The sequence below is a fragment of the Schistocerca americana genome, chromosome 3, assembly GCF_021461395.2.
Source record: "Schistocerca americana isolate TAMUIC-IGC-003095 chromosome 3, iqSchAmer2.1, whole genome shotgun sequence".
Taxonomy (NCBI): Eukaryota; Metazoa; Arthropoda; class Insecta; order Orthoptera; family Acrididae; genus Schistocerca; species Schistocerca americana.
Genome location: NC_060121.1, coordinates 768,551,807 through 768,695,985, shown reverse-complemented (window position 1 = coordinate 768,695,985; position 144,179 = coordinate 768,551,807). Strand labels below are relative to the sequence as shown.

Sequence of the window (144,179 nt, the reverse complement as noted above, 5' to 3'; positions counted from 1 at the left end):
AAAATATAGATGCTCCATTTGCATGTAAAGTTCGAATAATTCAACCATTATTTACGGCTCAGCAGATGTGTACGACACTACTAAATGCTATTTCAATATTTGATGTATAATGTATAGCTAAAAATAGTCCAGTTACGATTTGAATTACCAAGCATAACCCTAGCAGGGACCCAAAATTTCATCAAAACGAAATATTTGTTGGTGCAGGTAAATCAACTAAAAATTATTAATAATTTTAACTAAAGGTTGTCTTAATCGTAAGGGTTATTCATTAGAAAATTATCTTATTTTACCAATAGGCCCCTGGTTAATTTTTGTGATTTTAACTACTGCTAATAGTGCTAAAATAAATAAACTATTATTATTATTATTCTGATAATGAATGTTGGTCTGTTATATAATTTTTCTAAAGATATTATTATTTCTTGGTAATTGATTGAATTATCAATATTTATAGTTTCAGTATTTTTGAAAAAAGTCTATAAATATTGTTATATCTAGGATAATTAATGTTGATACAATAAATACTCATATTATTAAGGTAATAATTATGGTAATTGTTTTAGGTTGAAATATTTCATTTGATGCAATTCTTGTAATATAAATAAATGGAACTAATATACCACCAAGAGACGTTAAAAATAAAATATATGGTAATCAAAATCTTTCCGTTATTGTTCCTGTTATTAATCCAACTAAAAAAATTTTGTAGGATAGTGAAAAGTATTATTGATATTGGGTGTCTTAATTAAATAAAATTAATATTCATTACATTTGATAGTGATATAATTATTATTTTAATCATTTCAGGGGTTAGTTTATTTAAAATATCGGTTTTGGGGACCGATGATGGAAGCTTATCCTCTGAAGATTTAAAAGTAGGTGCTAGACTTATTTCCGGTTTACAAGACCGGTGTTTTTTTTAAACTATTAAAACTAATGTTTATATTCTCTGTTTTTACTTCTTTATTGGTTTATTTTGCTGGTGTTTATATTTTTTCTTCTAAATGTAAACATTTACTGATGGTTCTTCTGAGATCAGAGTATATTTTTCTTTCTTTGTTTATATTAATTATTGTTTTCCTTATTGAATTTCATTATGATTATTTCTTTTCTGTTATTTTTTTTCTGTTTGTGAAGGTGCTTTAGGTCTTTCTATTTTAGTTTCAATAATTCGTTCTCATGGTAATGTTTTTTTTTAATTCTTTTGGTCTATCTTTATGTTAAAGTATTCATTTATAACTATTTTTTTTCCCTCTTTGTTTGCTGAGTAATTGTTGATGGTTGGTTCATTCTTTAATGTTTCTGTCGAGTTTTGTTTTTATAATTTGTGTTTATTTGTATGCGTATTTGAATATAATTAGATATTATTTGGTATTGATTATTTTTCTTTTAGTTTGATTTTGTTGAGTTTTTGAATTTGTTCTTTAACAACTACTGCTAGAGGTGCAGTTTATTTAAGTTCTTATCATTCTAATTTTTTTGTCTTTATGGTTTTAATTTTAATGATTATGCTTTATTGTTCATTTGTTAGATTAAGTCTTCTTTCTTTTTATATTTTTTTTGGACTAGATTGGTTCCTACATTACTTTTGATTTTGGGTTGAGGTTATCAACCTGAATGTTTACAGGCTGGTGTTAATTAATTTTTTATACTTTGATTGCTAGATTACCTTTATTACTGGTTTTATTTAAGGTTTATGATTTTTCTAACACTTTATATTTTCCTTTATTGGTTGATTTTGGTTCTTATTATTTTATATTTTATGTGTTAATAATTTTGGCTTTTTTAGTTAAGATGCCAATATTTTTGGTCCATTTATGGCTTCCTGAGGCTCATGTAGAGGCCCCTATTTCAGGTAGAATAATTCTTGCTGGTGTTTTATTGAAGTAAGGTGGTTATGGTATTTTCCATGCTATAAAGGTTATTTCTTATTTGGGTTTATAGTTTAATTATTTTTGATTATCTTTAGGTTTATTTGATGGGGTTATTGTTAGATTTATTTGTTTTTGTCAGGTTGATTTAAGGTCTTTAATAGGATATTCTTCTGTTGCTCATATAAGAATGGTTATTGGTGGATGGATAACTAGAAATTGGTGAGGTTGTATAGGTTCTCTTTCCTTAATGGTTGGTCATGGTTTATGTTCTTCTGGATTATTTTGTATTATTTATGAACGTTTAGGTAGACAAAGATTATTAATTAACAATGGTATAATTAATTTAATACCTAGAATGGCTTTATGGTGATTCCTTTTGAGATCATCAAATATAGCTGCTGCCCATCATTAAATTTGGCAGGTGAACTTAGATTATTAAATAGAATTATGTCTTGATCTTTTAGATTTTTTAGAGCTGTTTATACTTTATATATATATTCTTATTCTCAGCATGGTAATTGTTGTTCTGGGGTTTATACTTGTTCTCTTGGTTATTTTCGTGAATGTCATCTTTCACTTTTACATTGATAGCCTTTAATCATTCTTTGTTTAAAAGGTGAATATGTCTTTGTCTAATTTGCTTAAGTATTTTAATTAAAAATATTGTTTTGTGGAATCAATGATATGAAGTTTTTCATCTTAGGTGGTGAATTTATTTTCTATTTGTTGTTTGAGTTTTTTTCTTTATTCTTTTCTAGAACTATAATTTTTATTTTAGGTATTTATTATTTAATAATTGATTATAGAGTTTTTGTTGATTGGGAAATTTTTAATTTAAATGGTTCTGTGGTTGTAATAACTTTAATCTTGGATTGAATGTCTCTTAATTTTATATCTTTTGTTATATATATTTTTTCTTTGGATATTTATTATAGAGAGGATTATATATCAGGTGAAAGGAATATAAATCGTTTTATTGTTATTGTTTTAATATTTATTCTTTCTATAGGTTTTATATTATTATTACTAACTTAATTAGAATTTTGTTAGGATGAGATGGTTTAGGTTTGGTTTCTTATTGTTTAGTTATTTATTACCAAAATGTGAAATCTTATAGTGTTGGTATATTAACTGCACTTTCTAATCGTATTGGTAATGCTGCTATTTTAATTTCTATTGCTTCAATATTAAATTTTGGTGGTTCGAGTTATATTTATTATTATGATTTTATTTCTAACTCTTGTGAAATAATGCTTATTACTATATTAATTGTTTTGGCGGCTATGACTAATAGAGCTCAAATTCCCTCTTCATCTTGACTTCCTGCTGCTATGGCTGCCCGTACTCCTTTTTCTGCTTTAGTTCATCCTTCTACTCTTGTTACTGCTGGAGTTTATTTATTAATTCGTTTCAGACCAATATTAGATACTTATAATTGGGGTTGATTTTTACTTTTGATTGGTTGTATAACTATATTTATGGCTGGATTGGGGGCTAATTTTGAATTTGATTTGAAGAAGATTATTGCTCTTTCTACATTATTTAAGACAACTTGGTTTAATAATAAGCATTTTGTTTACAGGTTATCCAAAACTTGCCTTTTTCCATTTATTAGCTCATGCTTTATTTAAGGCGTTATTATTTATGTGTGCAGATTCAATAATTCATAATTTAAAGGATTCTCAGGATATTCGTTTTATGGGCTCAATTGTTAATTTTATTCATTTAACTTCTGTTTGTTTTAATGTCTCTAATTTGTCTGTGTGTGGTATACATTTTTCGCAGGTTTTTATTCAAAGGACTTAATTCTTGAAATGGTTTGTTTAAGATGAATTAATTGTTTAATTTTTTTCTTTATTTTTTCTACTGGTTTAACTGCTTCTTATTCTTTTCGTTTATTTTATTATTCAATATCTGGGGATAATCATTTTTATTCTGGATTTCCTTTTGATGATAAGGGTTATTATATTTCGTTTGGTATAATTCGTTTATTGTTTGTTGCTGTTTTGGTGATAGTCTTTTGTCTTGGTTAATTTTTCCTATTCCTCATGTGATTGCTTTGCCTTATTATTTAAAGTTTGTAACTATTACAGTAGTTGTTTTAGGTGCTTATTTGGGTTACCTTTTTTCTAAGTTTGATTTTTCTCGTGATTTATTTTCTTTAAGTATGCTTTCTTTTGTTAGATTTGCTGGTTCTATATGGTTTATACCATTTCTTTCAACTAAGTTTATTAGATATGTTCCTTTAAAGTTAGGTTATTATTCATCTAAATCATTTGATTATGGTTGAGGTGAGTTATTTAATGGCCAAGGTTTGTATAGACTATTTATTTATTTAATTAGATATATTCAGGGATGATATGATTCTAATTTTATGATATATCTTTTAACTTTTATTTTTGGAATATTTATTTTAGTGATATTATTTTTCGCTTACTTAAATAGCTTATAATTAGAGCATGACTCTGAAGATGTTAAGGAAGTATTTTTACTTTTAGGTATTTATAAATATAGATATATTATTTTCACAGTGAAAATGTAATGTTTTATTTAAACAATATAAATTTTAGAAATGTAACAGAGTTTAACCACTAATATAAAAGTTAGCAGCTTTCATATTGGCTTTACATTTCCTTAATTGGAACTTTATAGTTCAATTATATTATTAACAGTAATACGCCTCTTTTTGGCTTCAATTAATGAGAATAAGGGTATTTTATTAACCAATCTTCTGGGTCGAGACTGACTGCAATATTTCGCTTCTTATTCTATTTAAGGTTGATTGATTATATCAATACTTTTTGAAAGCAACTCAAATGTTATAGTTAACTACAACCCCTTATTCTGCTAATTGTAAGGCTCCTTGATTTCATTCATGGTATAGTCCTCCTAATAGGACTAGAATAAAAAATATTGTTGATAATGTTCAGACTATAATGTCTGAGGTTTTGAAAATAATTACAATTGGAAGAATTAGTGCAATTTCTACATCGAAAATTAAAAAAATTACTGCAATTAGGAAAAATCGTAGGGGGAATGGTATTTGTGCTGATCTTTTTGGATCAAAACCACATTCAAATGGGGATCTTTTTTCTTGATCATTGATTAATTTCTTTGATAATGTTGTTGCAAGGATTATAACAACTATTGGAATAATAAATCTAATAAAAACTCTTGTAGATAGAATTAGGATTGTTTTTCTTGATTTATATCAAGCTTTCTGGTTGGAAGTCATATGCACTATTTATACTAGAAAAACAATTATCTACCTCATCAATAAATAGAGATGTATAAGAATAATCATACTACGTCTACGAAGTGTCAGTATCATGCTGCTGCTTCAAATCCAAAGTGGTGTCTTGGCGAGAATTGATTTATTGAGTGTCATAGTAGACATGTTGTTAAGAAGATTGTTCCAATAATTACGTGGAGACCATGGAACCCTGTTGCAACAAAGAATGTTGATCCATAAACTGCGTCTGCAATAGTAAAAGGTGCTTCTCAATAATCGTATGCTTGAAGTATTGTGAAATATATTCCTAGTAATACTGTAAAAAAATAGTCCTTGTAATGCTTGAGCATGGTTAGATTCTATTAACTATGATGTGCTCATGTTACAATTACTCCTGAGGCTAAAAGGATAGCTGTATTGAGTAATGGAATTTGTATCGGATTAAAAGGTTGAATTCCTATTGGAGGTCATAATACTCCTAGTTCAATTGTTGGTGCTAGTCTTCTTCTGAAGAAGGGTCAGAAGAATGAAACGAAGAATAATACTTCTGATGCAATAAATAGAATTATTCCTCATTGTAATCCAATTGATACAAACCCTGTATGTAGTCCTTGATATGTTCCTTCTCGAACTACGTCTCGTCATCATTGAATTATAGTTAGTAAGATAATTCCGAATCCAATTATAAATAAGTTGATGTTGAATAGGTGAAATCATTTTGCTAATCCTGATACTAGGACTATTACTCCAATTGCTCCTGTTAGTGGTCAAGGTCTATAGTCTATTAAGTGGAATGGGTGATTTGAGTGAGTTTTTAATATAGGTTAGTATACTTCTCTAGAATATAAAGTTCTTAAAATTGAGAAAACATAAGGTTGAATTATTGCCACTGCTGATTCTAGAATTAATAGAAGTATTTGTCCAATAATTAGTAGTGAGATTAGGTTTATTGCTATAGATGGTCCTGTATTTCCTAGTAAGGTTAATAGTAAATGTCCTGCAATTATATTTGCTGCTAGTTGTACTGCTAGTGTACCAGGTCGGATGACATTTCTAATTGTTTCAATTAATACTATGAATGATATTAATGCTGGTGGTGTTCCTTGTGGAACAAGATGTGTAAATATATGATTAGTATGATTAATTCATCCAAATAATACGAATCTTAATCATATAGGCAGGGCGATTGCAAATGTTAATGCTAAATGTCTTGTTCTAGTAAAGATGTAAGGAAATAATCCTATAAAATTATTAAATTGTATTACAATAAAAATTGAGATAAAGATGAATGTTGTTCCATTAAATGATTTTGATCCTAGTAGTGTTTTTAATTTGTTGTGTAAGGTTAGGTTTAGTTTATTTCAGATAATATTAATTCGTGATGGTGTAAGTCAGAACATAGATGGGATTAATAACAGTCCTAAAATGTTCTAGTTCAATTTAATTTTAAATTGAAGATGTTAGTTGATGGATCAAATGTTGAGAATAAGTTTGTTATCATTTTCAATTTAAGTTTTTTATCTCAATTGTTCTTTTTTCTGCTCTTTTAATAATATTAGGTTGAAATCAGAAAAAGTTTATTTGATTAAATAGGATTAAGGTAGCTGAAAATATAATGAATAGGGAGAATCATATGAGAGGAGATATTTGAGGAATTTAGATTCAATTTCTCCATCAGAAGTAGTCATTAATTTACTATTGTACCCTGTCAAAAATATGAATATCTAATATGTGCAAGTGTAAAAGGGTATCATGTATTCGTACAAAAAGGGACAATCGCATATGGCTCGACATGTTTAGATATTTAGGTCCATCGCAAATTCGTATAATGCTTTTTCAATTTTTCCCCTTCAGTGCCCCATCGAAAAGCAGGCTGTTTGAAACCTTATTCCTTGTAGAGCTGGCTCCTGTCAGTGAAAGCAGTGGAAGTGCAACGGTAGCCTTATTAATGGCTGACTTTGACAGATCCCAGACCTTCCACCCCTATGCTGAAAGCAACTCTAGGCAGCTTCAGTTTCTGCTACTGTGGTAATGAGGAAGTATGTAACTCATCTTGATTCATATTAATAGCAACGTGAAACTTTTTCAGATGATTTACTTATCAGTAACTAATTACATTATTAAAGTCTTCACCAATATGTAGTAGACTGATGAGATTTCAAAGTATAGTTCGAACTGATAATCTGTTTAAAATGTTTTGAAATGTAAAATTTTACTCTTTATGACACCAATAAACCTCTAACCGAAATATCAATTAGGAACAAATAAAACCAGTCAACTCATACAAACATATTCATGTGGCATTTTGTAGGGAAATGAACGACAGCTACACAGGTTCAGTGGTGGATAAAGCACATGGTAGACTTCGGTTCATTGGTACGATACTGGGACAATGCAGTAAGTATGCAGAGGAAATTGCCTACAAAACACTCGTGTAATCCATTTCAGTTTTGTATCACAGAAAGGTTCATTACAACATAAACCTTGCTCTACCAAATTTCCCGTGTGACTAACGACTCCGATAAGTAACCCTCACCAGCTACTAAGCTGGTGCGTGTTCATCCAGACTGACAAACTGTCCAGTTTCAATCATGATTATGGATGTTCTAGAGGCCTACGGGAACGTTCGCCACGTTATTCGAGACAGGGAGCCCCATTTCCTCTACTTTTAGTTGTTTCCTATTGCTCGACCATGGAATTAAATCGCAAATATATCTAAATAAACAATCAGACAGAGGAACCTCTTCCCAATGCCATGGATTCTAAAGTGATTCGCTGTTTTATTCCGCCACATACAAAGACATTGGCGATTCCTGCCTGTCGTTGAGTTTTGTTCTACTGGAAATACAACTGATGCGAGCCATAGAGTTAAGTCACCATTGTTATTAACCATGTTGAAAGAATATCCTGGATAACTCCTTCTATTCCACAGACAAGTTAATATTTAAAATCTGGTAGCCAGCAAAAATTAAACAGAAATAGAAAAATAATAAAAATTAAGCATAGTTGCTTGAGTAGAGCTAAAATGACAGAGTTTTCGTTAATGTTAACACTGATCATGTACAGTGAGTTGACAAAAGTCATGGCATACCTCCTAATATCGTGTCGGACGTTCTTTTACCATGCGTAGTGCAGCAACTCGACGTGGCATGGACTCAACAAGTCGTTGGAAGTCCCCTGTAGAAATACTGAGCCATGCTGCCTCTTTAGGAAGCGAAAGTATTAGTGATACAGGAGCTTGTGCACGAAGTGACCTCTCGACTATGTCCAGTAAATGTTTGAAGGAAATCATATCGAGAAAACTGGATGATCAAATCATTCGCTCAAACTGTCAAAATGTTCTTCAAACCATCGCTAATAATTGTGGTCCAGTGATCTGGCGCATTATCATCCATAAAAATTCCATCTTTATTTGGGGACATAAGGTCCATTAATCACTGCTAATGATTTTAAGTAGCCGAACATGATCATTTCCAAACAAGGATCGGTTCAATTCGACCAGAGGATCCGAACTCTTACGGGAATCGGCACACGCGCCGCGAGTAATGAGTGTAATGGGCGGGGGCACAACGAATGTAGTGCGGGACAATACGTTGAGAATGTGGGTTTCACGGGAGGCGTGCGAGAGATAAATCCCCGCAGTCGCGCTATCTTTTGTGTCCTCGGTGGATAGAGCGTCTGCCATGTAACCAGGAGATCCCAGGTTCGAGTATCGGTCGGCGCACATATTTTCATCTGTCCTCGTTGACGTATGTCAACGGCTGTAAGCAGCTAAGGTTGTTCAGTTCATTGTAAGATGCATTATACATGGTGGACCCACATTCCAAGTTCGGTATGGGAAGCGGTAGAGGCAATAACATCGGGGCGCTATTGCGTGAAGACTTCCTACCCGACTAGTGCTCGCAAAATGCATACAGTGATAAGTCCATTCTGCTTTTTTTTTTTTAGTACTTAAACAACCTCTGCCTACTCCGTTACTATGCGATCACCACCTTGGACGATGGCGAATGCAGTCCCCCCCTCTCCCCTGCTGCACAAATTTACAAAACCAGCGGCATTCATTGCATCCCACAATGCACACACAAAATGGCTCTGAGCACTATGGGACTTAACTACTGTGGTCATCAGTCCCCTAGAACTTAGAACTACTTAAACCTAACTAACCGAAAGACATCACACACATCCATGCCCGAGGCAGGATTCGAACCTGCGACCGTAGCAGTCGCGCGGTTCCGGACTGCGCGCCTAGAACCGCTAGACCACCGCGGCCGGCACAATGCACACACAACAGCACGTTCCACCTTGTCGGTGCAACTACAGCAAGAGACTTGCAGCATTCACAGAAACGCCGATGGGACCGCACAGAGAAGAAAGGACAAGACGACCAACGGTGTAAGACGTCGTGGTCTCCTGACCTTCATTGCTTACATATTCCGCCCTGACAATGATATTCTGCTCATCAAGACGCTTCATTCGAACCCAAACTCGATAAGATAAAGTCAATGTTGTATGAATTCATGTAAACAATATGTAATTAACAAGTAAGCGCACCATGGTTGAAATACTCGAGGCTGGCGTACACACATACATTCCAGACATGACAGTCACAGAAACTTTTAGTTCTGGAAAGAAACCGCACGACAGGACACCAGTCCCTTCAGAGGACGACCCAGCCTATGTCGGCCGGTGACTGCCCGTGTAGCGGACAGCGTGGGCCCTAGCGAAAAGGGGGAACGACCCCGTGTTTAGCTTAAAAGCAAACTCTGCTACATTGGGTGGGAGCAGCCAGCCTACGCATTCTTTACACATAGTACGCAGTTTCAGAGATTTTCACAGGGAGACAGCAAAGGCCAAACGCCATTGCTACAGGTTTCTGGATCATTCTCCCGTTTTAGACGAGCAATGCTGATTGGCAGACGATATTTCTGACACCTTGAGCTGAAGGAATAATGGAAGAGACCGGCAGATATACCCCTTCACGTCTGGTGTGGAGAAGCGCTGTTCCATTGTCGCTCTTGGAGCGAGGAACAAGTCTCTCCTCATTACTTCACTGGGAGAGCACCTCTGTCGAGAACGAATCAAAGGGCGACTCTATATTGAGTTCTTGCGATTAAGCGTTGTTCACTGTATTGGCCAACACACTTATTGTGTTGGAAAATTTTGCATTTTTTTACTATTTTTGTGTAGCTGTTAGGGCATAGAATATTCAGGTGATAGGCACAGACGCAGAGTGACGCAGAGATGCAGTGTGACGCAGCATCATATAAATTAGAATTAAGAAATAACATTTTTCTCCCTATGCAAGCGCACAGGTAGAGATTGGAGACTGTAGCAGAGCAGACAGAACATTAGCCGAGAAGTCATGACATTGTTGTTGTTGTTGGTTCAACCAACTGGTAAGTGGCCGTACAGTTTTGTAGATAGGGTTGTGGTGAATTTCCATGTTAACGAGAGCACAAGCCAAAAGGTTACGTGAGAAACAGCAAGTAGATAAGATGGGGGAGAATCATCCAGTTAGCAAGTGAACGAGCTTATTGTGAATAGGATAGAAGGTGAATCTGAAAATAGGACAGACGGTGAATCAGAGAATAGGACAGTCGGGGAGCTACAGAATCAGCAGGCTCAGTTAGACTGGGATAAAATTGAGACAGCTCAGACAGATGGGAATCAAAGGGATGAGAACATCGAATTTCCAGAATATGAAATTCCAGGTAGGGCACATTCTGAGCCAGAAATAGACAGCCCACGTTGGAAATGGCAAAGATTAGAGGCGAAACGAGCACAGGAATCGCGTTTGTTTGCTGCATATTCAGGGACAGAATACGCGTCAATACAGTCAATGAACCGGCAGTTAGCTAACGTTCAAAGAGAAGTAGACAGTGAGGAAGAGGGGAAACATTTAGAATACGTCGAACCTATCGTACACATTCTAAATATGCCCCAACAGCAGGCACAGAATTTTGCGGATTTACGAGCGCCACGAAAAGGTTCCGTAACAGACGCAACTGTACCTGCAAACACAAGACATACACAACAGAGAGGGCAGAACGCGGAGTTGTTTGCGCCACGTAATGGTTCAATGACAAACGCAACTAGTCCTCAACACAGACAGCACGGGTTATTGCAGTTATCAAACTTAGAAACGCCACAGCATAGCCCAGTAAACTACATAATTGGCCGAGTGGAAAACAATAGATCGAGAATGCATAGTTCAGCAGAAGGTAGTGTTACAGGACAGGACGCGATCATGGAGATGTTACAAAAAATGAACGCTAGTATGACGAAACAGAATCAGGGTATTAATAATATTAATGCACAGATAACGAAAAAGAATACACAGATGACTAAACGGTATCAGGAATTGAAACAGGATAATAAGAACTTGAGACAAGAGATTAAGACGCAGATCCAACAGGTTAAAATCCAGATGGAAGAATGGATCGCTAGAATTGATAGTCAGATCACTCAGATAAACAAAGACGCGAAAGAATCTAGAGAAAGAATTCAGGTACTAACACAAGGTCAGCAGCAATGACGCACTGACGTGGACAAGGTCCAATTGGGCATCGTAAACGTTGACAAAAAGGTGGAACGTTTTACGAAAAAAGCCACTCGAACAGCAATACAAATTTCGGAAGAACAAGCAATTCAAAGCAAGGTCGCAAAAGGTTTCACTGAAAAAGTATGATCAGCGGATTAATAAAATAGAAATTAAAAACAAAGATCAGTTTGAAAAGCTTCGAACAGTGTTGATACAAACTATCGAAGAAAATATCGAGACCAATTACACCTATAGCGAAACAACTGACGCGTCAAGCATTAATTCAGTACACGAACACGCGCCGTCTAAGAAAGGTCAAGTAGAACCAAGGCTAGACGTAACACGCGCGCAGAAATCGAAACAGAGAACCCCGATTAAAGTAATACATGACATGCCACAGGACCAGGCACAGTACCCATAAAAACGGAACACATACATTCAGCCGATACCAATCGAAAGACAGGCAACTGAACCAGTAACTTTAATGACACAACATAATAGCAGCACAGGTACTATACCACGAACGACGAGAGTAGAAACACACGAACAACACTTTTTTTCGCCAATGATACGATATGACGCGGATATGAGTCAGGAAATTGAGAATAGGCAGATAGGCAGTAGATTACCAGAGAGTAAACACGACGACACAAGCAATGGCAGATTATTTGAGTCCATGAAACCGGATTTATGAGTAGAAATGATACAGACCACTTCCTTACAGTTAGAAAATTTCGACATTTCAAGGAAGAAGGCGGTAGCTTGCATGCACGCACATTCATGGACCAGTTTCATGTAGGGTTACCAAACCACTGGAACGTAGCTCACAAACTTGACTTCATTTGTGCACACATGTCAGGGACAGTAGCAGAGGTGATGCAAAAGTTCGCGGCTACCTGTGCGTCTTACCTACAGTTCAGAACCGCATTTCTCGAAAGATATTGGTCCAAGGAGGCGCAAAGCAAAATTAAATACGAGTTACTTCAGATGACACCATATGAAAACTCAGGAGAGAAAAGCGTGGTAAAATTCTTTGATACAATCGACAAAAACAATCAATGCCTAGACAAACCATACAATAACGGAGAGCTGATCCGTCTGTGTAGAATGAAATTACCGGTAAAGTATCAATAGGCAACAGAAGAAAAAATGAAAATACCGAAGAATTCAAAGAAGTTTTAAGGGAACTTGAATTTATGTTTAAAGAAGACGAGGTGAAAGAAAAAAGAAAGGAAAGGGAACAGCAAAAGGGGAGAACTAGGAACGAATATTCCAATAATAATAATAATAATAATAATAATAGTAATCGTAATCCCAACGCCAATAATTTCAGGCAATTTAACAGATAAGGACAGTGGCACAATGGAGACAACTGGCATAGAAATGATAACCAGAATAATTGGTACCGAAATCGGAACGGTAATGGACACTCATTCAGTGGCGGATATGGATTTAGGAATCAAAGTGCCAACGGTCAAGGGTACTTTGAAAGAGGTCACGATGTTAGAAACAGCAACTGGCGAGACCAGGGCGCGAATAATTACCGTGGAAATTATGGTCCACAAAGACAAGAACAACACAGCAAAGGGAAACCAGAAGTAGAAATTAGGCCACCAAATCCTGAAAAACGTAAAGATTGAATGAAAAATCCGGAAGAGGTTAGGCAAACTGACCTCCATTCATTAAAACATTCAAAAAAGGACATTCATGTTTTGGAAGTAGCTAGATCAAAATTAGAAAAAGAACTGAAAATAGCCAAAATTCAGACAAACGGCGACTTACGAAAATTTCCGATAATGAGTCAGCACCTGATACACTTGAATTACGTTACATAGACTGGGAAAACAGCACAGAATGGGAAAATTCTGAAAGCGAGGATGAACTGCCGCCACTTCCGTGTATTAAAGAATTAAGCAATGAAGAACTGTTAACCGGACTTAGCTATATATTTGACGAGAAGCAAGAAAATGAACGCGACAAAACAGAGCAGAGTATCCTAGATAAAAACAAAACACAGACGCCACGAACACAAAAGACGTATAATGTATACAACATGGGTGACTATGAGGAGATAGAGAGAGAGAGTACATTCGGGAATGTTTGGAAATGAAGGAAAAGGAGAGAGGGGAGCTCGAAAACAGACGAAAAGAGGTAGACAATTCGCAAACGGTTTTGCTGACGGAGTTAACATCTAAGCAAACACAAACACAAAGGGAAGGTACAATTATCCACAGGTTAAGCTATGAATCTATAGCAGAGGATTTGATGCAAGAAAAGTAAATCGTAACATCCACAATTATACAACCCATATTAAAGATGGACATTGGTGAAATCACGACACAAGCAATCATAGATAGTGGGAGTCAAGTGACGGATATATCAGAGAGCCTATTTGAAAGGTGCAATAGAGAGAAAGAATTACCGATTTAAGGACAAAAAGGATAAGAGTTTTTGGAGCCTTAGGAAAAAATGCAACAGAGGTGACATACGAAACACGTCCTTCATTCAATTGCCAAGGTTACGAATTTGAAAGCAATTTTATAATCGTACTAAAACGTACAGCTGATATGATAATCGGTGTAGATTTCATTAATGAGCGCAAGGTTCACATATGCATACGACAAGGCTGCGTAACAGTGGATGATGTAATACTATATTTTATTCAAACTTCGAACTATGAAAACGAACAGGTTAAAGTAAAGCAATTACATTTAAGTCACGAAGGGAATGAAATAGAGGAGGAGAGACACCCTAGATATAAGTTTGAGGAAAACCTTGACCCACTCCCACCCGAAATAATCGAAGAAATTCATCAATAAGTTAGTAAGAAGATAGAGCAAATAGAGGATATTTCGCTCCACGATAAAAAAAATTAAGAAGGCATATTGAGATCACATGCGGAGGTATTTGCACCAAAGACAGGTAGCATTAAAGATTTTCAACACAAATTTGAGGTCAAAGATCATTAACCCTTTAGTGTTCCACCTTATTCCATACCATATAGTAATCGAGAGCAAGTATTTCTTGAAATCAGAAAAATGTTGGATGATGACATAATTGAACCCGCCAAGTCACCATATAATTCACCCTTACACGTTGTAAGTAAGAAGGATGGGAGCATACGTTTGGTACTCGATTCAAAATAAACAGATAGACCAGTGACATGGAAGAGTTGATTCAGAAGTTTCATGGAGTACAGATTCTTTCATCCATCGATTTGCGTTCAAGTTTTTGGCAAATAGAATTGGAACCTTCATGTCGAAAATACACAGCCTTTATTGTCTTTGGTCGCTGCTACCAATTCAAACGTTTACCGTTTGGCCTCAAAATTTCGTCAGCTGCCTTTATTCGCGGTCTGAATTCTATACTAAATCTCGACATACTTCAGAAAATTACTTGCTATGTAGACGATGTTCTTGTGGCGGAGGCAACTTGGGCAGAACATAATTATATACTGGATAATTTCCTAGAAATTATGAAAAAACATGGGGTCACCGTCAACATTACTAAATCGCATTTTGGAAAATCAGAAATTAAATTTTTAGGACATAACATATCTGCAAAAGGTATAACGCCGGACGAGAAGAAGATAGACGCTACTCGTAATATTCCTACTCCCTACAGCAAGAAAGGTCTAAGGGGATTCTTGGAGTTATCAATTTTTACAAAAAATTTATATGGATAGACACACTTGCAACACCTAGACTGTGTGCACTGTCAGGAAAAAAACACACCGTGGATATGGGATAAACAATCAAATGAAGAATTTCATAAGTTGAAGGAGGCATTGAATAATGCTCCAATTTTATCACACCCAGATTTAAGTCAGGAGTTCTGTCTAGTAACTGATAGTGCAACAAATTGAGGAAAAAGGTAGGAAAATACGTAAAATAATAGCCTTTGCAAGCAGAGTACTATCGGAAGCAGAAAAGAATTATTCCATAACAGAATTAGAAGCTCTAGCCATAGTATGGGCACTTCAAAAATTTCAACACTTTCTGTTTGGCAGAAAAACACAAGTATACACAGACAATAAAGCATTAGAGTCTTTAATCTCCTCCAAATTAACCCACGGACGTTTGGCAAGATGGATGCAAGTACTGCAGGAGTATGACTTTTCAATCACATACATACCAGGACCTGAAAATATTCTGGCCTATGCATTGTCTCGTATACCCACTTTAGCAGTGGACATTTTGGACCCAAGAAATGCTATCTAAAAATGAAACAAACAGTACACTTACCAAACATGGAGCGACGTATTCGACACGTCCTTAAAAGTTGTAAAAAATGCATGCAGTGAAAACATGTGACATATCAGACCAGACCCTCAATGTTTCCAATTACCCCTGATAAATTAAGACAGATTGCTGCAACCGATATTTATGGTCCAATTCCACGAGCAAGGAAAGGCTTCACCTACATATTGGCTGTAATTGAACCAGCATCAAAATACACTACACTTACACCCTTAAAGAAAGCCACTGGATTTACAATTAGTAAAGCATTTCAAAAGGACTTTATTCCAAAAGTTGGGAGGGTGAAAAGGATCATCTCAGATAATGGGCCCCAATACAGATCAGTGCATTGGAAAAACACATTAGGCAAATTAAAAATCAAATCCACCTTTATTTCCAAATATAAACCAAATGAAAATCCGGCCAACGTACCATGAAAGATTTGGGACCACTTTGTAGGCTGTTTTGTAGAAAGACCCATCCTACTTGGGACCTATATCTACGAGACTTCCAAGAGATAATTAATGAGACACCACATAGTACCACCAATTACAGTATTAAAGAACATAGATCCACCAGAAAAAATAAAAGAAATCATTAAATTTCCAGTTATTCCCCGAAAGCAACATAGACAAATCGTCGCTTCTGCCCTACAAAACATTCGCTCAGCAGCAATGAGGCGTAAAATCACTCAAGACAAATGTGCCACAAAGAAACGCTTCACACTGGGCCAAAAGGTATTCGTAAAAACTCATTGCCTTTCACATAAGAGTCAAAATAAATGCAGAAAATTCTTTGCAATCAATAAAGGGCCAATGATAATTTCCAGGATCGCTCACGAAAATGCCGTAGAGCTAACGAATCCAAAAACAGGTAAAAGTATTGGCATCTACCAAGTGAGCCACCTAATAGAATGTGAATGAAAGAAATGGTAAAAGAGAAGAAAGGGAAACAGACAGAGGGGCAACCGCAATCGTGTAATAATCACTAAATCAAAAAATAAATTAAGAATCAACAAACTAACACATTAAGTAAAAGAAAAAAGAGAGACAATACACACTAACAATATCTTGCAGTATCAAGTACACTACAACATGCACAGAAAAAACAAATGGTACACAACAATTAAAAGAATGAAGAAGTGGTAGGACATAATTAGAATAAAGATAAGAAATCATATATATATATATATATATATATATATATATATATATATATACCATAATTTTTGCCACTATTAGAAAATTTTTGCATTATATGAAATCAGAGTTTCTTTGTAAATAACAAATATATGTAAAACAAAAATTGTAAATATTTCAACGCATCAGAGGGACATTGCCACCAACACCAATCACCAGCTCCCTTAACACCAGATGCTTCGAAATAGCAATGGAGAGGGTACAGACATGTTGAGAAAGCACTTAGGGCAATAACAACATGAAGACCACCCAGGAAATGCAGGTTGCAACCAGGTTGGACTTCAGGAGGACAACGTGCAGCATGGACATTTCATATGTCACGACACTGCTACACAACAGAAGAGTGTGGGGAGAATCACAATACGACGAGACGACAATGAAGGTACAAAAAATTACTAAGATCTACAAACTCATCAAGTAACAGCTGGAAAGGCAGTCACATCCTACAAATCCTATATCACTCCTACACTAAAATTCACACATTCCTAGCCCTATAAGAACAGAAGAATGCAAGAAAGAAGAGAAGAACAGAAGATGCAAGATGAAGAAGGGCAGAAGACAGCAAGATAGCTTTCTTTCCTATCCTACAAAGCCAATTGCTACAAACGTCTTTCCATGAACTTTGAGGCATAGCAACTACTACAACCACCTCTCCAAAAATAACCTTGAATCGTCAAACAAATACAAGCGAACGGCAAACGGAATATTAAGTAGTACCAACCAACAATATCTAGAAATAGATTCAACAAAATGAACAGTATTCTCCCTACCACATCAAGCCGCCATACCGAACCAGGTGTGAAGTACCAAGACGTCACAGCACAATATTGGGTGACGATCGTCGGTAGTCGACTACAATTATGGAACTGTCATACTGTCCCAGGTGTGACAGCAAAGGAGTACCAAGACATCACTGCTTATGCAGTAAACCACTGTCATCATCATCATCGGTTAAAAGTACCACTCCATGATGACAATGTCAACAAGTAAGACCCGGCATCACGTACTAGAGTGCTTCTCTCATGATTTGTGCCACCCATACAAATGTGTCGACGCCTTCCAGTATTTCAGTGGGGATCGTCGAGCACAGAAACTGACGCCGGAAAAAAAAGGGAAAAGACTGATAAAACAAAGGTATAGTTAAGGAAATGATATATTTCTAAAAGTACCTTTTTCCTTTCTTGTAAAACTAATTATTTTTATTATGTATGTAAAGTCCACAATTTATAGATACATTAAACCTTTTGTAAAGAAACTTAATTAGTATAGTTATATAATCTCACAAACTCATGGAAAGTCTTTTTTATTTCTTTTTTATGTAAAATTAGAAAAGGATTTTAGCAGGAATTTTCTTGTTTAAGTAACATTCAAAACCACGTTTTTGGGGTAATAATATTAATACCGAGGACAGAATTAAGAGGAAACTTTCCTGCATTCTTACAAAAAAAGAAAAAAGAACATTGACACATAAAGAAAAAGATAATTCCTAAATAAATAAAACAAAGTAACACAACAGAGTTTTTGCGAACATTTATGCAAGCTTAACGAAAGAAAAGATATAACCACACTAAAACATGATACACTGTACACTTACGAGTTTAGAAAAATTAATATTGTAAAAACAAATTTTTGGAATTGCAAAAGAAAAACAGAGACACGTACTGGCAACGACAAAGAATAACAACCTCTGTAAAGCCTATATTTGCCTAACAACAAAACAAATTGTAGAATTAAGAAATAGAAACAATAGCTATAAAGAAAAAAAATTAGAAAAAAAATTGTTAAGAATGGTTGAGAAAAGTTTATTGGAAAATCTAAAAGAACAATTTTTGCCTGACTTTGTCATTGTTTTCCTTGGCACTGACAACCCCAGACAAAAATTTTGTCAGAAGGAGGGAGGTATGTAAGACATCATGGTCTCCTGACCTTCATTGCTTACATATTCCGCCCTCACAATGATATTCTGCACATCAAGACGCATGTAAACGATATGCAATTAACAAGTAAGCGCACCGTGGTTGAAATACTCGAGGCTGGCGTACACACATACATTCCAGACACGACGGTCACAGAAGCTTTTAGTTCAGGAAAGAAACTGCACGACGGGACACCAGTCCCATCAGAGGACGACCCAGAATATGTCAGCCGGTGAACGCCCGTGTAGCGCACAGCGTGGGCCCAAGTAAAAAGGGGGAACGACCCCGTGTTCGGCTTAAAAGCAAATTCCGCTACATTAGGTGGGAGCAGCCAGCCTACACATTCTTTACACATAGTACGCAGTTTCAGAGATTTTCACAGGGAGACAGCAAACGCCAAACGCCATTGCTACCGGTTTCCAGATTGGTCGCCTTCAATGAAACGTCATACTCCCGTTTTAGAAGGGCAATGCTGATTGGCATACGATATTTCTGACACCTTGAGCCGAAGGAATAATGGAAGAGACCGGCAGATATACCCCTTCACGTCTGGTGTGGAGAAGCACTGTTCCATTGTCGCTCTTGGAGCGAGGAACAGGTCTCTCCTCATTACTTCACTGGGAGAGCACCTCTGTCGAGAACGAATCAAAGGGCGACTCTATATTGAGTTCTTGCGATTAAGCGTTGTTCACTGTGTTGGCCAACACACTTATTGTGCGGTGTGAATGGACACAGATCTAGTTAAACGCCTGCGAGCGAATTTTGAATGGCAACATGGTAGACTGGTTATCTGACCGGTGTACCACGAAAATAGCTAGACTAGGGGCGAATAGGAATCCTTGACTTCATCAAGGCATAGGGAGAGTTCGATTGACCAAGGTCAATCCAGATAGAACGAGAGTTATTTTATTTGTCAGCAGCGAACGGCGCAGACAGCAGTCATCGCAGCTTACGGTATTGTGAGCTACAGCTATGGCGAGCCCCATATTTCCTCCACAACAGTACACTTCACTGCATTTCACACGCGACAGCCTCGACCGTACCTAGCAACATTCTAAAGGATAATTATTCAAGTTGAGCAGGTGCATCTCTCAGCGATTCTGCCAAGTCAACAACCATCTTAAACTTTGTACAGAAATTTCATTAGCGAATCCTATCCTTGAGAGGTAACTTCACATTCCGGAAAGAACCGGGATATAACTTGTTCAATTCATAACTGAAAGTGCCATTGTGATTTCTCAGAATTACTGCAAAATAAATAATAACTTTCTTTAGTTTCATGATTTTCTTACACTAACAAGCACTACTCCAGTACCCAAGTATCCCACTAGTTACGTAAGAAATTTTGTGAATTTTTGTGTTATTTCCTTACAGCGGACGATTCCAGAAGATATTTATTGCTGAAAGTTTTTCAGGCATTTCTCTTTAGAACGTTAGGAGCGTCTGTCTGACCTCTGTAGTAGTGTGGGGGTGGAAATTGCATCTTGCAGGAGCCACAGGGTAAAGGGTACATCTCAGGTTAATCCGTTGCGCAGAATAACAGATCAACCCCACACCTCAGAACGAGACAGAATGGAGAAAGGGCTATGTGTCGACGCCGCCCTAGAATGAACCATCATCCACCAACATCTACGTTGCACTGCTAACTTGCACGCAGGTATGGACAAAGAACGTTTCATCTTATTTGTTGAAAGTAGAGACAGAAACATAGGCAGGTTCCATCCCATGGCACTAGCCAAACTTATTAGGTGGGACTGCGAGTAATTATTCAGGCACACAATCAATATTACGGCGGCAGGGAAAAACCGTGTGAAAATTGAGACTGTGTCAGGATTAAATACGAATGGTTTAGTTCAACACTCTTCTTACACAAAGCAAATTTGGAGGCATACACTCCGAAGATCTCCACTAATAAGTACCGTCAATAGTGTTGAAACCTCCCTTACGGAGGAAGATTAGGAACGTAAATGACGTGTTGCTGAGAAGTTATTGCAGTCAGGAGATTTAGTAAAAGGTAACACGGCCGTCTCTAGTTTGTGTTCAGACATTCATATTACAGTGGCTTCCACCCTTCGTTTATATTCATGGAATTTGCTGTCCAGTGGAAGTGTCTGTACCCTCCATCTTACAACGTTATAATTGTATGCAATGTAGACATCGCAGCAAATAGTGAGCAAATACGAGTAACACAAGATGTGTGTACTGTGCACGGCCATACAGAACTGATGTTCATGGGACGGCCAACCGACCAACTTGTATTCACAGTATAGGTGGTCATAGTGCTTATTTCTAACCTGCCCAGTGCACCTTAAACACAAGGAAACTAACCAGACCTTATGCGAATGCAGTTACTTCTTCCGCAAACGTTACGAGGCAGTGTACAGAATTCCCACTCCTGCCACTCAATAGCAGCTCAAAGCAACTATCAACACCGCCACCTACGATCCGCATCAACCAACCTATCTTATGACTGCAGTGCCGCAGAGGTCAGAAACCGTGGTCCGCTGGATACACCGCAGATACCACAACCCCCCTCCTCCAATACAGCATGCCCAACTACCCCACCAACAAAGCTTAAATTCTGCAGTACGTAGGGGGATCCCACCACAGCGTGGTCCGATAAGACGAATTGTGCCAACTAGAACACCGTCTCCCTCTTTCACCAAGGAGCTCAGCCCCTACACACCACAATTTCATAGATTCAGTCAACAGAGTGATGCCAGGACTAGTTTAACTAGTGTAACGTGTCAAAACCAGGACACGGATAACGAAACGGCAATGGAATTTCTGTCCCACTATCACCGATGCGTTGTTTGTACAGATGGGTCCAAGTCTAGTAAGGCTGGGTACCCAGAAGACAATAACAAGGCCTGTACAATTTGGATCCACACTTCACTTACATGATAGTCGAGCTGACTGCCATTTTGGAAGCCCTATTATTTGCACAGAAGCCTACAGTAGACGCAATAGTGATAATCTCTGATAGTATGCCAGCCCTACAACTCAACAGACAACATCACAATAGTTATACCAACCCCATAGTTGCAGCAATTGTCGATGTTGTCTTTCGGGCGCAGATGAACTGTTTCATCATCGTGATGGGTACGTATGAAAGACCACGTGGAATACCTGGAAATGAACAAGTAGCTGCCTTAGCAAAGCAGGCGTTTTGCATGGAGCTATTAAATAATATCTCACAAATATGACACCACTGCTCAGAAAGTGGTTGACCTCGCATTGGCAAGAGAAATGGTAGCGGACATCTAAAAATGAAAGGCAGTCATTATCTACATCCACATCCAAACTCCGCAAGCCACCTAGCGGTGTTTAAACATCCCCTTAGAAAAATTAATGAATTACTGTGCTAATAAACCTTTTACGTTATTTTATTTTCAAACAGCTGAGCAGAACTGAAAGTACTCAGACATTTCTCTCTTTACTTATCCAGATCAACACTAAACTGACACACAATATTCTTAGCGTAATGCAGTCTGACTTCCAATAATCCCTAAAAAAGAATGGCCCTGACTAACAATAACCTATACCTGTCATGGAACACTTACTTCACAAAAATCTTCGTTACTCGAACTACTGCAATACAGCGAGCGCCAATACTGCCAGCTAAATAAAAGATTCTAACTACTGAAGGCACTAACTACTGATAGGCTTAGTTAGCAAATGAAAGATATTGATAGAGAACAAACAATGTATTTACCTTAATAATGTCCAAAAGTCATCATATATATATATATATATATATATATATATATATATATATATATATAAAGTTCATGATATACAGTATTACAAATTTACTCTTCCTGATGGCCACACGTCCAGTTCGTCCGCTCTCAAAATTCTGCCATCTCTCTCCCCACATCCACCGCCCCTGGCGGCTCACCTCCCAACTGCGCAACGCTACGCGCTGTTCACATCCAACTGCCCAACACTAAAATACCAATATTCCAACAATGCAAATAAGCTACAGACTGCACACAGCATAGTCAGTAATTTTCATACAGAGCGCTACGTGGCGTTACTAACATAAAAACCTAAACAGCCTACTTACAGTGTGTGGTGGAGGATACTCTGAGTACCTCTATCGGTTCTCCCTTCTGTTCCAGTCTCGTATTGTTCGTGGAAAGAAAGATTGTCGGTATGCTTCTGTGTGGGCTCTAATCTCTCTGATTTTATCCTTACGGTCTCTTTGCGAGATATACGTAGGAGGGAGCAATACACTGCTTGACTCCTCGGTGAAAGTATGTTCTCGAAACTTCGACAAAAGCTCGCGCCGAGCTACTGAGCGTCTCTCCTGCAGTCGTCCACTGGAGCTTATCTCTCATCTCCGTAACGCTTTCGCGATTACTAAATGATCCTGTAACGAAGCGCGCTCCTCTCCGTTGGATCTTCTCTATCTCTTCTATCAACCCTATCTGGAACGGATCCGACACTGGTGAGCAATATTCAAGCAGTGGGCGAACAAGTGTACTGTAACCTACTTCCTTTGTTTTCGGATTGCATTTCCTTAGGATTCTTCCAATGAATCTCAGTCTGGCATCTGCTTTACCGACGATCAACTTTATATGATCATTCCATTTTAAATCACTCCTAAATCCTACTCCCAGATAGTTTATGGAATTAACTGCTTCCAGTTGCTGACCTGCTATATTGTAGATAAATGATAAAGGATCTTTCTTTCTGTGTATTCGCAGCACCTTACGTTGCAGATCCTCCTGCATTTCAGTAAAATTTTCCATTGTCAGAACCTCTCGATGTACCACAGCATCATCCGCAAAAAGCTTCAGTCAACTTCTGATGTTATCCACAAGGTCATTTATGTATATTGTGAATAGCAACGGTCCTACAACACTCCCCTGCGGGACACCTGAAATCACTCTTACTTCGGAAAACTTCTCTCCGTTGAGAATGACGTGCTGCGTTCTATTATCTAGGAAATATTCAATCCAATCACACAGTTGGTCTGATAGTCCACATGCTCTTTCTTTGTTCATTAAACGACTGTGGGGGACTGTATCGAATGCCTTGCGGAAGTCAAGAAACACGGCATCTACCTGGGAACCCGTGTGTATGACCCTCTGAGTCTCGTGGACGAATAGCGCGAGCTGGGTTTCACACGATCGTCTTTTTCGAAACCCATGCTGATTCCTACAGAGTAGATTTCTAGTCTCCAGGTAAGTCATTATACTCGAACATAATACGTGTTCCAAAATTCTACAACTGATCGACGTTAGAGATATAGGTCTACAGTTCTGCACATCTGTTCGACGTCCCTTCTTGAAAACGGGGATGATCTGTGCCCTTTTCCAATCCTTTGGAACGCTACGCTCTTCTAGAGACCTACGGTACACCGCTGCAAGAAGGGGGGCAAGTTCCTTCGTGTACTCTGTGTAATATCGAACTGGTATCCCATCAGGTCCAGCGGCCTTTCCTCTTTTGAGCGATTTTAATTGTTTTTCTATCCTTCTGGCATCTATTTCGATATCTACCATTTTGTCATCTATGCGAAAATGTAGAGAAGGAACTACAGTGCAGTCTTCCTCTGTGAAACAGCTTTGGAAAAAGACATTTAGTATTTCGGCCTTTAGTCTGTCATCCTCTGTTTCAGTACAATTGTGGTCACAGAGTGTCTGGACATTTTGTTTTGATCTACCTACCGCTTTGACATAAGACCAAAATTTCTTAGGATTTTCTGCCAAGTCAGTGCATAGAACTTTACTTTCGAATTCATTGAACGCCTCTCGCATATCCCTCCTCACACTACATTTCTCTTCGCGTAATTTTTGTTTGACTGCAAGGCTTTGGCTATGTTTATGTTTGCTGTGAAGTTCCCTTTGCTTCCGCAGCAGTTTTCTAACTCGGTTGTTGTACCACGGTGGCTCTTTTCCATCTCTTACGTTCTTGCTTGACACATACTCATCTAATGCATATTGTACGATGGTTTGCAACTTTGTCCACTGATCCCCAGCACTATCTGTACTGGAGATAAAACTTTTGTGTTGAGCCGTCAAGTAGACCTACTCTGAAACAGGCTTTTTGTCACTTTTGCTACTCCTTTTTATATTTCTATTTACGGCTGAAATCATCGATGCAGTAACCGCTTTATGATCGCCGATTCCCTGTTCTGCGTTAACTGTTTCAAATAGTTCGGGTCTGTCACCAGAAGGTCTAATATGTTATCGCCACGAGTCGATTCTCTGTTTAACTGCTCAAGGCAGCTTTCAGATAATGCACTTAAAGAAATTTCACTGGAATCTTTGTCCCCGCCACCCGTTACAAATGTCTGTGTCTTCCAGTCTATCTCCACCCAGAACTATAACATGGTTGGGAAATCTACTCTAAATATTTTCCAAATTCTTCTTCAGGTGTTCAAATGGTTCAAATGGCTCTGAGCACTATGGGACTCAACTTCTGAGGTCATTAGTCCCCTAGAACTTAGAACTAGTTAAACCTAACTAACCTAAGGACATCACACACATCCATGCCCGAGGCAGGATTCGAACCTGCGACCGTAGCAGTCGCGCGGTTCCGGACTGAGCGCCTAGAACCGCTAGACCACCGCGGCCGGCTCTTCAGGTGTTCTGCCACAACAGCTGCTGAGCCAGGGGACCTATAGAGACATCCAACTACCATGTTTGAGCCTTCTTTAACCGTGACCTTAACCCAAATTATTTCACATTTCGGATCTCCGTCAATTTCCTTCGATACTATTGCACTCTTTATCGCTATAAACACGCCTCCCCCTTCACTGTCCAGCCTGTCCCTGCGGTACACATTCCAGTCTGAGTTTAGAATTTCATTACTGTTTACATCTGGTTTCAGCCAATTTTCTGTTCCTAATATTATGTGCGCATTGTGAGCGTTTATTAATGAGAGCAGTTCTGGGACCTTTCTATAGACGCTCCTGCAGTTTACTATTACCACATTGATATTGTTATTCCCTGTTGCATTTTGACTACTACTACCTTGTCGCGTCTTGTCGTGCCTAGGAAGGGAATTCTCTAACCTAAAAAACCCACTGGTGCACTCCATACGTACTCCGCTACCCTTGTAGCCGCTTCCTGCGTGTATTGCACGCCTGACCTATTCAGGGAGACCCTACATTTCTCCACCCGATAGCGGAGATCGAGAAATTTGCACCCCAGATCTCCGCAGAATCGTCTGAGCCTCTGGTTTAAGCCTTCCACTTGGCACCATACCAGAGGGCCGCATTCGGTTCTGGGTTATGCACTAGTTCATTCCACGATTTCAAGAGCACCATTTTATAATAAGGCACAAGCATCGAGGAGTTTCACGACAATTGTAGCATGGCTGAAATTTAATCATTGGAAGTTCAACAAACACCTTTATCGATTGAAACTAAGTGCCATCCCTCTTTGTGTTTGCGGAGAGGTAGAAGATCCAAACCATATACTTCCACAGTGTTCTTGGAACAAATATCACATAGACGCCCTTGCAAATACGAGTTCGTCAACAATTCCAACATAAAGATACAGCCCCCCGCGCTGTTAATCTAATGTTCCTGGTACTTAAAATTCCAGTGGAAGACCAAACTTAGTTAATTGACTATATCCCCACGTGCTATTCTGCAGAATATGGAACGCTCAGCCTTGAGATGTTTATCACTATGTACCTCCTATCTGTACATGTCTATTGGTGTATCTGTACGTGTGGCTGTCAGACACGACTCTGGTTCTTCTAAACCGTTCTCCTGTTATGTCTACATGGTACATATACACCTTCACAAATATTCAATTCTCTATCCGTAGCTTTTGAAACAATTTTCACGGGACATATGAAGAACATTTTGTTGTTAATTTAAATATATAGTGATTAATGTGTGGTAATTTGGGAATAACCCAAATGTTTACCAACGACGATTTATAGTTTCTTATTGTATCACCAGTAGGCTTTTTATAGTATACTACCACAGTGTATGCTGTGTTCCATTTTCGTCCTGTTTAGTCAGTTTCGTATGCTCTGATTGTAAATCTTGTTTTTTGTCTTTTATTAATTCCATGTTACATCGTACCATGGTACTACTTAAAATAATATCTACCTCGAACTGTTGAAACTAATTGTAATACAATATTTCCTGTGTTGTTCTGGGATATTTCCTGTGTTTTGTTAGAAATGTACCGCAATCTATGATGGCTCTCTGCCGAGAAATTGCATTTCATTTGTTTTTTTTTTTTTTTACCTACATTACATTGAAAAATCTGCGCAACATTGTAGATATCGACAGTATGCACTGTGTTTTGCTTGGAAACGAATTTGTTTCAGTCACTCAAAGTACATGCTAACCCACGCGTATAGCCGAGCTCTCTAATACGCCCCACCGCGCGGGGTAGCCGCGCGGTCCGTGGCCCCTTGCACGGTTCGCGAGGCTCCCTGAGTCGGAGGTTCGAATCCTGCCTCGGGAATGGGTGTGTACGTTGTCCTTGAGTAAGTTGTAATAAGTAGTGTGTAAGCTTAGGAACTAATGACCCTTAAGATCTTACCACAAATTTCTAATACGCTGCTTCCGGAAAACGGGGTGGGGGGAAGGGAGGGGGGCGAGTTTGCACCGAATCGAATGCACTTGCGGACTGAAAACAAGGGCTGGTTAGCTTGCCATTCTGGATGTGGTTTCGAAGCGGTCTCACATATCGAAGTAGGTTAATTCGGGGCTGGTACTCATGTCCAGCCTCAAACACACGCCAGGCAAAGACTTAAAAAGCGTTCTCACACTTGAAAATGAACTAACGACTATCACTAACATTATCTCTAACTATACAACAGTGCTGACTGCACAGAAAACGGGATAACGCAAAAGAAGAAGAAGACTGGTTGTACTTGCTGTTAACAACTAACAATGCCCATTTTACTCTTCACCTTAAAGCTTGCATTCAGTGCTGCTTGGTACTGTCTCGGATTTTTTTTCTGGCAGTTGTAGTTGTATTTAAAGGTGATACTCAGGAGTATGAACAAGTTTACTAACGAAGCGTTGATCGAAATGCACCTGATATACGGGTTGTCTGAGTGCCATGGACGAGAGACACAACGACGCTCCTGTGACCTGTTGTCGCAGCAGTGGCAGTCTCATCACAAGCCTCTGGTATCTTCATATTTTGCCGCTCTTCAGCAGTAAACCTTTCTGTACCAGTGTGTGTCACTGTTTACGTACAAGCATCAATGATAGGAAAACAAACACAGACACTACAGAGAAATACTGAAGACAAGCTTGAGGGCGAAGTGTAAAATGAGCATTACTGTTGTCAACAGCATTAATGTGACTGAATGGAACAAGTGTGTTCCCAAACAAGGCATACAGGGCACACCTTCGATAATTTGTCTGTTGAGCACATTTTTTCAGTTCAAAACGGATAAAATCGTAAATGCGGGTAGGAAATCGAACTCTGTAAAAAATCGGAAGCGCCTCAGGAGAAAATTTCTTTTCTAATTTTGTCATGTTACACGAAATGGCGGATAATTGCAGATATTCTGTATTTCATTTTTATATTCACAATATCAGATTTAGCACTCTATGGTTGATTATGTGTGAGGTAAGGTCTCATGATCCCACTATTACTGAGTCGAGAAATTCACAACCACACAAGTGTGCAAATAACTACATCGTCCGTAAATATCACTGACGAAATGAAATCCGATAAAATTCTTTTTCTAGAACTGTAGAGCTATTAAACTTCCTGGCACACAGTTTTAATCTGCCAGGAAGTTTCATACCAGCCACAGAGTAAAAATTTCGTTGTAGAGCTGTTACTGTAATTTAAATGTCTTCAACAGTTCCAGTACAGCATTCGTGGCTGCCGCATCACGGTCCCGAAGTGGGGCCGAGGCAGTTCCAAAAAATGGGTCTGAGCACTATGCGACTTAACTACTGAGGTCATTAGTCGCCTAGAACTTAGAACTAATGAAACCTAACTAACCTAAGGACATCACACATATCCATGCCCGAGGCAGGATTCGAACCTGCGACCGTAGCGGTCGCTCCAGACTGTAGCGCCCAGAACCGCACGGCCACTCCGGCCGGCGTGGCAGTTCCAGATAAGGTTTATAGTCTGACGATAATTTATGGATTTGTAGTTTTAGCTTGACGATGTCCACTATGGACAAACGGTAGTTAGTGTTATTCTGAAGAAGGTTGGGTTATCCCGACTGAAACCTAGATAAATTCTAGGCAAACGGAGCAACTGAGGCTGTTAATTATTAAAATTAAAATTGTTATCGTAATATTGCCGACCCTCTGATTTATTAACCAAACAAGCGTTGCCACTAGAACTAACAATGCAAACTTTTTCTACGAGTGTAATTTCTAAGTAACGATTTTACTTTGTCAGAAAACAAAGCGCCTATTGGTGGTCAAATTTCGCGTTAGTTCAGAAGCTGAACTCTGTTTATGACTCCGCTCTGTTGTATATAACTGAACTTGGATTTGCGAATAAAGCCATGTGTTGATCTATGTTACAGCTATCGACACTATTATTGCGCTCCGTCCGCAGATATTAATTGTACATCGTAAATGCTCAGTGTTTATTATTGGAGGTGTCACGTTATAAAGATGGACGAAAGTAAAGAGAAACCGGAGCGATCTTCAGACTTCTCCCCATGCGGAAAAGACTTGTTCCTGGAAATCGAGATCGTGACTGGAGGATCTTGAATATGTGTTATGAAAAATTAAGAGAAGGATGAAGAAAGGATTAGCAAATGAAAGGGTATAATTTTAGGATTTATTTTACAATTATTACATTTCATCTTTAAGTAACTGAATGTAGTGTGTAAACTGGAGCAAAACCCATGTCAAAAGTTTTCAAGGTTGAAACACATAAAACTGAAGGTTGTAATTTCGTCAAGCCTACTTCTATGGAAAGTGGAAGTCAGATAATTGCAGTCCCGAGGCCACAATTTATTGTAATTTCCAATCCCCGAAGTTATAAGAGGTGCTTTGTAAATATTTTCGTACGCTCCGTTTGACGTTTTGAGACATACTTGTTGCCTAAAAGATAGTTTTTGTTATTATTCATGATGTTATTTTTCATTCCTTTTTCTGAGAAAGAATTAAATAGCACTGTAGATAAGAGAGAATTAGAACTAAAAGATAAGAAATGCAAAACTACAAAATTGTAACTTGTTAAATAAGTAGTTGCGTATTAACATCACCGAGCATCGAGCTTGTCTACTTAATGACTTCACCTTACAGTTTCTGTCATGCCCATATAAGGCACATTTCCATCAAAGATCAGCCATCCCCCCTGAGATCCGTCATGTTAATTTGATTCATTTGATTATTAATAATTACCACCTGAAGTTATGTATTTTTTCGGAAGTTTCTACGACCTGCTAAGGCTCAAGGGCAGAGCCTCCTACCGACTGAAATTTTCCCACACTCTGGGTCCATGTGTCTCGACCGTCCATCTGCCACAATGCAATGAGAAAGCTGCCTCCTACCTTGTGTGACATCCATGGCCAGTTTAGTTATTCTAAGTCTGTGTCGATATTAAATTATGATCCATCACATGGCCACGTGGCATAGTCGCATGCATAAAAACACTCATAAAGACGATTCTGAGAAGAGTTAAAGAGATGGTAAAGGATATGCTGCGTGAAGGTCAGTTTTTAGTCAGAAGGGGATTAGAAACAAGAGAGATGATTCTGTCACTGAGGCTTCTTATCTGGAGCCATTACAGAGAAATAAACCAGCTTAGGTTGCCTCTCTGGGCCTGGAAAACGTATCTGCTATTGTTATTTGGCATGAGATGATCAAAAAGCTGAAGAAAAAATGGTTCAAATGGCTCTGAGCACTATTGGACTTAACATCTGAGATCATCAGTCCCCTAGACTTAGAACTACTTAAACCTAACTAACCTAAGGACATCACACACATCCATGCCCGAGGCAGGATTCGAACCTGCGACCGTAGCGGTCGCGCGGTTCCAGACTGAAGCGCCTAGAACCGCTCGGCTACTCTGGCCGGCAAAAAGCTGAAGAATGCCGGCCTAAAATACGAAGACATGTAGGGGAAACTCCGCTATGGGACCGAAGTGCCGTATTAAGAAAAGGAATGAAAAATTACCCAAACGCGTGAAAGACTGATGTGCTCTCTCTCCTCTTATATTCAGTGCTTGCATCCAGGAAGCTGTAGACGAAGTCCACGAAACAGATCAGGTGGTGATCAAAGTTAATGAACGGAAGATATAGACGTACTGCGTTACACGGATGGTACTGATGTGGCCAAGGAGACGAAAGGTGAAGGGAAATTTCTCAGCACAATGAAAAGGATTCTTTGGAATCGTTGTAGTACGATAATAAACAAAATAAAGACCAAAGCAGTGGTATGCAATATTGAAGAAGGATATGATTCTCTAAGAATGATAGTCGGAAGAGCGAAGTTAGAAGCGATAAAATAATCTACCTAATTGATAATGTTGGGCACAATTTACTGTAGAAACAGCAAAGAAGTTGTGAGCAGAATACCGCCGGGCAAAACTGCATTTCATTTAAGAAACAACGTACTCACGAGCTATAAACAACAGTATGAAAGTAACGAAATGCATTATGAAAGCATTTATTTGAAGTGCGCCCCTCATTTATTTATTTACCGTATGGCAATACACATACAAAGATTACAAAACTACATGTCAATATTTAAACACAGATCTCCAGCATAAAATAACATAATTCACAACAGTTATGTTTGGACATCAAGGTCTTTTATTTTTTTTATCACATCATTCGTCGCTACCATGAAATCTTCGAAAGGACCTTGGTAGGCGCGCGTGGGACATGTTGAATTAATGTGAACAACTGTCTCTCATTCCGCACCGCAGCCACACGATAGTGATGAAAATTTGTCCCCCTCGTAGATGCTGTCTCAACATCTTGCGTGGCCTGTTCGGTTGCGGTTCAGGGTAGTCCAAACAGCCCAAACTGCCATTCTGGATGCATGGCAGTTCCTGGCATTGTGGAGGATAGTTTTGTTGCCAGCAGCGTTTCCATTCATCCACGGTATTCAATTTAGTTTCCATGTCCTCTCGTGGTGCTAAAGAATTTACTTCAAGGAAACTCGACGGGTCTCTTCTGGATGCATGACAGTTCAAGAATTGTGGAGAACAGTTTTGTTGTCAACTGCGTGTTCCTGGTATTGATTTCAGTTTCCATGTCCTCTTGGTGGTGCTGAAGAATTCACTTCATGTAAAATATCTACAGCCAAGAAGCAGAGGCAGCCAGATAATCTCAATGACCTACTGGCTAAAGCAAATTTGTCACAAGATATGGACATTGACAATATGTGGGTGTGAACACTTGACACTACGAAAACAAAGAGAGAAAATGGCTAGAAGTCCTGGATATCTGGTGTTACTGAAGGATTATGAGGATCGGCTGGATAGATAGAACCACCAATGAAGCAGTGCTGAGAAAAGTACAGGAAGTGGAGTCGCTGTGGCGTCACATCAAAACAAGGTGTCGAAGGACACATTTTAAGATGCAGTAACATCATTGGAACAAAACAAGAAAGAGCTATTGCTGGAAGGAATCGCCGTAGACGACCAAGTACGCCAGACATGCATCAGAATAAGAATGATGTGGGATGCTCTGCATATGTGGAAATGAAGAGGAGAGGAAAGATACGAGTGTGATAGCGTAGCTGAGGAAACGATTACTGCAGAGCCCAAAAAAGTGTACTCGCTGCTGCGAAAGACGAGCACTAGCTGCTGAAAGCGTTTCGTTATTGCCGTCTTTCAGGTTGATAATCCTTTTGAACCTTTGTGTCTAAAAACAAAAGTCGCCTACAGAGCTGTCACAACGCCACAGAGATATACGCAGCGTCGCGTTGCACGACTGATTGTCGCAGATGCATGAATCAGTCGCGTTAAACTGCAAGGGCGCTGTTTCAAACAGTCTGTCTCCGTGGTCTCGGCGTACCCTCGGTTTCTTATTTAACGCAGTCGGTCTCCCTTCTCGCGTTTAAAATGGCTCGCTCTTGTTACACTTTTTCGTCTCTACTAAAAAATGTGTGTGAATTCCTGAGGGACCAAACTGCTGAGGTCATCGTTCGCTAGACATACACACTATTTTAAGTAGCTTAAACTAACTCAAAGGAAAGACAACACACAACACCTTTGCCCGAGGGAGGACTCGAACCTCCGCCGGGAGGTGCCGCCCAAGTCGTAACACGGCGCCTCTAATCGCGCAGCCGTCTCTACTAAATTAAAACGCGTTGGTATGTGACGAGGAGAAACACCAGCGGTACAAACTCTTATGTAGCAACGTATAACGCGTCGACTGCCTGTATCAAGACTCTGTGCTGAGTGAATGAAGTGCTTGTGTTTATTGCAAATTTGATGTCCAACCGCACCATCCACACCTGTCAAACTTATCTGGCGCCCCAGTCTGTGAATTGTGCGTACAAAAGTACTCCCAAATTAATACTCTAGGGAATTAGTCAAGTTCGTCAATAAACCACAGGCAAAGCTGGTAAAATCTTGATACACTATGTGACCAAAAGTATCCAGAAACCTGGTTGAAAATGACTTATAAGTTCGTGGCGCCCTCCACGGGAACGCTGGGATTCAGTACGGTGTTGGCCCACCCTTAGCCTTGATGAGAGCTTCCACTCATGGAGGCCTACGTTCAATCAGGTGCTGGGAGGTTTCTTGGGGAATGGCAGCACATTCTTCACGGAGTGTTGCACTGAGGAGAGATATCGATGTCGGTCGGTGACACCTGGCAACAAGTCGGCGTTGCAAAACATCAAAAAGGTGTTCTATAGGATTCAGGTCTGGAATCTGTGCAGGCCAGTCCATTACAGGGATGTTATTGTCGTGTAACCACTTCGCCAGAGGCCGTGCGTTATGAACAGGTGCTCGATCATGTTGAAAGATGCAATCGCCATCCCCGAATTGCTCTTCAACAGTGGGAAGCAAGAATCTGCTTAAAACATCATTGTAGGCCTATGCTTGGATACTGCCACGCAAAACAACAATGTGTGCCAGCCCCCTCCATGAAAAACGTAACCACACCATAACATAACCGTCTACGAATTTTACTGTTGGCACTACACACTCTGGCAGATAACGTTCACCGGGCATTCGCCATATCCACACCCTGCCATCGGGTCGCCACACTGATGTATTGTAAACGTCACTAGACACAACGTTTTTCCACTCTTCAATTGTCCCTACACCAAGCGAGGCGTCGTTTGGCATTTACCGGCATGATGTGTGGCTTATGAGCAGCCGCTCGACCATGAAATCAAAGTTTTCTCACCTCCGGCCTAACTGTCGTAGTACTTGAAGTGGATTCTGATGCAGTTTGGAATTCCTGTGTGATGGTATGGATAGATGTCTGCCTATTACACATTACGACCCTCTTCAACTGTTGGCGGTCTCTGTCAGTCAACAGACGAGGTCGATCTATACGCCATTGTGCTGTATGTGTCCCATTACGTTTCCACTTCACTATCATATCAGAAACAGTGAATCTAGGGATGTTTAGGAGTGTGGAAATCTCGCGTGCAGACGTGTGACACAAGTGACACCCAGTCACCTGACCACGTTCGAAGTCCTTGAGTTCCGCAGAGCGTCCCATTCTGCTCTCTCACGATGTCTAATGACTACTGAGCTCGCTGATATGGAGCACCTGGCAGTAGGTGGGAGCACAATGCACCTAATATGAAAAACGTATGTTTTTGGGAGTGTCCGGATAGTTTTGATCACATAATGTACATTGGGTACCCTCAGCGTCCTCTAGTTTCGTATGTATACATCCGTTGCAGCACTGTTATAAAGTACCAGCTGCTTCGATCAGAATTCACAGTTCACTCGCGAACGTAACTTTATCCTCTCGCCCCGAAACTACCGACACACAAGACCAGTTACTTGCACCAGAAAGCACAATAATAATGTCTCCTCATTCTACTCTGTTTGTGGCTGCTACGCGTGTCCTGATACCATACACTGCCGGGATAGTATTAGAACCGGCCTGAGTTGCCGAGCGGTTCTAGGCGATACAGTTTGGAACCGCGCGACCGCTACGGCCGCAGGTTCGAATCCTGCCTTGGGCATGGATGTGTGTGATTTCCTTAGGTTAGTTAGGTTTAAGTAGTTCTAAATTCTAGGGGACTGATGATCTCAGCAGTTAAGTCCCATAGTGCTCAGAGCCATTTTGACAGTTTTAGAATTGGTTGTACCTTTGCAACGAACACAAAATGACTGAAATCTTTCCTGTCATAGCCAAATGATCATCAGCGACGGTAATTGCACAACAAAAAATGAGGCAGCACACAATGAAAACAGTAGACAACCAACTTAATTACTTGCCAGCCTTCGGACTTCCCAGAAACCCTATCTGCGCCCACGCACATATGACTTGCATTTCTCGGCCAGCACCACCCCACACCGCGGCGCTCCCGCCTCCTGATCTCTTCGGGTACCCGCGAATTAAGGTCGACCAACGGAATAATAATGTAAATATCTCGTAGTAACGGCTCACGTCGCTGTTTTCACCTCCATTAACCTATTAAAATTCTCTATGTAACTAGATATAGTTTGTTTATGATTTCTTTAATTATTTTAATTTATCCATCTGTGGACGAAGAGTACAATGAGCATGGACACCCACATAACTAACTGCCCCACATCTCACTTGAAGCACAAATGACGCACCTGTTTCGCTTAAGATACTGTTCGATAGGCTACAGATATTCGTAATCTATTTTTAGTTTGCTGAATTGTCATTATGGCTTCATAAAATAACGAGTATCGTGTGATTCTTGAGTTTCTCCCGGCGTATTTGATAATCAAAATATCCACGGGTGTACTGCCGGTCTACAGTGTCCAGCGGGCACAATATTTCGGCGATCATACATGTCGCCATCATCAGGTGAACTGACGGACTGAGCTCCTGTGAACGTGCCGGTACGGAGATCCGTACGCTATGACTGCTCAGGGGGAGCTGGGTTCGGTTGCGGCGGCGGCCGATTTAAATACCCTCCGCCCGCGGCGCACTCCCTCCGCCGTCTGCGTCCCGCGCCACGGCCGCGAGGTGGAACTGATTGCGACGGCGTCTGAGATGACGTCGGAGTGATGGCTCTGTCCGCCGTGGTCGTCACAACTATACTTTTGCTCGGTTTACTCTTGATTAACCCAATCGCTGGTTCCCAAGCCTTGCTAAGATTATAGCCACAGTCACGGTTTATGAGGTCGTCATTGGTGCGAATTTCGATGGCCTCTCTAACAACGCTGTCCCAGTATCTCGACGTCTGTACCAGAATCCTCGTGCGTTCATACTCCATAGCGTGATTTTCTGACAAACATTGTTCAGCGACCGTCGACTTGCTCGTATACATCGGTCGAGTGTGCCTCTGGTGTTCACGGCATCGATCCTCAACGGTACGCATCGTCTGGCTAATATACGGCTTGCCACGTTGACACGGAATCTGGTACACGCCGGCCTTCCTCAAACCGAGGTCATCTTTGGCGCTCCTCACCAGTGGACGAGTTTTATTCAGAGGACAAAACGCAGCTCCGTCCCGGTGTTTCTTCAAAATGCGGGCGATTTTCCCCGAGAGTGCGCCTGTATATGGAATAAACGCAGTGCCTACTTCCTCCCTCGTGATTTCATCCATCTCCACAGGTTGTGCTGTAGTGGTTGGGCGGGGAGCACGTTGAATCTGCCACTCTGAGTACCCATTTCTTCGAAATACGGTTCTCAGATGTTCCAATTCCTGGGGTAGACTATCTGCGTCGGAGATAGTGCGCGCCCTATGTACTAGATTTTTAAGTACCCCATTCCTCTGTGAAGGGTGGTGGCAGCTGTCTGCGTGCAAATACAGATCAGTGTGCGTTGTCTTAAGATACACCCGATGACCTAGGGTGCCGTCAGCCGTTCTCTTGACCAAGACGTCAAGGAAAGGTAATTTACCCTCCGTTTCAGTCTCCATAGTGAATTTGATGTTGGGGCGTATGGAGTTCAGACGTGTAAGGAAGTCAAGGAGTTTATCCATACCATGTGGCCAGATGACGAGCGTGTCGTCCACGTAACGGAAAAAGCAAGTAGGTTTCCATACGGATGACGACAGGGCTTCCTCCTCGAAGTTCTCCATGTACAAATATCCCCAACCGAACTTCCACACTCACACGACTTGGAAAAACAACAACGTCGCCCCAAAGATAGGGCAACAGTTACTACATATCGATAACCACCGCTGCTGCCACTAGCGGACAGACAATGCTTGTGAAACGCGTGGCGCCAGTCAAGAGGACAAGACAAACAACCGCAACCATGCCAACTAAAGGATACGGTCTGACCTCCAACAGAGGACGCAAACCTACAAACAGCACCAACTCGACCTGCAGCATGGCTCAGAATGTTTATTATTGATGTATTTTTCACTCTTTGTGCTTTATCTACAAGTGAGCACAGTGTCCTCTGAATTCTCATGGTAATGATAGTAGTAGGAAGTCTACAGTTTCCGATTTTATTGTTAATGGTACAGTTGTTTTAGCGAGTAGAGATGGATGAATCCAGTAACAAGATTTAATTTTACTAGAATCATGCTGTGATCTAAAATAAATGTCGTCATTTGCAATGACCATTTAGTAGGTAATCTGTATACTTTCAGTCCAGGCAATACGTTACACTACTGCTTTTTGAGAATGTGTGGAAGCCAAATTATCTTCAAGTGACCATACAAGTATATTTGGAAAACATGAACTGTTGTAGCCATTACCAGACAGATGAAATGCGAACGTGCAATAAATAACCAAGTGGTATGTTTCGAGAGCTGAAAATATTTATGTTGTGTGCGCTCGGTATCACTCGCGTTGAGAGTTTGCGTTATCGCAGCATGGAATGTAGAGCGAATACTAGACAAGCTGAGGGGCGCAAGGAAGCACTCAAGTAGTCATTCTTCCCAAGGCAAGAAACGCGAAAACGGCGTATAATGAGAAGAAGCCTATGCCATACACTTCACCGCTGTTGACAGTCTACGAATGCAGATGTAGATAGCGCCAACTGTCCAGCGTCGTATCCAGTCTCTGGCCTCTGCACCTCGGCCAACGTCGGCAGGCGGCCGCGAACCGCTATCTGAGTTCCTTGCTGTTGGGGGCCTCCGGCTCAAGGCCCCTTGCGTTACGTCACTGCGGTCGGCGCGGACCGCCGGCTCTTCCGTTTTTGTGAGCTCGCGCCAGTAGTGCAGGCGCCTCTCCCGCCGCAGCCTGGCTTCCAGGTAAGAGCACGGACGCACTGACGTATCCAGCACGTGCGATTGGTACGTAAACTTTAAACTTTGTGTTCTGTACTAACTGAAATACAAACGCGGTCGTGCCCAAGAATTGTGCCTCTGCCTACCTGCTTTTGGCTAGCTCTCTGACTTTCCCCAACATGGAACCATTCCGAAGGGCTGATTTAGTGAGGCGGCTGTATACAGGATGCCACGAAAAGCGGCCAACAGCAGAACTGTTTGGAAAACAGTGTCGCTGTCTCTAGGAAGTGCCAATGGAATTTAATCAGTGGAATTGCTATCAACCTTTTATATTTCTTCAGTGTGCTACAAGTACCCGTTCATTATTGTTGTTGTGGTCTTCAGTCCTGAGACTGCTTTGATGCTGCTCTCAATGCTACCCTATTCTGTGCAAGCTTCTCCATCTGCCAGTACTTACTGCAACCTACATCCTTCTGAATCTGTTTAGTGTATTCATCTCTTGGCCTCCCTCTACGATTTTTACCCTCCACGCTGCCCTCCAATGCTAAATTTGTGATGCCTTGATGCCTCAGAACATGTCCTAACAACCGGTCCCTTCTTCTTGTCAAGTTGTGCCACAAACTCCTCTTCTCCCCAATTCTATTCAATACCTCGTCATTAGTTATGTGATCAACCCATCTAATCTTCAGCATTCTTCTGTAGCACCACATTTAGAAAGTTTCTATTCTCTTCTTGTCGAAACTATTTATCGTCCATGTTTCACTTCCATACATTGCTACACTCCATACAAATACTTTCAGAAACGACTTCCTGACGCTTAAATCTATACTCGATGTTAACAAATTTCTCTTCTTCAGAAACGCTTTCCTTGCCATTGCCAGTCTACATTTTATATCCTCTCTACTTCGAGCATCATCAGTTATTTTGCTCCCCAAATAGCAAAACTCCTTTACTAGTTTAAGAGTCTCATTTCCTAATCTAATTCCCTCAGCATCATTCGACTTAATTCGACTACATTCCATTATACTCGTTTTGCTTTTGTTGGTCTTCATCTTATATCTTCCTTTCAAGACACTATCCATTCCGTTCAACTGCTCTTCGAAGTCCTTTGCTGTCTGACAGAATTATAATGTCATCGGCGAACCTCAAAGTTTTTATTTTTTCTCCATGGATTTTAATACCTACTCCGAATTTTTCTTTTGTTTCCTTTACTGCTTGCTCAATATATAGACTGAATAACATCGGGGAGAGGCTACAACCCTGTCTCACTCCCTTCCCAACCACTGCTTCCCTTTCATGCCCCTCGACTCTAATAACTGCCATCTGGTTTCTGTACAAATTTTAAAAAAGCCTTTCGTTCCCTTTATTTTAGCCCTGCCGCCTTTAGAATTTGAAAGAGAGTATTCCATGATTAAGTACTTGAAATATCAGTAACAAGTGATCTGATGCGTGCATGTGATCTATTACACAAAACAGTTTACATGCAGACATTTAAAACTGCGTTATGGTGTTTGCAAGTATCTAATATATCTGGAACAATGATTTGCACTGCAGTCAAATGGACAAGGTTAAAGTGATCAAAAATTGTTACTCATAAACACTGGATGAGCTTCGTAAATTTCAGAACATAAATGAAAGATTGATTCACACACATGCAACCAGATATTGAAATAAGTTTTGCAAGTTTTCTCTGCAGCGGAGGGTACTGCGACAGAGAGATTATTTTATTTGAGTCAGCTAAATTCTGGGACTGAACAAGTAGGTCATTAAGCTAGATATCACACTTCAGATACATCAACTCGAGCGGGAATTAAGCAATATGTTCGCAATGAAAAACTACAGTAATCTGTTCGTCCAGCAGACCCTGAAGGCAGTCTGTCGGCCGCCATGTTGATGCCGTCTTCCTTGACTTCCAGAGTCCATTCGATACAGTTCCATACTGTCACCTAATGATAAAAATACGGGCTGCTGGAAGATCAGGAGAGCTTTGTGATTAGATCTAAGAGTTCCTAGCAGACAGAACACAGAGTGTCATTCTTGACGAAGAAAAATCTTAAGATGTAAAAGTAACTTCGGGCCTACCCCAAGGAAATCTTACAGAACCATTACTGTTTTCAGTGTACTGTACTGTACTGTCGGAAGTTATGTAAGATTGCTGTCGCCGGTTGCATGTGCCTCGCGATAACACCTGCAACGTAAAATCAGGGAGATGGAGCCCACACGAAGGCTGACCAGCAATCGCTCTTGCCGCGCACCAGTCCGTTCGGAAATGGAAAGGGGTGAGGTGAAAGTGTTGGTGCACTCATTACGAACCTTCAAGTTTCCTGAAGACTATATATGTTGCAGATACCTAAGTATAAATCAGTCACTGAACAAGTTCAGTGTTTCAGTTACTGAACCCTGGTGGGTCATATCTGACCGACAGCTGACTACCTTGATAATCTTTGCAAACATATTGATCATAGCAATGATCACAAAGAGCAGTAATAAAATATTATGTAGAACGCTCTTCATCCCATAAAAACATATGTTTGTTAGTGGTGATCAATTTTGTCTCAATGTGGATCGCCTTCAGACCAGACTCTGTAATTTAGAATACAACAGAATAGAGGGAAACATATGATGTAACAAATACTAGGCTAAAAATAAGTTATACTTTGATATACTAAGTAATGACGTGTGGAGACGATGACACTGAGCAGGGACTGTGGACACCATCTACTGATGTCGGCTGCTGACAGTGTTGCGGTATCACATGACCCGCCCTTTGCTTGTCACCATACGTCATTCTTAACCAAAAGGATACAAAGTATAACAAACAGCATAATATAAACCTTAAGACTATGTTAGGTATTTTCGTTAAGTTATATCTGAATAGCCGGCCACGGTGGCCGAACGGTTCTAGGCGCTTCAGTCTGGAACCGCGCGACTGCTATGGTCGCAGGTTCGAATCCTGCCTCGGGCATGGATGTGTGTGATGTCCTTAGGTTAGTTAGGTTTAAGTAGTTCTAAGGTCTATGGGACTGATGACCTCAGATGTTAAGTCCCATAGTGCTCAGAGCCATTTGAACTATTTTTTTTTGTATCTGAATAACAATTTATAAATTACACAATTAAAATTTTACGTAATATATTGTGAAAAGGTGTGATTGACCAGCCATTGACATCAGTTAACACATTGGTGAATTGTCCTCTGTGGGGCTTTGTGTACATCAAAGGTGTGCTGCAGGACCTCGCTGGTCGCCCGGCTACGTGGACGACTTACCGCTAACACTCATAGATGCTATGCCTCTGCCGTATTGCATTCGATTCAGCCACTTATGGTTTTCAAATTCTGCTGGATGCAAGTCGTCTTTCAGCGCCAAGTGTTGCCATTGGCTTCTCAATTATACTTCTTCATGTTATATTATGTAAACATATAGGCCTAAACTTAACGATAACGCCCGGCATAGTATGAAGGTATTCATGGTGTTTGACATGTGTCGCGTGCATCGTGTTCTATGGGCTAAAGATGACATATGGTGACAGGCAAGAGAGGGAGCTCCATGAGATCGCCACATAGTCAGCAGTCAGTATCCGGTGGGGAGCGGGGGTTACCAACAATTCCTGCCCCATGCCATCGTCTCCATACGTCGACACTGGGTGTAACATCGTATAATTGAATTTTAAATAAATCTTTTTTTTTAATTTATGAATTTCCTTGTGTTCTGTTACACTCTGAATTACAGAGTCTGGTCCAAAGATGATCCACATCGGGTTGGAACTGGTCACCACTTGTGAATAAAAGTGTTTTTACGCGGTGACGACTGTTCTTTAAAATATTCTGAGATCTGGCAATTTCTTGACTTCGTGGTGGTTGTATAGTTCATTTTCCAATAGTTTAGTTTTTATAGTAGTTGTTATTAGTTATTTTGGTATGTAAATGTGAAACAAGTGAATCACAATATAATTTGTATGAAAGCAACTTGAGTGAAGTTTTACGATAGTGAAATGCAAAAAATAATAATGAAAGAAAAGGTCAAAGGTACAAAAAGGAAAAAATTTAAAGAAAATAAATTGTGAGAATTAAATGACGAGTTCTTCAGTTTCAAACTTTGCTTGCAATGGAAGAAAAACCTGTTCTCTACAAAAACATGTAAACAACAGCTGTTAACACTAGACACTAATTGCTGTGTCGTGCCTACTCGTCTAATTTAGAGTACCTAGGAAACCTGCTAGACAAAAATTCATGCAAATCGTATTAATGAATTTTTGTTACAGTAAGGTAAGTGACAATACTAAACTCTGGGAACTGACGAAGGTGTGTCGCAAGCAATTGGCGACAGTCAAATAAGAAGTCTCTTCAGTGTATACAAGTGAAACAATACAGTTCAAAGTCACTTCTTTAGATCTCGTTGATCGGCTAGACTTCAACTTTTTCGAGGCAAAAAATAGAGAAAGCGGCCTTGACTATTGTGTATGGTGTCACCAAACTCCATAAATATTTGTCTGGCAGAAAATTCTACTTAGTAATGGATCACAAGCCATCGCAGTCCTTATTTCATCCGACGAAGCCGGTTCCTGCACGAACTGACCAAAAATCGCAACGACGGGTGTTATACCGGAGCAAAGGTAGCCCCTGAGGGCCGGCAACCTATATTACACCACAGAGAACGAGGTTGTCTATGCCCATGGCGTACCAATAGCACCATGGTAAACACCGGCTATTTACATACAAGATAATGGAAACAGACATTCCGAGCACTATTTCCTGCAGGAGGAGCTCGAGCCATGGCCTGAAGGAAGTATCACTACGCCAAAACCTGACTGGCTGGAGAATGTTATTTAGGGGCTATAACCAGCCCTGAAGTTCAGTTCACGCCGGGTGCCGACCTCGTGTACTACGGCCGTTGAAGATTACGTCTTTGTATCTGAAATGGACTGTTACTAGTGTGTGCACGAACGTTTGTGGAAAATTAGAAGTGAACTTTTGTTTGCCTCAATTAGGAGACTTTTACTGGCATCGTTATTGTTACCTTTCGTTTGTTGTTCAGTCATCAACCTTGTGAAATTACATCAATAAAAGTTGTGTTTGTGAAAAATTGCGAATTGACGGTCACAAAATGGGCTTTCTTGTTGTCTCAATACCAGTACGAGATTGTGTATCGTCCGACGGCTAAACTTGGTAATGCGAACGCACTTTCACGTCTTCCGATTGGCCCTGAAATGGACCTCGACGCTTCTGCTGCATCTTGTTGTCATATCGATGTTCAGTAGTCTGAATTGCTTCAGTGTTTCCCACTGAACTGTCGTAAAATCGCACAAGCCACGCAAGCTGATTCAGATTCGAAGAGTAGGCAGGGTATAACACTAATCATGATGCTATGTCAATAAAAGCACCTGGTATAACACCCTTTTAAATTTCAGTACACTAAGACGGAAAATGAAGGATATTTAACAGCTGCTGCGGATGATGCTATCCAGATAATCATGTTTGAAAGTGCTGTCGTCAAATGCTTCTCCCCTTACTTAAGGTTAAGAAAATGAAGTAGCTGGTTACTCCCAACTTAAGAGCGAGATCAGCAGCCCACCGAGCAGCTTGGGTATTCTTTCTCACTTTCCTACAGCTCTACGAATGTTGGAATTTTGCCCAGTAGATACGTATATCTTGTCGTCTCTGTCACGGTATTAAAATGGTATTCCAATGAGTGACTTTTTGCTGGAACATAATAGTATTATGGTATATTAACATTAAATATTAAGAGTACTCTCCACCTCACTTCCGCTTACGCACGACACACTTGGCAGGAGCACGGACGATGCACACGCACCCGAAAAGCGCTGTTTGACTACGCGTTATAGTTTTATTTACCCACTTTTCGTTTTGCTCGGGTTTATAGAATATTACTGCCAACAGCCAAAAGCATGCTACAAAGATAAAAACATGCGTACAGAGACACCACAATACACAGGGTGTCCTAAGAGGAATGGTTAGTATTCAACGATCAATTGAAGCAAAAGTCTGTTGAACATGGGTTGTAAAATGCATACTTTAACAGCTATGTGCACTTCTTCACCTTAGATAAGGTGACATACATATCTTTTACAGAACAATTGCTCATAGGTCTTAATTTAGGCATTTTAGGGTTCATATTTATCAGACATCCTTGCTTTTTGGCTCCGGTGATATCCCTGAAAATTGATCATTCTTCCTGGGTCGCTGTATGTAGAATTTGAACGGTGATTTCAGCTTACTTTAAAATATTTACATAGTTAAAATATGTCTAGCTAAGGAATCTTGAAATGAAGCTAACTGTAAACAGAATAGATATGAAAAAACTCAACAGAAAATAGAGAGTACAGACCTAGAGATTAAAGTGTTGATGTAGCCACTGACGGTATAAGAGGCTATCAGAAATTTGCAGTTTGAGAGTGTTTCTGTATATATATAATGTACCCCGATTCCGATGCGGGTATATAAGTACCGACTTGTAGAAAAGGATTAGTGTGGCCCTCTTGTCTTTCGATGTGCGCGTGGTAAATGCGGTAAAGTGAGCTATGGTGACGTCATTACCAATCGCGTCCAGGCAGGGACGATGTGCTGCTATTCTTTTCTCGGCTGCCGAACGACAAACACCGGTCGACATCCACCGGAGAATGAAAAATGTGTTTGAGGCAGTATATCTGAGGAAAAGAATCTGAACCCGTGATCTAGGAGTATCGTCGTTGACTAGTAATCAAAGCGGTCCTGGGCTCGAAAGCCGCCACCGTTTAAATTCTGATTAATAATCGGAATGGCGGCCGAAGACTTCCGGCATAAGAAGTCACCCTCATTCTGCCAACGGCCTTGTCAAAGAGGGCGGAAGAGCGGACAGAGTTTCAGGGCACTCTCTTGCCCTTTCCGTGGGAAGCTGTCCCTAAAGCGGGAAGAATCAGCAGTGATCAACGGCATGGAGATGCAGAAGGCAATGGAAACCACTGCATTAAAGATAAATAGCTTGCATCCACGGGACATGTGACCAAGAGAAAAAGATTGAATAACCAACGAAAAGATAACGTCCTACGAGTCGGGGCGTGGAATATCAGATGCCTGAACGTAGTGGGGAACCCAGGAAACCTGAAACAGGGAATACAAAGGCTCAATCGAGATATTGTAAGGGCCAGTGCAGTAAAATGGTCAGATAAGTATAGAGTAATATAAACAGCAGCGGTAAATGGTATGATGGGAGTAGGATTCGTTATGAATAGGATGGTAGGGTAGAAAGTGCGTTACTGTGAATAGCTCAGTGACAGGGTTGTGCTTATTAGAATCGACATGAAACCAACACCAACAACGATAGTTCAAGTATACATGCCGACGCCGAAAGCTGAAGCTGGAGAGATAGAGAAATTATGTGATGATGCTGAAAGGGTAATGTTGTTGTTGTTGTGGTCTTCAGTCCTGAGGCTGGTTTGATGCAGCTCTCCATGCTACTCTATCCTGTGCAAGCTTCATCATCTCCCAGTACTTACTGCAACCTACATCCTTCTGAATCTGCTTAGTGTATTCATCTCTTGGTCTCCCTCTACGATTTTTACCCTAAACGCTGCCCTCCAATGCTAAATTTGTGATCCCTTGACGCCTCAAAACATGTCCTACCAACCGACCCCTTCTTCTAGTCAAGTTGTGCCACAAACTTCTCTTCTCCCCAATTCTATTCAATACCTCCTCATTAGTTACGTGATCTACCCACCTTATCTTCAGCATTCTTCTGTAGCACCACATTTCGAAAGCTTCTATTCTCTTCTTGTCCAAACTAGTTATCGTCCATGTTTCACTTCCATACATTGCTACACTCCATACAAATACTTTCAGAAACGACATCCTGACGCTTAAATCTATAATCGGTGTTAACAAATTTCTCTTCTTCAGAAACGCTTTCCTTCCCATTGCCAGTCTACATTTTATATCCTCTCTACTTCGATCATCATCAGTTATTTTGCTCCCTAAATAGCAAAACTCCTTTACTACTTTAAGTGTCTCATTTCCTAATCTAATTCCCTCAGCATCACCTGATTTAGTTTGACTACATTCCATTATCCTCGTTTTGCTTTTGTTGATGTTCATCTTATATCCTCCTTTCAAGACACTGTCCATTCCGTTCAACTGCTCTTCCAAGTCCTTTGCTGTCTCTGGCAGAATTACAATGTCATCGGCGAACCTCAAAGTTTTTACTTCTTCTCCATGAATTTTAATACCTACTCTGAATTTTTCTTTTGTTTCCTTTACTGCTTGCTCAATATACAGATTGAATAATATCGGGGAGAGGCTACAACCCTGTCTCACTCCTTTCCCAACCACTGCTTCCCTTTCATGCCCCTCGACTCTTATAACTGCCATCTGGTTTCTGTACAAATTGTAAATAGCCTTTCGCTCCCTGTATTTTACCCCTGCCACCTTCAGAATTTGAAAGAGAGTATTCCAGTTTACATTGTCAAAAGCGTTCTCTAAGTCTACAAATGCTAGAAACGTAGGTTTGGCTTTCCTTAATCTTTCTTCTAAGATAAGTCTTAAGCTTAGTATTGCCTCACGTGTTCCAACATTTCTACAGAATCCAAACTGATCTTCAAAAATGGTTCAAATGGCTCTGAGCACTATGGGACTCAACTGCTGAGGTCATTAGTCCCCTAGAGCTTAGAACTAGTTAAACCTAACTAACCTAAGGACATCACAAACATCCATGCCCGAGGCAGGATTCGAACCTGCGACCGTAGCGGTCTTGCGGTTCCAGACTGCAGCGCCTTTAACCGCACGGCCACTTCGACCGGCAACTGATCTTCCCCGAGGTCCGCTTCTACCAGTTTTTCCATTCGTCTGTAAAGAATTCGCGTTAGTATTTTGCATCTGTGACTTATTAAACTGATAGTTCGGTAATTTTCACATCTGTCAACCCCTGCTTTCTTTGGGATTGGAATTATTATATTCTTCTTGAAGTCTGAGGGTATTTCGCCTGTCTCATACATCTTCCTCACCAGATGATAGAGTTTTGTCATGAATGGCTCTCTCAAGGCCATCAGTAGTTCTAATGGAATGTTGTCTACTCCCGGGGCCTTGTTTCGACTCAGGTCTTTCAGTGCTCTGTCAAACTCTTCACGCAGTATCTTATCTCCCATTTCGTCTTCATCTACATCCTCTTCTATTTCCATAATATTGCCCTCAAGTACATCGCCCTTGTATAAACCCTCTATATACTCCTTCCACCTTTCTGCCTTCCCTTCTTTGCTTAGAACTGGGTTGCCATCTGAGCTCTTGATATTCATACAAGTGGTTCTCTTCTCTCCAAAGGTCTTTTTAATTTTCCTGTAGGCAGTATCTATCTTACCCTTAGTGAGACAAGCCTCTACATCCTTACATTTGTCCTCTAGCCATCCCTGCTTAGCCATTTTGCACTTCCTGTCGATATCATTTTTGAGACGTGTGTATTCCTTTTTGCCTGCCTCATTTACTGCATTTTTATATTTTCTCCTTTCATCAATTAAATTCAATATTTCTTCTGTTACCCAAGGATTTCTATTAGCCCTCGTCTTTTTACCTACTTGATCGTCTGCTGCCTTCACTACTTCATCCCTCAGAGCTGCCCATTCTTCTCCTACTGTATTCCTTTCCCCCATTCCTGTCAATTGCTCCCTTATGCTCTCCCTGAAACTCTCTACAACCTCTGGTTCTTTCAGTTTATCCAGGTCCCATCTCCTTAAATTCCCACCTATTTGCAGTTTATTCAGTTTCAATCTGCAGTTCATAACCAATAGATTGTGGTCAGAATCCACATCTGCCCCTGGAAATGTCTTACAATTTAAAACCTGGTTCCTAAATCTCTGTCTTACCATTATATAATCTATCTGATACCTTTTAGTATCTCCAGGATTCTTCCAGGTATACAACCTTCTTTTATGATTCTTGAACCAAGTGTTAGCTATGATTAAGTTATGCTCTGTGCAAAATTCTACAAGGCGGCTTCCTCTTTCATTCCTTCCCCCCAATCCGTATTCACCTACTATGTTTCCTTCTCTCCCTTTTCCTACCGACGAATTCCAGTCACCCATGACTATTAAATTTTCGTCTCCCTTCACTACCTGAATAATTTCTTTTATCTCATCATACATTTCATCTATTTCTTCATCATCTGCAGAGCTAGTTGGCATATAAACTTGTACTACTGTAGTAGGCATGGGCTTTGTGTCTATCTTGGCCACAATAATGCGTTCACTATGCTGTTTGTAGTAGCTAACCCGCACTCCTATTTTTTTATTCGTGATTAAACCTACTCCTGCTTTACCCCTATTTGATTTTGTATTTATAACCCTGTATTCACCTGACCAAAAGTCTTGTTCCTCCTGCCACCGAACTTCATTAATTCCCACTATATCTAACTTTAACCTATCGATTTCCCTTTTTAAATTTTCTAACCTACCTGCCCGATTAAGGGATCTGACATTCCACGCTCTGATCCGTAGAACGCCAGTTTTCTTTCTCCTGATAACGACGTCCTCTTGAGTAGTCCCCGCCCGGAGATCCGAATGGGGGACTATTTTACCTCCGGAATATTTTACCCAAGAGGACGCCATCATCATTGAACCATACAGTAAAGCTGCATGCCCTCGGGAAAAATTACGGCTGTAGTTTCCCCTTGCTTTCAGCCTTTCGCACTACCAGAACAGCAAGGCCGTTTTGGTTATTGTTACAAGGCCAGATCAGTCAATCATCCAGACTGTTGCCCCTGCAACTACTGAAAAGGCTGCTGCCCCTCTTCAGGAACCACATGTTTGTCTGGCCTCTCAACAGATACCCCTCCGTTGTGGTTGGACCTACGGTACGGCCATCTGTATCACTGAGGCACGCAAGCCTCCCCACCAACGGCAAGGTCCATGGTTCATGGGGGGGGGGGGGGTAATAGAGTACATAAAAGGGAGATGAAGATCTAATAGGCGTGGAGGACTGGAAGGCAGTTGTAGGAGAAGGAGTAGAAGAAACGATTACATGAGAATGTGGGCTTGGGAAAATGAATGAGAGAGGAGAAAAGCTAATTGATTTCTGCAATAAATTTCAGCTTGTAATATCGAATCACGAGAGGACAAGGTATACTTGGAAAAGACTGGGTGATACAGGAAGATTTCGGTTAGATTACATCGTGTTCAGACAGAGATTATGAAATCAGATAATGGATTGAAAGACATACGCAGGAGCAGATATAGATTCAATTAACAATTTAGTACTGATGAAGAGTAGGCTCAAGTTTAAGAGATTAGTCAGGAAGGATCAATACTTAAAGAAGTGGGATACGAAAGTACTAAGCAATGACGAGGTATGCTTGAAGTTCTCTAAGGGTAATAGATACAGCAATAAGGAATAGCTCAGTAGACAGTACGGCTGAAGAGGAATGGAAATCCTTAAAAAGGGCAATCACAGAAGTTGGAAAGAAACAGATAGGTACAAAGAAGGTGACTTGCGAAGAAACCTTGGGTAACAGAAGAAATACTTTGGTTGATTGATGAAAGAAGGAAGAACAAAAATGTTCAAGGAAATTCAGGGATACAGAAATACAAGTCGCCGAAGAATGAAATAAATAGGAAGTGCAGCGAAGCTAAGACAAAATAAGTGCGTTAAAATGTGAAGAAATTGAAAAAGAAATGATTGTCGGAAGGACTGACTCATTTGTATGAAAGTTAAAAGCACATTCGCTGAAATTAAAAGCTAGTGTGGTAACCATAAGGATGCACCCGGAATTGCAGAGTTAAATGCAGAGGAGAGAGCAGCTATGTGGAAAGAGTACACTGAAGGCCTTTATAAGGGGCAAGATTTGTCAAATGTGATAGAATAAGAAACAGGAATCGATTTAGAAGAGATGGGGGATCCTGTATTAGAATCAGAATTTAAAAGAGCTTTTGAGGACTTAAGATCAAATAAAACGGAAGAGATAGGTAATATTACACCAGAATTGCTAAAATCGAGGAGGGAAATAGAAACAGAATGACTATTGACGTTGTTGTGTAGAATGTATGAGTCTGGCGACATTCCATCTGACTTCCGGAAAAATATCATTCACATAATTCCTAAGACTGCAAGATCTGTTCAATGCAAGAATTATAGCACAATCAGCTTAACAGCTTATGCATTCAAGTTGCTGACAAGAATAATACACAGTAGAATGGAAAAGGAAATTGAGGATGTGTTAGGTAACGACCGGTTTAGCTTTAGGAAAGCGAAAGGCACCAGATAGCAATTCTGACGTTTTGGTCGATAATGGAGGCAAGACTAAACAAAAATCAAGACACGTTCATAGGATTTGTTGACCTGGGAAAAGCGTTCGACAATCTAAAACGATGCAAGATCTTAGAAATTAGGAGAAAAATAATGGTAAGCTAAAGGGAGAAACGGCTAATATTCAACATGTACAATAGCCAAGAGGGAATAATAAGAGTGGGTGACCAAGAACGAACTGCTCGGATTAAAAAGGGTATCAGACAGGGAGGCAGTCTTTCGCCGTACGTTCAGTCTGTGTATCGAAGAAGCAATGACGGAAATCAAGGGAAGGTTCAGGAGTGCAATTAAAATTGAAGTTGAAAGGATATCAATGATACGATGAATTGCTATCCTGAGTGAAAGCGAAGAGGAACTACATGTTCTGCTGAATGGAATGAACAGTCTAATGAATGGAGAATATGGATTAATAGTAAATCGAAGAAAGACGAAAGTAATGAGATGAAGCAGAAATGAGAACAGCGAGAAACTTAACATCAGGACTGATGGTCATGAAGTGGATGAAGTTAAGGAATTCTACTACGTAGGCAGCAAAATAACCAATGACGGACGGAGCAAGGAGGACATCAAAAGCAGACTAGCGCTGGAAAAAGGGCATTCCTGACCAAGAGAAGTCTACTAGTCTTTAACACAAGCTTCAGCTTCAGGAAGAAATTTCTGAGAATGTACGTTTGGAGCACAGAATTGTATGGTACCGAAACATGGACTGTGGGAAAACCAGAACAGAAGAGAATCGATGCATTTGAGATGTGGTGCTTAAGTCGAATGTTGAAAATTAGATGGAGTGATAAGTTGTGGAATGAGGAGGTTCAGCGCAGAATCGGAGAGGAAAGGAATATGTGGAAAACACTGACAAGGAGAAGGAACAAGATGATAGGACATCTGGTAAGACATCACAGAATTACTTCCGTGGTAGTAGAGGGGCTGTAGACGGCAAAAACTGTAGAGGAAGACAGAGATTGGAATACATCCAGCAAATAATAGAGGTCGTAGGTTGCAAGTGCTACCGTGAGATGAAGATGTTGGCACAGGAGAGGAATTCGTGGCGGGCCGCATCAAACCAGTCAGGAGACTGATGACTCAAAAAAAAAAAAGTTCTGACGAAAATCACCGTTGAGGAACGGTGCAGCAACGGGCGCTGTTGCTCCGTGATAGCACACGTCACCAACCACAGCCGTCGTAACGCAGAAGTTACGCCAACTAAAGAGGGAGACACTGCAGCACCCGCCGTAGAGTACTGATCTCTCCCCATGCGACTATCGCACCTTGGGTCCTTTGAAAAAGGACTTGAAAGTTCGACGATTCCTGCCGTACGAAGATGTGCAGCAGGCAGTTACGGACTACTTCACGCAGCAGGACACGCTGCAGTTGAATGATTGCTATAGCACTCACGGCGATTTTGGCTGATTGCTATACCGACTCTGGACTGTGTAGTCTTCGAACGGAAGCTTTTTGGTTGCTCCTTATGTATCAAATTTCTTTGACGCACTTTACCATAGAGCATAAAATCAAAAAGAGATTTGCTCATTTGAGTGTCTTCGTGGCACAATAAAGCTGGATTCTTACTGGAAGGAATATCTTCATTTTCACAAGGTCTTGCCGGAAGTTATTTTACTGTACTTCGAAGAAATTCAGCTAAACAGCAAGTGGTTTACGTCGTCTTCTTCACTCTTCTCACAGCTGTGCAAATGGTTATTCGAGATGATTCTCTGATGCAAGTGGGATCTGAACCATAGATGGTATGCATTCGTTATTATCTTATTGTTCATCCGAAATTTTCGAAACCCGAAGAACTTTTCAATTACTGGTTGTATCACAGCCTGGTTTTCACTTTCATAGCAGAGTGAAAGGCAACAAGCCTCTGTCCATTTCTGCTCGCTCACTTACCTTATCCGTATGTTGAAATCGGAGGGGTTGGGGGGGGGGGGGTAGAGAGACATTCATTACAAAGGCAGAAACACTGACCTGTTTCACAAACTGGTGGATGTTGTAATCGCAAAGCACTCTTACAAGAGGTCGTGCCCGTAAAAAAGAGATTCTTATACCTATTATTTTGCGATGATTCTCGTGTAATTTCAACTGTTTGGATGTTCATTTCACTAACCAACTGCGAGTTTTCATTGGAGTACATGATCACTATACTCGACATATACGTCTCTTGGGAGTTAGCACCTATACTGATATTTAAGATAAAATTATACTGACATTTAAAATAATTCTCATTTACTATTCAGTGTCAGTTGCACATTTTTAATGAGACTAGATGTTTCGACCACTCAGGATCACCTTCAGATCTAATCCACAGTAAACTATGTACCTGTTTAAAACATCGACCGCAGTTGCAAAAAACAGTACTCTTGTAAATGATTGTGAGTGGCGAAGAAGGGTTGCTGATGCATCTGACTAGGAAAATTCTACATTTATGGAGAATTCCTTTATTTATACTTACTGTACAATATTAGATGGTACATGTTTCCTTTTACTTTGTCTTAGATCTGAAGATGATCACGAGCGATCGGAATATGTAATCTAATTAAAAATGTGCAACTGAGACTGTACAATAAATGAGACTTACCTTAAAAGGAATACATGCTGCTTACGTCACTCTGATACAACTATGTTCAGCAGCCTGGAATAAAAGCTGAACAGTAAGGCGAAGAGGAAATTGCTTCTACAATTTCAGCTTGCATATAAGATGAGCACATTCTAATGCTGATGTTTCTTGATGTAGAGCTAACCCTATACTAACTACTTTACAACAATGAAATTAAAACTTATTTTCTGTTGAAAAGAATTAGCGCAATACGATTTTGATTATTTAATACAGATAGTTAACACTGTTTGGACAGCAATAGGCATCGGAGACGCAAGGTGTACTGTAACTACGCCATACGCCTGTCTTAGTCATACATTAATACTCAGCTCGTGCTGTTACGTGGTGTTAAGTTCGATGCCTGGAGATTGCGGGGTTCCAGCCTCACTTTCCTGCTGGGTTGGAGATTTTCTTCGTACTCATTTTCATCAAATCCTCACTGATGCACAAGTGCCGCAAGTGGTATCAAATAGGAACACTTTCCCTCGGCAGCATAATCCTAGCGGGGTTTCCTGGCCAGAAATGTCATACGATCATTTTATTGACTTCGCCATCGCATTCAAGTTCCATTTCTTTTTGAGTCACCTGTCTTCTGACTGACTTGATGCGGCCCGCCACGATTTCCCATCCTGTGCCAACCTCTTCATCTCAGAACAGCACTTGCAACCAACGTCCTCAGTTATTTGCTTGGTGTGTTCCAGTCTCTGTCTTCCTCTACAACTTTTACCCTTTACTGTCCCCTCTGGTACCATGGAAGACATTCCGTTACGTCTCAACAGATGTCCTATCATCTTGTCGCTTCTCCTTATCAATGTTTTCCACATATTTCTTTCCTCTCCGATTCTGTGCAGAACCTCTTCATTCGTTACCTTATCAGTCCATCTAATTTTCAACATTCGTCTGTAGCACCAAATCTCAAATGCTTCGATTCTCTTCTGTTCCAGTTTTACCACAATCCACGTTTCTGTGCTCCAAACATACATTCTCAGAAATTTCTTCCAGAAGTTGAGGTCTATGTTTGATACTAGCAGAGATCTCTTGGCCAGGAATGCCATTCTTGACAGTGCTATTCGGCATTTGATGTCCTCCTTGCTCCGTCCGTTATTGGTTATTTTGCTGCCTATGTAGTCGAATTACTTAAATTCATCCTCTTTGTGACCATCAATCTGATGTTAAGTTTCTGGCTGTTCTCATTTCTGCTACATCTCATCTCATTACTTTCTTCTTTCTTCAATTTACTCTCAGTGCATATTCTGTACTCATTTAACTTTTCAGTCCATTCAGCAGATCACGTAATTCTTCTTCACTTTCACTCAGGATAGCAATGTGATTAGAGAATCGTATCGTTGATATCCTTTCAACTTGAATTTTAATTCCACTCCTGAACCTTTCTTTTATTTCCATTATTGCGTTTTCGGTATACAGATTGAGCAGTAGGGACGAAAGACTGCCTCCCTGTCTGACACCCTTTTTAATCCGAGCACTTAGTTATTGGTCATCCATTCTTATTGTTCCCTCTTCGCTATTGTACTTATTTTATACTATCCATCTCTCCATATAGTTTATACCTGTTTTTTCTCAGAATTTCGAACATCTTACACCATTTTACACTGTCGAACGAGTTTTCCAGATCGACCAATCCTATGAACATGTTTTGATTTTTCTTTAGTATTTCTCAACCGCAACGTCAGAATTGCTCTGTGGTGCTTTTATCTTTCCTAAAGCCAAACTGATGGTCATCTAACACATCCTGAACTTTCTCTTTCATTATTCTGTATATTATTCTCGTCATAAACTTGAATGAATGAGCTGTTAAGCTGATTGTGCTATAATTCTTGCACGTGTGAGCTCTTTCACTGTTTGGATGATATTTTTCCGAAAGTCAGAAGGAATGTCGCCATATTGATACGTTCTGCACACCAACGTGAATTGACCTTTCGTTGCCACTTCATCGAATGATTTTAGAAATTCTGAGTGAATATTAATTATACCTCCTGCCTTGTTTGATCTTTTAAATTCTGATTCTAATACTGGATGCCCTATCTCTTCTAAATCGACTGTTAGTCCTTCTTCTATCACATCTGACAAATATTCCCATCTAGTAGAGGACTTGAAAGTACTCTTAAAAATGATGTGGCAAAAGAAAGCGAGAATCGATGTGGTAGAGTATTGAAAGTTGTTAAATAGATTAAAGTTATTTGTGTAATGTGTATTCAGTGTAACATATGCTAAGCAACATTTTATCGGCCGGCAAGTAGCAAAAACGGTTACTTAAGTCCAGAATAGGTGGACATTTGGTCGCGATGCCGCATCTGTCAGAGAGTCGACATCTTTGGTTTATGGACTGTGGACTCGCTACTGTAAACATACGACGTCACAAGGGCAGCTGGACGAGGCCCCATGATGTCTGTTTTTTACCAAGCTGTGTCAGCGAGCAGCAACAGCATCTCATACAGAGCCATTGGGGCCAAGGTGTTCGACAGCGCTATAAGATAAATTTTTGGAACAATCCTGACGGAGTATCTGCCGTGTGCGAGCTGGTAATGTTACCGGATCACTCCTTTTTTTTCCATCTCTACACATATCAAACGGCAACTTCACTAAAGGGACCTGTGAGGTACACGGACGAGTGAAGTCTGTCCGTGGCGAAAACTGATAGGCGCGTACGTTTTCGAAGGCGTCTAGGAGAGAAGTTCATGTTAAATCGCGAAAGCCGGCCGGTGTGGCCGTGCGGTTCTAGGCGCTTCAGTCTGGAACCGCGTGACCACTACGGTCGCAGGTTCAAATCCTGTCTCGGGCATGGATGTGTGTGATGTCCTTAGGTTAGTTAGGTTTAAGTAGTTCTGAGTTCTAGGAGACTGATGACCATAGATGATAAGTCCCATAGTGCTCAGAGCCATTTGAACCATTTTTTGAATTCGCGAAACTGCGGAAAACCGAAATCTGGATGGCCGGTCGTAGAGTTGGACCCTGAGCTTCCATAAACCTAGTCTGCTTCCCGTATGAATCACCGAGCCACTAAAATAAGCAACTAACGTGAACGAACAAGAAACTGAGGCATTGCCTTGTCAACAGTGAGAGCTATACTAACTTCTTTAAATACGTAGCGTGCTGCATCTAGTGGTAGTATTTAAAAGTAGATGGCTAAATAAGAAAAATTGGCGTTGCAACTCATCACTAGTGTTTTCAACTTGTATATTAAAGAAACAGTGAAGGAAGATGAAGAATGTTACCGGCGAGGAATAAAAGTACAAGGAAAACATGTATCCACGTTGAGGTTCACATACGACGTCTTCCAGGCCGACTGCTGCAAGACTCAGCTGACTTATTGAAAGGAATGGACAACGTACATGATATGGAATATAGCTTAAGGATAAATACACTGACGGAAGAAATCGCAACATCAAAAAATGATGAAAGTAGAGTACGAAATTTCGGGGATATATCTGTCTAGGTTGTTGTTGTTGTGGTCTTCAGTCCAGAGACTGGTTTGCTGCAGCTCTCCATGCTACTCTATCCTGTGCAAGCTTCTTTATCTCCCAGTACCTACTGCAACCTACATCCTTCTGAATCTGTTTAGTGTATTCATCTCTTGGTCTCCCTCTACGATTTTTACCCTCCACGCTGTTCTCCAATAGTAAATTGGTGATCCCTTGATGCCCCAGAATATGCCCTACCAACCGATCCCCTCTTTTAGTCAAGTTGTACCACAAATCTCTCTTCTCTCCAATTCTATTGAGTACCTCCTCATTATTTATGTGATCTACCCATCTAATCTTCAGCTTTCTTCTGTAGCACCGCATTTCGAAAGTTTCTATTCTCTTCTTGTCGAAACTATTTATCGTCCATGTTTCACTGCCATACATGGCTACACTCCACACAAATACATTCAGAAACGACTTCCTGACACTTAAATCTATACTCGATGTTAACAAATTTCTCTTCTTCAGAAACGCTTTCTTTGTCATTGCCAGTCTACATTTTATATCCTCTCTACTTCGTCCATCATCAGTTATTTTTCTCCCCAAATAGCAAAACTCCTTTACTACTTTAAGCGTCTCATTTCCTAATCTAATTCCTGGAGCATCACCCGATTTAATTCGACTACATTCCATTATTCTCATTTTGCTTTTGTTGATGTTCATATTATATCCTCCTTTCAAGAGACTGTCCATTCTGTTCAGCTGCTCTTTCAAGTCCGTTGCTGTCTCTGACAGAATTACAATGTCATCGGTGAACCTCGAAGTTTTTATTTCTTCTCCATGGATTTTAATTCCTACTCCAAATTTTTCTTTTGTTTCCTTTACTGCTTGCTCAATATACAGATTGAATAACATCGGGCAGAGGCTGCTACCCTGTCTCTCACTCCCTGCGCAACCACTGCTTCCCTTTCATGTCCCTCGACTCTGATAACTGCCATCTGGTTTCTGTACAAATTGTAAATAGCCTTTCACTCCCTGTATTTTACCCCTGCCACCTTCAGAATTTGAAAGAGAATATTCTAGTCAACATTGTCAAAAGCTTTCTCTAAGTCTACAAATGCTAGTTCGGTAATTTTCACACATGTCAACACCTGCTTACTTTGGGATTGGAATTATTATATTCTTCTTGAAGTCTGAGGATATTTCGCCTGTCTCATACATCTTGCTCACCAGTTGGTAGAGTTTTGTTAGGCCTGGATCTCCCAAGGTAGTAGTTCTAATGGAATGTTGTCTGCTCCCGGGCTTAGGTCTTTCAGTGCTCTGTCAAACTCTTCACGCAGTATCATATCTCCTATTTCATCTTCATCTACATTCTCTTCCATTTCTAAAATATTGTCCTCATGAACATCGCCCTTGTATAGACCCTCTATATACTCCTTCCACCTTTCTGCTTTCCCTTCCTTGCTTAGAATTGCGTTTTCATCTGAGCTCTTGATATCCATGCAAGTGGTTCTCTTTTCTCCAAAGGTCTCTGTAATTTTCCTGTAGGCAATATCTATCTTACCCCTAGTGATATGTGCCTCTACATCCTTACATTATTCCTCTAGCCATTCCTGCTTAGCCATTTTGCACTTCCTGTCGATCTAGGTAACATTTGTAATACATTAAGACTGAAGATCACAGGTCAACGTCAGCGTAGCAAATGAGAAATGATGGTACATTAATAACCGGTGGTACGCCCAGAATCTTGAATGAAAGCATGTAAACGTACATGCCTTGTGTTGCACAAGTGCCGGATGTCACTTTGTAGGATGGAGTTCCATTCCTGTTGCACATGCACGATTAATGCAGGGGCGGGTTATGCTGTTTGTGGATGACGCTGGAGTTGTCGTTAGATGATGTCCCACAGGTGCTCGATTGGAGACGGATCTCGTGATCTAGCAGGCCACGACAGTATGTCGACGCTCACAGAGCATGCTGGATTCCAACAGCAGTATGTGGGCGCGCGGTATTCTGTTAGAAAAAAACCCTGGAATGCTGTTCATGAATGGCAGCAAAACAATTCGGATCACCGGCTGACGTTTAAATTTGCAGTCAGGGTGCGTGGAGTAGCCTCGAGAGTGCTTCCGGTGTCATACGAAATCGTGACCACAGACCATCAGAAAACACAAGAGACCTTCATCCTGCGCTCCAGTGACCCTCGCTTAACACCACTGAAGTCACAAATGGCTCAGTGAAATGCAAACTACAGGATGTCTGGTTCGGAGCTGTCCTTCAAGTAAACGATTTGTAACAGTTCGTTGTGTCACTGTGGGGCCAAATGCTCCTCAAATTGGTGCTACAGATGCAGTACGAGAGCCATACGCCTCCTACGATGGTGTTCCCTTTCTTTAGTACCACGTGGCCGTTATAGTATAATAAAATAATGGAATAGATGATAATAAAATGCGTGGCTTTTTAAAATGTATTGAATTAATGAGATTAATTTTTCGGCGTGAATGACAAGTACAATAAGCTGAGCTATGCCTGGAAATAAGTCCGTATTAGTTCATATTATTTTGCAGGGCGGAGTAGTTTCTTCTCCGCTGTAGATTTGTGCTTACCATTCTTTATAATACTACGTTTGGTCGCCGCGTTCACCTTTGAAGTCTTGACCGTGTTCCTATTAAGCTTATCGGATCTTCGTAATTTTCCAAAGTACACAGGTGGGCTTCAGTTATTGTAATTATTGTACTATTTGAAATAACAACTCACACGACCTTTCTGTTAATAAAGCAATACTGTATTTTTCTAAACGGTGCACATATGAAATCCACACTCCTCACTTATTCATAGCGACCCCAAAATGGCGGTCTACAATTACTCGCTAAAAAATTCACGTGCTTCTCACTCTTTCACTAGCTGAGCGCGAATCCCCCCTTCCTCCTACCGGTACCAGAAAAAATCCTCTGTTTATTAACAACTGAAAGTCAAAAAATACATGACGGTAGGCATAGGCTCTATGATGGGCTACCGCTTCATCTTGTCTCTTTGCCTTTAAGGAAGACGAAAACATAGTCTCTTTATTTAGGGAGACAGTATACAGTAGTCTTATTAACCTCGGGGCTCATAGTTCAGTCACTTAGTGCACGTCAATGGAGTTTTAATACTCTTATGTTACTACAAATATATCTAAAAAGCTCATTTTCTTGGCCATTACAAATTCATACATATAAATACATTCACATATACTTATATCACGTAATTACATTCACATATATTCATATTACATATCGCACGTCCATGGCGTGCTAACGTCGTAGTCTCTTATTTCTCCTTACATTTATTAAGCAGTATTATCAGGAGGAAAATGTTACATTTTTTACATTGTCCTTTCACCATATTTTAATAATTGTTTTTCTCCTTGGTGTTTGGTTCATTAGCCATTCTGATAAGCTGCCCTTTCGACACACGTTATCTCATTGTTCGCTGCACTTACGGCCAGCAGCAGCTCATTGTTTAACGCGCCCTACTCAGTGACGCAAACGCCACGTGAGCAGCAGCACTGCCCGCGCCCACACTGTAATGTCGCTCCAGGCTCGTGAAGTCGGTGTTGTATTTGCCCTCCAGTCCGGAGACTGGATACGACGGATTCAGCTCCAACGCTCAACCGAAGAACACCAATACCTCATCTCGCGCCTGGGCGAGGATTTCGGCCAGTGACATTGAAGGTAAGAGCCGCACTGCAGGATACGGCATTATCTTCCGACGTGCATTATAGTTAGCGGTTCCCACACCTCAACTCGTGGTCATACTGATTTCCTCTGATATCTCCGTCGCACACGCATCACACTCTCTGTATTCACTTTGCTAGACTGCAGCGTTTACTCATATTACGGCTGAGCCGTTATTTTCAATATTATTACGCCTTAATATTTTTGTATCACTTCACACGTGCGAGTATTTTACTCGTCCGTCGCGTTGCACTTCACATACATACATAAGTTGTTCTTCTTCAAGTATAAAATCTCACATAAAATTGATAATAGTACATACATAGACATAAACATTGACAATAATAAGAGTTGACACATAAATTTACAATTCACATCCACATTTCATATACGGACTCCATGACATGCACCCTCTTACACACTAATACGTAAATCAGGAAGTATCTTTCATTTATTCTGAACATTCGCATTTTCTATTCTTGTCTTGCAGGACCGACCTCCTGCGCGTTTTTACGTCCACAAATACACATAGAAAAGAAGAAAAGAGTACATACATACATTTTATATGGACATCGACATTAACAATTATATAGTTGGCAAATAAATGTCCAATTCACATTCACATTTCGTATATGGACTCTATGTTAAGCAGCATCTGACACAGCAATAAGTATATTAGAAGGAATTTTGCATTTGTTCTGAATGTTTGCTCTTTCTTGTTATTGTCTTGCAGGACCGACCTCCTGCGCGTTTTTACATCCACAACTACAATAGAAAATACTACATACATATTGTCATAGACATCGACATTGGCAATAGTAATGTTGACACATAAATGTACAAGGCACATTCATATTTCCTATATGGGTTCCATGTTAGGCATCATCCATCTTACACACTAATAAGTAAATTAGAAGGAATCTCTCATTTGTTCTGAATTTTTGTTTTTCTCTTGACTTGCAGGTCCAACCTCCTGCGTCTTTTTAGCATCAAAAATACACATAGAAAATACGTTCCAGCACTACTCACTACATGGAAAACAGGATTTGCTAAGGTCTGCTTCAGAGATCAAGCTGCTTCTAGGATTGCTATTTGTAGTGCGTCGTTAGTGTACTTATTCTATCCTTGGCATTTGATAAATCTTCATACTATGTATAATATTTACAAATGCTCGTTTGTGAGCGAGTGTGGGGAATGTTTTATCCCTTGACAAACCTGACTTCATCACTGCTTGTTAATCGTCGTAATATTCCACATTCGTGAATATATATTTCAAGCCATATTTCTGCCTTATTGATTCGACGACATGCACATGTTTACCTTTGTGACGTGTGACCGATAATTTTACCGTATTTTTGTCATGTGTTGCTCCACTCATAATTCATTACCGATAGATAAGAACGCGCAAGTGCTAAAATGATGCTTTCGCTTCTGCGTGCAAGAACTCAGTGTAGAAAATATTGTTTCACTGCATTTTGTGTTCATTCCTCATACGAATCGTGTATCATATTTTCATTTATATTAACCTTATAGTTTCTCGAGCTGTAACAGTTAGTCGCTAAGGAAATATTTTTCATACTAGGTTGTTTTACATTCTGATGTCTGTGTAGCAAATCACTGTGCTGTGGTGTGTTTTAAATGTTTATCATGTACCATTGTTACTATCGACTTCACTGTTTCTCCTATACTACTCACTGCTTCTTCGTGATGTTCGTTTTCATAATTACTTACCGTACATGCATCATCATACTTTGCTTTCCCCACTCATACAACCATTCATTCTAAGACTTAAAACTATATAGTGTATTCTTTCTTACGTCAGCTTCGTGGCCCTTTCCTAGGTACCCTTGTAACATTAATCTTCATATTCACCGCCGTATACCCATATAATTATTCATTAAAATTTTTCCACATAAATCGCCATTTATACTCATGTACTACCTACCGGGTTCTCACACTAGAACCACCGCACTATTTATTTCTTCCCACAAATATAAATAAACTCGTATTACTCTAATACACTTTCATTCTCTTCCTAGATTCACTCCATGCACGGTAAGTCACCACAAACGTAAATTAACTAATTAATACCTTCAATCGAATCTAATAAACCTTTCACTCTCTCTACTTCAAAATATTATCCAGCAGTGAAATTTCATTTATTTCTCCATATCGCTTTTGTAAACATACAGTACTTACCTCAGTTCTTTTGTTTTAAGTTCATGCAATTACGTTGTGTGCCTATTGGTTGGTGTTTGTATTTACTTAGCTTATCTCCCGCGTGTTGTTCAATTCATGTTTACAGCTTTATTTTGCTGCTTATACTATAAGGTATCGTGTAATTAATAGCAACTAACATAGGTGAGCTCTATAATAACAAATTTGTGGATATGTATTCTCCCTGTACATTAAGCTCACTACTTCTAATGTTGTCTGTAAAGAAGTGTAGTTCTACGATATGTTATTTTATAGTTTATGTCTCAGTCACACGCACGTCTCAGTCACACGCATTTTTCTATGTTTATGTCTCATTCTACCTTTCACATCGTCGCTCGCGTATGTGTTGTATGTAAGTCGCTTAGCTCTTAAGTTATGTGCTAATCGCGTTCTTTCAAGTGTACATGTTGTTACTTCCTTTTTCAACTTGTCTTAGTCCTGTTGTATATAGTCGGATAGGTCATTTCCTGTATATATTCTCTTCTACTTCGAATACTTATACTTATTCCTAGCTATGTACATTCAATAGAATATGTTGAGTTCACAAATTTAGCGTATTCTACTCTCCTTATAGCTTACTTGCGTCCATGTGCTCATTTTCTTAAAGCTGCATATGCTTAAACTAATGATTAACTCTTAACATTAATGCTCTTTACAGTATAGTCACCGACTTAGGAATAAATGTCTCTGTTCGTTTAGTTTGTGTTGCTCATCTACGTGAGAGTAACTAGCTGATAGGTACTCTATTTCCTATTGCTCCTATTTTGTCCAGCTGGTTAGGCGGTGTGGATGCCGATTCGCTTAAATTCTAGAATGGTTTCCGTCGCGGTGCGCAGTGTGTCTTTGCGCATCGTACAGGGGACACTGAACTAAACCTTGCTTTTTGCCTACTTGGCCCCTACGATCAGCTGTTAAGCCGCTCCGTATATAATCGTTGAAGTACGCTCTGCTTTAAGCGCGGCAGCACGGCTCAGTATACCCCATCGCTCTTGCCTCTCGCTTAAAGCTCGCGCGCTGTGAATTAAGTCTTAAGAAAGTACAATATCAAAATACAAGAAAAGTTTATTTTCACTAGGCTGAATCTCACTCTCTGCATGTTAGATAGTAAAAGAAGATTGAACATTCCTTATTGATTAAGCAGGATAGTAGAAGAGGGAGAGGGCACCGGAAATATAAATATTGTACCCCCTAGCTGGAGAGGAACCGAGCGCCAGTGGTTTATTCGTCAAAGAGCGACAAACCTCCTACCTTCTTGCGTTTTACTGATGCAACAGATAAGGACAGAATGAGATTTGAATTTTCATTTAATAAATTTCCGCAAATCTTTATGTGGATACATGCCTTTTATTTTACCATTTTTATATTTCCTATCAAGTAGCACCCCGGATGTGGCTTGTCAACAATGATATACGGACCAACATATAACAATTGCCATTTTCTATTCAATGCCTTTAATTTCGATGATTTCGGATGCGTTCTTAGTAGTACCTCCTGTCCAATCTGGAATTCTGTTACGTTTTTCAATTTCCTGTCCTAAATTCCTTTCCTTAACTGAGCTTGCTCTTCCAATGTTATTAGCGCTCGCCGTACTTTCTCTTCTAAGATTACGTCTTTGTGCCTTAATTTAGGTATCGGTTTTGCCCATTCATCTAGCTCCATCTTTTCAAACATTAGTTCGGCCGGTGTGTGCCCTGTGGATGTGTGTGGTAGGTGATTTACTATGTGCTGAAACGGACCCAGGTATTCTATCCATTTCCTTTGGTTCTGTGGTATATATATGCGGATAAACCTATTAAATTCACGGAAGCACCGTTCGACGGGACTTGCTTCCGGGTGGAACTTGGATACTAAAATATGACGTATGTTTTGTGATTTTAAAAATGATTTCCATTGGTCACATGTAAAATTTGAGGCGTTATCAGTTAGGACTGCCTGTGGTTTCCCGATGCGTGGTATGTAGTCTTCCAGAATTCGCCTTATAATTGGCCCTGACCTAACTGTTTTGACTGCGTACAGCTGGAGATACTTACTAAAAACATCATACAGGGCTACGATGTATTTAACTCCGCCGCGGGCTTGGGGATAAGGGCCTGCGGCGTCAATAGATACAAGATCTCTTGGTTGCTTTGGTATTATTGGGTTTAGTGCGTTAAGACAGGTCCTATTCTGATGTTTGACCTTTTGACACACCGCACAGCGTCTGATTACTTGCTCTATACGTCGCCTCATATTAGGGAAATAACAATACGTAGAAATTTTGGCGGCACACTTCAGCACTCCATAGTGCCCCCATGTGCGGTGCGTGTGTTGAATTAAGTTTTCCACGTATTCCTGAGGAATGCACACACACCACTTATCCATTCGTCGATCTCTTCTGTGAAAGAGGACGCCATTATGTATAATGTAATACTGCTCTAAACGTTTGTGTGTTCTAGCTTGCAATTTTTTCCTTACCTTGCTCCATCTCGGGTCTTCTTCCTGTAAACGTTGCATGTTTTTGCACATTTTAATATAATATGGTTTAAAAGTTCCATCCTCTATTAAAAGGACCTTGAAGTCTGATGTTTGTTCCTCTAACTCGTGGAAATCGGTAAGACCTTGAGGTAACCGTGATAGTGCATCTGCCAAAACATTCTGTTCCCCTTTTATGTACACTATCTCAAAATTAAACTCTTGGACATACAGGCACCACCTCGCTATTCTCTTATGTAACAACTTGCACGTCAGAAGAAAAGACAAGGCTTGATGATCACAGTAAACTTTGGTATGTTTTCCCCAAAGATAATATTGAAATTTACGAAACGCCCAAACTACTGCTAATGCTTCTAGCTCAGTTACGGAATAAGATCTTTCACATTCTGTGAGGGTTCTACTGGCAAAACTGATTACATTGACTTCTTCCTTACCATCCTTTGTTATTATTTGAAACAGGCACGCACCGAGCCCCTGATAACTAGCATCGGTGCTTAAACAAAAATCCAATTCCATATTTGGGTGTTTCAGGATAGGCGCGTTAATCAGCGCCTGCTTAATCTGCTGAAAATCATTTTCACATTCTTTAGTCCACAACCAACTGTGATTTTTACGCAGTAAGTTTAATAGTGAACTACTGTTCAACAATTGTTGTGGCAGGAACTTCCTGAAAAACGAGGCCATACCTAGAAAACCATTTAATTGTTTCTTAGTATAGGGTGTTGGGAAATTCCGTATCGCATCTAGTTTACTGGGGTCAGGTAGAATTCCTACTGGTGAAATAATATGCCCTAAGAATTTTATTTTTTCCTTTCCGAATTCAGACTTTTTAAAGTTAACTGTGACATTGTATTCATCAAATTTTTGCAAAATCCTTTCCAAAATACTTACATGTTCATCCCATGTTTGAGTTGCAATTAATAAATCATCAACGTAGAGTGTAACGTGGCTAAGCAGTTCCGGTCCAAGAACCCTGTCTAATGCTTCAATAAATACACCAGCGCTCACATTTAATCCGAAAGGCAGCACCCTAAATTGGTAGCTCCTCCCGGCATTTATGAAAGCTGTATACTTTCCACTCTCTTCATGTAATAAAATTTGCCAGTACGAAGCTTTCAAATCAAGGGATGTTAAATACTTAACGCCATGGAACTTTAATAACTGCTCTTCTAGATTCTCTGGCCTTGTTCTTAAAGGAACGATGATTTTGTTTATTTCCCTCGCGTCTAACACCAACCGCACCGTTCCGTCAGTTTTACCAACTGCGAGAATCGGACTGCAGTAAGGTGAGTGCGATGTTTCAATAACCCTCCAACTAATCATACGCTCTATTTCCTTTCTTACTGCCTCTTTCTTTGCCCAAGGGGTGCCATAAGACGTTCTACAATAAGTTTCATGCGGGTATACTTCCATTTTATATTCATATCCCTTAATAACACTAGGTTGTTTACGAAAAACGTTATGATATTTGAAGAGTAATTTTGTCAGTTCACTTCGCTGTTCATTGTTAAGACAAGTGGATTTATTTATTTTACTGTCTACTATTTGCTCATCGAGGATCTCCCTACCAGAGTCATCAAGTTCCATCTCCTTTACCATTATGGGTTGAGGGTAGACAAATTTAACATTAATGTCTGGTATCGGCCTAACCTGATTTGTCATTGTAGTTCTTATTAAGTCCATAGTCAGCGTGCGCTCCCCTACATGAAACTGGCATTCCCCGCTGCCAATATCTATTTTTATCCCATATCTTCTGAACACCTCCATACCAAGCATACAGTTCACTATAAGTTTGTCTACCAACAAGAAAGTACACTGCAAAATTACGCCACATATGCTAATGGGTATGCTGGCCTGTAATTTTATAACTTTAGATTTACTTCCCGTCGCCGTTACGATCTTACAGTTCTCTACAGGTAGTGTGGGAACATTTACTTCCCTCGCTATCTCTTTGAACAAGCTAGTAGACATCAGGCTTGTCGACGCGCCAGTATCCAAAACAACTAGTACATCTATGTTTCCCACCTTTACCTTTATTATTGCTTGAATAATTTCACTTACCTTGCGTGTTGTTTCTTTCTCTTCGATAAACAAGTCTTCTTTCATTTCTGCGCCCTTATCATACCTTAAAAATAGATTCCGGATATGCTGTATGTGTAGGTTTGTTTCAGTGTCTGCTTCCTCCTTTCCGTTCCTGTTCGCTTTAGTGTTTAAGTCGCTCATATTAGTACTGTGGCACACTGACAGTTCATTACCTTCTTTCTCTAGTCACGCTCGATTATTATTTCCTGGGGCCGGTAAAGGTATTGTTTCATTTTCTGCCGTCACTTCTACTATGTTTACTGTATGTTAGCGTGCTCGCCAGTTCGTGTCCCGGTTGTTTCGATTTGACTGTACGGGCTGCCTATTATCTCTCGGATCCCTGTGTTGCATATTCCGTTCCTGGTAATTTGCATTTCCTTGTCGCCCATTGTCGAAGTTTTCCCTCGAGTTTCTATTGTCTCTGATACTTAGTTTCGTACGACCCTCGGCCACTCTGTGGCTGGTAGGTAGACCGATTGTACGGATTTCCGTTGTGGCGCGGCAGTACATACGGATGCCATTCATTCATACGCACACGACCGTTATAATTTCCAAAGCCGTTGCCGTTACCGTAGTTCTTCCCGTTTGGGTTGTGCCCATTACCGTTACGATAACTAGGTGTGGCTTGCCCATCCTCATGAATCAGATCTATTGAGTCGAGCACTGAAAGAAAATACTCGAGATCATATTCGGGAACAGTTATTAATTTTTCCCTAACATTTGCAGGTAACTTGTTCTTTAAGATTTTCAGTACATCGACATGAGATATCGGATTATTCCAGTAACGGGTCTTGTTTAGGTATTTTTCAAAATAGCTTCTTAGCCCCCCGAATTTTGAATGATATGGTACTGGGTTAAATACCTCTCGTCTTAACCTCTCCTGGATAGCTGTTGACCAGTATTTATCTAAAAATGCATTCTCAAACTGCTCATATGTCTCGCAAAGTTCTGACATCTCCGTAGCCCACAAAAGGGCATCACCCTCGGTGTGTCCTACTACATATTTAATTTTTTGAGCTTCTGTCCAAGTCCTGAGCAGTACGTTTCTAAAGGCTCGGACAAACACTACTGGGTGCGTTCGCTTTTTCTCATTTGAGAATACGGGAAACTGTCGATGTTTTATTAAGCTCTCATCCATTAACAACGCTGTCCAGCACGGCGGAACAGCATTTCCCTGCGGTGATGGTATATTTGTTTCAGCAAAGTTTTGCCCGCTGCTCGCGTCGCGCGTCGACATGCGGTCGCACGGCATGGGTTGGGCATTGTTGTCCGCGCCACTGATTCCTCCCACTGGCGGATGGCTGTTTATCGCTCCGCTTACCGCCCCAGGCGATGATATTACCGTACTTTGTTTGTTAACTATTTCGTCTCTTAACCGTTGTTCTAACTGCCTGATATCATGTTCTACGCGTTTTAAGATTTCTTCTTCCTTGTCCCCCATTACTTCCTTTACCGCTTCCACATAGGTACGCTGTTCACGTACGCATTTTTCTGCGAACGTTGTATTGTCGTCTTTTGCATTGCTCTTTACCGATTCATAAAGGTGCACAATGTCTGAGTTGATCCTCTTGTGTTCTAACTTGAGTAATCCTACCTCCAATGTGATTTTTTCTACATTTTCTGGCAAGTCGTTACAGAAAGAATGTAGTTTCGCTACATCTGATTGTACATTGTCTAAGTTGACCTGCGTATTCTTTTGCATTGCCTGTAAATTCTCTTGGGTTTCTCTAATTCCGGATAGCTCCTGTCGATACGTGTGTGTTAGTGTTTCAAATTTTTCGCCCACTATGCCTTTTAATTTCTCACCCATATCGTGAACCGAAATTTGTAATTGTTCATTAATTTTACTATCCACCTCCGTGGAGATTTGTGAAATCTGCTGTGTGAACTTCGTGTCCAGACTATTGAGTTCTGTGCGCAAATTTTTTACGTCGTCTGAAATGTGTGTCATGTTTGTATTAACCTTCTCGATCTCGGACTTTACTGTGGTCATGTCTGCTTGTATCGTTTGTAAACTTGACATTTTAGTCTCTAAGCCCGACATTTTTGAATTTATGTCTGCTTTCATTGCATTCATGCTTGTTTGTATGGATTCTGTTAAGGCTCGAAAAAGGCTTGCATATCTTCCGTATTCACTTCCGGCCTACGCCTGTCAGTATCTGTGTCCGTACTACGCGTACTGCTCTCATTTAAAATAATCTCTGGCCTCGAGGTGCCATTAGTTACGTCTACTGTAATTAACGTATTGCTTGTAATTAAATGTTCTGTATTCACGGGCGTCGAATGCAACAATGGCATGTCGCGCCCAGCATCCAAATAATCACCGTTAAACAGTTCCAAACCACTCATTGTTGCATTTTGCAAATGAACATCCACTACATTCGCATTATGATTTTCGAATGACATTTCCTTATTGTTTTGACCCTCCATTATAGAAATCCTTATACCACTGCAGTTATCAAAATAAAAATTTTCTTTTTTAAGATTTTACTTCCGCGCTACTTCTCACGCGAAAAAAATGCATATACAGTTGTATGTAATTATAGTCTCAGCTATTCTTTAGTCAATATACTTTCTATACTAATAAAGAAATGTCATTATCTCCTCTTGACTACAATAGCGTTAATATCTGAAGCTTTAGGTTCTGGAATTTAGGAAATAGGTGGATGGATTTTCTAATAGGTCTACTGGGAACGCATTCTCTATATGCATTGCGCAGTCCTACCTGATTGTTGTCTTGTAAATCGTACTTCCTCTATTGTGCTTTGTTGTGTGCTCTTGGTATTGTCGCCTTTTTTCCTTCTAATTTATTTATTATTTCCTTTTTATAGCATTTCTTCAGTACCACATCATCGTCTCCGTCACATCATCAGCGTACATGGAACATAGAGAAATCGTTAACATACATGTATATTCGTTTTCCTAACAATACTAGTACTCACAGTTTTTCCCACTGCGTATCGTGCCTGTCACCTGTCGCCACTTTATAGTATAATAAAATAATGGATTAGATGATAATAAAATGCGTGGCTTTTTAAAATGTATTGAATTAATGAGATTAATTTTTCGGCGTGAATGACAAGTACAATAAGCTGAGCTATGCCTGGAAATAAGTCCGTATTAGTTCATATTATTTTGCAGGGCGGAGTAGTTTCTTTCTCCGCTGTAGATTTGTGCTTACCATTCTTTATAATACTACGTTTGGTCGCCGCGTTCACCTTTGAAGTCTTGACCGTGTTCCTATTAAGCTTATCGGATCTTCGTAATTTTCCAAAGTACACAGGTGGGCTTCAGTTATTGTAATTATTGTACTATTTGAAATAACAACTCACACGACCTTTCTGTTAATAAAGCAATACTGTATTTTTCTAAACGGTGCACATATGAAATCCACACTCCTCACTTATTCATAGCGACCCCAAAATGGCGGCCTACAATTACTCGCTAAAAAATTCACGTGCTTCTCACTCTTTCACTAGCTGAGCGCGAATCCCCCCTTCCTCCTACCGGTACCAGAAAAAATCCTCTGTTTATTAACAACTGAAAGTCAAAAAATACATGACGGTAGGCATAGGCTCTATGATGGGCTACCGCTTCATTTTGTCTCTTTGCCTTTGAGGAAGACGAAAACATAAAGGAAATGCAAAAGGTTTATCACACCGTTCGGAGCCCGGTGTTCTTAAAACAGTACATTCTCGTGACCACCGCTGCCATCAATGATTTACAGCGGCTAAATTTCTGCCGAGTCTTGATGCAATATTGCAGGAGGAACACCCAGCTTCTCGCAGCGCTATTACGCGACCTAGTTCAAACTCAGCGAGTTGTTGATATTGGCGTCTTCGTCGAAATAAAGGCATTCTTGATAAACATCAACTCACGACGTCCCATCTCAAAGGTAACTAACGCTCACAGCACATATTTAAAGCAAACACTATTTGTATCCTCAAAGCGCCGCTACTAGCGTCAGTCATGTGTGACTGGCCCGAAATCCGAATAGACATCATCTCTCAGATGTAGTAACACGCCTACCAACTTTCCTTCATGTCACACAACTCCTTATTGGTGCTGTGATTTTTTTCTCCGTCAGTGTGGAACGAAAACAAAGGCGATGAAGAATAGTCACTTACTTGACATCAAAACTGCAAACGACACGCTAGTGATAGAAGTGAACACTCCCGTGTAGGTAGCAGGATTAAACAGGATTGCCGAAAAAAGGAAAATATCACATGCAGATTATTATAGGCGAAGAAAGCTAGCTTCAGTAACAGAACTCTATTGACATAAGTTATCGATATGTAATTTGGGAAGAAGCTCCTGAAAGTGTACAGAATCGTATGCAAGTGAGACGTGGATCACTGGAAATTCAGAGAAGAAGAATTTGTAATTTGGCACTAACACTGCGAGTTAAAAATTAAGTGTACAAATTAATTATGAAATAAAAAAGTTATACAAAGAAGAAATGAAGAATGGAGTCTATAAAAGACACTTACCAGGAGAAGGGTCATGTTAGAGGGACCTCTGCTTCGGCATCCAGGGATAGTTAAGTGGGCGCTGGAAGGAGCACTACAGGGGAAAACAGGAGGGACAGACAAAAGAAAGTTATGTGGGCATGAGAAGATTTTGATATTACAGGTAAGAAAGAGGGCAGAATTAAATCAATCGAAAGAGTGATGACTTGAAAAAATGCATCGATGTCAATAATCTCGGACTCCCAAGCCTTGTACGAAGACGAGAAGTGTAACGATTAGTCAGCTAAAGTTCTCCCATCAAAGCAACTTCGTTAAGTAACTGTGAGAAGAGCGAGAGGTGCCAGCAGTAGAAAATTCGAGTCTTACAGAGAATGTTCAATTTCAAAAACCGTATGCCCAAGCAAACGTTATCAATCGTACCGCCGCTCTTCCCTCCAACACTAAATAGGTGTATCAGCATGTTTCCTATCAGTCAGTCTTCTAGTCAAGTCGTGTCACAGGTTTCTTTCCTTCCCAGTTCTGTTCAGTACCTTCTCATTAGTTAAATGATCTACCAATTTCATCTTCAGCATTCTTCTGTAGCACCACATTTCAAAAGCATTTATTCTTGTCTAAACTCATATCATCCATCAATTTCTCCAGGCGTATTTTATGACGAAAAAAATCTCGGGTGAAAAGCCTGATATGAGTGTGCATAGGACACACATGTGACCTATCATCCATGTTTCACTCCAATACACGGCTACACTCCATACAAGTACTTTCACCAAAGACGTCCAAACACTTAAATTGTCATAGATCCGAAGGTAACAAATTTCTTCTCTCCGGAGACGCTTCTCTTGCCGTTGCCAGCCTACATTTGATACCCTCTCTACTTCGCCCACCATCAGTTATTCTGCTACCAAAACAAAAAAAAACCTTATCTACTACTTAAAGTGTCTCGTTTCCTAATCTAATTCCCTCAAAATCACCTGGTATATTCGACAACATACCATTATTCTTGTTTTCCTTTTGTTGATGTTCATGTTATATCCTCTTTTCAACAGACTGTCCATTCCGTTCAACTGCTCTTCCTAGGCCTTTGCTGTCTCTGACCGAATTACAATGGCATCGTCAGACACCAAAGTTTTTCTTTCTTCTCTTTGAACCTTGATTCCTACTCCCAATGTTTTTTTTAGTTTCCTTTACTGATCGCTCAGTGTACAGATTGAATAACATTGGCGATAAGCTGCAACACTGGCCCTCTCCCTTCTCAACGACTGCTTTCCTTTCATGGCCCTCGACTCGTAGAACTGCCGTCTGGTTTGTATACAAGTGGTAGAATGTCACCAGACTCATACATTCTACTCACCACCATGAATATTCGTATTGTTTTCACTTCCCCCAATGATTTTAGAAATTTTGATGGAATGTTACCTATCCCTTCTGCTTTATTTTATCTTCAGACCTCCAAAGTTCTCTTAAATTCTCATTCTAATACTGGATCTCCTGTCTCTTCTAAATTGACTCTTGTTTCTTCGTCTATCATATCAGACAAATCTTCATCCTCATAGAGGTCTTCAATGTATTCTTTCCACATATCCGCTGTCTCCTCTGCATTTAATAGTGGAATTCCTGTAGCGCTCTTAATGTTACCACCCTTGTTTTTAATTTCACCGAAGGTTGTTTTTGCTTTCCCACATGCTGAGTGAGTCCTTCCAACAATCATCTCTTTTTCGATTTCTTCACATTTTTCCTGCAGCCATTTCATCTCAGCTTCCCTACACTTCCTACTTCTTTCGTTCCTCAGTGACTTATATTTCTATAATCCTGAATTTCCGTCAGCATGTTTGTACTTCCTTTTTTCATCGACTAACTGAATTTAATTATTGTACAATAATTATTTTTTGGTGTTGGGACTTTTTTAACATGAGTGTAAAAGTGTTATGCACTTTTCATTGCTTTTCTTCTTCTATAATTTTGTTGATTGTAGTTAGTGCGGATTGGAATGTTCTCCAGTAAACAAACCGTATGTTAGATACAACACAGAAATCTCTTTCCTACAAGAGAAACTGGCGAATAAGTATTTGATATTACTCCGAATATTTAAATGGAACTTGAAACTGTGATTACTCGGAATGGTGTCCACCTCGCAAACCATATAGGATGACGTAAGAACAGTGGTCGTATAAAGGTGCACACCGAAAGGAACCTGATGCCTCGTCAATGACGGTTTCCAACCTGACAGAGATTGCTGCTGTTTGTGACTGTAGGTGCTTATCAACTAGTTTCTGAGCGAACATAGTGAACGAACAGTATGCAGTAGACATTAGGAAGGAAGACTAGAGTTCATCGTCCCGTCGACAAGTAGGTCACGAGAGACGCGAGGCGTGAGAGCCGTACCCTTTGCGAAGTAACACCTCAGCTTTTACCTTGAGAGGTAGTTTGTGAATGTTCCTGAAATGGCCTGGCCTCCCCAGAGCTCCGACCTAAACCCAATGGAGCACCTATGGAATGAATTAGAGCGTCGACTTCGCTTCAGACCCCCAGCATCCAGCATCACTACCTTCCCTGGTTTCCGTTCTTGAGGGACGGTGCCTGCCATTCCTCAACAGATATACAGATACCTCACTGAAAATGTCCCAAGCAGACTTCAAGCCCTTATAAAGACGAAGTATGGACATTCTACAGTGACGGTATCAACAAACAAGCCTGTCGTTGGGAGAAATATGTTTATCCCCAGGGCTGCTGTGTTGAGAAATAAATATACAGACATCATGAATAAAGATCTAGAATGTTGATGCTTTGTAGTTTGTTTTGTTGAGAAAGCTTTCAGAGTTTTCACATAAAAAGTTTTGGAGGTATTACTTTTCAGCATCACCTCGTACATTCTGCAGCCACACTGATGAAGATCTCATCCATCCATTACTAATAACAATTTAGATGATTCCCCAAAGACTCACGCATAATTGCAACTAATAGGAATCAACTTGCGAACAAAGCGCGCACAATGACCGCTGAAAAGAAACAAAAGCAACCTGCACGTACTTGAATCATCTGCGACCGCCTCTGGTGAACGCTGCCACTGCAGCTTGGGACTTCTCACGTGCAGAGAGCAACCATCACCCTGAGAAACACAGCATGTCTGCACTTTAAATATACATATGCCGTTTAGCCAGTGAAGTACCACCAAACGTACAGTGCCATGATCGGTGACTACAAATAACTACGGTAAATCTTCCTCCGTATCAGACAATCCCGACCAGTCTCGCGGTAACGGCGAATTTCCTTCCCGCTGCCCACGAATCTTCGATCGCAGCATCTCGAACAGAGGCCACTCTGTGGCCAGTAAAAGAAACAGCAGCTGAGAAGTGCCCATGTGCCGCCGGCACTCGATAAGGAGGGTAATGCGTCACCTCCAAAATGCACTCTGCAGCCAGCGGACGCTGAATCAAGGCAACCGTAAGACGTTCTAATTTTTTTTTCTGTTTTGGTAGTATACGAGCAAATCACGTAACATGACGCATTTTTGCGTAACACATCGGAAAACTACAGTGAACCACATTTCCTGAAATGTGGTATTTAACTGATAGGTAACTATGTGGATTACATAGATCATGATAGCCAGTCACAGGTATTTCTTATGGTAGTATATTGACATTTAACTTAGTGTGGTGCAAATGTAGCACATTTTCAGATATAATATTCCAGTGCTAGAACAGTGCTTAAAACACACACACACACACACACACACACACACACACACACACACGCACGCACGCACGCGCGCACACACACACACACACACACACGCACACACACACACACACACATACTGCAAAGAGAGATATAGCTGCATTCATTACTCTGTAATCTTGGAAATCAGTCTTAATGCCATCCTTAAACTTCTTGAACTTTGCTTTCCCAATGGATTTATCTCCCACTATACGATGAGAATCACGTAACTCTTCGCATACCTGGTAAACATTGAGCGATGTATCACTCCAGGTTTGAAGTACGTAGTGTTATGTACCTCAGACAGGTAAGCTGTAACAATAGGTGCGTTACTTTGCTCGTCTTTATGCTTCTTGTGCTTTAAATCTACTACAGCAAAATCATCTTACATCTTAAGGCAGAGTAAATGGACGATTCTCTTTTGGAAGAGGTACCCTTATTAATACAGGAACGTCTCAACACATTGGTTGAAAAGTACAATGCAAACAATTTCGTCACAAAAAGTTGTAGGATAATAAATGCATTTTATTTTAAAAAAGTGTGATGTGAAGGCATACATGTATCATTGTTCTTAGCTACGCTGCGCCGATGAGACATTATCGCTCTCTCGACTACATGCAATAGATAGTGCGTAGAGCAGGACTTAACCACTCACCACAAGAAACACAAATGGACTCAGACTTGATAAACAGCAACTCATTAGAATACAGACTATATTAACTTCAATTACATACCTCCAAGGGCAATACTAGTTATGAATTGTCACAAAAATTCCAGATACTCGAAAACTTAAACAGGTAATTGTCTAAGCTGCTAGACATGTTGACTTCTTTGGGTATCTATATATTTGGCACCAAGTCAGTCAGGTCTTTAGCAATGTACAGCTGCACTTTGCATTCTTTGATTTACTGTCACTAGAGTTATTATTCTTAACACTAACGAAACTTTCTGGAAAGCCATTTTATCCTACACTGATTTGCTTACGACAAATAGTCATTCAGATGTAAAACATAGAATACCACCAAGATATAGTCTACAATAGAACTGTCAGTATAGCTCTTTGTCAGTTCCTGTAATCAACTTTCACGCTAAATAACTAAAACTGTGGACATACAAAGCGTAGTTTTATAAGTAGTTATTTGTCCTGATTACCTGGAACGAGTGTACATCCACACAAGCCAAAGTATTTACTTAAATTCTCTGGAAGATGCTGGTTTAGATACAATGTCAGTCTATCTTAGTCTTCATAAATTTATAGGCTATACGGTGGAAAGAATTAGAGAATAGCGACATGGACAGAACATCCACCAACAGCATGTGCGTTTTACTGATGATGATTATTCACACAAGTAGCAAAATCCTTCAGGAAAAGGTCATTATGGTGGCTCTTCCAGTCGCGTGATCTTCTGGTTATACCTTCTAAATGTGATAGGACTTGCAATCCAACTACACTACTTTGTGTGTGCTGCGACTTGGATACCCCACGACCATGGGGTGTGGATCCAGTGACGACAATCAGTATCCATGAGTTTTGGATGTAGTGTAGCTCTGCACACCGAAAACGCATGCTTATAGGTGTACGTTTATTAAAGTGTCAGCCACAATGTCTATAAAAATGCAAGATGTCACTCCAAAGGGACTAGCACAACCCAACCCCAACAAATGCGTAGAAGAACGTGATTACGATACCCTAGTACAAAGGGTTGTCATAATGTAAGGATGGCCGGCCGCGGTGGTCTCGCGGTTCTAGGCGCTCAGTTCGTAGCCGCGCGACTGCTACGGTCGCAGGTTCGAATCCTGCCTCGGGCCTTAGGTTCGTTAGGTTTAATTAGTTCTAAGTTCTAGGGGACTGATGACCACAGATGTTATGTCCCATAGTGCTCAGAGCCATTTGAACCATTTGAATGTAAGGATGACTTTGATATGGTTTTAAGTAGAACTAAAACGTGTATTTTGATAAAATAATATGCATGACCAAGACTTTGGCCGTCAGTACTTACTTAACCAAGTGGTTATGTACCCATTCTTGTAGTAAATATCTCATAATACATTATTTCGTATTAGTATAGCAATAGCCCAAGTTGGTGTAATGGATTTCTGCGTCAAATAATTAAAATTATTGACAAACAACATTATGCATTGGAACCCCAACCTATCAATCACAGTTTAGTCGATTATTCATATCGGAAACAAAAACTTCTGAGTAAAGACGTAAGTTAGACGTAATTACACAATGTTGTATGCGTGTGCTGCAATATGGACAGGGCCAGGGGTAAGTTGGACTTGATTTTTTTCTATGCGCAATATTACCCGACGCACCAAAATACATACTAATGGAAGAATATCAGTTTTTAACATAATCCAGTTCCGCTTCCTTAACTAGGGCGTTATGTCTATTTAAACAATACTATTAATAATAATTAAAAACAGAGGACGATGATAGGACCTCGTAGTCAGCAGATAACGATACAGAGAGACCATGGCGAATCGGTAGAGGTAGATGTACCCTTTTTCACAATAGCGATTAGAGATATGAACAGCAATAGAGCTGACAGTATCTCCAGACTCCTCTCTCTCCAGTATGGGTTAATCCAAATCAGTCAAGTGTCTGCCTGTCGAAAGCTATACATTCCCCGCGACATAAACTAATGGAGAGAACAGTCGAAAAAATGGTTAAAAGCAAGATAAATGGATCAAAAAGTAGGCAGATGACGAGCAATAATATTAGGTGCTAATCTAACTCATGTAGAGAAAATATATGCCACCTGTGATCAGCAAACTTCTCGTGATTCCATTTGTTGTATATCCTTTTCCATACCACTTTACACTGCATCCAAACATTTTATGATTTCAGACATATGACTTGCAACTCGCATGTATTGGGAGAGATATCACAACATTCAGAATCCAAATAAATAACGTTACTATTGGCTCATGTACACAGAACTACGGGAGCACAAACCTGTAGCTTTCTAGGAAAGTATTCAAGACATGTTCAGATAATTTGATGCTGTGCTTATTTCATAAATATGAACTATTTTCTACGTATAAATACACAAATCCTGTATAGCCACATCTTATGGTCTTTTCCCAAAATTGCCACACTTTTTTGCCGTACATTAAAACACACCCACGTACATTTATTGCTGTGGAGTTGGTAGTGACCTCGTCATTTGTACTGAGGGAGGGGGAGACATGATGTCACACGTAGACTTAGAAATAAAAAGACATCATACAGGTGAAGTAATAGGAATATGTGGCTGATGGGGACTGTAGGTCCTTAATATAACGACTAGATATAAGGGACGGTTTGACACTGCACATGCTTTAATAGTGGAAAGACGGTGCCTTTGACGGAGACATTGTGATGAGACGAAATTGTCATACTCCTGGTAGTTCTCTGTGCCTGAGGAAACGGTAACGTTATTCATTTGCACTCTGGATGCTGTCATATTCTCTCAAAAAATATGTGAGCTGCACGTCATCTATATTTGGAATCGTAAGATATTTGGATGCAGTTTAAAGTGGTATTGTACACAAGGATCACATATTGACTCTGTTACAAATGAAATCACCAGAAGTTTGCTGATCACAGGTCTCATATGTTTTATATACATGACTTGCATTAGCACCAAATACTGTTGCTCGGATTTGTCTAATTTTCTGAATAATTTATCTTGCTTTTAACGATTTCTTCCGATTGTTCTCTTCATCAATTTAAGTACTAGGAAATATACTGTTTTCGACACGTAGACAACTGACTATTATTTACCTACGTTGGAGAGAGGTTCTGTAAATGCTGTCAGCGATGTTTTGAGGGAGATTAGATTTGCCTCTGCTGTTATGTCAGAGTTGCCCTGTAACGTTACCTGCCAGTCTGAGGGGCTCTTCCATCGTCCTCTGGTTTTTTGTGTTTGAAAATATACTGTTATGAATTATTCTTACTGTTATTATTTTTTAAATAACCAAATACAACCTAGCTATCAAGTGGAACGACGCAATATTAAAAATAATAGATCTAATCTATAATTATTTATCACTTGTACACTGCAATCAGGAACTTGAGTGACATGACTTAATGCAGTTACAATAAAATTAATTTGTTATTAATAAATAGCCACATCCTAATCCTCTCCCAATGCTGCACAGCTCCACAATGAACTAACACGTGTGTTCCGGTTGTAAAAGCAGGAAGGGGAAGAGATGCTTGAACCTTGCTGTCCAGGGGAGGAGAGGGGGTGAGTGGGCCGAGAGGGTGAGAGAGGGACTGGAGTGGTGGGAGTGACCTTGAACAATTGGTGGTGATTTCCCAGGGGGAGGGGGGTAAGGGGTGACCTGGAATATAACTAGTGCAAGTGTGTAAGATGACACAAGAAGTGTAATATCCTGTCCCCTCTTCTCTTACCAGTGACCTTGATCTAATGCTACTCTATCTAGCGTCTCCACTGATAACCTACTGATGAGTTCACCAACTTGATTCCTTGTCTACAACGTACATGACAATATCTCAACCTATACTGAAAGTGTGCTACTACCAGCAGTGCCCTGTGAGGACATCTGTTACACTATCTTCGTTTGTAGTCAAAAAGCATTACATTCAGTGTATTTACTTAATTACTAAATTTCTCAACTTACCAAGCACCAATGGCTAGAACATTAAACTAGTTAGTGAATTAGTTAGTTAGTTACATATTCCATAGATCATTTGAACGATTCTTTCATCGAAATGATGTGGAGCTGTAAGATAACTTTTCCTTACTAGCGGCATAAAACTTGGAAAAAATATTTAAATATGACAAACGTTTATGCAGTACATTTAAGAATGTTTTGCCTCAGGAAAAGTACATCACAAATACGATGGTACGACGCAATTATCAGAATCAAGTACATCATATACGTACAACATTGTGTATTTTTCCTTCTTACCACTACATTCCATCGCAGAATGTATCGTACCATGGTGGCTATTTTACATCTTCATTGTTTGAAAACTTTTATGACCGTGGTAATAATGTGTTAATTTCCGCATAATGAATGTGGTTACATATATTAATTTGGACTCCAAGAAAAGAACTCCAGGTTCGATCTTGAATGTAAACAATATTTAGACAACACAACGCGATATGACATGCGGTCGTCCTGTTCTCAAACAATAAGTGCACAATCTAAATACCTATTCGACTGAAACATGAAGAAACTCATATACACATCATTTTGACCCACTAAAGGATTCTGCAGATGATTTGCTGACAGGGTTTTACCAAAATATGAACTATTATGAGCTATATATTTCGAAACAGAGAACTCATTAACGTACCTCTTACTTTTCCAGGTAACAATATATTTTGTTTCAGAAAATTTTAGTGTCACAGAGTTTAATGCAACTGCTTCGTTACAATGCTACGCAATACAATATATTCTTTGTCCTTCAAATACATTACAGTTTTTATACGAAAATATTTTTCATTATTAATTTTTTTACTTTTCTTCAAAAGTTACACAAAATGTGACATTTTATTTTATAATGATAAGTTTCAGAACGTGCAGTTTACAGCATCCGTATAAATGACCATTGCTAACGTTAATGGACACATTATTATTTTTAGTCCTCCTCATGCAACTACACTTAATTTTGTTTAACTGGCTACCAGTTTTTAAGGATAAATTCCTCAATAGAACAGAAGAAACTATACCGGAGAAATAATTTAAAGTTAGATTTAAAATTTGCTTTGCTTCCTGTCAGACATTTTATTTTATTGGGAAAATGATCAAAACTTTGTTGTTGTTGCGTATTTTAATCATTTATTAGCCACTGAGAGCTTTAACAAAGGGTAATAAACGTCATTTTTCCCTCTAGTATTACTTATGAGAATTTCATTAGGGAATATATGCATTGTGATGGTGCGGATAAAATGCCTAGCTCCTTGAAGAGGTATCTACAGAGTCCATTTTCAGAGAACCATTTAATAATTCCTTGCAAATCAGGTTTTACCAACTCTTCTGTTGCTTTCTGTCCAACGGAACTTATTATAACACTAGTATTGTATGAAGAGTATGCCAGTTTTGCTTGTTGAATGTTTAGTGCAAGGTCATTCATATGCACGAATATATGGAATAGGTGTCCCAAAATTGAACGCTGTGAAACCCTTTTTGTAATTTTTTTTCCCGGTCACTACAATTTTCTGTCTTTCCAACATTGTCTGAATTACTCAGTACGACGTTTTGCACACTGTCTGTCTGTCTGTTCCATAAACCTTGAATTTTCTAAAGAGTATCATAATCTACACAATAAATGCCCTGGAAAGATCATAAGAAATATGCTATCATAAGAAATATGCTATTATTTAAGGCTTGTACCATTTGATGGTAAATGTATAAGTGGCATTCTCAGTCGAGTGACCCTTATGGAATCCAAACTATGATATGATAAGTTAACTGTTTCCACATAAAGTGTGCGACTTGTGTTGAGAGCATTATTTTTTCGAATATTCTGGAAAACTATGTCAATACGATAACTGTACTATAGTTGTTTGAATCTGCCTTTTCACCTTTCTTATGAAGCAGTTTAATAACCCATATTTTAACCTGTCTGGAAAAATTCCCTATGCCGTGGCGCAAATTTCGCTTTGGGCATTACTTATTAAGCTCGAACAACTTTTCAGAATTCTGTTCGAAACTCCATTAACCCTTATGAGCTTTCGGTTTTTAGAATTTTTAGAAGAGCATTTATTTCGGTGAAGGATGTAGGTGATACTTCTAGTTTCTTAAAGTTTTGTGGAGTGACGTTTGTAATATATTCTCTTGCTTCTTCAACTGAACGATTTAATCCTATGTTTTCTGCTAAATTTTGAACGTGATTGTTAAAAGTACATGTAACCTGTGAAATGTTGGTCACAGAACTGTCATTTAGTTTAATTGTTATGGAATATTGTACGCTAACTGGCTGTTCTGTCTTCTATATGACAGTTCCAAATAGTTTTAATGGTACTATCGGGAGTTACTTATTTCTGTCAGGACATGCATACTGCTGGACATTTTAATGAATTAGCTAGAAAAACTTGATTAGGCCTACAGTTTCATGTGTCTTTATTAATTTAATAAACAAATTACTTGATATACATGCATTGATACAAAGTGCGATGGGAGAAGTATGACCAGGTGCTGCTGCAAGACCTATAGTCACGTCAGGTGCTGTGCTAGTCTGATATTCTCCGATACGCAGTAGCGTAGTCCTACTGTTGGGTACACATACGTCGTCGACGTTGCTCACGCTGCCATGGCAACTTGTCTTCCTCCTGAGCGCTCACCATGGCCCTGACCTGCCGCTGGCACAGTCATGCACTATGTCATTCAAATGCGTATACTGTACCCCCCTGCTCTCTCTCACAACTCGAGTACTGTGCGCCATACGCACGCAACACGTAGCCACAGTTACTAAACCCAACTCCTTTGCCCACACATATGATGTTCTACTACTCTGCGGCTTACAGAGGATGTCATTAATATTCGATCAGGTACTATTTCTAATAATTTTCGTTTTCAGTCGTTTCATTAAGTGTTAAGTGTAGACAAACGTGCACCGGATGTTAAAAAAACACTGAGACACTGACTCACTGTAAAATAATCTGTCATCTTATTATTCTGTAATGCTGCTTGGTCCACAAAGTCGCAGTGGGACACAAGGGAACTAACACGACGTTTGGACAGCGATAATTTGTTTTTCTTACCGTGTGAAAATTGCAGTCACAGAGATATTGCAAGTCTGCTGATTATACTGAGAAGGAAGATCGCTTAAAATCTGTCCCACAATAAGCGTAGGCAGGGATCCTAAACGAAAGAGGCAGACGCTTAGTGATTTTTAAAGATGAAGTGTAATTTTCAGTTACGTGCGCGTTAAACTGCAATCCAACTGCTGCAAGAATATTGCAACCTAAAGTGAATAAGTATCTGAGAAAAAGCGCTCAGCAGAAGAATCGCAAGGAAAACGCTGTAAGTCAGCAAAGACAACCCGGAAAAAAGTCCCCATTTCTCAAGGGACCATCTAAACTAAAGGTCAAAGAGATTAAACGATATTATGTTCGCTGATGAGAGAAAATTCAACGTCGTTTGGAATAAATATCGTCTAGCGAAAGCAAAACGACGAGCTATAGGTGGATAACTGTGATCAAATGTTAAAACACGGTAGGAAGAATGTCTTAATGCCGTGCTGTACTTCGTCAGGTGGTGTTCGGAAGATTTCTGTCACTAAGAGCTCTTTAAAGAAGAAGGAACATCTGGTCATTGTGAAGCAGAACGATGACAGAAAAATTTAAACTTTTACAGGATAGTGAGCCGAAGCACACTTCTCTGGTAACATCCAAGACCGTTGGATAGCGGTTGTGAAACATAAAGGGTATTTCACGAAGTATTGAAAACCAATATTGTTCCTGCAATCGAGAACAATTTATATTGTGACCAAATGTTAAAGACACTAACGAGCTAATCCGTAAAATATAATTTTAGAAAATATGTGTTATTCCATTACGTTAGAAATTGTATACCACGCTTTCTATACACTGATGTCCAAAATTAAAGCAACAAACGGAAATTTCTCCAAGTTGCATTTATTTTGCTACAAAACGGTACAAACAGGTAATAGTAAAGTAGAAACAACCTAAAGAATACAGAACATAGATAACTGCAACACAGATACCACGAGGGGAAGTATGAACCAGGAGTTTCCCTATAGATGGTGCTAGCCGTCAGTGTACGGCCCGTGAGACCGCGTCCAGAGCGCTCAGGAAGAATGTCAACACACGGTAAGCCATGTTCCAAACATCGATATCTGTTTCAAACCTGTAAACATGTCGAGGTTCTTGCCTACGAAGTCCGATTTGCGGACACCATTGGTTTTCTGTTATCATCTGAAGACAACTGTTGCTGAATCGCATCGATTGCTTGCCGAAGCTTTCGGCGAACATGCTCTTGGGAAAACACAGTGTTTCGAGTGGTTCAAAAAAGTCAAAAGTGGTTATTTTGACGTGAGAAACGACGAGCGCGGAAAACCAGCGAAAACGTTCGAAGACAACGAATTGAAGGCCTTAATGGATGAAGATGATACTCAAACTTAACAGGAACTCGCGCAAGAATTGAATGTGACGCAGAAAGCCGTTTCTCTTCGCTTGAAAGTACTGGAAAGGCACAGAAAGTGGGAAAATAGGTTCTGCATCAACTGAATGCAAGACAGCAAGTAAATTGAAACACCATTTGTGAAATGCCGCTCACCAGATACAAACAAAAATCGTTTCTCCATCGAATAGTGATAGGTGATGAAAAATGGATTTATTTTCAGAATCCTAAGCGTCGTAATCCATGGGTGAAGCCTGGCAAACCATCGTCATCCACTGCAAGACCAAATCGCTTTGGAAAGAAAATGCTCAGTGTTTGGTGGGATCGGAAGGGTGTCATCTATTGTAAGCTGCTAAAACCTGGTGAAACCGTTAACACTGATCGCTACATAGCATTAAATCGAGAATCATGTGAAAACGACCGGAATATGGACAAATGCAACACAGTCATATTTCTCCATTTTAACATGCCATCACACACAGCAAAGCTGAGGCGTTCAGTTGGCAAATTCTAGGGCATGCGTCTCATTGTCCAAACTTGGCTCCGTCCGATTGTCATCTACTTGCATCACTGGGACACGCTCTCGCTGAACAACTCCTCAGTTCATATGTAAATATACGAAAATTACTAGCTAACTGGTTCGCTTCAAAAGAAGAACTGTTTTTCTGGCGTGGCATTCATAGCGTGCCGGAGAGGTGGGAGAAACATATAGACAGCAATGGATATTATTTTGAATAAAATGTTGTTTACCAGTTTCAAACAACAGATGTGTAATTACTGCAACCAAAATCCGGTTTCATACTTCTACATCTGATAACAGTATACGAAAATGTTCTTCGTTTCTTTTCAACTTAACAAATTTGCACACATTGCGACAACTGGTTAACGTGCTCACTGTGTGGTGTGACCAGCAATACAGACCTGGCAGCAATACAGGACTGACAACATGATGTGAATAATGTCATCAATGTCATGTTGAGGCAATTGTTGTTGTTGTGGTTTTCAGTCCAGAGACTGGTTTGATGCAGCTCTCCATGCTACCCTATTCTGTGCAAGCTTCTTCATCTCCCAATCCGTAGTGCGACCTACATCCTTCTGAATCTGTTTAGTGTATTCATCTCTTGACCTCCCTCTACGATTTTTACCCTCCACGCTGCCCTCCATTACTAAACTGGCGATCCCTTGATGTCTCAGAATACGCCCTACCAGCCGATCCCTTCTTCTAGTCATGTTGTGCCACAAATTTCTCTTCTCCCCAATTCTATTCAATACCTCCTCATTAGTTATGTGATCCACCCATCTAATCTTCAACATTCTTCTGTAGCACCACATTTTGAAAGCTTCTATTCTCTTTTTGTCTAAACTATTTATCGTCCATATTTCACTGCCATACATGGCTACACTCCATACAAATAGTTTCAGAAACGACTTCCGGACACTTAAATCTATACTCGATGTTAACAAATTTCTCTTCTTCAAAAACGCTTTCCTTGCCATTGCCAGTCTACATTTCATATCCTCCCTACTTCGACCATCATCAGTTATTTTGCTCCCCAAATAGCAAAACTCCTTTACTACTTTAAATGTTTCATTTCCTAATGTAATTCCCTCAGCATCACCCGACTTAATTCGACTACATTCCATTATCCTTGTTTTGCTTTTGTTGATGTTCATCTTATGTCCTTCTTTCAAGACACTGTCCATTCTGTTCAACTGCTCTTCCAAGTCCTTTGCTGTCTCTGACAGAATTACAATGTCGTCGGCGAACCTCAAAGTTTTTATTTCTTCTCCATGGATTTTAATTCCTACTCCGAATTTTTCTTATGTTTCCTTTACTGCTTGCTCAATATACAGATTGAATAACATCGGGGATAGGCTACAATCCTTTCTCACTCCCTTCCTAACCACTGCTTCCCTTTCATGCCCCTCGACTCTGATAACTGCCATCTGGTTTCTGTACAAATTGTAAATAGCCTTTCGCTCCCTGTATTTTACCCCTGCAACCTTCAGAATTTGAAAGAGAGTATTCCAGTCAACATCGTAAAAAGCTTTCTCTAAGTCTACAAATGCTAGAAACGTAGGTTCGTCTTTCCTTAATCTATCTGAGGGTATTTCGCCTATCTCATATATCTTGCTCACTAGATGGTAGAGTTTTGTTAGGTCTGGCTCTCCCAAGGCTGTCAGTAGTTCTAATGGGATGTTGTCTACTCCCGGGGCCTTGTTTCGACTTAGGTCTTTCAGTGCTCTGTCAAACTCTTCACGCAGTTTCATATCTCCCATTTCATCTTCATCTACATTCTCTTCCATTTCTATAATAGTGTCCTCAAGAACATCGCCCCTGTATAGACACTCTATATACTCCTTCCACATTTCTGCTTTCCCTTCTTTGCTTAAAACTGGGTTTCCATCTGAGCTCCTGATATTCATGCAAGTGATTCTCTTTTCTCCAAAGGTCGCTTTAATTTTCTTGTAGGCAGTATCTATCTTACCCCTAGTGATATGCGCCTCTACATCCGTACATTTATCCTGTAGCCATCTCTGCTTAGCCATTTTGCACTTCCTGTCGATCTCATTTTTGAGGCGTTTGTGTTCCTTTTTTGCCTGCTTCAATTGCTGCATTTTTGTATTTTCTCCTTTCATCAATTAAATTGAATATCTCTTCTGTTACCTAAGGGTTTCTATTAGCCCTAGTCTTTTTACCTACTTGATCCTCTGCTACCTTCCATATTTCGTCTCTCAAAGCTGCCCATTCTTCTTCTACAGTTTTTCTTCCCCCACTCTTGTTAATCGTTCCCTAATGCTCTCCCTGAAGCTCTCTACAGCCTCTGGTTCTTTCAGTTTATCCAGGTTCCATCTCCTCAATTTCCCACTTTTTTGCAGTTTGTTCAGTGTTAATGTACAGTTCATAACCAACAGATTGTGGTCACAGTCCACATCTGCCCTTGGAAATGTCTTACAATTTAAAACCTGGTTCCTGAATCTCTGGCTTACTATTATATAATTTATCTGATACCTTCCAGTATCTCCAGGCTTCTTCCACGTGTACAACCTTGTTTCATAATTCTTGTACCAAGTGTTAGCTATGATTAAGTTATGCTCTGCGCAAAATTCTACCAGGCGGCTTCCTCATTCATTCCTTACTCCCATTCGATATTCACCTACTACGTTTCCTTCTCTTCCTTTTCCTACAGTCGAGTTTCAGTCACCCATGACTATTGAATTTTCGTCTCCCTTCACTATCTGAATAATTTCTTTTATTTCATCATACATTTTATCAATGATGAGGCAATAATGCTCATTTTTCCTACAGGGCTGCTCGCAAGTCTTGGAGAGTGGTTGGTGGACGTTGATGTGATGCAACCTGCCTCCCTAGTGCATCCCACACATTCCGTGTGGATTCAAACCGGGAGAGAGAGCAGACCACTCCATGCGTGCCGTATTTTCTGTTTCAAGAAAACATCAATCACTCGATCTCTATGAGGTCGAGCACTATCGTCCATCAATATGAAGTCTAGGGGGAGCACAGCACCTCGTAAAAACTGTACATGATGTCCCAAGACATCGTTACGATATCTGAATCTTTCCAGTTCAACTGTACAATTTCATGAAGGGGTGTTCCAGTGACCAACACCGTGCCTGCCCACACCATTAACGATCCTCCTCGATATCGGTCTCTTTCCACAGTTTTCGTCTCGAAATTGTGCTTAGATGTGAATCCATCAGTACTACTGGCGGCAGTGATACAATTTTGATATCTAATTGATATGCAAATTAATTAAATTGATCAATTAATAACCCATGACTATGCCCACCCCAAACCCTGGATGATGTCCTGTGTTTTTCTTAACGAGTACTCTCCTGAAATCATGAGTGTTTTTATTACTATTGTCACGACTGTGTGTTTAAAAAGCAGGTGTCACCACAGTCCTGTGTTTTTTTTGTGATTCTTAGACTGTAATTGTAAAATAAAAACACCACTTGAATTATTGCTCAATGCAGATCCTAGAAATGATAGTGTTATCTTCTTTCCTGACATGTGAGTAGATTACAAGAAACAGGCTGTGATGATCAAATTGTTTACAAAACTAGAACACAAGAATCTGCTGTATGATTAGAAGCTTTGCAGCCATGCCGGGAGTTATGGAGGATATAGTAACTGGTTTCGATGTAGCGGCAGGGAGAGAGATTTTATAGAAAGTTGTGTTGCAAGACAGGCTCTCACAATTTGTTTCGTAAATGCAGTAGTGATATAGCTTTGCATCGATGAAACAGGACTTGCCATAGTGTACAAAGCAACAACATCCTCTTGAATTATATGTTGCTGTTGAACGTAAAAATGATTGTTTTGTTCAAAATGTGAGCCAATGGTGTGAAAGATTGTATTCTGTAATGTCATGTGTCTGAAGTGTTTGTAGTAGACACACGCATGACAATTTATTTATAGACATTTGTTTGAACACAAGAGATGCTCTCAGGTCCTTTAATTTGTCCATGAAGCTGAAAGAAATTTCTAAACATAGCTTTTTTCCTTTGGAGTTTAAATTTTCTCCTTTTCTTTACAGTAGTGTTGGTTTCGAAATAACGAGAATATTATGCGGTAATCGGTATCTTCCACAGCAAAATAATGGAAGCTTTCTTTTCCCTTAATTTTAAGTAGGGTGGGCATGTGTTGTAGGTCCAATTGTACCCTGCAGTCGAACGTAAAAACTATACTATTTTTGCTCATAAAACTAATTTTGCTCATAAAACTAAAAGAAAATGGACTGTGTCTATTTTTCTGGAAAGAGGACATATATTATTGTTATGATTGCGTTCTCATTTTTAATAGATACTGAATTATAAATATGTTGACATTAAATACAATTCTTTTCCATTGCGGAATGGCATCATCCAATGTGTGTGGTCTCCTAACACAGATGTAGAGGTGGGGTGGTACAACTAAATTTTCCTTTTGTGTTGGTGAAGGGCCATCACCTGAAGGCAGAGTGGGTATCGGTGGCATCCGCAGGGGTATGGCAGAATGCCAGGTGTAGGCAGCGACTGTGAGGTGATGGCTATTGGCCACAGAAAAACCATCAGGTGCTCGGTGATAGCAGTTGACCATTTGAAACAGCCTGTGTCCCCCCCCCCTCCTCCACCCATAGGTGGAGGGAGAGAGAGCGAGGGGCAAAGTGAGGGAGAGAAGGAGGAGAGAGATATGGGGAGGTAAGAGGGCATCGAATTTCAGCAGTTTGTGTTTGTACACCGAGGAGAATGCTTAATCAACTACTGCCTCCTCTCAGTCCTTGGGGACGACGATTTTCCACTGTACATGTGTTGCATTATGGCTGATTTATTATGAGTGCTGGTTTTTCCACGAGAATTTAGAAGTGTAGTTAGAAGTGATGCACTTTTTCCATCAGTTGTGGCAGAGTGTATTGGCTTTGATTAACTGGGCTGCAGGGTCATCCTCAAACAGGTGTCTGCAGTGCTCTCTAATGTCAAACAGTGAAAGATTGTGTCCTCAGCTGGATGCTTACAGGTAATACACTTATTAAACTCCTCTTTCTCGAACACCAGCAACTTCTCAGTTGACTATATTTCCCACCAGAAAATAAAGGTGGTACCTTACATCCCAGCCTTTTTCCCACTGGCTTGTAGGTGAAAGGTGGAGTCTGAGTGTGCCTGCCACTAGTTTTGAGTGGCACTGTGAAATTTTTTCATGGCAGGATAACACCAGCTGTATGGGATCACCAATTTTTGAGTTCAGAAAAGGCTCTGCCATTTTTAATATCCTGCCAATTCCTGGGCAAAGTGTTGGGTGACACGCCAGCACATCCCTGGGACAAAGAATTTCCCACCAAAATTCGATGTTCCTGATAAAATTTGTAATTCCCACCAAAATTCGAAATTACCATGGGCAAAGGAGGGGGGGGGGAGGGGTGGGGAGGTTGGAGGGGACTGGGACCCGCGTACAGGCTGAGAAAAATACAAGACATCATCCAAGGGTGGGGTTGGCCACATTCAGGGTGGAGGGGTAATTAATTACCTGATAAATTTAATGAATTTGCGTATCGAAATTGCACCAGTACCGCCAGTACCCTACTACTTCCGTCGTGAATCACTGTCCAGACCAAATCAAGACTCATCTGTGATAAGAATATTGGTCCACTGTTCGACTGTCCATGTGGCATGTTGACGACTCCACTGCATACGTTCCCTTCTGTGAAGACGCGCCTGAGGGACACATACAGCATGTCTCCGGCAATAAAGGCCACTTTGCCGAAGCCTTCTCTACATCGTTTGCCTCGATACAGCACGTCCAGTGGATGCTGCGAGGCCACACGCCAGCTGCTGCGCAGTTCTGAGGCGGTACCGCAATGCCGTTACAGCCAGATATCGGTCCTCTCTTTCGGATGTCGCACCGGTCGGCCCTGGACTGGTCTTTGGAATAGAGTTTCAGTCTCTATAAACTGTCGCCACATCCGAGAAACAACTGAACAATTCACGTTAAGCCACCGGGCCCCATGAGTTCTATTCTGCTTCCATTCGTCCTATGGCTCTCCATCGTATAGACTGGTAGGCGTCTTCTCTCTGCCATACTGCACCGTCTGTGATTGTGTACACAGTGATTGTGAATATGGGACTACCCGCCAAACACTACTCCGTCTTCTAGGTGCCCTGATATCATATTCCTGTCGACCGAAATGGCGTCTTCCGTGCAGAACACGATCGTACTGATATTTGTTGACAGTTTGTATGATTATATCGTGAATTAGAAATAGGACGGAAAACAGCGGTTTGTTCCTTTCAGATTGGACACCAGTATAAATTAATAGAATGCATTTTTCCTTTGTTGAAATCATGTTTGTCTTACATATGTGCATGAAATAAAATACATACTCGTCTGACTTTCAAATTATGCTTCTAACACTTCATAGTTTAGTTCGCACAACAGTCTCATGCGACAATGTTCTTTTGTGAGTGTGGAAGACACTGGGTGATCAAAAAGTCAGTATAAATTTGAAAACTTAATAAACCACGGAATAATGTAGATAGAGAGGTAAGAATTGACACACATGCTTGGAATGACATGAGGTTTTATGAGAACAAAGAAAAAAACAAAGTTCACAAAATGTCCGACAGATGCGCGTCGTTTGGTGATGATCGTGCGCACAGCCGCCACTTTCGTCATGCTTGGCCTCCCAGGTCCTCAGACCTCAGTCCGTGCGATTATTGGCTTTGGGGTTACCCGAAGTCTTAAGTGTATCATGATCGACCGACATCTCTAGGGATGCTGAAAGACAACATCTGACGCCAATGCCTCACCATAACTCCGGACATGCTTTACAGTGCTGTTCACAACATTATTCCTCGACTACAGCTATTGTTGAGTAATGATGGTGGACATATTGAGCATTTCCTGTAAAGATCATCATCGTTGTTTTTTCGTACTTTGTTATGCTAATTAGTTTTCAAATTTATACTGACTTTTTGATCACCCGGTACTTTCACCTAACGAAGTGAGTGTAGTCTAACGACGCAACACAATTTACCTTAAGGAACTGAAACTTTTAGTAAAAAGGACGAAAGTTTAGGGTTTAGCAAACCATCGAGTTCTAGGTCATTGGAGACCCGACTGGTAGCTCTAGTTGGGGAAAGAGGGGAAAGGAAATTTGAGGTAACCCTTCCGAAGAAGGTAACGTGACATAAGCGATTTTGTGACACTAACGAGACTCAAAATGTCAGTACCTGAATTAGGTTTTCAAAGGATGAAGGTCAGTACAGCTCTTCAGCAGACGTCATCGTCCTTCATTTACGCGTTATTGAGGCTGTCGATTAGAAAACGCGATTACGGGAAGACAATTATCTCGCTTTTATCTCACGATATCATATGACCCATGTGTGTCGCTCAGTTTTAATGCGTGCATGGATTCGTGCAATCTTCATAACAGCTTGGCATTTGTATGTACCGACATTTACTGTATATTCCCTCTAAAACTGTTTTTCTCTGTTTTAGTATTTTAGTACTTTAAAATATTACAGTCGTGCCATTTGAGACCATGACGTCCGTATAAAGGTTTTGGGTACTTGTCGTAATACGTTTTAAGATCTATTTCTATTTATATTTTTCTATTCAGCTATGTGAAACTTGAAATTAATTCTAATGAGGGCTTTCAAAACATTTCCACAACATTTTACCGCCATGTGTAGCATCCGGGTTCAATTACCGGTACTTTAAGGGACTTTTGTTTGTGGGAAAGCTGGAGCAATGGGGTGCAGCCTTGTGAGACTATTTGAGGGACTAGCTGAACGAGGAGTCTACAGTCTGGAACCACACGACCGCTACGGTCGCTGTTCGAATCCTGCCTCGGGCATGGATGTGTGTGATGTCCTTAAGTTAGTCAGGCTTAAGTAGTTCTAAGTTCTATGGGAATGATGACCTCAGAAGTTAGGTCCCATAGTGCTCAGAGCCATTCGAATCATTTTTTGAACGAGGAGTATTGGTTCCGCGGTCTGGAAAGCTGATGGCGATCGGGAGAGCGGGGTGCTGACGCCGTATGGCAGAGGGTGACACGGCGGCCGGCCATAACCACGTGTTTCTCTGGGAATGATGATGGAGCTACTTTAATATAAATGTCGAACATTACTGATTTAAAAACTGAGTACACTCCTAAATTACGATGTTGGCATTCATTTTAACTAAAGGTCAGAACTTTGATTTATAGCATTTGAAGAAACAAGAACATTTTACAGCTGAACTGGAACCAATGGTCATCTTCAATGAAAGTGTGCTAGGTGTATGCCAACGTGGCGTTATACGTATTATAACTTAACGTTTCATACCGTATTCCGAGGAAGATGTGATCTTCTTACAGTATAGATAGAGCTGTATTCGTCCCGTAGAGTTAATGTGCAATACAGTTCGATACTTTGGTGTACCTTCAGAGGGTGGGGATTATACTTAACGTCCTCCAACTACCTCGACAGGTGGACCCTGATAATATTTTCTGTTAATGGTGTGCACGCTTAAAATTGTAGTCTGACAAGGGCATGTCATGGATAGCAATTCCTAAAGTTTTTTTTGTTCTGCGATGTGTGGAGGTCAAAGTCATCAGCAGAGACCGGCAAAGCTGCAACATGAGAGTTCCTGCTTTCCTGTAGGTGCCGTTTCTTTGTCAGGTATGAGGAGCCGCAGGACCCATCGGTTGATGGTATCTAACCGATGGTTTGTGATTTATGTTATTAAGGGCTATAAACTGTAATGCTTTCCTCCTCTGCAAACGACTCTACATAAACACGAAGATTTTGGGACACCAGAGCCTCCATCATTTGCTCGTTAATTGCTGAGTCAGCGCTGGGTGTTGTGCGGTCGTTTGTCCGCCCAAACTGGGGCTTCATGCTCGCCAGCATGGCTTCCTTATACAGCCATCTTTTTTTTTCTGTGAACTCAGGTGGTATCCTTTTTCCCTTTTAGAAACCATAAACGAACCACCGCCCAAGATTCCTTCCCTCAAGAAGATCATCGTAGATTTGGTGACTTTAGAGAGTTGAGAGGCTGCAGCTGATGGATTTATTTACTCACTCCATGTGCGTCTATGTTTTACTGAGGAACTGTCGTCTGCAATATTAAGCTCTACCGGTGCATCGACATCTCATTCATCCTACACCCTCCAGTAACTTAGAGAGAATTAGAACTGCACTCCTGCAAGAAGAGAGTAGATATTTAAAAAAAAAAACTGCCGCCAACCTAGTCTGTACAAATGTGGTACAGGTTTTGGTATAGCTTTCGTGTTTGTCACGATATTGGGTGAAAATGTCGTAGGACAGGCCGTCCTGGAGATTAATAGCTTTATGTGATCAGTTTAGCCATGGATGCCTCGGATGCGGATTTGTTTCACTAGCGTCTTATTTGTGTTGTTTTTCGTAGCAGGGCAGCAAAAATTGCTCTTTTGTGAGTGAAAATCATTAAATTATCGTATCGCGCTACGAAACGCAGTGAATTTCATAGGGCAACTAGTATCAGCGAATTCATTCGTACATTATTGGTGTTGGGCATAAGTTGTGTTGTGCTTGTGTCATTAACTCTCGTGATATGTTTACCAACTTAAACTTTAACAGTGGAAATGTGACAGAAAATATTTGAAATCGGAATGTATATAAAAGAGGTTGTGCGACTGGCTAAACATTCTCTTGCTGTAAACCAGTCTAGGAATAAGAGCATTACATGGTATGACGCTAAGTGTAGGTTATAGGGCAATATTTTTAAACTAATAGTGTGTGTGTCATAGAAGAAGTTATTGATACAGATTCAGCTTTATCAGATGTGCAAATATTTCTTCTGCATCTGTACAAATAAACAACACAATGGCGCATGTTGGAGAGTGCTGGAGGCTGTTAACACGGTAGCGACGTCTGACAAAACCGAAGCGCCGGTTAGCTGTGAAAGGGGTAATTAAAAGATCCTTGTATCAGGACATTTCGACCTACATCTTTATCCTCACATATTTTATGAGACACGCAAATAAAAACTTCTAGGTCAAAAAGTGAGCGTTTAGTTGTGATGACTGTTTCTGAATGAATTCTCACCGCGAAATTTGTATTCTCAGCGTTTTATTTGTTCTTGGAGGGCTCATTGTGGGTAGCTATCTATGTTAACTCACGCAACAAATGGCACTGTGCATTAGAAACTGTTGAACATTCGTTATGTATTGATAAGGTTTTTGTTTGGTTTGTAGTTTCTGAACCAGTTTTATTCTGGTCACCCTAGTTCTTCATTGTTTTTCGTTATGCAATTTTCCTCGCTTTTGCACGATGTGTAAGGTTTTGAAAATGTTCTGTTCTAAAAGTAAGTTCAAAATAGATCTGTCCAGTCCTATTGTGCCAACGGAAAAATTCATTCTACGATTCATTTCAAATAATCGAGACATAGACCAGCTGCAAGTAGTCATGATGAAAAAGGGAAACAACGACTGTAAAAACTATCATGAAATCAGTCGTCTAAACACTAGATGCTAAGTATAAACTAAGACAATCAATAACCGCAAGAATAACATCACGAAACCTTCTATTTCTGAGAAAAACATGGATTTAGATCAGGTCGTTCATGCACAGCCAATTTGTTTGCAATTACGAGCGTTATAGAAAAACACAGAGAATTTAATGTAGAAATCTATATGGCCCTTACCATCCTCGAGGAGACTTTTGATGGTGAGCCGTTATGGCCTATGGAAGATTATGTCTGAATGTGAATATACATATCATCAAATAGAGACAAGGAAAACGCTTTACAAAAATACACCTATTGCAATAAACACACGTGTGAGCCAAATGCGATAAATAATTATTTACGAAGTATAACAATTCTGTGTGGACTACCACTTACGCTTTTTAATATTTGTATTGTTTTCATTCTTTCTAAATAGAAATGTTAACAAAAAAGGAATTAAGATAGCGGATGAGGAATACTTCAAACTGCTTTTGATTGCAGATGACTTCGTTATTATTTAAAAGAATGAAGATGACATCTAAAGACCAGTACATCAGCGTAACGAAACACAACATAAAAGTTTGTAGCAATAAAACGGAAATGATGGCATTCCGAGGAAAATATCCAATCAATTAAAAAAATGTTTTACATAATTCAGTTTTCGAATAAGTCTTTCAAATCTCCTATTTAGACATGCTACTAGTTTAGATGATTTTGGTACTTACAATAAAATACTCCAGAGTTCAATCTGTACGTGGTATCATTAACAGAACGTTGGGCATTAATAAACAGAAAGAGACCGTCACGTTATTCTAGAAAGTCTTGGCTATTCCTGTGTTGTCCCGTGGAAACGGAAGCTAGGTTACCATGAAATAACAAGAGAATATAATTGAAGCATCATAAATGGGGAGGATGAAGGCGCGCACAAGACAAGACATGAGTAGCAATGAAGGTATCAGAGCAGAATTAAATATTTTCAACACGAATGAAAAAACACAAAAGTATCGTGAAAATTATATACAACACCTCGACATAGATGCAACAATATGCTACTGCTATACAGGTTAATCAGCTGTATTCTGGAAATCAAACCATCAGTTCTGAGAACTTCTGTTTTAGTAAAGTACTTCTCCACTCTGGTATTACGCTAATCCAGTGTGCTGCAAACGAAAGCACACCAAAAATTTCTTCTCTGCCCACAGCAAAAGCTACAGACTCATAACGAACCCCAGCGAGGTGTTCGGAAATCCCCGTTAAAAACTTCTAGGGCTTGTAGAGAGGAACGAGTACATAATATTCTGAATATGAACCCACGACCGGAATCGTACGCTTCCGTTGTAGCACGATTTCAGTTTAGATGTTGAACTCATCCAATATCTGCTCGAGAAATTTAATTAGGCGTGACGCAGTACAATTATTGGGTAACAGTTTGAAATTAGACATTACGAAACACACATATATCACTTAAACATATTTGTATTAACACGTAAACATTACGTGTTTACAATATTCCGAAACAAAAAAGAACCCAGCATACTACACGTACAGAATAGTACAGACGCATTACAACAGCGGCTTGATGTGGCAACCATCAACGTTGTTACGGCCAATGTACCTAGGAAGAATGTTCGCCGGCCGCGGTGGCCGTGCGGTTCTGGCGCTGCAGTCCGGAACCGCGGGACTGCTACGGTCGCAGGTTCGAATCCTGCCTCGGGCATGGGTGTGTGTGATGTCCTTAGGTTAGTTAGGTTTAAGTAGTTCTAAGTTCTAGGGGACTTATGACCTAAGATGTTGAGTCCCATAGTGCTCAGAGCCATTTGAACCATTTTTGAAGAATGTTCTGGAATGCACTTTCCATCGCACCTGGTGTCTCTCCAGTTTTTAGTGCAGCCGCCAAAACACGTGCCAGCAGATCTTCCTCTGTCTCTACAAGAGTCTCGTAAATTAAACTTTTCATACGATCCAACCTCAGGTAACTAACGTAGTAGACTTCACCCTGTCTACCCTGTTGCATACCAGGACAAGCAACTCTGAGACTTTTCTCTTCCCTCAGCAGACGTGCACGCATTTTATACCTGAGCTGAAACCGTCATAGAACGGAAAAGGGGGGGGGGGGTTCCGGACGTGGGTTTCTATTCAAAATATCGTGTACTCAGTACCCTACGAAGGATGTAGAAGTTTATAACGGAAATTCCCAAACACCCTGTAGATGGCTGCCATGCCACTAAAAACAAATGGAATAGTAGCACTAAACAATAATAAGAAAACCAAACCGAAACACACTTCAGAGCTTGCGTCTTCCCTCTCAGTTGCACCACAGTCTGATTCAGATAGCGGAAACAAGCTACTTTGAAACAGAAGAGGTAGATCTACATTAGTGTAGTACCTCAATGAGTCCCTCCATCAAATGCGCACACAGTTGGAAATATACGAGTTGGGGCGTATGTAAATCACTGAGTAGGCTTAGTATTGATGTTCGTAAGTGCTACGAAAAACTTCAGAAGTGGTATTCCTCTAGACATGGCAAGGCACTTGTACTCTTCTCCTTGGTGCTCTGTTAAACGACCGTGGGCAGATATGCCTGTGCATCCCACTGGAATGAAGTAAACTACGGAATTCTTTAAGCCTGTTATAACTTTTTTCTGCTGTTTAATCTGATAACATTTGTATATGTATTTTTGATTAAATTATGCTTCTGAAATAGTTATCACGTAATAAAACTAAAACACGGTTTTAGACACACATCACGTTGTATTCCCAACTCTACCATTTTACGCTGAGGTGACAAAGATCATGGGATAACGATGTGCACATATGCGGATGGTCATAGTATCGCATAAACAAAGGTATAAAAGGGCAGCTTAACCAGACTGAAATCTCAATTTCAGTCACAAACCCAGTCCAATTAAATCAACATGGATACAGCACCTTCAAAGACAAATTACCCCAGTGGGTCAAATCCCACGGTTGAAAAACCGCAAGTGGTCTATTAGGATTCTGAGGAGACCACAGAAGTGTGCATGGAGGTAAATCGGAGTACCTCAAAACCCCTTAATAACAAAATCAAACAAAAATCTAGAATTTGGCTAATGACATTTAATGTAAATTCTCTCTTAAAAATGGGAAAACTGAAAAACATCCTGGACAAATCCAGAGAACGTAAAATCAAAATTATTGCATTTCAGGAATCACGATATACAGATGAAAATCCTTTTGATTCGGAAGGATACAGGATATTCAAAGGAAAACCTGGAAAACGAGCCATGGCAAATTGTCCACAATTTGGAACTGGATTTATAGTAGATACATCAATACTTGATTCAGTCGCAACTTTCAAATCTTACTCGGGTCGGCTCTCCACGATGACAATAAAATCAGCTAATAAGATATACACCCTAATCAACGGACATGCACCAACTAACATCACTAACAAAAACAAAATAGAAGAAGTAGAAGAATTCTGGAACCAATTAGATAATATTCTCCAAAAAATCCCAAATAACAATGTCAAAATCCTTATGGGCGATTTCAATGCACAAATCGGTAAAGAAAAGAAATATCGATATTGGGTAGGTAAATGGTCAGGGCATACACAGACCAACCGGAATGGCATGCGACTCATTGAAATCTGCAAAAACCATGACCTATTTTTCAAATCAACATTTTTCAAGAAAAGAGCCTCGAAAACGAAAACTTGGATCTCACCTAATCCATTACTAGGTGAATATCAGTTGGATCATGTAATGATCTCCCGCGTAAGTACAGTAGAAATAATGAAACTTACAGTCCTTAATGGACTAGACCTAGATTCCGACCATTACCCAACAAAATTCTCCCTAGATGTCATTCCAGAAAAAAGAAAATTCACTAAGAAATCTCCACACCGTAAATATGATGTACAAAAGATAAATGGCAATGAACAATTTACAAAAGAAACGCAAAATTTAAAACCACAAAATTGGCAACAACTGCAAGCAGGACTTTTAAATGCAGCTGAAACTGTAGCACCGCAAACAAGAACACGTAAACACCCCTGGTGGACAGATGAGTGTGACCAACTGATAAATCTCAGACAACAGGCGTGGCAAAATTGGTTGTGCAACAAAAATCAAAAGACCCTGGAAGATCTCAAAGATACCAGGAAAACAGTTACAAAAGCAATACGAACAGTCCGTAAACAACACGAAGACAAAAAATTGCAAGACATAGAAAATGATTTCAAGAAAAACAATTCCCGAAATTTCTACAGAGTGTTCAAACAAAAATTAACAAAGTACCAACACCGAAAACTGTGAAAATCTTGCAAAATACTTTTCTAAATTACTGAATTGTGAAAAGCCTGCTGAAAAATTTGAGTTCCATCGTACACAACGAAACCCAGACTCAAAGCCACCAAGTTTACAAGAGATTAAAGAGATAATTCAGTCACTGAAAAATAACAAAGCATCAGGAGAAGACCAAATCATCGCAGAATTACGGAAAAATGCAGGAGAAAATCTTATTGCAAAACTCAAAGAAATTAAACATGAAATCTGGAAAACTGAAAAATTCCCCACAGATTGGAAGACTGCAATCATATATCCTCTGTACAAAAAAGGAAGTAAAACAGACCCCAACAACTAACGTGGAATCTCTATTGTCAATAACACACAAAATTCTGTCTAAATCCCTACTAAACCGCGCAGAACCTCAGCTGGATTCAAAACTAGGCGAATACCAAGGTGGGTTCAGAAAAGGTCGATCTTGCGTAGAACAAATCCTAAACTTGAAAAACTCATTGAAATATTTACATAGTACTTCAAACAAAAGTTATGTCATCAGGTTTGTCGACTTTAAAAAAGCATATGACAGTATAGACCGAGAATCGCTTTTTGAAGTATTAGCAGAATTTGGGCTAGATCAAAAGACAACAAACATCATAAAAGAAACTCACGGAGACCAAATCCAATGTAAAATTTATGGGAGAATTGAGCACAGAATTTGAAATAGACACAGGAGTACGACAAGGGGATGTACTGTCCCCAGTGCTCTTCAATTGTGCTCTTGAAAAAGTTGTTAGAGAACGGAAAAAAGCAGGTGCACCAGCACACAGGCTGGGACCAAGACATAAGGGCATAGAATTACACTGTTTAGCATTTGCTGATGACATGGCACTGATCGCACAAGACATTACTGATGCACAGAAACAGCTAGAATTATTACAAGAACAGGCATCTAAAATAGGATTACAAATTTCATTTGATAAAACAAAATTTATGACTGACGTCAAAGATGCACCGTCTGATCTCAAAATTGGTAGTAACTACATCTCTCGAGTAAAAGAATTTAAATATTTAGGTGAATGGATTGCAGAAAATTGTAATGAAAAGAAATCTGTCAGATCAAGAGTCCAGAAAATGGAGACGGCGTTTCAGTTAGCAAAAAACATTTACAACAAAAAGAGTCTCTCGTGGAACTGCAAAATACGACACTACACAACAGTAATTAGACCCGAAGCTCTCTACGCATCTGAGACACTAAATCTTCAACACAGAACACTAAAAGAGGAATTAGAAGTGAAAGAACGTAAGATAATGAGGAAAATCCTAGGACCAAGAACTAAAGATGGGGTATATTATCCAAAACCCAATGCAGAAATATATAAAAATATCTCCAAAATAACAGACACAATTCGCATGAGAAGAATCCAATTCATGGAGCACTTAGAAAGAATGGACTCAAACAGGTTAATGCCCAAAATCCATACATTTTTAAAGAACAAAACTACAAGACCGAACTGGTACAAACAGACGGAAAAAGAGCTGAGAGAAGTAGGGTCTCCAAATCTACATGATAGAAATGAAATCAGAAAAATCACAAACACACGGGGTTCTGAGGAAGAAGAGAGAAAAACTAACCGACATACATGGTCTACCCAACGAAAGCTAGCCTATTCGTTGTTTATGAAGGAATACTGGGCGAAAAGGAAGGCCAACAAATTTTGATTACGCGTGGTCCTAAGTGATCCATCCGCGAAGAAGAAGAAGAAAAGGGCAGTATACTGCCGGATCTGTCATTCACCTGATTCGTCTGAAAGGGTTTTCGACGTGATTATGGCTACAGGACGAGAATTAACAGACTTTAAATGCGGAATTGTAGTTGGAGCTAGACGCATGGGACACTCCATATCGGATGTCGTTAAGGAATTCAGTATTCCGAGATACACAGTGTCGAGAGTTTGCCGAAAATATCAGATTTCAGGCATTATCTCTCACCACCAACAACACAGTGGTAGGCAACTGGGAGCAAGGGCCTTTGCGTAGAGATGTCAGTGGTAACAGATAAGCAATAATACGTAATATAACCGCAGAAATCGATGTGGAACGTCCAACGAACGTTTCCCTTAGGACAGTGTTTCGAAATCTGGCGTTAATGGGCTATGGCAGCAGACGACCGACGTGAAAAACTAACAGCACGACATCCCCTGCTGCGCGTCTCGTGGGTTCGTGACCCTAGGCAACTGGACAACTGTGGCCTGGTCAGTTGGGTCCCGATTTCAGTTGGTAAGAGCTGGCAGTAGTTAGTATGTACGTAGAACTAAGGCTCTTGGAGAGGAATTCCGGTGCTACTAAATAATGCAACACGAATCTGATAAAAGCGGTTACATTCTAGAGACTCGTTGGCTCAAAATCCTTTGATGCAATTTCTTTTACAAGAAAGTTGCAAAATTGTAGTTTGCACGCCAGAATCCAGGCACATACCGGTCAGACGGATATGCTTCTCTGAATGGGTTTAAAACCACTGTCGGATACCGATTGCTTTTGGTTGCTGTCTCAATCAGGCTAATCTCAGTTGTGATCGTTTTAATATCATTCACTCAGCTGTCACGTGGGTATTTTAGTGCACAAGGCCAGGTGTATTACTGGATGGCACGGAACTCAGTTCTTACTTACACTTGATACCCCACATAAAAATAAGCATGAGGTTCACCAATTGGTCATAATTATCATTGGCAGAAAACAAAAACAGAACTCTAACAGCAGGGTTTCTACTCAAAATATCGTGTACTCAGTACCCTACGAAGGATCTAGAAGTTTATAACGGTAATTCCCAAACACCCTGTAGATGGAAACAAATGGCAGAAAACAGCACCTGACTTACTTTGTTCAATGACTGTCGTGTTGTTGCACGCACTAGGCTTTGCTCGATTAACTGTTTGCTTCTATACCTCAGAAAATGTCACATTAAGATAAACATTTATTCGGAGTCAAAATAACTTCACCCTCTAAGCGAACGTTACTTTGTCACATTCTTATGCAGATGTAGCCAAGAAGCAAAGCTTAGTTGGTAATCTTGTTGGAGCGCAACTACCGTCCATCCGCACTGCTCCCCGGTCTAACCACTAGTCCTCAACAATGGCGAGCTGTGCGCTCCTTTTCCCCCACTAAAAAGCTTGTAACGTCAGCCACCATCTCTGCCCTTAAAGCAGACGCCTTTTTACCTTATACTTTCCCTGTTGCTTTCTGCGAAGATGTACTTTTGATTTGCACTCTTCTGCAAATTTTAATCTATTTGTCTGTTCTAATTTAAAGTTTTTTTTCAAATGAACTACTTTTTTTTACCCTTCGGGAGCCTCTGGTCGGACCAGTCCACCTTCTCCATCCCCAAGATGTGCCCGACTGTGGATGGTGCGTCGTATTTCTAAGCTACCCCCGGCTTTCCTGTGTCCTTCCGCCTTCACGTTCTTGCAAGTCACCGTGCTGGCCCACAGCGACCGACTCGGCTCTTATCGTAACCCTTCGGCACGCTACCTCCGCTCTGGCCGTCTGTCTCTCTGCCAGCCCGCTGCTTTCTAATCGGCTCTAGCGTAATTAAAAACGTTAGAACTTTAGTTTTATTGCCCGTACCACAACCGGGTTTCTTTGTGAATCCACTTCATATTATGAAGTTCTTGAAACTATTGCTTATATGAAGCGTGGTCATTGGTGCACAGCACATTGCCACGTTTCAAGTACTATTTGTGGAGATTTTAAACACAAAAGAGACTTTTAACTACTACAGGCAAAAGGGTATGATGGATGCCCAACTTCGTACCTATATTTTACGAGCTACTTTATAAATCAAGAATAAGAGACTCCCTTTTCATATTATCTTATTAAAAATACCATTTTATTTTTAACGAACTTATTAACTGGATAATTTGTAAATAGCATTGCCGTAGATAATAACCATCACCATCACGGTAGTCCACTATCTCTGCCTCTCGTACATGTTGACTTTTGTAAACGAATACACTTTCCGAAACGACAAACATATTTGTCATTGTCGTCAACTACCCTTATTCCAACCATAACACTTATTGCAAATACTGTTATTATTTACAACTATAAAAGTACGGAGGTTTCGCAGTGGTCTCCTGTTGTTCAATAAAGCTTCACACAATTTAAAGATAACACCTGTAATGGCACCATTTGAGCTACCTGCTTGAATAACGAGTCTATTGTCTCCGTTCCCCGTAGTTGTCTTTTTCAGAGATTCTGTGATACTGGTCTAAGAACGTTATAGGGGAGAAACATGAACAAAAATGTATGTGTTTCACACGTATTAGCGGGGTACTTTGGCGGTTATGATATAGTCATATTTTCTGATGAATCCCGACACGAATACATTACATATCTTCTCTTTAGAGCACTACAAAACGCCTGTCTTAATATCATGCATGAAGGTAATTTAGAACGGGATCTGTGGAGTTATTAAAGCTGTATGGGGGGCGTGTGAGAGATGCGTGATAGAGTCGCATAGAACCCTAAGATTAATTACATCTTTTGGAGCATATTTTGTGATAGAACCGATTATCGATGGTAGTAGTGACGTAATTAAACATTTGAGAAATGAAAATGTATAATACTATGATTCCCAGCATTTGTTTGGATACGAACCTAAAAGCATTTTCAATTCGGAGCTAGTCTCTTGCCTTAAAATAACAAGCAAAGAGTAGAGACACGACACATAATCTACTTTTCGTTAATGCAATTCTGTACTTCCTCTACTACAAATGAAACGCATATCTGTGCTACTACTTTGAATAACTTCGCTTGTCGGGTAATCTCTGCGTACATGAACGTAAGTTGAAACCTCAGTATCCCAATAGTATTCTCGCATTATGAAAAGTGTAACAAGCTCAATTAAATAACGTAAATTGCTTCACCACTCCGTTCCGAAACAGCACTAAAATTATTTGTACTTGGCTTTTGACATCCTGAATATGAATAGCGTAATGTGGCTACTTTTCTTTCAGCAACACGACATGAAGATCGCCGTGCTGCTTTTGCCGCTGCTGGTACATGCGTGCGCGTGTGCGAGGATCCTGGGCATCAACCCCACGCCGTCCATCAGCCATCAGCTGCCCTTCCTCATCATCATGCGAGCTCTCGCTGAACGTGGTCACCACGTCACCATCATCACCACTGACCCTATGAAGGTAAGGAAATACAAAACGTTTATATGGCATTACGAAAGGTGCAATTTTGTGTACTTCATTCAAGGAAAATTGGTATTTGACGTATTAAGGGAACACTTATCAAAGCAAATTATTCTACGGGAAAAACGTCTCCAAGATTCCCTTTATCTAGAAAACTTACTGTAAGTGTTGATACAAGGCGAGGAAAGAGTTCTTTACTACGTGGTTAAAATAAAAGCTCTCCAGAAGAACACACTTCCTCATCAGTTACAAAGCATAGCGAAAAATTTCGACTGTAGGGTAGTTGGTGAACTATAACCCAGAGAAGTACCTGTGGAATACGAAATATGCCACCAGCTGCTGGTAATTCGAAATAAAATGCTGTGCAGTACGTTTGTGTTACGTTCAGCTTCTGTCTCCTTTTGCGTAGTGTGTTACTGTAGGTAGAGAAACCGTACTGTATGTTCTACAAATAAAACTATTCCGTTAAATTTGGCTTTCCAACCTTACCAGATCACATAATTAATAAAATATGGAAATGAAGCAAGATAATTAAAATATTAATTTACAAACGCTTCCATACCATTGACGTGAACCCAAAAACCATAACAACGCATGTAGCGAAGGCCCGCTGCCAAAAGAAGGATCTCTAATACAAGGCTCTGCCGTGCCACTCCTCTTGTTGTAGGCTATTCGAAACAAGAAAAGAAGGAATACTACAGTTTAACGTCCCGTCGATGGAAAGATCGTTAGAGACAGAGCACAAGTTTAGGTTGGGGAAGGCTGGAGTGGAACACGTGCCGTATATTCTGTGAAGGCGTCGTATTAGCATTGTCCTTAAGCAATTTATGGAAACTAGGATAAACCAAAATCAGAGTTGCGGGACGAGGATTTTGTCCATCATCCTTCCAAGAGGCAGTTCAGTCCAATACCATTGAGGCAGCCATTTCACTCGGTAGAAGCTCCTCCAAGCCTAGAGTTTGTGCCGACACATGGCAGATTAGTATCACCAATCTATGGGGTTTAAAACAGAACTTAAACTCAGTCTCACAGTGTGGGGCATACCAGATGGTTGGTGGTGAACTGAAAGCGTATTTCATGTCTTGCGTTTCGATGGAACTATCGGAGAGTAGTAGATTGTACGCTGGCAATAGGCGTCTACCTCTCTTTGGTTCCATGTTTGTGGATAACAACTTCAGCATGTCAGTATACGGCAGAAGTAATTCTCATAGTAATCTAGGCCATACGGAAAGACCAGCTCGCAGGAAGTGAATGTTCAGTTACTTTCATTAAGACTATACTTAACATGGCAACCTTGAGTTCCCTTGTTGCCTTAGCACTTTTTGACGACTTTGGAGTTGAGTTTGACTTGATACTGACTCAACTTAAAACAAATATTTACCAATGAAAAACTGATATATTTAGACCTTTCCTTTTTCAGGAAATAATTGTGCAGCCTATTAAAAAATGGTTCAAATGGCTCTGAGCACTATGGGGCTCAACATCTTAGGTCATAAGTCCCCTAGAACTTAGAACTACTTAAACCTAACTAACCTAAGGACATCACACACACCCATGCCCGAGGCAGGATTCGAACCTGCGACCGTAGCAGCCTCGCGGTTCCGGACTGCAGCGCCAGAACCGCACGGCCACCGCGGCCGGCACAGCCTATTAATTAAAGTAACTTTGCCTACAGAGAAATATAAATTGCTATTATAAAGTAAACAATCATTTGACACAACATGTAATGTATTATACTAACATGTAAAGAACTGTGAATTTTTCACCCTAAGTACGAGAAGAAACAACTTCATCATAAATTCATAAGGGATCTACGTCAATGTTAATTTTAATAAAATCCTTTCAGAGGAGTTAAACTGCTCTTTAGTCGGTCATTTAAGAGACTTTCGACAGTTCTGTTATATCGTTGTTTTAGTGTTTCATAATGATGCGGCCTAATATCCCAAACGTTCTCATTAAAAAAAAAGGTCGTCGTTCCCCTAATTGCTTCCTTCAGTGGCATTCCTTTTAACTTCACATACTTCTCCCCTTACAGATAACTGTCTAGTTTGTGACAAGAGCCATGGGCGTTATTAATGTTTACAGCCTCCTCACAGTATTCCAGTTTCCTCCATCTGACAGGACGAGGAGACTCAGTGGTTGACAAGCTGTACTCACATTTAAATCTCTGTTCGGCACTCCAAATTTATATTTTAGTTGAACTTCTTAAAGTACTTAAGACTGTGGACCCCCTTGTTTATCGTCGTCCAACCAGAGATTATCTTCCGTTTCTTTCCGTGTACGGAAGGTGTCTACGTTGAGTGACTTTGGGAGGACGCAAGATGGTTTAGACAGAATTTCTAGTTACTCTGATGAATGGCAGCTTCCTCTAAATGTATAAAAATGTAAGTTAATGGAGACTATTGTGCAATGTTAGAATACAGCTTTAGTAGCGTGCTTCTTGATACCAACAGATCGATTAAACATTTAGGCGTAACATTACAAAGTGATATGAAATGGAACATGCTCTTTAGGACGGTGTTTGAGAAAGTGAATGGTCAACTTTGGTTTATTGGAAGAATACTAGGAAAGTAGGGCGGACTAACGAAAGACATCGAATGAATTCAGATGCGAAAGCCAGATTTGTTACCTATAGGTTCGATCAACACGCGAGTATTATCATGATGCTTTGTCAACTTAAATGGGAACCCCTGGAGAGAGGACTACTTTACTTCCTGCGCGAAAGTTGAGAAAATTTAGAGAATCGACATTTGAAACTGATTGCAGAATGACTGTACTGGAGCCAACGTACATTTCGCTTAAGGACCGCGAAGATAAATGAAGTTAGGGTTCGTCGGAGGCATACAGAGAGTCGTTTTTCTCGCACTCCATTTGCAAGTGGAACAAGAAAGAAGGAAATGACCAGCAGTGCTGCAAAGTAGCCTTCGCCGTGCATCATACGCTGGTCTGTGGAATACATATGAGAGCTGGTTTCTCCGCATGGGGCAGGATAAGGCTACGATTGTCGATGGGGCCATAATCAGTTACTCTCGGTTGCACAACAAATACGTAAACTTTATTTAACGAAATTAAATATTTAAAACAATATCTTAAAAAACACACAATTGACTGTATGACGGTTCAAGGCCTTATCATAGATAAAAAATTCCACAATTTTAGGGCCGCAGGCCAACAATAACCTCAAACAACAAATGGCTGAAGGCCTGAATTAGAAGTCAGAAGAACAATTCCAAATAGCACATATCAAGATAAATACTTCTTTTTAAAACAAACTGTAACACGGCCGAAGATGTGAAATTATTACTCGGCTGAAGGCCACAAACAGTTTCAAATAAACGGCTGAAGGACTGAATTAGAAGTCAGGAAAACAATTCCAAATAGCAATTTTAAAGTAAATCCCCTGCTTTTAAAACACGTTTGCTTAAAAAAACTAACTGTAAAACGGCTGAAGGACTTATCACCAAAGAAGTGAAATTATTGCTCGGGTCAAGGCCACACCAACGATAATTAGAAAATTACAAATATCCTTAAAACAAACATCACCATCTAAGGAATCACGGCAAGCATTCTCAGCAAGTGTTCCAAGGGTCGGCCTGGGAAGTTAGCTCAAACATAAGGTAAGGTGAGACAGGCATCCAAGGGTTGAACTCACGTAACAGGATGGCAACTCAAAGTAGGGGCAGCTTATGCGGCGACCGACCGACTAACCAATCTGCCTAACGTCCGATCACCGGTACATCGAAGGAATATTTTTAGGCAAGGGACAGACAACACTACGTCTTCAGCAAACACTCATGGCCGAAGGAAACACTAGAACCAAGGTAGACTTAGTACAATACAAGAGGCTGTCGAACTACTGCCGGAAAAGTACGCTAACCTACAGGGCAGGTAACTGGGGTGTCGGCCACAAGGCAGAAAATACCGCTGGATGCACTTCAATAATAAGAATAATACTAAATTCAACGATTAATAACAAATAGAGAAAGACATCTGCAATATTTCACTGCCTCGAAACACTTCAGTCGTAGGCGCCAGGCTCAGCGGCCCTGGGAGCAACAACCAGCCGACCAAAGCCGAGATCTCAGAATAGTCGCGGTTGCATTAGCAGTTAACTCTTCACTCAACGTAAACGTCCAGGGTTCGGTGTGCAACGAAGTCGTCGCTCTCGCAGCTACCCCTCCTCGGTCTGGCAGGGGCATCACGCCGCCAGCGGCCCTGGCTTGCCCTTGCGCTGCACGGACCTGCTCGCTGCTGCGCCCCCAACCGACCTTATGTCCGCTCGTAATCCCCACCAAATCCAGTACGCAGACAGCATTAAAATAACTGCTCATTCAAAATCACAAGATACACATGGATCTGGGAAAACAATTCCATTAGCAGCTCACAATACTAAAACCAGTCACTGTGAAACAACACAGACGAATTGTAAGTCGGCACAAACACAGGGAAGCCGGAAGCGATCGGAAGACCAAACGCACGTCTTCCGCTGCGAAGACCGACCGAACGACCAACCAACGGTCGTCCCCACTCAAGTCAGGCACGGGAAAGATCCCAGTATAAATCGTGGACTGACAACTTATGCCATGAGGTCACTACGACGGGCGGACACACACACCCCAGTGAAAGTTGCACTACTCGAATATCACGGTCCATTCAACTAAAACTCCCTGCATGCGGCCCTTGACGTGGTCGTGCACTCTCGCGACCACATCCTTCCGTCGGACAGTACACGTGTGTCGCCAACGGTTGGACGAGTACTGGCTGTCCAGACCTCACTGCTGCTCCGTCCCAACTCACTCCCTCGACACACGACGGCTCGGAAATAATAGAGGCCGCTCCAAAGATAGTACCACAGTATGCACTATCGATAAGCGTTGCTGCTGCCACTCACGGGCAGGCAAGCCAGCAACTTAGTGACGCCAGTAAATCGAATAAGAAAGAGATGCCATAACCGCAATGACAAGATGCCAAGCAATAAACGTCATGAACACGAGCCGCGCCCGGCTCAACGTGCTTAGATGTAGACTAGTAAACTTTAAAGAGTTTTTTTTGTGTTTGTTTCCGATACGCGATACGAGAATGACTTGTAAATTTGAGGTCCTTTTTTTGGTACAGTCACACGAAACGCTCGCATAATTTCCTATCTGAAAGCTTTCTAACCAGATAAATAGGAAATACGACCCACAGGTCTTCTTTTAAAGTACGTTCTTATCAAGTACTCCTTTCATTACCTAACGTCCGCCCCCCGTATCTGGGTGGTCAGCGCGTCAGAATGTCAGTCCTAAGGGCCCGGGTTTGATTTCCGGCTGGGTCGGAGATTTTCTCCACTCAGGGACTGGGTGTTGTGTTGTCCTAATCATCATCATTTCATCCCCATCGACGCGCAAGTTGCCAAAATGGCGTCAAATCGAAAGACTTGCACCCGGCGAACGGTCTACCCGACGGGTGGCCCTAGTCACACACATTACCTAACAAGATTATCCAAGGAAATAAGCGCGAGAAAAACTTTAGTGTTTTCTGAACTTGTTTTGCAGGGGTATTCTATGATTTGTGTTGATTTACATTTTACTTACCTTGCAGGATCCACCGCCAAACACTACCCAAGTCGATGTATCCTTCATGTACGAAAAGTGGAAAAGAGATGTCGATTTCTTCCAGTTGTCTCAACTTCCGAAGTTCGATGCCGCGAACTTCATGGGAGGGGTTGCTGTATCTGACTGTGAAGCTCAGTTCCAATTTCCGGCTGTGAAGGAACTAGTCCAGTAAGTGTAATCTTTGTATAAATCATGATACATTCCAGAAAGAAAAGGCCAAGAAAGAACGATCGAGCACAGAACTTTTTGTTTCCCTTCTGGCAATTTATTAGTTAAACTGGAAAACCATTACTATTGGCATTTTATAGAGACAATAAACTTTATTTACTATCATCATCGTTTCTCACCCATTATTAGAAGACAACGAATGTGATAGAGGTCCTTGAGTGATTGTATAGAATAGAATGAATTTCTTCGATTTCAATTTTTTGATAAAGCTGCATGATGAGTTTTCCAGAATAAATTACTGTCTTTTGTGTGTATAAAACCTTACACATTCGTTAATATACAAAACATGAACTCGGTCATTTGACAACTGCTTTATAGCTACGTACTTCATTTTCGCGCCTGAGTATTAGTATTGTGCGCAATTTCGTTGTTTCACTTCTTCGGGCTTATCTTTTCATTTTTATTTTATTTTTACAGTGAGACTTAAACCTTTTCATTTCATCTTAAGACAGTCGTATCTACTTCCATTACTGAATAAATATTTATTTCAGTTCGTGTACTCGTTCATATACCTCTGTAAACTTTTATTTTCTTCTCGCAGTTCACAAGCTATTTTCCAATTTTATGTATTAAGAGCTTGTAGCGACCTATTCTGCATGAGTTATCATTTTGTGATTATTCCACAGATTTTGCACACATTCAGCTATTCGGTCATTGCACTCACGCTTAAGATCAAGAAAATGATGGGGACGGACGATATTTAAAATATTAATATCAATGAGTGCCACCTATTACGAAAATAAGATATTGCAGACGTCAACCTTTTGAATTTCTGCTATCTTACGGTTCTTCATGGCCTACATTGAAAAATTGATAGGATTTGTGGAACCCACTACTTGACTGGAACTTCAACGCATAGCTTAAGTTTAGCCCATCTCTTTTGAATTCTGCATTCAGAGTAACTGTAGTTATAGTACATATTGCTACTTTCAGCGCTAAAGCTACTGAGGATGACTGTCTATACTGGCAACGGCATTGCTGGTAGAGACATGGTTGCATGTGCAGAGTTCAGATATTTCAGTAAAATTCGACCATGTAATGCGCTTTGGCTGTTACACCTTATTAAGACATAACTGCCTCCACTACAAAACTGGAGACGGTAGCTAGTTCCCTGTTGGAAAAATACAGAGACTAAAGATTTGCATAATTATGCGTAGGCAACAGGGAGAAATGGGACAAAAATCATTGTTGATACGATGCCGAACACTTGAAGTATTCCACCAAAATTGTTTTGGAAATAAATCATGTGTTTTTGTCGGTATATATTTTAGGCTGAAGCGCTTAGTCACAGCATCGTCGTCATTTGCTTCAGGTACGGTCAGAAATTCGACGTGGTGATCATGGAGCTGTTCCTGCACTTCTGCTACCTCGGCATGGTGCAGAAGCTGGGCGCTCCTCCTGTGGTTGGCTTCTGGTCGGCGGAGCTGTACCCGCACCTGCACCGCATCGCGGGCAACCCCGTGAACCCGGCCTACTTCCCGGAGTTCCAGTCCACCTACACGGACCACATGACTTTCTGGGAGAGAGCTCACAACGCCTACGACACCCTTCAGTCCTTCCGGACGCCCGGAGACTTTGGGCCAAGGCAGGATGAGACAATGAGAAAACATTTCGGCAGCGAACTCCACAGCATTCATGAGCTGCAGTACAACATCAGCCTGCTGCTCGCCAACAACCACTACTGCACCGGCTATCCAAAGCCGCTGCAGCCCAACGTAATACAAATGACAGGACTTCATATCACAGGAAAGAGTAACCCACTGCCACAGGTATGCCCATTTTTACTTATGTGATTACATTGAACTATTTATGGCCTCGAAAGACTACTATACTACCACCATCTTTCCTATCTTGTTTAGGATGTAATGAACACTACACAACTTCATTACATTTCTCTTCTTCACTTTCCTATTCCCAGTACGTTAAACGTCAACAGATTATCCGAAGCTGTCATTAATTATGCATGTGAATCATATATTTACTTGTTAATTGTATAGTCTTCAGAAAATAACAGTTTAAAAAGTACGGTCTTGCTGCGAAGCTACAAACGGAAATTTTTCTAGCGGTGCATAAGAGTTCCGTGAGAAGCTGCGATGGATGACCTATCAACGGCCAATCGAGAGGTCCACTGAGCGACGTGCAATGCTATCTGGCATCCTATACACATTATTAATAAATGGCTCGTGATCCACATAAAGGATGTCTCTCCTGAGAGGCATTAGGACCGTTTTTTTCTGGTGTTTCAATAGATATTTTCTTTAAAATTGGCCGTTGATAGGTCATCCATAGCAGCTTCTCACGGAACTCTTATGCACCGCTAGAAAAATTTCCGTTTGTAGCTTCGCAGCAAGACCGTACTTTTTAAACTGTTATTTTCTGAAGACTATACAATTAACAAGTAAACATATGATTCACATGCATAATTAATGACAGCTTCGGATAATAATTACGCCAATAAATGCATTGTTTAGTTCACTTCGCTGCAACGTGTTCTCTGTGATGGTTCCAGTTTGAGTTGTTCGAAACAGTCATATCTAAGTATGTAGTCGAATGGACAGCCATTAAATCTATGGAATTTATTGGTTAATCGAAAATTAACGGATCCCTTTTAGTGCTCATGTGCAAGACCCCATACTTTTTATGTTTATATGCAACTACCACTTTTCGCTCCATGTAGATATCGTGTCTAAGTCATTTTGGAACTGGTTCTGATCTTCTGACGACTTACTAGACCGTAAATGACAGATTGTCTCCTAAATCGATTGTATAGATTAGGAACAGCAGAGGGCCTGAAATACACTCCTGGAAATGGAAAAAAGAACACATTGACACCGGTGTGTCAGACCCACCATACTTGCTCCGGACACTGCGAGAGGGCTGTACAAGCAATGATCACACGCACGGCACAGCGGACACACCAGGAACCGCGGTGTTGGCCGTCGAATGGCGCTAGCTGCGCAGCATTTGTGCACCGCCGCCGTCAGTGTCAGCCAGTTTGCCGTGGCATACGGAGCTCCATCGCAGTCTTTAACACTGGTAGCATGCCGCGACATCGTGGACGTGAACCGTATGTGCAGTTGACGGACTTTGAGCGAGGGCGTATAGTGGGCATGCGGGAGGCCGGGTGGACGTACCGCCGAATTGCTCAACACGTGGGGCGTGAGGTCTCCACAGTACATCGATGTTGTCGCCAGTGGTCGGCGGAAGGTGCACGTGCCCGTCGACCTGGGACCGGACCGCAGCGACGCACGGATGCACGCCAAGACCGTAGGATCCTACGCAGTGCCGTAGGGGACCACACCGCCACTTCCCAGCAAATTAGGGACACTGTTGCTCCTGGGGTATCGGAGAGGACCATTCGCAACCGTCTCCATGAAGCTGGGCTACGGTCCCGCACACCGTTAGGCCGTCTTCCGCTCACACCCCAACATCATGCAGCCCGCCTCCAGTGGTGTCGCGACAGGCGTGAATGGAGGGACGAATGGAGACGTGTCGTCTTCAGCGATGAGAGTCGCTTCTGCCTTGGTGCCAGTGATGGTTGTATGCGTGTTTGGCGCCGTGCAGGTGAGCGCCACAATCAGGACTGCATACGACCGAGGCACACAGGGCCAACACCCGGCATCATGGTGTGGGGAGCGATCTCCTACACTGGCCGTACACCACTGGTGATCGTCGAGGGGACACTGAATAGTGCACGGTACATCCAAACCGTCATCGAACCCATCGTTCTACCATTCCTAGACCGGCAAGGGAACTTGCTGTTCCAACAGGACAATGCACGTCTGCATGTATCCCGTGCCACCCAACGTGCTCTAGAAGGTGTAAGTCAACTACCGTGGCCAGCAAGATCTCCGGATCTGTCCCCCATTGAGCATGTTTGGGACTGGATGAAGCGTCGTCTCTCGCGGTCTGCACGTCCAGCACGAACGCTGGTCCAACTGAGGCGCCAGGTGGAAATGGCATGGCAAGCCGTTCCACAGGACTACATCCAGCATCTCTACGATCGTCTCCATGGGAGAATAGCAGCCTGCATTGCTGCGAAAGGTGGATATACACTGTACTAGTGCCGACATTGTGCATGCTCTGTTGCCTGTGTCCATGTGCCTGTGGTTCTGTCAGTGTGATCATGTGATGTATCTGACCCCAGGAATGTGTCAATAACGTTTCCCCTTCCTGGGACAATGAATTCACGGTGTTCTTATTTCAATTTCCAGGAGTGTACTTCTACGGGGAGCGATAGATCAGTTCTCTTTCACTCGATGACTTTCCGTCAGTTACTACAAACTGTGACCTTTCTGGCAGGACGTCACGAATTCATTCGCACAATTCAGACTCCACTGCATGGATGAGCAGTATGATTGGAAGTCTCTTGTGAGGAACAATGTCAATGTGTAAATGTGGTTTTAGCAGTAGAGGCACATCTTCAAGTACAACCAAACATACCTATTGGTAAACAAAGGCACTACCAGGATGCAAGTCATCCCCGAATCTAGTGTCAGGTTCGTATAGCGCATTAATTATGGAGATAGATTACCTGGTGCTGAGTGGAGTATTTCAGTCGTCTTCTTTTACTATGCTGTTTATACTTCTGAAATGTGGAAGTTCTGGAAAAAAGTGAGTGGAGTGTCTCAATTTCTTTCTTTAAGCTGAGGTTGTATTCTAATAAGTCTTAGATCATAATGTTAAAAGATGTTCATAACTGTGACTTTGACTTAATTTTACTACACTACTACTCGGAAAGTGCCGTCCAGAGTCTTCTGACATTTCACTGTGTAGTAAAATGATATTAGAAAACAAATAAAAGTACTCTATGAGGCACATGACGGTCGGAGGTAAACAGTCTTACCTGCTGAAATTATTTGTCTAACAGGACATACAGCGCTTTCTTGACGGAGCGAAGCAGGGCGCCATCTACTTCAGCCTTGGCTCAAACGTGAAGAGCAGCAGCCTCCCCGGCGACACACTGCGAGTCCTGCTGGAAGCTTTCTCACAGCTGCCGCAGAGGGTGCTCTGGAAGTTTGAGGACGACTCCCTGCCGGGAAAGCCCGCCAACGTCATGGTCGCCAAGTGGCTTCCACAGCAGGATGTGTTGGGTAAGTCCTCCAGTAAGCCGATGATTTCTTTGTCTCCAAAAAGAAGTAATGGTTACTTGGGAACCGTATGGTTGATTCGCCATAACTTGAGTTCCAGGTCAGGATTTCAGCCTGGATACCTGCTTATTGTTAACAATTCTTTTCCATCTCTGTAATGATTTCAAAGTACTCTTACTGTACTTAGTAGGAGTAACAGCGCTAGTTTTATTCACCTATGGATCAGGACATTGGACCTGTAATGGTATTGCAGTTTAAGAACTAAAACATAATTCACACATACAAGCAGGTCTTGCTTGTCAAGGATATGATACGTAATAGGAACCATCAAGACGCTTGCCTGAAGTAATTTAGAGAAATCACGAAAAACCGAAACCATGACGGCCTATTGAGGTTTAGAATCTCCACCCTCCTGAATAACTGACCAACTGTTTAAAAACAGCACATCCTATTCCAATTTATCCTCAGTGTACAATGCTGTTATGTTAACATAGTCTTGCGAATATCATTCCGTAAAAAGCTACCGCTAAACTGTTTGCTCATTTCTCGCCACCAATCACTGCACACACCGGGCACGCAATACACATACTGTCGGCTGACACCAGAACCAGGACCACGATGTATGGTTTCCATTTTCTGTAACGCAACTTCCCATACACTTGCCTCAAAAATTTAGTCAGCATGCCCCCCTACCCCCAACTCACCATCCCCTCCCGTGATGTATCAAATGTTGAGACCAGAAAAAGAATAAAATTTTATTAGTATCCATTGCAAATCTTTGTTGTAAGACATTTCAGAAAAAAGGAACTACGTAGTCGTGCGAAAGTGTGTTTCGAAAGGATAGAAATGTTTCATTATTATTAATATCAAATTTCTTTGTTATCTAAGCAATTTCTCACTGTATAAAACGCATTGCTTAAATGTTCTGTTTAAAAGTCTTTTAAAATAACTTTGATTCAGTAGTCTCTTTTTATATACTTAGCAAAAAATGTTCAGTTTTTTCGTTGGTGAAAATGATGTTCTGAGTTATTGTTTATTCTATTTTGGTTAATTTATGTTCAGTCTAGATGTTTTTCCAAGGTCATAATAGAGCAGCTGCGCAGCAATAATCAAGGATATTTATGAAATGTGTAACTGATTGGTAAATGCATTCACATGGTGCAGCTAAAAGTCCAAAGTTTTCAACGGATCTATGCAGTGATAATGGCTACGGTTCTTTGTTAATGTTATGACCCATTATCAATATTATGTAGACCAGGTTTGTATCTTGAGTGTTCATTCCCCTGAAAAGAGTTTCATAGGTAAGAACTGAACGGATATACGAACAGTATGGAACAAGAGTTTAAGAATAAAACTTTGTGGTTATAATACTGTAGTCTTCTAATAGAAAAATCAGGAAACCGCTAGTCTTTGTTTTTGCACATTTCTTACTATCGTGACCACAAATAAGGATGATGATACATCTCTCCGTCCATCTTTGGAAATACAATATTTACTACAGCGTGGCGAGATGATTTATTTAAACAGAACAGTCTCTTACCTCCATACTCAGAGGCTGTCTAGCACAGCACTGCAATCACAAGGTGTAGTTTCCCAGCCAATGTTTCCTGAATATTCTCAACAATAGGGGCGTCATGCAACAGATTTACCTGATAACAGTCCATTATGAACTGTCTTCCCGCTCTTTCTTTAAGCATAGTGCACCAGAAATTTTTTTAAGTGTTAGCAGATGTGTTGTTCACTTTGTCAGTATCAACTTAATCACTAATCAGTATTAATGACGGTCCTTATTTAATCCAATACACTAACAGATACTCTCCACAGTAATATAGCAATTAATATAGAAATTAAAAATTGCATCACATATTAGCTTATTATTATTATTACCTATTATTATAAAATTATTACATATTATTAAAACTGTTATTATTATTATTATTATTATTATTATTATAATTATTATTATTACGTAATTAAAATATATTACATAAATTATTCATTTAAAAAATACGAAAGTAACATATTCTGATGGCGCAGGAGTAACATGACGAAGCTATTACTGTGCTCTGAGCGTTCCGGAGGGAAAGAGAAGTGACAGACGCTCAAGGGAGATGTTCCGCATTACGAAGTAGTTTGCTGCTGAAATTCCGAGAGCGGACATTCAGAGAAGAGAAGGGCAACATAGTCTTTCCTCCCGCACACGTCTCGCGAAATGACCACGACGAGAAAGTCATAGAAATTAGATCTCCTACAGAAGTTTATTGACAGTTGTTGTTTCCGTGTATCATCCACGAATGGAACAAGGATAGGGGGATGTGAAAGCGGCAAGAATGGCATCCTCTGCCATAAACCATAACGTGGCTTGTGGAGTATAGATGCGAATATTGGTTAATGAGAAAATGACTAAGCCACATCGCTCTCCGAAATCATTTCTAAGGAAACCAGAGTAGCACGATAACGGCGCAAGCGGAAGTATCATAGGCTGTACAATAAGAAGAGTTATGAGACCGTCAGTATACGCTCACTCATCAACAAGTGGATTAGAGATAGCTGCTGTGCTGAAGAGACAGCGGTCGTACCACCGTGGAGAACGGAAATGTTGAGAGACCACACAACTCTAACGGTGTCGGATCTTGTTATGGGCGGTGGCTGAGAGTGGAGCACAAAGTGGGAAGAAGTGCAATATTATCGAGGTTCGCGGTCATGTAATGGGTTTCCGACTCACAGGGCACATTGGTCCGGAGACAGTGTGTTTTGGCTCTGGATATTTCACGTGAAATTGTGTTTAGCGCTATGAATACCACGATCCAGGGAATACCTCTGCTACAAAACTCTTCGTGATTAACAACATACTGTAATACTTCGTCACCGGATGCTGCTGACGAGACAGCTGGTGGTAGAAGCTATCTCAAAAGCCAGACAGGGATTACGTGACTGAAGTGCTTGCCACTTTTGAGATGAGTTGCACCGTATAAAGTCTGGTAGACGGCAAAAGGGATGCCGCCAACTCACAAACACGTGGAGGGACTTGAACAAACTGCAGGCGTTCCAGTTACAAACAAATATGTTTGCTATTGTATGACTGATTTTTGGGCAAGTATGGAATGCTGGTAAACACTTGAAACAATTCATTGGGTTGATTGCAGTCAGCAGTGGGAACTGGTACAACGAGAACACTTGCGAACAAGCCAGCCACCTCAAGATAGGAAACTTTCACCCTGCGTGAAGACTGACAGGTATAATTAAACAGCCGGCCGAAGTGGCCGTGCGGTTCTAGGCGCTGCAGTCTGGAACCGCGAGACCGCTACGGTCGCAGGAGGTTCGAATCCTGCCTCGGGCATGGACGTGTGTGATATCCTTAGGTTAGTTAGGTTTAACTAGTTCTAATTTCTAGGGGACTGATGACCTAAGAAGTTGAGTGGCAAAGTCGATACGATGGAAAGGTCAATACCATGGAGTACACAGTGAGCTATACGAAAAGGAAAGCTGCAACTTTAAATTTCACGTTTAAGAAATTACGCGAGAAGACGTACAGACATACCGTCGTTTGAGTGTCGTACAAATTCCCTAATGGAGGGAGATAGAAACTGGCATGCGTGGTGTAGAGAAGCTACTGACAGAGTTGGGGAGAAATGAGTCACCAGCTCTAGATGGAATCCCAGTTCAGTTCTACTGAGAGCACTCTGTGGCATTGACCGCTTACTTAGCCTGCATTTACGGTGAATCTCTCTCCCAACGAGAAGTCCCATGCGAATGGAAAAAGGCTTAGGTAACTCCAATATAAAATAAAAGTAAAAGAACTGTACCACATAAATCAGACCAACATCGGTCTTCTGCAAAGTTTTTGAACACATTCTGAGTTCGAATATAATAAATTTTCTTGGGACATAATAGCCTCTGGCCACAAATCAGCACGCTTTTAGAAAGCACCACTCTTGCGAACCTCTCTCACTTGATATCATACAAACCACTGATGGAGGATAACAGGGAGATTCCATATTCCTCAAGCATTTGACATGGTGTTTCTCTGCAGATTGTTGACGAAAGTCTGTACATACAGATTAGGTTCGCAGATATGTGAGTGTCTTGAAGACTTTTCCAGTAATAGAACCCAGTGCCTTATCCTTGACGGCGAGTATTCGTCAGAGACAAAGGCATCGTCAGCAATGACCCAGGGAAGTGTGACAGGACCGCTTTTATTCTCGATATACATAAAAGACCTAACAGACTGGTGAGCAGCGACTTAAGACTGTTTTCTGTTGACGCTGTAGCGTACGGGAAGGTATCGTCGTTGTGTGACTGTAGGAGCACACAGGACGATTTAGACAAAATTTTGCAGTTTGTGTGGCGAATGTCAGCTTACTCTAAATGTAGAAAATTGTAACTTAATACAGACGTGTAGAAAAAACAGTCCTGTAATGTTCTAATGCAGCAACAGTAAGGTGCAAGTGACACAGTCACTTAGATTACATATCTAGGTGTAATGTTGCAAAGCGATATGGAATGCAATGAGCACGTCAAGTTTACAGCAGCGAAAGCGAGTGATCGACTTCGTTTCATTGGGAGAATTTTGGAAAAGTTCAGCTCATATATGTAGAAGTTAAGGAATTCTACTACCTAGGTAGCAAAATAACCAATGACGGACGGAGAAGACACCACGAACAGACTAGAACTGACAAAAAGAGCATTCCTAGCCAAGAGAAGTCCGCTAATATCAGAGACCTATATCAGAGACCTGAGGTAGACCTGAGGAAGAAATTTATAGGAGCACAGCATTGTATGGCAGTGAAACATGGACTGTGAGAAAATCGGAACAGAAGAGAATCGAAGCATATGATATGAGGTGCTACAGACGAATGTTGAAAATTAGGTGGACTTGTAAGGTAAGGAATGAGAAGGTCCTGCGCAGAATCGGAGAGGAAAGGAATATTTGGAAAACACTGACAAGGAGAAGGGACAGAATGATAGGACATCTGTTAAGACATCAGGGGGACTTCCAAGGGAGAGGGAGCTATAGAGTGCAGATATTGGAAGACATCCAGCAAATAATTAAGGACGTAGGTATCAAGTGCTACTTTGAGAAGAAGGAATTCGTGCCGGGCTGCATCAAACCAATCAGAAGACTGATGACTCAATAAAATAAAAATAAAAAAAGAAACTCATCCATAAAACAGAACGCTAGTGGGGTCCATTCTTGAGCACTGTTTGTGTCTTTGGAATCTCTACCTGCCGCACCGGATTAGCCGAGCGGTCTAAGGCGCTGCAGTCACGGATTGCGCGGCTGGTCCCGGCGGGGGTTCGAGTCCTCCCTCGGGCATGGGTGTGTGTGTTTGTCCTTAGGATAATTTAGGTTAAGTAGTGTCTAAGCTTAGGGACTGGTGACCTTAGCAGTTAAGTCCCATAAGATTTCACACACATTTGAACATTCTTTTGAATGCCTAGCAGGTCGAATTAAAGGACGACATCGAAGAAATTCAAAGGCGGGCGTCTAGAATTTTTAGCGGTGAGTTCAATCAGCACGCAAGTGTTACGAAGTTGTTTAAGAAAATGCATGTTTACTTTGCCATATTGTATTTTACACATTTATACAGACCGGTTTCGGTTCTCAACCATTAACCAAAGAAAATTAAAAAAAACCAACAATATGACTTTTACATTTCATGTATTATGATACAAACAAATGCCATACTACAGGGCATATTGTGATACACATCAACAGTTGTCAATAATAGCTGTTGATGGGCTACATAATATGACTGTAAATACAAACCAGCCACCAGATGACGCTTGACAGGAACAAGTCGGGGACACCGCACTGAATGCGCATTATGTGCTGGGTATGCCGATATATTATGGAATCGCCTTATCCATAACCTGTCTCATAAACATTGCCAGAAGGTACGACTTTCAAGTAGGATGGCGCGCTACCCCATATTGCTAGATGCATGAGAGACTTCTTGTGCACATCGTTTGGTGAGGATTGCGTGGTGGGCCTTCACTTCCTTCATCCTTGGCCTCCCAGGTCCCGAGACATTAATCTGTGTGATTATTGGTTGTGGGGTTACCTGAAGTCTTAAGTCTACCGCGAACGCCCGACCTCATTATGGATGCTGAAAGACAACAAACAACGGCATTTTCTCAATGTACCTACCATTGTAATGTAGAATGCTGTTCACCACATTGTCCCTCGACTATAGGTATTGTTGATGAATGACGGCTAACAGGTTGAGCATTTGTTACAAAGAACATTGTTTTCGCTAAAAATCTGTTCTTATGTTAATTACTGCTTTTGTGTCATACGAAGTGCCACCTTTTCGTCATATTATACACCTGTTTTGTCTCAATAAAACCTCATGTCATTTCAAGCATATATGTCAATTTCTGCCTCTCTATCTACGCTATTTCGTGAAGTATTGAATTTTAAAATGATAGGGAACTTTTCGGGTCACCCTGCATATGGCATAGAAATCCCACGCATTACTCAGTTGTACAACAACTACTCGCTGATGTCCGACTCTCAGAGCCAATCCACTGACACGTTTCATTGCCGCTATTTTTCATATGCCTCAGTATGTATTCTGTAAGATTAATGCGTGATCTGTTATGTTTCTGATGCAGCTCACCCAAACGTGCGACTATTCATCACTCAGGGCGGACTTCAAAGTTTCAATGAGGCAGCATACTATGGAGTGCCTCTCATTGGAATACCGTTTTTTGGGGATCAAGGATACAACGTGGCAAAGATGGTCAGTGCGGGAATAGGGATGAAACTGGATTTCAAGAGTATTACAAAAGAGAAGATGCTGCAAACCATTCAGACAGTGCTAGGGGATAAGAGGTGAGTTGTAGGGAGTTATGGTAAAATAATCTTCCGTCATTTGGCATTTATAGGGAACTAACAATATGAGATGAATGGTAAACGTAAAGACTGAATATTCAATAGCACTATATATTTTCCCATTGGCTCATGACGTTCAGTAACTCCTGTCCATAAAATTCCATTAACCTATTAACCTCATGATGTAAGAACTTCTGCATGGCTAGCTCATTATAGATGAAATACTCGCCATCAACTTTTGTCATATGTCTGCACAAAACTTCAGAATGTAAATAGGTCATCCACATATAACTGCAATGCACTTTCCTTGTAACTGGCATCGAGTTTCATTCCCCAATTTTGAATTCTCTTAACCGCACATTTAAGGATATACCGATTGTATAGTTACATTTTATAGGATAATCAATTTAAAGAAACCCCAGTTGAGAAATCTAGTAACTGGAAAAAGGTTTAGAGAGAATAAGTTGAAAATATTTTCTCCACAAGCTTACGTGACACGTTTGGAGAGATAGCGATCATGGTTGCAGTCAGGGCTTGCAGTGGGTGGACCAAATTGTGTTGTTTCTGGCGAGTAGTCTAGACTATGAATGAACAGCTTGTCAAAGGTCAAAGGCTCGTGAAAGACCGCAGAGACAGAAAAGCGCTACGTGGGGCACGCTAAGTAATAGTAGATTCTCTTCCAACAACCCAGCGTCACGGAAAACGATGCAGAGGGCACAAGGGTAATAACATCACTGACCCGTAGTTTAAACAGTCGTCATGTTATACCAAATACGCTGTATTTAGGGATTGCGATCGCACTTATTAAATGTACGATTGTTAATGATTGACGCAACGGAATATGCGACAGTAATACAAAAATGACGACGGAGCAAAAAAAGAGCTTCTGCATTCTTCTCCACCCACCCCCTCCCGCCCTTCTCTTAACTACGTCACACTTGCCGATTGTGTCAAGAGATGTACATCGGACACGGCGGCTGTGAGAGAGTTAATTACGTCACTATCACCAATTAGTGAAGTAGCAGAAAATACGACAGCAACACATAGCAAAAAGCTAAAACTGCCCGCTTGTAATCGGCGATTACTATCTCACGTCCATTGCAGAGGATGGGGTGAAAAGAACTCACCCTGGTGCACATATGCCATTGACATATCTGAAATTCTTTTAGTTCTGTTTGAACATGTTGTACAGTGCCGTTCATGAAATATCCAGGCAGATGAAAACACACTTACAATATAACGATGTGATATGACATCGCACGACGAGTGACAGACGATTTGTATTCAATATCATGACATAGGCATATCAGGGTTGTACCCGTGGTCTAGGGGTAGCGTCTTTGATTCATAATCAAAAACGTCTTCGGTCCCGGGTTCGATCCCCGCCACTGCCTAAAGTTTGATAAATAATCAGCATTGTCGGCCGAAGACTTCCGGCATAAGAAGTCAGCCTCATTCTGCCAACGGCCTTGTCAAAGAGGGCGGAGGAGCGGATAGAGGTTCAGGGCACTCTCTTGTCCTAGGGGTGGGAAATTGCCCCTAAAGGCGGAAGAATCAGCAATGATCAACGACATGAGGATGCAGAAGGCAATGGAAACCACTGCATTAAAGACACGTAACGTGTATCCACAGGACATGTGGCCTGTAATTGAAGAAGTGTCATGATGATCTCTCCATTGGCAAAAGATTCCGGAATAGTCCCCCATTCGGGTCTCCGGGAGGGGACTGCCAAGTGGGAGGTTACCATGCGAAAAAGATTGAATAATCAACGAAAGGAAAACGTTCTACGAGTCGGGGCGTGGAATGTCAGAAGCTTGAATGTGGTAGGGAAACTAGAAATTCTGAAAAGGGAAATGCAAAGGCTCAATCTAGATATAGTAGGGGTCAGTGAAGTGAAGTGGAAGGAAGACAAGGATTTCTGGTCAGATGAGTATCAGGTAATATCAACAGCAGCAGAAAATGGTATAACAGGTGTAGGATTCGTTATGAATAGGAAGGTAGGGCAGAGGGTGTGTTACTGTGAACAGTTCAGTGACCAACACTGACAACGATAGTTCAGGTATACATGCCGACGTCGCAAGCTGAAGATGAACAGATAGAGAAAGTGTATGAGGATATTGAAAGGGTAATGCAGTATGTAAAGGGGGACGAAAATCTAATAGTCATGGGCGACTGGAATGCAGTTGTAGGGGAAGGAGTAGAAGAAAAGGTTGCAGGAGAATACGGGCTTGGGACAAGGAATGAAAGAGGAGAAAGACTAATTGAGTTCTGTAACAAGTTTCAGCTAGTAATAGCGAATACCCTGTTCAAGAATCACAAGAGGAGGAGGTATACTTGGAAAAGGCCGGGAGATACTGGAAGATTTCAGACAGAGATTCCGAAATCAGATACTGGTTTGTAAGGCGTACCCAGGAGCAGATATAGACTCAGATCACAATATAGTAGTGATGAAGAGTAGGCTGAACTTCAAGACATTAGTCAGGAAGAATCAATACGCAAAGAAGTGGGATACGGAAGTACTAAGGAATGACGAGATACTTTTGAAGTTCTCTAACGCTATAGATACAGCAATAAGGAATAGCGCAGTAGGCAATACAGTTGAAGAGGAATGGACATCTCTAAAAAGGGCCATCACAGAAGTTGGGAAGGAAAACATAGGTACAAAGAAGGTAGCTGCGAAGAAACCATGGGTAACAGAAGAAATACTTCAGTTGATTGATGAAAGGAGGAAGAATGGAAAAGAAAATTGAGAATGCGCTAGGTGACGATCAGTTTGGCTTTAGGAAAAGTAAAGGGACGAGAGAGACAATTCTGACGTTACGGCTAATAATGGAAGCAAGGCTAAAGAAAAATCAAGACACTTTCATAGGATTTGTCGATCTGGAAAAAGCGTTCGACAATATAAAATGGTGCAAGCTGTTCGAGATTCTGAAAAAAGTAGGGGTAAACTATAGGGAGAGACGGGTCATATACAATATGTACAACAACCAAGAGGGAATAATAAGAATGGACGATCAAGAACGAAGAGCTCGTATTCAGAAGGTTGTAAGACAAGGCTGTAGCCTTTCGCCCCTACACTTCAATCTGTACATCAAGACACTTTCATAGGATTTGTCGATCTGGAAAAAGCGTTCGACAATATAAAATGGTGCAAGCTGTTCGAGATTCTGAAAAAAGTAGGGGTAAACTATAGGGAGAGACGGGTCATATACAATATGTACAACAACCAAGAGGGAATAATAAGAGTGGACGATCAAGAACGAAGAGCTCGTATTCAGAAGGTTGTAAGACAAGGCTGTAGCCTTTCGCCCCTACTCTTCAATCTGTACATCGAGGAAGCAATGATGGAAATAAAAGAAAGGTTCAGGAGTGGAATTAAAATACAAGGTGAAAGGATATCAATGATACGATTCACTGATGACATTGCTATCCTGAGTGAAAGTGAAGAAGAATTAAATGATCTGCTGAACGGAATGAACAGTCTAATGAGTACACAGTATGGTTTGAGAGTAAATCGGAGAAAGACGAAGGTAATGAGAAGTAGTAGAAATGAGAACAGCGAGAAAATTAACATCAGGATTGATGGTCACGAAGTCAATGAAGTTAACGAATTCTGCTACCTAGGCAGTAAAATAACCAATGACGGACGGAGCAAGGAGGACATCAAAAGTAGACTCGCTATGGCAAAAAAGGCATTTCTGGCCAAGAGAAGTCTACTAATATCAAATACCGGCCTTAATTTGAGGAAGAAATTTCTGAGGATGTACGTCTGGAGTACAGCACTGTATGGTAGTGAAACATGGACTGTGGGAAAACCGGAACAGAAGAGAATCGAAGCATTTGAGATGTGGTGCTATAAACGAATGTTGAATATTAGGTGGACTGATAAGGTAAGGAACGAGGATGTTCTACGCAGAATCGGAGAGGAAAGGAATATGTGGAAAACACTGATAAGGAGAAGGGACAGGATGATAGGACATCTGCTAAGACATGAGGGAATGACTTCCATGGTACTAGAGGGAGCCGTAGAGAGCAAAAACTGTAGAGGAAGACAGAGATTGGAATACGTCAAACAAATAATTGAGGACGTAGGTTGCAAGTCCTGCTCTGAGAAAAGCATATCAGATAAAATATTTTACCCTGGAGTAGTCACTGGCGGCCCCACATTAGGCGGTGACTGACGGTTGTGTAGCACTGACGGTTCCGATGGTTTTCTCAGCGAGAGGTCTGTGGCTGAGAGCACTAGAAGAAAAAGACTGGCCTGGATTGCCTCAGTACCAGTGGTGCAACAATTCAACTACATCCATTTATGACCACGTGACTTGCGGAAGTAAGTAGGTCTGCAGCACCAGTGATCGCTGGTGGTTCCCATGAAGTCCCTTGCCGGTCTGTTGAGCTTGGGCGATTCTGTCTGTCGTCTGCTAATATGGCCTCTGTGGCTTCACTGGCTTAGACCACTCGTATGACACTGATATAAGAATCGTTGTTAAAGAGAGGATGAGCAGCTCTTACACATCATCCCACCACCACATCGAGTGGGTGTGGTACGCACTAACTTCCTCGTCAACTGATCGCGGACTTGGCGAACAGGAGGGTAGTGGTCGATGTACCCTACAGTGTGTGTCTGGGTCAGAGAAGGCCAACCCTGCTGAAAGCTGCAGGTCACATAACTATTGAGGTGGCAGGAGAGTGACGTTGCCCATGGTCTTAGGAGGGCAGTATTCCAACTAAAGACTGAAAGACTATTGGTAAAAGGAGTTGGTGTGGTAGAGGAGTACAGCTGGTTGATAATGTTTGCAACATGTGGAGCAGGCTTTGTAGTTGCAACTGTAACATAGCTTGATCCAATATGTTTGTGTCCACCGCTGGCACCCATTACTGGTGTTTATTGTAGAAAACCAGCACCCAGACCTCGTGATTGACAGAGTAACAGTGCCGGCTTTACCACCAAGGAGAGGGGTAAATCAGGTTTTGTATGAAGTATGAAAAGCTGCAAACGATGTGGTTGTTCATGTAATCTCTTGGTTGGACTGACTCCGTCTTATGAGGTGGAGTGATATGAAGTTAAAAGATGTGTAGGTGCAGTTTGTCTAGTAGTGAACTGAAAGTGAGGACAAACTGTTCTGCCAGCCTGTTGGATGCTAGAAGGAAGTGCGCCATAGAAACCAAACTGGTGCCATTCCTTGAACGAAGAATGGAAAATTCAGAAGACGTGAACAGGCGGCCATTGCTTGTGCCTATAATTTCTGGGAGCACCCCAATAGGAAAAACGCGTTCCAGTGCCTGAATCGTTTGCACTGATGAGTTTATGACATGTCTGACACTTATGGAAAGCCACTACCTGCACCAACAACAATGAAACATGAAAACCTAAAGAGGGTTCCTCTACATTTAAACGCAGGTGCTTCCATAGAGATGACATATCATGCCGGGGGAAGTATCGCTGAGCCTGTGCCAGCTACTGACTCTGGCAGGAGTCTCATGATGCAACCATGTTGACAATGCTGGTGTCACTCCATTGGCAATATACATGTTGCATAGCCAACTATTCTGTCAGAATAATCTCCCAGTGTCTCTCATGGAGGAGTGAGAAGATATGTCATGACGACGTGGGTGTGACTATTGTCTTCCTGTAAAAAAAAGATGCTTTTATGAGATGATAGCTCATGGCACCCATACCAGAAAGGCTTGTGCTTCCACGTGGTACAGGTATTTATGTTTTGTTGGCCAACTGTAGACAGAGCACTTCTTTCATGAGCAGGTCCTCAGAGGAGTAGTGGACGATGACAATCATGCCTAAGGGGAGAGCAAACACTGCCTCCTCTACTTTAGTATGCGTATGGAAACAGACATCCGGTGCTGAGTCAAATTCTGCGTCCTGTGCCAGCGGTAAACTGGAGAGGATGTCTGCAAGGACATGTTGAGCAGTATAAAAATACTTGATGCCACAGAGTGACTGAACAGGAACAATGTCTACCGTAATGTCTGCCATGGTAGGAATATCTGAGTCGACCTTCAGCAATGGAAAAAGAGGCTTATATATTGTCAGTCATATGTGTACTTTTGGAATATTTTAGGGCAGAAAAATGGGGCTTCCTTTTCTATCCAGCTGTAGTTTCGTTGCCCCTGCATTAATGTTTTGGAGATAAACGCAATACAGCACTGCACACCATTGACTCCGTAAGACAGAAACACAGCTTACGCCATAATCTGATGTGTCAGCTGCCACAGAGAATAACTTGGATGAGCCATAAGACATAAAGCACACTGGGCAAACGGGAGTTTGTTGTAGATCACTGAAGGCTTTGAAATTTGTTGGAGTCCAATTCCAAATGGCATTTTCCCACAGTTTCTGCTGCATTGGGTTAAATTGTCTATACTAATTTATTTGACGTTACGCAGACTAGAGTTGTTTAGTGTCTTTAAGTACTGGAAGTTTCTAGGAGAACTGAATGTTGTGTGGTGTGGGCTACATTCCTGAGTCACTTAAGATTTGACCAAGGTATTCGACTTGTGGCACAAAGAAACAGCATTTGTAGTTGTTGCACTTGAGATTGGCTTGCCAGAGCACTGAGAAAAGGGCGTCTAGGATGGTTGTTAAATCATAAGCATTTTTTCCAGGTTTTCTAAGTATTGTTAAAAATAACTAGGGTACTGGCGATGCTGAAAGGAAACTTGTTGTAGCGGAATAGGCCAAATGAGGTGTTGATCATTAAAACGCTGCGTGATGTCAAAAAGGAGTTGAAGATAAGTGTGCTGAACGTCAATGTTCGAAAATATCTTCCCCATGTAAGGTGCACCATGATGTCTTCGAATTTTGTAATAGAATCGGTATCGATGACAGTTGGGGTATTAGTGGTGGCCTTGAAATCTCTGCAAATCCAAGTGACCCATTTGGTTTTTCCACAGTGACGAATGGGGTAGCCCACTGAATGTTAGGTACTACAGCCAGGATGCCTTCCTCTCACAGGTATCGTGTACCATCTGCAGATTTTCCTTGAGAGCAAAGAGGATGTTGCATGTATTGAAAAACTCGTGGCTGATAGGTATAGCGTCCACGAGTGACGCCAGGAGAGAGTCGAGAAGGAACAAACTCGTACTTGTTGCATATGTCTCATAAATAAGACCTGGCCATTGATGGCTGGACGCTGTTGGCAGAGCAATCGCCTTCCTGGCCCAAGACGTTAAAAACATAGATTCTGAGGATGTTCGTGGATCCCTCCATGTCGACTACCAGGATGCATACCATGAAGGCGATTGACTGGTACTGAATTCGGGCAGTAAACTGTCCCGTGATTTCAATAGTATCGTTTTTATACCTGAAAAGTTGTCTGGGGAATTCCTGAAGTGGGAGGCCAGGTGCCGACTAGTCTCCCAAACAATGAGTCATGGAAGAACCTGCATCACTCTGAAAAACCATGGGGCCAGCATTAACTTGTGTTACAAGGATTGAGAGTCTGTCAGATATGGGGAGCACGGCATGGATGTACAGAGCATCTTGAGAGCAAGCACTTTTCTAATCCTGGATTTGGGGGCCCATATGGGCACGATGAAACAATTCCTGCATTAGGGTAGGCATTGTAGGTGTTGCTCACCTGCAGGAGGTTTGCCATTAACAGGTGACCCAGTACAGTGGAAAGTCCATGGTTGGGGCTGGCACCTATGAGCCTGGCAGATAGAAAAATCCTGAGAGGGTACGTGGAACACTGCAGAAGACCATAGAGATTGTTAAAAAGGTCGAAAGATGGGATGGCACATTTCCAACATACAATCCTTTATTCTGAGGAGGTCATTGTGAAGTCATTGGCGAGTGGACAAGGACCTTGTCCTGGACTAGATATGTAAGATTGTTTGCAGTGGATAATGGTACACTGTAAACGGTAGTCTATGGACAGACACTGCAGCCAGGTTACCCACTCCCTATAGAACTTTCCACTGAGCTTATGGTAGCAAAAATACCTGTCAAGGGCAGCTGCAATGTGCACTTGTGAATCGAAATATTCGGTAAGACAAGATTTCAAATGTTCATATGGGAATGAGACTGTATTTGGGTTGTGCCATTGTAGCAACTGATAAATTTCTGTACGCCCATATGGGGAGAAAAGCAAGTGCTGCTGAGTGCCACCTGTGATACCACGTGTGAGAAAAGGTTACTTCATCCTGGACAAGTAGTTTGTCCATGGCTCGATCTCCCTGTAGAACACCTGGAATGGTGGAAGGGCTGTCCGGAATTCTTTCGCAGTAAACTGACGTATGGAAGGTGTTGGAGATTTGAGGGTTTCACGTGGTGAACCTGTGCCACTATATGGAGCAGCAGCACTACCCAGGCAGTAACATCAGGTTGGTTGGGATGGAAGGACAATATCAGTGCACTTTCAGCGTAGATGAAACATGCAAGAGAATACTATCTGTGGGGTTAAACAAGTGTCAGAAACGAGGATCACAGAAAAGTATAAGTCCTGCACTGGCTGAGATGCAACGGGAACACAACCCAGGGAACAGTTTATTAATAAATATATAAACAAATACTCCTTTATAGAGTTAGGTATTTACAAGAACTGTTTGCAGCAGATTGTGGCAATCACTAAATTTAGGCAAGTTAGTAAATTGGGAGATGGACAATTATGATAAAGTGAAAGTCTTGTTACCCTCTGTAGTGGAACAGTTAAAACTTAAGGTAATGTCTACGGCCAGTACCAATGTTCTTTGTGTAGTGGTCAATCTCTTGAGATGTGTGAGGTAGTCAACAGTGGCTCCATGGTCAGTGGTGACTGGTGGCAGTGCGACGTTGACGGTTCTAGTGGTGTCCTTAGCGAGAGCTCTGACCGAGGGACCTATTCTGCGGTCAATGCCTGGCCCAGAGGACTCGAAGGTAAGGACTGACCTGGAGATGCCCTGTGCTGGCCTCAATACGTAGGCGACACCAGTATAAAGCTGTATCTATCTGTAGCCACCCGAGTCACGGAAGAAAGCAAGTCTGAGGGGCCAAGGACCTCCAGTGGTGCTCACACTGCACGATCTTCTGTCTGTCGCCTGCTGGGTCAGATTACGCACATGACGATGGTGTAAGAAAGATTGCTGGTAGAGAGGGCAAACGCCCTGTACGCAGCACGCATATGTCCTCAAATAAATCAGCCTGTGGAAAGAACACATTTCGAGTTCAGGGAAGAGTTGCACATCTCTTCCGACAAACGTCCAGTTGCATGCATCGAGGGGCCAGCGGTACGTTCACCCATCCACTGAGCTACGGCCCCTCTGTTGTACCCAACTCGCCAAGTCTTGAGTCAACACGTCAGCGTACCACATACTGCTCAATACTATGGTGGACAAGCACAGTTCATTTACTACAGTTCTATTAATATAAACTGTTGATTATTGTACATTTCACTACGTATGTACAAGAAATTTAAAATACGTCACATCAGTGGCTTTTTTCCTTACTATTTTTCTACTGCACATAAACATTGGAATATCATGTTACCTTATTTATTTCAGCATCTATGTCTTTTAGTGAGTGAATACATTTATTTTCATGGATACTTATTTTTATTTCACTTTATTGGCTGTTACAGCTGATCTGTATTTATGGGTCACTTTTAAGTGTATTTTACGTAATTTTATATAAAAGTGAACGACACCCATAGAATACATTCTGATGTTTTGTGGTTTTACAACACAGTCATTTCCCATGATTGTGTTGTAACTACTTCACACGTTACCTTAGGAAGCGTGAGAACCCTTGCTCTTAAAGGATCATGGGATTCTATAGTATATAGCATTTCGTAAGATACTTTTAAACACAACCTTCCATAAAGCTAGGTTTTGTTTGTTACCCTTGATTGTATTTCTTGTTCTTGTTTGTAGATCTGAATATGACTGTGCCTTATAGTCTCATATAGTCGAAACCGGTCATTCGAGGACTCTAATGTGTGGTTGTCATCTAGGTAAATAAAATAACGTAGAATATTTATATCAAACTTCTTCCAGATAACACTTATGTCGTAGTTAACATTTTACTGAAGTGATTGTGGCAATGATATGTGAGTATTATGCCGACCTTCCAAATTCGCCCTGTAAGGACGTAATCTATTGACTGGAAAACCTATGTGCAGTGTGTATGAAAAGGGTAACAAGATGAAAATATACGTTTGAGTAGATACTATTTAGTCAGGATGAAAAATATTTGTCAATAATTCTCCCAGAAACTGATTCTTGACTGACTCGTTTGTGGACCAGTTCTCCTGCTTGTTCTTAGTCACAGATCTCTGATCGTTCAGCAGCGACATTTACTATTGCCTCCCACCGGCAGCAAAGTGACAGCAAACATCTGCTTGACCAATACTGGGAAAAACAGTGGTCCTATAGGAGCTGCTGCTGTAGGGTATTTTCAACTGTTATACGTTAAAACTGCAACTTCGCCATCAGAGCAGCTCTGTAGTACATGTACGAACATACTGTTGTTCACTAAATGACTAAGTTATTTGAAAAAAACTTGATCACATCCTTAAATTCATTATTTTTTATTTAATATTATGAATTGTTCTATACTCTCTAATTGTTTTAAAATTGGAATAATAAAAATGTTCTTTCCTAAGAGGATTCTTTCAGAGCTCACAAGCGCTACTTCTTATGTAGCGTGGAGAAATTGCCTAGTAGTGACTACGGGTAAAGTTCAATGAAATCCGTCAATCAGTGATTTAGACTGCACAAGACTCCACTTGCCAAGCGCTAAGTAATATGGACGCCGTTACGGAAGACAGCTAATAGAAAGGTTCATAATTACTCACTCGACTGGTACGACGCAGTTTCGATACTATAAATCGCACACAAGTTGCAACGAAGATATATCAAAGTTCTGTTACGGCTGTAGAGATGTTGAGACTGTATCATCGACTACGCACCCGACTCCTGGTCTAGCGGTCCACTTGGCACACAGGCACGGACGGCGTTGAGGAACACCCCGCTGTGAACAGCTTGTGTCGACAGCTACCACCATCGGTTATATGACCATTATAATACACACTTGCGTTAATATTTTACTGATTAGATTTTCTACTGAAAAAGAATTTTTTCCTGCTCAGTAAAGAAATCCAGCGTATCTACAAGATAAAACTAATGTAACGTTTTAAAGAGAATTCGTGGACGCCTGTGCCCTCAGACAGATCTCATCAGAGATGGATTGTGGCCAGAATATTCAAACTCCAACAGCCAAAGGCCTTACACTGTCATTATCCACTTCAATACTGAATATTCTTACATGTAAGTCCAAACCAAAGGATAGTTACACTACAAGATACTGGAAAAATCTGCAGATCAGTACCTTTTATTGAATTTACTCATTCAGAATTTTTTACAGAGAAGAGTAAACGTACTGTTTTGTTGGTAATATTAAACATTTTCACTACACTTGATCTTGATACATCAGTTCCCTGTGACCCGTAAGAAAGAAAACGAAAAAAATTGGTTGCTTCGAAAATCATTACTTTGCCTTCTTGAAATTTTAATTAACACTATTTCTTTACATCTTCCACAACTTGATGATATAAAATTAATACTTAAACAGCTGTTATTAATGTTGAATGACTGCACGATAATAGAGATACCATCCAGCTGTGCTGGGTGCTGATGTCATAAGGGAAGACCTGCTCTCGAACTTGAAACCTTTCGGCGGATCAGACCGAATACAGAGCTCCACATAAATGTCAAACGATAAGGTAGGGAAGGCTGTACGTTCCGCCACACACGATGAACTAAAAACGCAGACATGAATTTTAAAATTGAGAAAGACACATCTCATCTTCTGCCTTTATGTAAATGTTGCAGTGTCACCTCAAACGGCGTTAGTCAGCCCTGTATGTTATAACTCCGTCTAGAACCATTCTAATGGACGAATCTGCACCACATTTATCGTTATTTCAATTTCCCATGAGAGGGGTGTCTCGAAAGTGGGTAAAACCGTTATATGGCCAGAAGTTTCACAATCTCAAAAACTTTTTTTAATTCTATAAAACAGATAAAATGAACTACAAAATATACACAGGTGAGAGTTCTTCTAATTGTTCTAAACTATTTAACATTACTTTGCCGAAAAGCTGTAATTTAGTCACGGATAATGACGACAATGCTGCTACTATGCAAGATGATTCAGCTGCCCCTGTTGCTGGGCTTTATACATACTGGAATACCTTCAAATAATATACACATGATTTTCATTTTCTCTCACTCACTAAGTGCAAAGTACTAGTTCTACAGAAAGATTAACAGTAATACAATTGAATTTTGTACTGGGATGCGTTTTTGCTAAAGGCCGTCGTTTTCGATTTATTAAAGTGAAACGTACAACAGTAACCTTCAAACGCTTTTTTCTCGAATAACCCTAAACCTAGGCCTCCAGTGAAAACGTGTCCGAGTACAAAATTTAACTACAGTAGAACTAATAGTTTGCATGTAGTGTGCGACAGAACATGAAAATCTTGCATTTCGTACTGTGTAATGGAAATTTTGGTGGTGCACGAAGACAATTACGTTCACGATGAACGTGCTATGATCACAGTTACACCAGGGTGCAGCGGGACAGAAGGAACCAACTGTCAGTTATTGAAAGAAACATCATGTTGCCTTTATGTATACACATGGAGAAGAGCGTTGTCTGACTCTGGAACAAATCGAGTGTGTTTTCTGGTTTTAAACTATGTAGCTTAAAGTCACAAGAAGGGTTGTCTCATTTCAGTATATGACGTGTATGTCGATAGGAAGTTGGGGTAGGTGTGGTTTTGGCTCTAATGTAGATATGATATCTGAATAGGATGTGGCAAATATGAGTGCAGTGAATATGGTATTACGTCGCGAGCAAACCGACGTTGAACGTAAACTTATAATCATGAATCATGGAATACCCAAGATTACAGCAGGATTCGCGGTTTAGAGGTCAAGAGTGTGTAGAAGAGACCTCTAGAGGGGATCTTCAACATCACAGCAACCTTATTTCCATAAGCGCAAACTGCTGTACTGGATGATAACAAGTGTGTGATGAACGAATGTCACGTCGCCGACAAAGAACCATACAGCTAGATCTCGGTCTGCTGTCAGTCAACGTGCCGCCGACATGAATGTGAGGCATGAGGAACACATTTTTCCTTCATCTACATGGATACTCAACAAATCATACTTAAGTGCCTGGCAGAGGTACTCTAGAGCGAAAAATGCACCGTGCAGGTTCCAGCAATACTCCTACTACTCATGTCCCTGTTCCTTTCGATGACTTTTCGTCAATCACTGTAGTATGCCTTTAAGATCCTTTTCTGTACAAGTTCCTACACAGGCTGGGACTCCAGTGTAAAAAGTTATACAAGGCAGAAGTGACATTTGTCAGAACATTTTTAGCTGAAAAAGCGTTTCCAAGTAAGGAAGGTACCTAATTCCCTTTCTCTGTTACAGCTACCAGGAGAACATGAAGCGCTACTCTGCCATCTACCGAGAACACCAGGGCACGTCTCTAGAAAACGCAGTGTGGTGGGTGGAGTACGTGATCCGCCACCAGGGGGCGCCTCACCTGCGCAGCGCAGCCCTCGACCTGCACTGGTGGCAGCTGCTGCTGCTCGACGTCATAGCCTTCATACTGGCTGTGGCGGCCACGGTGGCGTTTGTCCTCTACAAGGTGATGCGCCGCTTGGTGTCGGCCGTATCTCGACCGAGCAAGATTAAGAAACAGTGAAACACTGTTTGCAGGAGCTTGTGTGCACGTGGCCACCAACCATACGTTGCAGCTATGGACTCCTGAGGTACTATGAACTTAGTTTAAACCTGGGTATTGTGAAGAAGTCCCTGTTGCACATAAGTAACATTTGGAGTGGTTACAGTATGGAACATACCTTCGTAAGAAGATGAACAGATACATCATCAGTTGCATACACTTGGTTGGTGAGATGGTGCTTTTACTACGCATCCCGCCCCATTAGTGCTAGTACTACTCAGGTAACAGTGTTCGAAAACTGATGTTCCTGAAGAAATTCTCTAGTATTTATTCTGAGCTGCTGCTACGCAGTGTTATAAAATTCTCGTCGCCCATTCGAATTCCAATTTGAGAAACGAGGCCAGCAGAACCTGCCAGCATTCAGCTCACACTCATCTGCAGTGTGATGAATTATCACCAGTATTCTGGCATTTCTATACTTAAAAACACTGTGCAAGATTTATGTATCTTCTGCAACTTTTCACACAACAGTATGAACACGATGGTTCTGCGAGCTATTGTGTGTGTGTGTGTGTGTGTGTGTGTGTGTGTGTATGTGGTGTGCATGTGTGTAAATCTATGACGCTCAACAGCGATGTTATTAGTGGCCTTGCCAATATATTCCGCGGGGAATATAATTAAAACATTTAAAATAAAAGTGAATTATGCATAAAGGTATTGTTTTACTTACAGTTATAACCACCTTGTCGCATTATGCACTCACATTCTGCTATCAAACATGCCCAAGCACAAAGAATGTACAACTGCGTAAAACGTGCTATGAAAATCTTAACTAAAATATAAAATAAGAGCTAAAAAAGCATAACTCAGGAAAGCGTGACTGGCGTACAGCTAAAAAAAAAAAGGAAAAAAACAGGGTGAGTCTGCCACACGTAGAAAATAACAAATAAGATATTTCCCAAAATGTTGAGATTCGTACACGAGATTCACCTCATCGTCTACTAAAATAGAATAATTATCGGTCAGTAAACTACCCTCTGTCCTTTAAAATGCATCAAACAGAAATATGTTTTCCATTGCAGGGTTCTTCCGCCAGAAGAGGAACTGTGTACAATCAAATTGTGGCCAATCCGAAGGCGAGTGATAAATATTTCTTCGACTTTGTAGCTGAAAGGGGAGACACCACTGCCGAGTAGCAAGTTTTACCCGCCGCAACTTCTTGTCCATTACTTCCAGCCACTCTTCGACCCACTGAGACATGACCTGTTCCTCAAATCGCTGCATTAACAGTAGTGTTGAGTGGAGCATTAAACCTTTAATATGTTGCCATTGGGGTAGTGAATATCTGAAAACTCACTTCTTTTTTTGAGTGGAAATGGAAGTAATTGGGAAAGCAAGGTAGATTAGAATTTAACGTCTCGACGACAGTTTGCTCGTAGGGTACAAGTTCGGATTACGAAAGCGTGGGTAAGGGATTCGCCCGTGCCCTTTTCAAAAGAACCAGCCTGGCATTTGCCTGGAACGATTTGAAGAAATCACGGTAATCTAAGTATGGATGGCCAGACGGGGGATTTGAACTATCATCCTCCCGAATGCGTGGCCAGTGAGGTAACCACTGCTCCACCTGCTCGGTAGTAATAACAGAAATAATATGTTATCTCTGGTGGTTCATCTGTACTTTAAGGTAGTAATTTGTTTCTCACGCACAACAACAATTATTATGCGGACAGCATACCGTGGAGTCGGCCGCGACCATTAACAAAAGAGAACTTTGACTTCCCGAAGGGAGAGGAGCGATGAGGGGGAATAAGTTCTGCAACCGTCTCGAAGATCTGCCATCCTACATCCGCGTTCTGTGCTTCAACAAAGCAGAACTGACACAACGGTCGTAGAGATAGCCGATTCGCTTTGTTGCGGTGAGTCCCATTCGAATCCCTTTATGTACCAGGAATGGTCTCTTCACGCATTTCAATATTAGAAAACAAACAAAAATAGCTATACACAACACATAGCAAATTGGAGTAGACAAAGCATTTAGTAGTGTCTAGACCAAAGTTCTTTTCTCCGTTTGGCAATGATAGTTCAGGCCCAACCTTTATCGGTAGTTTACGCAACCATAGTTCACAAAACACATCACCTAAAACTGCCACGATGTAGAATCCGCGTGATATAAAAATAATTTGTTTCCGAATCAGCGAAAAAGAATGGCCAGAAACATAGACTGAAATACTCATTCCGAAGTGCCGTCCGAACACATATCGACATTTCGTCACTGATTGGTGCCAGTAGCCAGTTTCAAGAGTATCCGAACGACTTGATTACCCTCTACCATATTCAAATGCAACCCATATAATGTATTGTTCGGAACTGGGGCTTCGTTCCCGCCGTAGCCCTCAGTGGTTCACAACCCCACAATAGGAAACAGTAGTCCACTCACCCCACCACCTCTCCACACACACACAACAAGGGGTTAAAGTGCGGTTCGGCAGCCAGTGGATCCCCCGGGAACGTCTCACACCAGACGAATGTAACGTCAACGTTTTCGTGGTAGAGTAATTATGGTGTACGCGTTCGTGGAGACAGTATTTGCGCAGCAATCGCCGTCACAGTGTAACTGAGGCGGAGTAAGGGGAGCCAATCCGCTTTCGCCGAGGCAAATGGAAAACCGCCTTAAAAACCATCCACAGACTGGACGGCTCACAGGACCTCGACACTAATCCGCCGGGTGTATTCATGCCAGGGACGGACACGCCTTCCCGCCCAGAAAGCAGTGCGTTAGACCGAATGTCTAACCGGGCGGGCTCATGTATGTCTTGTAGGTTCTTTTCGGTTCGGACCTTTAAATATGCAAAATGCTTACCACCAGTGACCACTGCTCTGAATTGCAATAACTCCAGATATAAATCAATATCACGATGCTACTAGTATAAAGAAACACTTTATTACATTGCATGTACAATTACTGTCAATACAAAACAGGTTGTTGTTGAATAACAAACACCAAAAAAGATTCTTTGACTCTGCAGTGCTACGGGAAATAGCTTTCAAATATCGCTCAGAGTAATTCAGTCTATATCAGGCTCATGTGTTGTACTGTGCGATATTTTGGTTAACCGAAAATATTTTATATTCTGAATAGCACTAAATAACGTACTGTGGTCCTCCATACCACACATCCAAGAAAAAACTGTTTCGTGTTTGCTCCCCTGTCGATTCCTGTTATCGTGATGAAGCCTTCAGTCGGCAAAGAGATGATTAACTTCGACAGCTACATCTACATGATTACTCTCGCGTGGCAGAGGGTACATCCAACTACCTTCAAACTGCTTCTCTACGGTTCCACTCTCTAATGGCTCGCGAGAGAAACGAGCACTTAAAACTTTCTTCGCGAGCCCCGGTTTTTTTATTTTGTCATGATGTTCATTTCTTGCTATGTAGGTGGGAGCCAATAGAATATTTTGAATTCGGAGGAGAAAATTGGTAATTGAGATTTCACGAGAAGATTCTGCCACAACAAAAACACCTTTGTTTTAATGACTGTCATCCTATTTCACGCATCATGTCCGTCGCACTTTCCCCTCTACTTCTCTCTAATACAAAAGAGCTGCCCTTCTTTGAACTTTTGGTTATCCCCCGTCAGTTCCATCTGATGCGGATACCACACCGCACGGCAATAATAGAGAAGAGGGCTCAGAAGCGTGTTGTAAGTAGTCTGGTTTAGTCAACCTGTTGCATTTTTTAAGTGTTCTATCAATAAATCGCAGTCTTTGGTTTGCTTTGCGCAGTGCATTATCTACGTGATCGTTCCAATTGAAGTTATTTCTAATTGTAATCCTTAAGTGTTTGGTTGAATTTATAGCCTTTAGATTTGTGTGATTTTTCGTAAAACCGAAACTGAGCAGTTTTCTTATAGTATTTTCCTTATTTAGAGCAAATTGCTACTTTTCGCACCATGCAGATATCTTGTCTAATTCATTTTGCAGTTGGTTTTGATCATCTGATGACTTTATAAGACAGTAAATGACAGCATCATCTGCAAACAATCGAAGAGGACTGCTCAGATTATCTTCTATGTGGTTCATGTAGATCAGGAGCAGCTGAGATCCTGTAACACTTCCTTGGAGAAAGCCACATATACTTCTGTTTCACCGTACCGTTAATTGCTACGAAATGTGTCCTACGTGACACGAACTCACAAATAGAGTAACACAAATCAGACGATACTCCATAGGCATGCAGTTTGATTAGAAGACGCTTGTGAGGAAATGTGTCGAAAGCCTTCAGCAAATCAAAAAATTTGAAATCAATTTGATAATCCCGATCGACAGCAATCATTACTTCGGGAGTACAGCGAGCCAGTTGTGTTTCACAAAAGCGATTTTTCCTGAACACATGCTGATTACTAGTCAATCATATCCTTTTCTTCGAGGTAATTCATTATGTTTGAACAAAATAAGTGTTCCAAAAGTCTACAGCAAATCGACGTTAATGAAGTGGGTCTGTAGTTCAGCGGATTACTCCCGTTTTCTTTCTTGTGTATTGGTGTGACTTGTGTAACTTTCCAGCCTTTACGTGCAGATCTCTCGATGAGCTAGCGGTTGTATATCATTGTTAGATCTGGAGCTACTTTGTCAGCGTACTATGATTGGATACTGAATGGTATGTAAAATGAGCCGGAAGTCTTGCTTTTATTAAGTGATTTAAACTGCTTCACTACACCGAGGACATCTACCTCTAAGTTACTCATGTTGGCAGTTGTTCTAGATTCGAATTCTCGAATATTTAGTTCGTCCTCTTTGGTGAACGAATTTCGGAAAACCAGGTTTAATAACTCTGCTTAAGGCAGTCATCAACGACATAACCACTGTTATCATGCAGCGAAGGTATTGGTTGCGTCTTGCTACTGGTATACTTTACATGTGACCAGAATCTCTTTGGGTTTTCTGCCAGATTTCGAGACAGAATCTCGTTGTGGACACTATTAAAAGCATCTAGATGACCTGATATTTGTGAGTGTTTCGTATCGAGCAACTTAATCTCTTGCCTATGTTTACATTTCGCGCTGACCAGTTGCAGCTATAGCGGCGCATCGAAAGCTAAGTACTAATTAATTGTTTGTGTATAGTGGTTTATTTAGGAACTTTAGTAGTCTTCAACCGGTGTTCTTGGTGTTTTCTGGTGAAATAATTTCAGAAGAACCTTTTGGGAACTGTTTTCAGCTTCATTACTGTGTCATTAGACGTTTGATTCTCTTTCTGTATTAGTCTTTTGTTATATTCACATTTGTTGTTTATTAATACTGTTAATAATAGTCGTTACTTCCCTTGTAGAGTAAGTTTGTGATTATTGTAGTCAGGTTTTTAACATCTTCTTATTGTAGTAGTGGAACTTAGAAAAAGTAAAATTTTACCATGAGTGAGAAGTGTGGGCTTTGCCGTAGGTTCGTGAGTAGTGGATTGCGGTGTGAGACTTGTTCGAAGTATTTTCACTGGGGGGAATGCAGTGGGGAAGCCAGTGGGCATTCTGGTGAGATCCTCTCCTGGAACTGCAGGTTATGTAGCAAGAGTAAGTTGATAGAGGAGCAGGAGCGTAAGATCTGTGCACAGGAGGAGCTACATAGGATGAGGAGGGAGAAGGGGGCTGGGGAATGGGAGCTGGCTGTTGGCAAGAGATCTGCTAGGAGAAGAAGATTTTCAGATAGTTTTACTATTGGTGTTTACAATAGATATGACCAAGTGTCAGAGTCTAGTGGAGAGGAATCTCTAGTAGCTGTAGATGTAGGAAGTATGCAGCGGACCTCAGTAGTTACTGTGCCTAGAACAGTTGCAAAGTCGAAGAGGAAGAAGAAGGTTCTGCTGTTAGGTAGTTCTCATGGCAGAGGTGTAGGCCAGCACTTGCCGGAAGTGCTGGGGAGTGAGTACCAGGTCATCAGCATTGTGAAGCCTAATGCAGGGTTGGCTCAGGTGACTGTTAACATAGGGCGGTTATGTAGGGATTTTACTAAAGAGGATCAGGTAGTGAGTGTGGGTGGGGCTGGTAATAGTATTAGTAGGGATGGGGAGTATAACATAGATGGTGACTTGGAAAAGATAGCCACTCAGACTGGCAACACGAATGTGCATTTCGTGGAATTGTTTCAGCGTCACGATCTGCCTCATCTTAATACAGCCGTCAGGCGTAATAACATGAGACTTGGGGGTGCGCTGATGACAGAAAGCATGGGTCACATTTCAGTGGTGTCGGTGGAGTCTGTCAGCAGGACGGGTTTCACTAGACATGGCCTGCACCTCAACAGGTATGGGAAGGGGAGGTTGGCAAAGCTTATAGGTGACAGCGTAGGTGTGGTTGGTGGGATCACTCATGGGAAAATTCCTGCAGTAGTGGGTGTTAGAGCTGCACCTTTTTTAGATTGAAGTCAGCCGATAGGTATTCCTGCTTAAGGGAAGTCTCTCTAGCAAGGGAATCACTTTTGACAAAGCTTACGTATCCGAGTAATGAGGGAATTAGTATATTTCATCAAAATATACAAGGTATTAGAGATAAAGTTAGTGAACTGCTTATAGATGTTGACTCTGAAATTATTGGTATATCTGAACACTTCTTAACTAAGGAGATAATTCAGAGGCTTCCTTTACCAGGATACAGGTTGGATGGCAGCTTTTCGAGGAGCTCTTTGCGGTGTGGGGGAGTAGCCATGTATGTGAAAAACGGCATCCCATTTGAGTCAATTGATGTTTCAAAGTACGGCACTGAAAAGGTGTTTGAATGTTGTGCAGGTGTGGTTAAATTTAGCGGAGCTAAACTTCTAGCTGTTGTTATTTATAGATCCCCAGACTCCGATTTCACAACATTTTTGTTAAAGCTAGAGGAGGTTCTTGGTTCACTTTATAGGAAATACAAAAAGTTAGTTATATGTGGTGACTTCAATATTAATTGTATAAGTGATTGTGCAAGGAAGAGGATGCTGGTAGACCTCTTTAATTCATATAATCTTATGCAAACCGTATTCTTTCCAACGAGATTGCAAGGGAACAGTAGAACAACCATAGACAACATTTTTGTTCATTCCTCATTACTAGAAGGGCATTCTGTTAGCAAAAAGGTGAATGGCCTTTCAGATCATGATGCACAAATTTTAACTTTAAAAGATTTTTGTCCTGCAACACGTATTAAATATAGTCATCAGCTGTTCAGGAAAGCTGATCCAGTTGCTGTAGAGACCTTTGTAAACCTTATAAAGGAACAAGAGTGGCAAGATGTTTATAGCGCTGATACAGTAGACGATAAATATAATGCTTTTCTCAAGACTTTTCTCATGCTCTTTGAAAGTTTCTTTCCGTTAGAACGTTTAAAACAGGGTACTAGCACAAACAGGCAGCCTGGGTGGCTGACTAGAGGGATAAGAATATCTTGTAGAACAAAGTGGCAATTATATCAAAACGTTAGAAACAGTCAAAATCTAAATGCAGCAGCCCATTACAAACAGTATTGTAAGGTGCTTAAAAATGTTATTAGGAAGGCAAAAAGTATGTGGTATGCAGATAGAATAGCTAAGTCTCAGGATAAAATTAAAACCATATGGTCAGTCGTAAAGGAAGTTGCTGGTCTGCAGAGACAGGTCGAGGATATAGAATCAGTGCGTAGTGGGAATGTCCGTGTTACTGATAAGTCGCATATATGTACAGTATTTAATAATCACTTTCTGAATATAGCAGGTGAACTAAATAGAAACCTAGTCTCAACAGGGAATCATATAGCGCTCTTAGAAAAAAGTGTTCGAGACTGTTACCTGAAATGCTCCTCCATGATACTGACAAGAGGGAGATTGAGTTAATAATTAAATCACTAAAGACCAAGAACTCTCATGGATATGACGGGGTATCTAGCAGAATACTGAAGTATTGTTCTATGTATGTTAGCCCAGTTCTCAGCCATATCTGTAACTTTTCCTTTAGGACTGGTCGGTTTCCTGACCGATTAAAGTACTCGGTAGTGAAACCACTTTATAAAAAGGG

General features: G+C 40.8%; 1 protein-coding gene across 4 annotated transcripts; it reads left to right on the top strand.

Annotated features, from left to right (window-relative positions):
• Positions 1–38,206: 38,206 nt before the first annotated feature.
• LOC124605807 (UDP-glucosyltransferase 2-like) lies at positions 38,207–136,866 on the top strand. Of its 4 annotated transcripts, none has more exons than XM_047137712.1 (7): positions 38,207–38,249; positions 104,539–104,721; positions 110,302–110,483; positions 111,856–112,312; positions 115,414–115,636; positions 122,252–122,471; positions 135,909–136,866. In XM_047137712.1, exons 2-7 carry the CDS (start codon positions 104,548–104,550, stop codon positions 136,183–136,185), a joined length of 1,533 nt encoding a protein of 510 aa, XP_046993668.1. In that variant the 5' UTR covers positions 38,207–38,249; positions 104,539–104,547; the 3' UTR covers positions 136,186–136,866. The 4 variants fall into 4 exon arrangements, with proteins under 4 accessions (XP_046993668.1, XP_046993669.1, XP_046993667.1 ...); XM_047137713.1 differs by having other exon boundaries at positions 38,245–38,291; XM_047137711.1 differs by lacking the exon at positions 38,207–38,249 and adding an exon at positions 75,447–75,491.
• The last annotated feature ends 7,313 nt before the right edge of the window (positions 136,867–144,179 follow it).

Coding starts and splice junctions, on each gene's coding strand:
- LOC124605807 (XM_047137711.1), top strand. Junction 110,484..111,855: donor GCTGTGAAGGAACTAGTCCA/GTAAGTGTAATC, acceptor CATTTGCTTCAG/GTACGGTCAGAAATTCGACG. Junction 115,637..122,251: donor TCCACAGCAGGATGTGTTGG/GTAAGTCCTCCA, acceptor TTTCTGATGCAG/CTCACCCAAACGTGCGACTA.